Genomic DNA, 144,179 nt, shown 5'->3' with positions numbered 1-144,179 from the left:
GTTTATACCTAGCTATCTTTTCTATCTTGTTTATAGTTAATCTTGTTACTTGAACACACCGAGTGCGTAAAAGAGTACTGCCCCTTTAAGAGACTAGGGCACCGGTTGCTATAGGCTACAAACGGTAAAACAAATCTGCCCAGGACTCCTGCCTTTCTCCCCTCTTTACACGCAATTGTTTTGTTGCAGCTCCTGCACGTCGCGGTGTTTAAATCTTTTTATGCGAAATACAGCCACACTTTTGTCCGTTTACCTTTCGCTATTTTCTCTGTTTAAAGGTTGATGGCGAGCTCTGTTTGTGCTTGCACTTGTAAATGCTGCCTGCTTCACTGTCATAAGACTGTTGCTATGAAAACACCAATGAGCGTGAGCGCCACAGGACAAAGTTAACATTGGGAGATGGGGCAGTTTTAAATGTGGCCCACAAAATATGCCTGGCAACAAAATAAAAAATAATTCATACAGATCATACTCATACAAACATACGCCACTCACGTTACTGCTAGTTAGCTATCGCTAGTTTTCTACTGTTTTGGAACCAGCCTCCGTTTTTCATGTTGCAGCCTGAAATAATTCCTGTTTATAAGACAACATTTTACGTAAGTTTTGTTAATTTAGCTGCATGCTTTGTTGCTGTTATTCATTTCAAACGGCTCAGGCACCGAAAGGAAGCACCGAAATCTGCGTGACATTTCGGTCCGGTTTGTTCACTTAGCTGCCTGATTTGTTGCTGTTATTCATTTCAATCGGCTCAGGCACCGAAATCTGTGAGACATTTCGGTCCGGGTAGGTACCGGTTGTATAGTCCCGGTGCCATTGGTACCGGTTCTCGGTACCCAACCCTAATTGGTACCGGTTCTCGGTACCCAACCCTACCGTCCACTCAGTCAGTCCACGTTATTGGGATGTGGCAACTAGAGATAGTGGTTAAGAGGAACTAACCTCGAGATAGGGATGCGTACCGGTACGCCGGACCGGTTCTGGACTTGTAAAAACGTTTAGGTCCAGGTCCAGAAAAACCGAAACCCCAGTGATTCGGTACTGGACTTGTAAAAAAATCTAGCACTCACATACTATATCCTTTTCGTTCAAGACCATCTTAAACCTTCCATAGGTCGCGGAATTCGCAGTGGAAAAAGTCATTCCTATACCGTTACGCACCCAGACCAAATAACAGGAACAAATCATGCAGCTAAATCTTGAAAACTTATATAAAATGTTGTCTTATAAACAGGAATTATTTCAGGCTGCAACATGAAACACAGGGGCTGCTTCCAAAACAGTAGAAAACTAGCGATAGCTAACTAGCAGTAACATTAGTGGTGTCACTATGATCTATATGAATTATTTTGTATTTTTTTGCCAGGCAGATTTCGTGGGGCACTATCACAACTGCCCTAGCTCCCAATATAAACTTTGTCCTGTGTTGCTCATTGGTGTTTTCATAGCAACAGTCTTATGACAATGAAGAGCAGGCAGCATTTCACAGAACAAGAACAAACAGAGCTAGCCATAAACCTTTTAACAGAGAAAATACCGAAAGGTAAACGGTCAAAAGTGTGGCTGTATTTTGCACAAAAAGATTCAAACATCGCGACGTGCAGCAAATGCAAAAGAGGGGAGAAGGTCAACAGCAAATCAGCAACCTCAGACTGACAAATAAACGGAGATCACAGCAAAACGTAAAAGGGGAAGTGCACATTTTCTCGTACTCAGTGTGTTCAAGTAAAAAGATTAACTATAAACAGATAGAAAAGATAGGTATCAGAAATGGTGAAATTCCATGAAATAAATAATACAATACAAACAAAATAATACATTTTTGACTCCAAAGGCAAATATGCTCATATTTTTGCAAAATAAGTTTGATGCTGTAGTGTGTGCAGAGTGTGTGTGTGTTTTTTGTACTTATTTATATTTATTTAAGTAAACTATAAACTGTTGTTTACAGTTAATATAATGTTCATAGTTTGAAGTAAAAAAAAAAAAAAAAAAAGCTGTAGTTTGAAGCCAAATGTTTTGTATGTATTTATATTAATAGTATACTTTAAACAGTTCATATATTCAATTATGCCATGGGTTCGGGTCCGGACCTGAACCTAAACCTCTGGATTCGAATTCGGACCTGAACCTGAACGTGGGTTTAGGTATGCATCCCTACCTCGAGATAATGGAATTTGTACAAAAATATGTAATGCTATTTATTTGGCTCCAACACCAAATATATACATACAAAAACAAACAAACATAAATCAGTACTTAAACAGTACTCAAAAACTAGCTTACTAGTTTAAACAGCAATGCCACAATATTCCAAAAGTATTCCAACAGCATGTACTTACCCTCACATCAAGCAAGTACTCCTTCTCTACCACCCTTTCCAAAGGAATGATGCATTTCTTTGGGCCATTTCAGGGAGGTAGCCACCATCTCAAAATGAGGAAAGTATTTATCCACGTCCCTCTTGGAGAAGGGTGGTACCATCCTGATGTATCTACTGATATCCAGCGATGCAGTTTGAGGCGGTGTTAAGACAGATCTGAAGAACCAAAGGTCTCGTAACATTAAAGGTGCATTATGCAACAATTATGCTTCAGGAGTAGGGTTAGGATAAGCAGCTTAACCTTAGAATAACAGCTTAAAATAAATTGGGGCGCTACAATGACATTTAATATGGAGAATCGCGACGTTGCCATTGGCATAGCAGGGTCGATAGGCATATAACTGCGTTCTGTAGTTTCGCCTGCCGCAGCACGCCGACCTGACTTGTTTGCCTTCTGCCGATCTAGTAAGTAGCTTATTTGCCGTCTTGCTTAGTCTTGTGTTGCACTTGCTTGATGTTTGACTGTGTAAGGACAGTCGTTGAGTAACTAGTTTGTCAAAATGTCAAATGTCAAAAATGTTTCGTTAGTTTTAGCTGCTAGCATACCTTTAGCGAATAGCTATTGATCCTTATTGCACCTTTAAATTGACAGACTCTCAGTTGTGGGTAAATATACTTGTTTATTATCAGTACAATGGCGGTTGCTGTCAAAATGAAGAGAGGTAAACAAAATGACAACCAAAAAGCCTCACAATAAATAAATATTTGCAGCAACTTACCTCTCTATGGAAGCCCGTTTCCGCCACGTAGAAGAAAAAAACATGCCGGTCACAACTCATTATTTTGAGATACTATCTTGTTATTTTGACATAGTTATCTCATTATTTTGAGATAGGATCTCAACAGGACCAGACCAGTCATTGTCAGAGCCGGTTCAGACCTCAATGGGGCCCTAGGCAAAATTATGCCAAGGGGCCCTCCTAACTGAACCCCCAAAATTTTCAACCGTCGCACCTGACACCCAGTGCTTCCACTCATCCCCCCTTTAAATATATTGCACTTGTGTTGGAATTAAAACCATTTTATTTAGCAGATCCATATTGTCCGTTTTCTGTTGAAGTGGTTGCTAGGCAAACAAATTGAGTCGTGAGAAGACTTGAGCTTAACAAAACGACATGTTTTTGATTTACGATGACCGTGTCTTTATAAAATGAAAGGAGAGTAAAATGCCATAATAAACAACGTACTAACCTCGAAACATCAAACCAATACTTCAAGCAACAGTTTGATAATTCTCGGTATGATCTCACTCTATTAATAAGTGTTTATTATTTAGCACCATTCATAATATTTCACGAGTTTTATTTATTCACCAAGAATAAATCGTATCTGCATCTATATTTGCCTGTGGGCTATCCAAGCAAACAAACTTCAATCTTAGTCAATATGTATCCATTACTTTCCATTTTGTTAAGTGCAGTTGTAACTATACAAGGCTACAACTAAAATTATAGAAGCTAGCAAGACGCACACAGAGACCGGGGATCCCCAAGGGCTCACCGCCCTGTTGATGTAGGTCTAACACGGACTGTCCCTCCCTCTCTCCCACCAGGAGAGGAGAGTTAAAGGCTTTACCTGACTTCTGCTCCCGCAGTTCATTTTCAAGTTCCTTCCTCTTCCTTTTTTCATTCCCCGAGGGATAGCTCCGCTTCATCTTTCTACACTGATGATGCAATGATGTGCATGGGTAGCTATCTGACGTCCGCGCCGGACAGTAACGTTGTCACGTTTTTTAATTATAAATAATACATTTGCGGGGCCCTACGCAACGTGCGTAGTGTGCGTATTGAAAGAACCGGTCCGGTCATTGTAGCCTATCCATAGGCGCTACATATAGCCTATTATGACAGTAGTTAGGCTGGAGATGATGGACTCAATCATTGAAGATTATTTCAGACATAGGTATACAAATGCTGACATGTTGGCTCGATTATCTCAGGAGCACAACATTAATATTAGTAAAAGAACTCTAAAAGAGCTCTTCAGAGGAATCAGCTGTGGCGAAGACGCAATAAGGCGAACATTGGAGAAGTAGCCGATTGAATCCATCGCCAATTACAGTCCTCTGGACTTACATTACTCCTCACGCCGCAACATACACCATCAGCATTCAATACGTTGGTTCCCCGTGCTTGGACCTAGAGTGGAAATGCCTTTTTCACTGCCGTGCAGAAAACTGCATGGTGGCAATGTGTGTGTTCTCCGTCCCGTGATCCAATCTCATTTTCAAAGGGCGACCATGCTGCATTACTGAATCAATGAAATACCCCGGTATAAGACGTGGGTTGGTAGTTGAGTGAGCTATATGAAAAATAGGCTATATACATTTAGGCTACAATGACTGGTCTGGTCTTGTTGAGAAGTTATCTCAAAATAATGAGATACTTCGTCAAAATAACGAAATGCTATCTCAAAATAATGAGTTGTGAGCTGCATTTTTTTCTTTTACATGGCGGACACAGGCTTCCATACCTCTCTCTCGAAAAAAGGTGAGTCTTCCGGGAAAACTACCTTGCCTGCACTAACTAACACTAAACTAAAAAGGTGCAAACACAAACACTAGGGCCAATAGTTTTCCGCGAAAACGGAAAACGGACGGAATACGCGGAATGGACCATCTGAAACGGAATGGACCACTGAAAACGGAATTGCAACTTTTCAAACGGAAACATAATTTTGTGCATCAAAATCGCCCAAAACCCCCTGTATCTTACCCTGTAAGAATGAATGTCTTTCAAATAAACACAACAACGATCGCAACAATGAAAAAACATTAATTAAAGAACAAAAGCGGTCAGAAAATGTCACGTCTGCGCTGAACTCTGCTCCGGCCAAGCCCCCCTTTTCAAGGGTAGTCACTTCATTTGCTCATCTTCCCAATCGCATTAAAAACTACAAATGTTAAGTCTTCTGTTGTGTTGATGGCTGGCAAACAACAATCTAAGAAGGGCACGTATTATTCACTGAGTTACCAAGCAGTCTAATTTATGGGGACTAATTAGCACTGCACTGAATTACATTACCATGACTTATTGCTACACAATAACAATTACACAACTAATATTACTAGATACATATAATAGTGGACATTACACTAGGCAACATGGATGTCATTCATATCTCATCCAGTCGAAATCTTAACAGGATTGAACCCATCTTTATTACAGCGTATCAACATAAGAACAGAACATAGCTAAATCTCCGCTTAGCATCATGCTAATCACTACTAATAGCACGAGCAGGTAGCCCAAAATTTGGTATTTAATACACGATATATTACAGAAGCAACTTCATGAAAACCCTTACTTTCATTAAGTATGCACATAATGCCTCACATACAGGTCGAACAATGATGATTTAAGCATTGGAAATGTATAAGGCACAGTATGGTCAACTACTTAGCGACAAACTGAACTCGACAGTATCTTAACTGTGGGTGCTGCACGCACGCAAACAGCGTTGCTAGGCAACATCACTATCAACAGAGTTTTTCATACAGTTAACGTGCAGAAAGGCATTATACGGCCGTTTTTATTTTTTTGACGCGGAATCACGGAATTACCAAAAACGTGACACGGAATTTGCTTTTTTTTGACGCGGAAAACTATTGGCCCTAAAACACCCACCAGTAAACAACTAAGAGAACAGCCAAATGAAAAAGCGTGTAAGACGCATTAGAGTCTTCAAGGTAAGAGTCTCTGACCCCGTTTACACGGTGGGAAAACGCAGATATTTTCATGCGGTTTGGCCTTTCATTGACACAAAAACGGAGGTTATCATGGAAGACGATCATTTCTAAAAACTCCGGCTAAAGTGGAGATTTCTGAAAACTCCGTTTTTGTGTTTGCGTGTGCACTGGGTCAAACGTAGTTTTAGTTTCTCAAACGTCCAAATTAATATATATTTTTTTAATATTTGTTTTTACGTGCATTGCCTCCAATTCTATATTTATATATGAAAATGTGCACATTTAGAACATAGTCTCGAGGACTACGTTGACCATTTGACTTCACATCTTGAGGAATAGTGTAATTTCTCCGAGATATAATGTTCTAAATGTACGAATAGTAGACCTAGATTAAAACTAATGTTGTAAGGCTGTCTAGTCTCACATTCAAACTTCATACCTGATCACCCTCATGTCCAGAGCATGTCCCTGTCTGGCCACTGGTTTCAGCATGCCTGTCTTGTTACCCCTTGTCATTTTATCAGAAGAACAGCAACTAACCTTCATGGCTGGGTCGAGTCTAGGTTCCCATATTTTGGGGAGGCTAGGCTCCTAGATAAAACCTATTATTTTTCCTGTTACCCAGCAAAACTAGGGGGGTCTGGGGGCACGCTCCCCCATAAGATTCTTTTGAAAATATCCTTTTAAATAGTGTCCTCTAGTGGGTTTTAAAGAGAAATCAACACATTTATAACAACAACAACAAAAAAAAAAAAAACATTTTGAAGACATCTGCTGAGATAGGTGCTAATTATACTGTAGCATGATAGGGATTTGCAGCTCAAGTGAGTAGGTAAACATTGTAGGCTAGAGTTCACTAGCTAGTTATAGCTGGCGGAGCTACTGAATAGGGTAGCATACAGGATCAATGAACCGGCATGATAAAAGAGAGCAACGACATCTACCATTAACTCATGATGATTTAACCATTTAGTTTCTTTTACCAACTTCATGTGCTTTACCTTTATATCCAGCAGCTGGTTATGGCAGCTTTCACCAGCTTTGGTCGGACAGTTGCTTCAAGTCTGTTTACTAGACGTTATCACTGTCTGTCTTCTAGGGCTTTGACTTTTGCCTAAAAATTATATTCGAAGTTCGTTTGTTTATTAATATTAATATTCGAATATATTCCAATATTTATTAATAATAGTTTGACCATTAAATGCCTTCAGTAAGACCTATATGGTAAAAAACTTAGGTTGTATATGTTTTGTCCACCAGGGGGCAGTGTATCAGTCAATGTCAATGAACAGGCAACGATGTTTTCAGAACTTTATTTATTTAAGGTCGGACACAAACTGTGCGCACAAACTGTGACTTCAACAAAATAAAGATAAATAATTATTTGCCAGCAGACTTTTTTAAGTTATTCGCCAAAAATACCAGGTGGTTGACATGTTCTGGCTCTAGGGAACAGCGTTGTTTGTTGACTATGTTCCCCGCGGTGGAAAACACCCTTTCCGACCTCACGGATGTCCCGCATATTGCCAGGTAGCCGCGTGCCAGCTGAGCGAGATGGGGGTACTTGGGGCTTCTCTCCTTCCACCAATACAGGGGGTTGCTGTCAGACGGGGGTGGGGGCTCATTGTCGTAGGCCATCATTTCTCTTCGGATCATATCTTCATCATTCGGTCTATCTGTTAAAATAAATTAGTTTTTGTTAATGTGTTGTTTAGGCTACGTTTTATACCGCACTTTTTTCCCCAATGTAGGGCTATACATAGCGAGTTTGAGTTGTTATGAAAGGCAATCGATTATTTAAATGTTTTGTATTATTTCTTATTGATTATTGTAGGAGCCATTTTTAGTTTAAGTTAGTTAGGATCTTTTATTTTGAAAGGTCTTTTATTTTGGCAGTCGTGAGAAGGCCTTGAGCTTTTTTTTTAAGACCACCCCTGTGGCAGCAATTCAAGTTGAAATGGGGGAAATGCCACTCAGACTAAGAAGGGAGCAGTTGGCATTGGTTTATTGGACCAACCTTAAGGGACACAGGAGTGATCATCCATGTCAAAAAGTGTTGTTACCCTGCCAGGAGAAGGAAAGAAAGCAGAGTTCAAGTTTTGGCTGGACAATACAGCAAGCTGCTAGGGTAATGGAAATCTCTGAGGTGAGAGTAAGTCCGACAGTGGCATATTCTAGGGTTCCTCCATGGATGCTTGAGGAGGTGGTAGTAGATTTCTCTCTATTAGACCGTAGGGAGAATGGGGAGTGTGTGGATGAATCCATGGTTCAAATGCACTGTAATTTGCAGTATCCCAACAGCATTCAGATGTATACTGATGCATCTAAAATAGGAAGCAAAGTTGGAGTGGCTTTTGTGGTCCCAAAGTTAGATGTTAAAGTGACAAAAAGAATGACTGATGACTTGGCTGTATTTACAGCTGAGTTAGCTGCAATAAGATTAGCGTTAATGTGGGTGGAAGAGAGTAGGCTCAAATGTGTAGCAATATGGTCTGACTCAAGTTCAGCTCTAGTATCACTAAAAAACATGCACTCTGAATCAAGACCAGACATTGTATATGAGGTGTTGGAGTTAGCGAATCAGGTGCAGAAGGCAGGAATTAGTATTTCCTTTGGGTGGGTTCCAGCACACATGGGAGTTGAAAGAAATGAAATGGCTGATAGATTTGCAAAACAGGCAGCACTGAAACATGATGTAGACATCAATGAAAGTCATAGTAAAACCGAGGTCAAAAGCATTATTAAGGACAAGGTTTGGGATATATGGCAGTACATGTGGGACCATGAAATTACAGGAAGGAATTTCTATGGAATACAAAGAAAAGTTGGGGGTAGCAGGAGTACTGTTAGGAACAACCAGGAGGAAAACATCCTGTCAAAAATGAGGTTTGGACATATGGGACTAAATAACACTCTAGTCATAATTAAAAAACATGTTGATGGACTCTGTGTTTGCGGAGATAGTCAAGAGACCATAGAACATGTAATAGAGATGTGTCAAAGATATCAGAGGCAGAGAAAGATACTTAATAGTCTCCTTAAAGAAGAGAAAGTGGTATTGAAGATTTCAGACATTTTACAGAGAAACTCAGGAGATATTTGTTTTAATTTTATTTTTCATTTTCTGAAAAAAACAGGTTTATTTTATAGGATTTAGTAAGGGTGTTCAGATCCACACTCCAGTATAGAAGGTGGCGGTAATGCACACTAAAAGTTGCTTGCCAACCGCCATAAAACAAAAAAGAAGAAGAAGAAGAAGAAGGCCTTGAGCTTTAAGATGGCCGACACTCACCTCTGACCTCAGAGCTTAGAACGTAGAACAAAGGAACAGAGCAGAAGGCATACAGTTCTTTACTGGATTATTGAATTTACTGGATTATTGAATTGATGGATTATTGGATTTACTGAATTTTGTTGAATATATTAAACCGTTTTTGAACATATTGATCTCACCTTTCAAAGACTATTGGAGTATCGTTGTCGCTCTGGAATTTTCTTTTGTTTTTCCACTTCATCTGCTTGCTCACCTGGATACTGCTCACCTACCTGCCCTGCCTGCCTCACTGCCTCCCTGCCTGCCTGCTTACCCTCCATGCCTGCTTTCCTCTGACATACATCTTCATCAATCAAGGTACAATATCATTTTTTGCATTCAGTCAAAGAAGCTTGCTTGATCACATCTGTTCCTGTGGCTATTTTTGTTTGGAAAATACGCCTTAACGAAAGGTAAAGAACTGGCCATTGCTTGTGCTGCTTGAAAGTGGACATCTTTGAAATGTTTGGACAGCACATGGACTCTCTATTTAACTGCAATTGTTAAACCTGTGGATTTTTTGAATTTGTGAAGCTTGTGGAAACCTTGATTCTGATTTAAGATCATTGGACTTTTTGAGTTGAAGATATTTTTGATCTTTTTGAGTTTTGAATTCTGATGCACTATTGGAGTGAAGTACTTGGAATCTATGTTTGGAAGAGTGACTTATTGTCTGAATTATATGATAATATAATATTGAAGTTGACTATCAGTTTTGATCCTGTTATTGGAGAGGATTTTTGGTTTTTGTGTGAAGTCAGAAGACACTATTGTGCTGTACTGCATTTTGAAGATATAAATATATTTTGTATTGCTGTTGCTAAACTTTAATCATGGATGATAAGCTTCAGAAGACTCAAGCAACACGCAGAGGAAAACTTGGTGTGTGTACACGTAAAATGAAAGAATTAAAGGTACTATTTAAAGGTGGAAGTTCTGAAGAAATAAGCTTTGGCATTCAACAAATGCATCAAGCCGTAAGTGATTTCAAAGAGTGTCATGAATCTGTGCAAGAGCTGCTTGAGGGTGAAGAAAAGGCAATTGATAATGATGACTGGTATAAACGAAAAATGCAAACTTTTGAAGCATTTACTTCTAATGAAATAGAAGGTTGGAGAACTGCTCAGGTATTGCAAGCTGCAGTTTCTCCTTTTGATAGCATATCCAATCCTGGTAAAGCACAGAGTGTTGGAAGCAAGGTATCAAGAGCATCATCTGTTTCTTCTGCGCGTGTAAAGGCTGAAGCCGAGAAGGCAGCCCTACAGCAACGTGCAGCTGGGCTGCAGAAAAAGCATGCTTTGGAAAAACAGAGAATGGAAGTGCAAAATGCAATGGAAAGAGTTGAGCTTGAAACGGAGCTGGCTGCAGTTCAAGCCAAAGTAAAAGTGCTAGAGTGCGTTGATGTTGAGGCCACTGACTCTAAATTCACGTCAACAGAGCCACCAGGTGATGGCATGAATGACTATTTAATGAGTCATTTTCAAACTGTGAAAGAGTTTTATCCAGAAGCCTCACCAGTGGAATATGCAAAGATCAATGTTGTTCCCAAAACACCACTATATAGAGCTTTAACTCAAGATACAAGGCCAAAGAGGTCTCAAAGGCCTACTCAGCCAATACCATTGAACCAGGCCAGTCAGAATGTTGCAGGCTCCATACCACTGTCAAGCTCAGTCAATAACAACCTTGGTGCAATTGCTGATCTCATTGTGCAACAGCAAAAGATGGCTTACCTTCCAACTAGAGATTTGACGGTGTTCAATGGTGAACCACTTAATTTCAAGCCATTTATGCTGGCATTTCAACACAGTATAGAAAGAAATACTACCAGTAGCCAAGACAGACTGTATTATCTGGAACAGTACACGTCCGGGCAGCCTAAGGAGTTGGTCAGAAGTTGCTTTCATATGGGTGCAGACAGAGGGTATGCCGAAGCAAAAGGGCTACTTGAAGAACATTTTGGAGATGAGTTCAAAATATCTAATGCTTATTTGGACAAAGCATTGAATTGGAGTAACATTCCAACAGACAATGGAGAAGCTTTTTAAAGCTATGCGCTCTTCTTACGTGGATGTTGCAATGTCATGCGTACCCTGCGGTACATGGATGAACTTAACCTTCCATCAAACTTGAGGCTTCTTATCTCTAAGGTGCCCTACAAGCTAAAGGAAAAATGGAGAGCACTTGCTTTCGACATCAAGGAACGAACTCAAGCCAGGGCCACCTTTGGAGATCTTGTTCACTTCCTGGAAAGGCAGGCCAGGATGCTACAAGACCCCATTTTTGGCAACCCCCAGGATGCTGCCTCAACCAAGCGACCACCCAAAGCAACCATCAGCATCACCAAGCCCATTCTTAGTCCCAAACCATAGACTAGAGGGAGTTTTGCCACAACAGTCGCAGCTGTACCACAATACAATGCAGCGCGTTCTACTGCAGAGAACACAGTGGAAGTGTCAAAGGTGTCTAACATCAGTCTGTCAAAACTCTGTCCTGTCTGTAATGGTGAACATGTTGTTGCAGAGTGCCAAGAACTGGTGAACCAGTCTCATAATGCAATAGTTGATATGTTGAAGACTAAAGGTATCTGCTTTGGTTGTCTGGTTAAAGGGCATATGAGTCGAAATTGCAAAAACAGACACACTTGTTCAGTGTGCTCCAAGTTACATCCAACTATCTTGCACATACCACAGAAAGTGGATTCAGGGAAAGCCCCTGAAAGGACTGTAAGCAGTGGGCTGGTTTCAGTGAAGACCAAGTCCCTTGACTGCAGTGACAAAGACTGTACACTCGCAATCGTACCAGTTCAAGTCAAGCTAAGTAACTCAAACCAAGTCATCCAGACTTACGCTTTCCTTGACCCAGGAAGTTCGGCAACATTTTGTACAGAACAGCTTAGAAGGAAGTTGAGTGCCACAGGAATTCGTAAGCAAATCCTTCTGCATACAATGGGGCAAAAGAAACCAATCAATAGTTTGGTGCTCAACGGCCTTGAAGTGTGTAGCCTGGAAGGAAGTGAGTTTGTAGGCTTACCTGAAGTTTATACACAACCTGCAATTCCTGTAGGAAAAGAATACGTACCCAGATAGGAGTACATAAGGAAATGGTCCTACCTTAAAGATGTGAAAATACCAAAAATTGATGCTGAAGTTGACCTTCTCATAGGGGTGAATGCGCCGAACCTAATGGAACCATGTAGAATTATCAATAGCCAGGGTAATGGGCCTTTTGCTATTAAGACACTGCTAGGTTGGGTGGTGAATGGACTTCTCCATAGTGACAATGCATGCCTCAATCAGAAAGGCCCAAAGCATGTTCATTCACATCGGATCTCTGTTAAAAAATTGAGTGAACTTTTAATTCAGCAATATAATCATGATTTCCCAGAGAAGGGTTTTGAGGAAACAAAGCAAATGTCAGTTGAGGATTGCAGATATATGCAAATAATGGACAGCTCTACAAAGCTTATTAATGGACACTATGCAACTGCCTTTGCCATTTAAGAAGGATGATCCTGCAATGCCAAACAACCGCCACCTCGGGGAGCAACGGACCATGGCATTGAAGAGAAAGTTTCAGAGAAACAGTGACTTTCATAAGGAGTACACCGCCTTCATGAACATAGTCCTATCAAGTGGGCATGCTGAACTTGTGCCACAAGAGCAGTTGATGCAGGAAAGTGGAAATGTGTGGTACATACCTCATCATGGGGTGTTCCATCCGAAGAAGGGCAGCTTACGTGTGGTGTTTGATTGTTCTGCTGCTTATCAGGGAAAATCACTGAATACTGAACTGCTTCAAGGTCCGAATCTTACAAACACCTTACTTGGAGTTTTAGTCCGTTTCCGTCACGGCAAGATTGCCATCATGGCTGATGTGGAGAAGATGTACCATCAAGTGAAAGTCTCACCTCATCATGTGAACTTCTTGCGCTTCCTTTGGTGGCCTGATGGAGGTATCAGCCAGCCACTGAAAGAGTACAGGATGGTCGTACATCTGTTTGGTGCAACGTCATCAGCGAGCTGTGCAAGTTACGCTTTAAAGAGGACAGCTGAGGATAACAAAGGGTGCTTCTCAGCTGAGGCAACTAGCACAGTTAGGAACAATTTCTATGTGGATGACCTCTTAAAGTCTGTTGATACAGAGTGCTTCGCCATCAAGCTTTGTAAGGAATTGAAGCTGCTTTGTGCAACTGGAGGGTTTAAGTTGACAAAATGGATTAGCAACAACAACGCTGTCTTAGTCTCCATTCCAGAGTCTGAAAGGGCAAAGGATGTTCAGAATCTTGACCTTGACATAGAAGATTTGCCAGTTGAAAGGGCGCTGGGTGTGCAGTGGTGTGTCAAGGAAGATGGCTTCACATTCCAGGTGACCATCAAGGAGAGTCCATGCAGTAGACGTGGAATTTTGTCCATGGTCAGTTCCGTGTTTGACCCACTGGGGTTCCTCGCACCTCTCACCTTCACTGCAAAGTGCATTCTACAGGAGTTATGCAAGCAGAACATTGGATGGGATGACGAGTTGCCAGAGGTTCATGCCCAAGCCTGGAAGAAATGGTGGCAAGAACTCCCAAAGGTGAGAGAGTTCAAGGTCAGTAGATGTTTTGTTCCAGACAACGTTGAAAGTGTCAAAACCGCACAGATGCACCACTTCTGCGACGCGAGCGACACCGGATATGGCACTGTTACCTACCTGAGGTTGACCAGCAACAGCAAGGCCCATGTCACCTTTCTAATGGGAAAGGCCCGAGTCGCCCCCCTTGAAGCAGATGACCACACCGCGGATGGAGCTCACGGCTGCGGTTCTAGCAGTACGTATGGACAGAATGCTATCTGAGGAGTTGCACATGAATTTGGATGCATCCCTGTTTTGGACAGATAGCATGACTGTTCTGAGATATATCCGGAATGAAAGCAGAAGATTCCAGACCTTTGTGGCCAACCGTGTGAACGTCATCAGAAGTGCATCAGAGGTGTCTCAGTGGAGATACATAGGAACAAAATTGAACCCTGCTGATTATGCCTCACGAGGGCTGCATATTGACAACTTTCTGAAAGGAAAAACTTGGATCAATGGCCCAGACTTCTTAAAAGAACCAGCCCATTGCTGGCCAGATCCTCCGTTTGAAGTTGAACTGTGTCCAAATGACCCTGAATTTAGAAAAGGAGTTGACACTGTTAATGTCACTGTGGAAGAAAACTGTGACGCTACTACTTACCTTTTGAATTACTTCTCAACATGGATGAGGCTGAAGAAGGCAGTGGCATGGCTCCTGAGGTTGAAGTCTATCCTTTTAGATGTTGTAAGGAAATGCAAGAAAGACAAAGATCAAAGCAGACATGGTATGACTACAAGAAAACAAAAGCATAAGAAAACTGTTCCATACGTCGTAGCAATCAGTGATCTGGAGAACGCTGAGATGACCATTCTACAGTTTTGCCAAAAGCAAGGATTTCCACAGGAGATATCCTGCCTGCAGAAGGGCATGGAAAATGTAAAAGGAAACAGCACCATCTTCAGGTTAAATCTTTTTCTTGACGAAGGCACCTTGAGGGTTGGGGGCCGTCTCAGCAAAATGGCAATGCCCAGTGAACAAAAGCACCCCGCAATACTCCCCAAGGACCATCATGTCTCCAAGCTCTTACTGTTGCATATCCATCAAGAAACAGGACACAGTGGAAGGAACTTCATGCTTTCCAGACTGCGACAAAGGTACTGGACTCCCTGTGCCAACTCTTTGGCCAGAAAGGTCATTAATGAATGCATAACATGCAGAAGAGTCCGCTCCAGTGCAGGCAAACAAAAAATGGCAGACTTGCCAGTTGACAGGTTGACTCCTGACCTTCCACCCTTCACTCATGTAGGAGTTGATTACTTTGGACCGTTGGAAGTAAAGCGAGTCATGAATTTGATGACTTTAGACTCGACTTGACTAAATCCAAAAAGACTTGCAACTCGACTTGGACTTTAACATCAGTGACTTGTGACTTCACTTGGACTTGACCCTTTTGACTTGAAAAGACTTGATACTTTCCTCGAACCTGAAGATTAAAATGTATGTTTACACTGACCGCTCTATCTCCCTTTGCACCTGTGTGCGGCACGACATCCAATCAAATTAGATCCACGTTGTTTCTATATGATACGTACAGACAGTATACATGACACACACGCGCGTGCTAGTTGGCAAAAATGATACCAAAGGTAGTTTCTTTTGGGTACAAAAATTATGAGGTGATAAACAAAAAAAATAATTGCTGTATGTAAAACCTGCGGGAGCAACTTCGTCCGACATTTGAAGTTACACAAAGAACGGTACGTTTTGAATCAAAGCCAACACTAGCTTGTTGGCTAACTTAATTGCTAGCTAGCTACGTATCAATTAGACTGTGAACTCACTGTTAAAGTCACTTTGAGTTTACAAACATGGTAAACCGTATCTCCTTTGGGTTCATGGTAAACTGTATCTCCTGTGGGTTCATGTATGTATGTATGTATGTATAAGTTCACTCGTTTGCACGCCCCCATTTCTGGGTTGTCTTGGATGAAATAGCTGCTAGTGCTAGAGTGTTTGACATAAAAATGTGGATCACCACTCGGTGAGTTGCACATCTTTGAAAACGAACGTTTAGGGTGTATGTAACTCGGACCGCTTTATGAATGCCTGTACCAGAAGCACGGGGGTGATTCTAAATGAACCAAAAGCTTGAGACTGGATAGTTTAGGATTTTTTTTTAAGCGAGATTGTATGTGCTTAGTAGCTGATCATTTTTTTTTAAGCGAGATTGTATGTGCTTAGTAGCTGATCAGCGGATCATACACAGTAGACTGCTGCCAGCAGCAACACTTAAGCCAAGCCTAATCAAATCAAGGTCAGTTTAACGTCACTGCACACGCTACTATTACATGTAGATTATTTAATTTTATTTAATTTTTGAGAGTGAGGATATCTTTTATAAAGTGGTGACATGGTTGAAAAGGTTAAGCTTACACTTAGGTTTTGAAATGAGTGTTTGAACAATGTTCTTCCAAAAAAAGGCTTAATAAATACAAATCTTAAAAGCATACATGATCTGTGTAAATATTATTTCTCTGTTGTTGAAAGGACTCGAAAGGACTCAACTCAAACGGTAGGACTTGGGACTCGACTTGAGACTTGTCGGCCTTGACTTGTGACTTGACTCGGGACTTGCCTGTCTTGACTCGGGACTTGACAGCAAAGACTTGAGACTAACTTGTGACAAAACAATGACTTGGTCCCACCTCTGCTTGATACTGACTCCTGCATACATGCATTCAGACGCTTCATTGCAAGAAGAGGGCAGGTGTCTGAGTTGCGATCAGACAATGGAACAAATTTTGTCTCAGCTGAAAAGGAACTAAAGGAGTGCCTGAAATCTTGGAACTTGCAGCATATTGAACAGAGCCTACTCCAAAAGGGAGTAAAATGGACTTTTAAACCACCCCATGCTGCCCATCATGGAGGAGTATGGGAGCGGCTCATTCGCATGATAAAAGTAATACTCCAATCAGTCACCAGCCAACAGCATCTGGATGATGAAGGCCTTCAGACGGTAATGTGTGAGATTGAGGCCATTCTCAATAGCCGACCGCTCACAACCGTTTCTGACAATCCCAACGACTTGGAGCCACTAACACCCAACCATTTACTGCAACTCAAGGTGCAGCCGGTTCTGCCTCCAGGATTGTTCATGAAAGAAGACCTATATGCAAGACGTCGCTGGAGGCAAACCCAGTACATCGCAGATTTGTTTTGGAAGCGATGGGTCAGAGAATATCTTCCTCTTCTACAGACGCGTCAAAAATGGTCACGTGTCAAGCGTCACTTCTGCCAGGGAGACATTGTGTTGGTAGCTGACGCCACAGCACCTAGAGGGTCATGGATGTTGGCCAGAGTCATTGAAGCCCACCCTGATTCCAAAGGCTTGGTTCGCAGCGTAAGGCTTCAAACAAAGACAAGCCAGCTAGAGCGACCCATCAGCAAGATCTGCTTACTTGTAGAAGGCCCTCAACCCAAGGATGACTGAGGCCTACATGAACTTGCGCACGTGCAGCACACACGCAGATTCATACACTGATTCTTTGCACACATCATTTAGATAGAACATGGCTCCTTTAGAAAATTTACTTTTTTGTTGTTTACAGCTTGCTTCCTGCAGTAGCTATAAGGGGCCGGCTATGTAGGAGCCATTTTTAGTTTAAGTTAGTTAGGATCTTTTATTTTGAAAGGTCTTTTATTTTGGCAGTCGTGAGAAGGCCTTGAGCTTTAAGATGGCAGACACTCACCTCTGACCTCAGAGCTTAGAACGTAGAACAAAGGAACAGAGCAGAAGGCATACAGTTCTTTACTGGATTATTGAATTGATGGATTATTGGATTATTGAATCGATGGATTATTGGATTATTTAATTTATTGGATTTACTGAATTTTGTTGAATATATTGAACCGTTTTTGAACATATTGATCTCACCTTTCAAAGACTATTGGAGTATCGTTGTCGCTCTGGAATTTTCTTTTGTTTTTCCACTTCATCTGCTTGCTCACCTGGATACTGCTCACCTACCTGCCCTGCCTGCCTTACTGCCTCACTGCCTCCCTGCCTGCCTGCTTACCCTCCATGCCTGCTTTCCTCTGACATACATCTTCATCAATCAAGGTACAATATCATTTTTTGCATTCAGTCAAAGAAGATTGCTTGATCGCATCTGTTCCTGTGGCTATTTTTGTTTGGAAAATACGCCTTAACAATTATAATAGCATACTTATTACCTGTTCCGGCCGAGCTCTGGCAGTAAACATCGCTAAAGAGGTCCCCCATCGCACTAAGGTGCTGTTTATACGAAGTCTAGTTTGTTTGCGTCCGATCTGTTCATAATACAGATAGCCCTATCATAAAGACGAACACTCTCTATCCGCACACGGTTTCCGCAACGATCGAAGTCTGGGGTAGAAAGTGAGTAGATTTGAATCGGTACGGGGGCTGGTGTTCGTCTGCACGGTTTCAAGCAACCTGATAATGTCATTGTCCCACGTGATCGCATCACGACCTCAGGTTTAACCCTATTTAACCCCAGTGCGTCACTTCACAACAACGTTTGCATCGCTTCACAGCAACAACGATGGAGAACTCTAGGGTGATGTTCCTGATTAATCTGCTGGCAAATATTCCAACCTTGCTGCAGGGGTACCAAGAGTTCGTCGCCTCCTTTCGCAAGGAGCAGCAGAGGTTGAACCACAGAATGCAGATGATAACAAATGAACCGCAGAGAGCAACCAGAAGGGCAATTATACGGAAGTTTTGGGTGAGACCTGGGAGAACCAGTAGCTGGTGGGACAACTTTATCGCTGGGGTTGTCGTGGACAGTGAGTGGATGGAGAATTTTAGGATGTCCAGAGCATCTCTCTTCGCCCTGACTGAAGAACTGTCCCCGTACATAGCAGCACAACGGACCAACATGAGGGAACCGATTGCAACGGTTAAAAAGATTGCAATTACCCTTTAAGTGACGAGGGAAGACTGCGTAAAACTGCCAACGCCTTCGGCATATGGCGACCGTCAGTGTCCAACGTTGCCAGGCAGACGTGCAAGGCGATCACCATCCACCTGGGTCCCAAATACATCAAGCTACCGTATACGGAGCCCGAGGCTATGGATCTAGTTCGTAACTTTGAACAGGCTCACGGAATGCCACAGTGCTTGGGAGCAGTGGACGGCACCCACATCGACATTAAGCAGCCATCCGTCAATTCCACGGACTACCTCAACAGGAAAGGTAAACATTCTCTCAATGTACAAGCCGTCTGTGACTACAAGTACAGGTTCATGGATGTCGTGGTAAAGTGGCCTGGGAGTGTGCACGACGCAAGAGTTTTTGCGAATTCCAAACTGAACTTGTATTTAAAGACTGGCAAGATCCCTGCTCTGAAAAAGCAGATTGAGGACGACGAGGAAGCCATACCTATTTTTCTTCTTGGTGACCCAGCCTACCCTCTGCTGCCTTACCTAATGAAAGAATATGCAAGCGGTGGCTCCACACCGCAAGAACAATACTTATATATATATATAAACAATGTTTATGTAGGGCACGCATGGTCATAGAGTGTGCTTTTGGGCGCCTGAAAGCCAGATTTTCTGCACTGCGTAGGCCTATGGACATCAACCTGAAAGACTGCAACAGCTGCTAGATCCCTTTTTTTATTTCATGTACAAATGCAATAGCAGAATAACTGTCCTTATAGATAGATAGATGGATGGATACTTTATAAATTCAGAGGGAAATGTAGGTCATCCAGTAGGCTATGCACTTGTGCAACTCACAGACATACATAAATAACATACACAGAATCTGTGACATGGAGTGGGGTGTTTACATCACTGGCCCCATGTAAATTATTTAAACCTAATGGCTATCAGACCCATGTCTGATAGCTCTCAACATAAACAATGGCCCAGGAGCCCAGCCTGATAGCTCTAGCCAGGTGTTATGAGTGTGGGCCTATTCAAGATGTGGTATATGCCAAATGCAGCAGACGTGGGATAAATAATCTCTGCTGGGAACAACACAAGGTGACAACGACTTGCAGCCTCCTTCACAATGCAATGACCAGCCAACAATCGGTGTATAATAGCACAAACTTGTCAGGAAAAAATCCTGAACTCTACTAAGTTGTTTGAATTACTTAGAATAAAATGACACCACAAACCACAGCAAAGTTTATAACAGATCTATTACGCTTAGGCCTTTTAAGCGGAGAGGTATTTGACGCCGTCTCGCATCACCTCTGAGCTCTTGCTCCTGGCGCAAGACTTTTATTAGAATTCACAGCATAGGTTACAACATACATTTTAACCCCTCCTCTGTCCGGAGTTGCCATCTGGCCTCTGTCCTACTAAGATAAGAAACCTTGCCTAATTAAAACCCACAATCACGAAGAGTTTAACAGAACACCTGGCCTCATCAATCGCCATTGCAATCTCAATGTAAACATTCATGACATCAGTTTCAGTTTCAACATAGTTGGAGACGAAGTTGTAAATACCTTAACTAAACAATGCCTTTCTAAGATAACTTCAACCCCTTCTCTCAAGAGACAGCATTCCATTGAACAAGACAGAGAAACAGGGCACATAACCAACAGCACAGAACACTTTAGAAAATAGCAGTTATAAGAATTTCCTTTAAGTCTAACACTTCATGATAATATTTAATAATTTCCTTCACATTTCCCTCCTGTTTATCATGAACGATAACTCTAATAAAGAAATAACCCTATCTCCTTCAGTTGTCTTCATAGGCATCATTACACTAAACATCATCCTCCTGATAAGTCAATGGAGCATCAAATTCCTGTGATAGCATTACACTCCGTACAGAATTACATACAACACTAGAAATGAGAACTTTTTACACATGTAGAAATACACCTCATTAAAATACAAAACATACAAAAAATGCAATAACAGTTAACAGACCTTTCAACATAATTTGCAACCATGTACCAAAAGTAAGCAACCCAGATTAAACCACCCAAAAACATCAACCACTTTATAGCATCACAAACAGCCCTCATTTGCTGTAAGGCTTCAGCTACAGATGGATGTCATCAGATATCCAGGTATCATTCAGCATAACACAAACCCCTTCCCCTAGCAGCAGTAAGTAAATCTACCAGTAATCTATTTTTTTCAGCACCATCAGCAGACTTTGAGAAACCTTGTCCTTAAGGCCTTCCCCGCTGACTAAGGTGACATTAACACATAGTCCTAACCTATAGTTAAGTCTTTCCATTATTAACATGACTCTACCTAAGCCTAAAGACAGAATCAGAGACAAAATTACTTTGATACTATTGGTCCAAATCTTTTTAAATCATCAGGCATGTCAGTCCCGCACATGATGTCATGGTTCTCAACAGCAAATCTCTCCTTACGAGATAACCCTGCCTGTGAGATCGCACTAACACATAAACATGGTCCGTGACCTGAGCGGGGGCGCGTACGCCCCACCAATGTGAAGAGATCTGACTGTACCATCTTTAACCACACACCCACATTACCTTTCCCAACGTAGGAATACCCTTGTCTAAGGGGCAGTGTTTTTCATTCCAACCCCAACATAAGGCACAATATATACCCATGTACTGACATTGGATGAGGAAGTGGTGCTTGAGGACACAGTATCCGTAATAATGACACTGTCTCTGTCTCTCATTGTTCCATTATTTGCAACACATAATGGCTATACAGAATAGACTATCACTTAAGGTGACATCAAAAATATAGTATTTAGCTCTACTAGTGGTTGGGTCGTGTTAAACACATCCTGCACCTGGATACCGTTTGCATCACAAGATGTAGTATTGCAGCCCCAGCTGTCTGGGCCACACTTCTCTCCAACACAGATCTTGGCTTGATATGAAAATGGTCTAACCTTAAGTCTAGGTTGATAGGAAGAATTTGCATTAAGGTACATAATTAGAAATTTGTCGTATTACGTCTGCTCGCTTGCATAGATGCATATCTATCCCATGAATCAGTAGACTACACAGGTGAGTAACATTCTCCAGTGCCATATATTCTCTCCATTACACTTGTGGAGGACTATAAACCCAAAAGTACACCTGTAATAATCACTAATAGCAACAGTCTAGACATTTTTGTAACCGAATTACACTATTTATGCAATTTACAGAAAAACAATAAACCATATAAACAAGAAACACAGTAAAACAAAAAATGGATACACCAATACTATATTGAGTAAAATTTCGAATTACCAAATTCGGTGACTTTCAGACGGTCAAGATCTAAATCTCTCAACCCCCGGGAGGGAACCACTAAACCTTACTCAAAGCTAGTGGTGTATCCTACTAATAATCTAAGTTAACAGTGCGACAGGTGAATACAGGTGGAGCGTTGGCGTTGGCTGTTGGTGTGGCCAGTAGCACTTGGTATGGTCACTCCCACCTTCACCTGGCCTTGTTCCTGTGGGGACACAGAAAAAACTCGAACAGTATGTTGCACTTAACAGTTGGAGTGAGATCTATATTCTGTATAAGTATATCAAAGATTGACAATGGTAGACCTTGAGCAGGGGTAATGTGCATACTTAAAACTACCAAGTCTAAACAATCAGGCCATTGTAAACCTCATTCACAAAATGTCAGACCTTATCATTTCACATTGCTTCACCAAAAGACTAAAAAAATTTTTTTTATAGTTTATTAATACATAATAGTTATTATGTATGCACCTCCCCCCTGTTGAGACATGTAAAGTCACATGACTCAAAATTGCTTCCCATTTATATCTATATTTATATTCATATTGATAGGTAATTGTATTGCTTCAAGTAACACTTGTAACAACTTTTATATTTAACTAAAATGTGTGAAACAGCAAAAGCATTTGCTGTCTGTGTATACATTTCCTGCCATTTGAGATAACAGACACACTCTGATCAATGCAACTACGTCTCTCTGCTTAAACAAACAAGCTAGACTCCTAGACATCAATCACTTCCATTGACAACCTAGAATCTCTGAGCAGAGACCCCTGATATTACCCTGCAGCAGCATTTCCATGCAGTGCATGCCAGTTACGCAAAACTATGGGCTGAGAATCAACAATGAACTCTTTGATTTTCAATCACCCCAAATAAAAAATCCCAGAAAGAATGAAAAACGCGATTTCTCCTAAACCAAAACATCTCTAGACAAAAACAATCGATCCTCAGTTAATGGATCAGACAAAACAACTAGAACAAACACACACACAGCCTTCTGCTGCACTATTCCATGGTGTAACATGACCACATACAGCCAGTCACTTAAACAACCTGCATGGGCCTAGATAATATGTCTATAATGTTTCTTATGTTTTTCCCAAAAAAGTATCTTCTTTCCATATAGGCTACCTTAAAAAACATACACCCAGGACGAAGACTTTGTCCCATAACAACATGCTCACAATTACTCGTAATTGTAACAACATACACTGATCTTATCTTTTAAAATAAATCATGTAGGCTCAATCTTATATCTCAAGTATTTAGTCCTGCTCCATGGCTATTAGAACACCTTAGCTACGTGTGAACTAAATGTATGGATCAGATAATACGATTTAATCTTGCATTGTCGCTTCTGACAGACAAAAGACCCATTTTAAGAATCTCACTATTAATTTTAACTTGGTTAACCTTCTGGTAATTTAATTTGTTTTGAGAATTTTCCGACAGCGTCGAGTATTTAATTCGGAAAGTAAATGTTGCTAACTTCATTCCAGTAATACAGCCTTATTTGTGTGGTACTTATACACAGCCAAAATGTGGCAGTAGGCTACCCTCAGCCTGTTTGTTAGTCTAAGGGGAGAACACCCCCTCTGACCCCTGCACTGCAAGCACACACACGGTCACATCGTTTCACAAACAAGGAGGCGTTTCCTGTTTTAACCCATAGCTTTACCATTAAGGAGACCGTATACTTTGTTTTACTATCAATGCTATAATTAACCAATTAGATGACTATAGAAGTGACTTTCTAACCTCTACGCTGAGTTTTAAGACAGACCATTCATATTATTTGTCCATGTGAGTGAAAACACATACCACAAAACCCAGCCATGTAAATAAATTAACTCATGTAGGCCTATAGAAAGTCTCTGAACTTGCTTTTTGCGATTCTTATATTAGACGTGCTGTTTAACTATCACATAGCCTTACCGTCTTTCCTACCTACTCCGTGATATGGCTAAGCCTAGTTTAGTCATTACATCTTATTCAAGAAGATTTAAACGGACAGAGGATGAACCCGACTTGTAATTTTAAAGAGTATCCTGTTAGCGAATTATTTATCTGTTGACTTTGTTGCCACTGTTATAGTTTCTTTATTCGATGTTAACTAATGCTGACCTTCTTTTAACTAATTCTCGTGACTATTCGTATTCTCTTTGGCATAAAGACTCATAGTTATTGCTCTTTCAACTCTGACTAAGTTCAATTCATAACTTCTTTGCGCTAATATCCTGAATTCTCTAGTATGCCTATCCACACCCTTTAAGGGATGCGGCACCTCTTATACTAACTTTATCATTTCTGCACTATATTAGCATTTCAATCCTTGGATAGAGACATTTCGTCTGGCCAGACCAAAACCTCCCCATCCTCAAATCGATCTGTACTTATATTATTTATTTTAACAGTATCGTTTATCTAATATCATATATATTTAGCGTCATCATTATCATAATACTCCCAGTATCTTTATACCTCTATAAGGCTGCGATGATGATGTTCTCTCCCTCGCCTGCGTCTCTATAAGGAGACGGACTTTAGTATAATTTTTACTTTCTTTTATTTCGAGTCCCTACATACTCATCTCCCTCTTTAGAGCTTATCAAACTTGCTTTTTCTTTTCTCCCTTCTTCTTTCTCTACTCTCCAGCTTTCTATAATAACATGCTGCTTCTTTCTTTGCTCTTATAATCCACACTTATACCTTTCTTATTCTTCCCCTAATAGGGCTTGTTTCAACCGGTGCTCAAATTCTAGGCTTTGGGCTTCAGCGAAGTCTTCTCATACGCTATGATTTCTGAAGACACGTTAGAACCTTTCTCCAAAACTTATTATAATTAGGACGAGCTGTAAACGTATTGCGAACTATAAACAGTTGTCATACATTCATTTAAGTAATACATAAGTATGACTTTTCACGGATCGTGGTCAATTTAAATTGTCTGTTAGTGATGACGTCATAACTGCTCGACCAGGCCATGTCAATGAAACGAGACACAGTTTTTTCCGCTCAACTACGTTTCTCTATCCAACCTTCTACGTACTTTGTATGGCTAATTTGGCTATTAGTATGTTTCCTTAACCATGTACTTCTTATTGCCAATACAATATTACTATGGTGAGTTTTTTGGATTAAACAAAATATCTCAAATGGATCAACGAAATCTCCAGGGACAGAAGCTTCTAGGCCGGCAAAAGACACCGGTCCGCTGCCCCTCTGGGTGTTAACACAGAGGTTTTTCGCTGTTTTAATTCTGTTCAATCACTTACTCCATTCACACACAACATTCATACAGACGTCCATTCATACCGATGCAAATCACTCTACACCACTCAAGTCCCAGACTTGTTAAAAACATGTTTTTGATGTCCCAGACATCGTTAGATTCCCAGAATCTCTTTATAGCTATTGTCTGTTTTTTAATTAAGCAGCCCCAGGCAATGCTTTAACTACTACTCTGTTAGTAAATGACCAGTACACTTACTTATATGTGGGTCAAAGCTGATTCCAGATCCCGTCAGATCCACCTCCCAGGTGCAGAACCGTCAGCTGGCCTATGCAGAATTTCACTACACAGGTCTTTCTGCCAAACGTAGTCGTGGCAGGCGTTGCAACGTCGTCAGCTTCCAGGGTCTGCATCTCGGCGGCGATCTTGAGGGATCCAGCTCGTAAGGACCAAGATGTCAGGAAAAAATCCTGAACTCTACTAAGTTGTTTGAATTACTTAGAATAAAATGACACCACAAACCACAGCAAAGTTTATAACAGATCTATTACGCTTAGGCCTTTTAAGCGGAGAGGTATTTGACGCCGTCTCGCATCACCTCTGAGCTCTTGCTCCTGGCGCAAGACTTTTATTAGAATTCACAGCATAGGTTACAACATACATTTTAACCCCTCCTCTGTCCGGAGTTGCCATCTGGCCTCTGTCCTACTAAGATAAGAAACCTTGCCTAATTAAAACCCACAATCACGAAGAGTTTAACAGAACACCTGGCCTCATCAATCGCCATTGCAATCTCAATGTAAACATTCATGACATCAGTTTCAGTTTCAACATAGTTGGAGACGAAGTTGTAAATACCTTAACTAAACAATGCCTTTCTAAGATAACTTCAACCCCTTCTCTCAAGAGACAGCATTCCATTGAACAAGACAGAGAAACAGGGCACATAACCAACAGCACAGAACACTTTAGAAAATAGCAGTTATAAGAATTTCCTTTAAGTCTAACACTTCATGATAATATTTAATAATTTCCTTCACAAAACTCCATAACACAAAGCCATGTCTGATAGCTCTCAACATAAACAAAGGCCCAGAAGCCCAGCCTGATAGCTCTAGCCAGGGGTTGATTTGAGATGTGGTATGTGCAAACGACTGCATGGGGACAGGATGTGCTGGGAACAAGTCAAGGTGAAAACTTGAATACTCCTTTACATTGCAACAACCATCTCACTGACTGGCATGAGATGGAGGGTGAGAGAATGCTAACTAAGTACCCTGACCCTTAACAAAAACTGTTCATTCTATGGAGTCTTCTAAAGCGATCTGCACTTTATACTAAGTACCTTGACTCTTAACAAAAACTGTTAATTCTGTGCAGTCTTCCTAAGTAATGGACTTTATTGCTCGTGTCATTTTTAACGTGTTGTAAGAAATGTGTGTCCACATCAAATAAACAAATGGCTGCAACAGCTTATAGATGTTTTGGTTTATTGTAAACTGTCTTTAGGACAGAGAAGTGGTTAAACCAAATGAAAAAATAAAATCACACGAAAAGGAATCAACTATATACACAAAAGACAGAACTATATAAAAGTACAAATTAAATTACAACAGTGCACACAAAAAAAGACAGAACTATATAAAAGTACAATGTAAAATGTAAAACACACAAAAGAATGAACAATTTAGAGTATAAAACAGTGCAAATAACAGTGCCCGTAACAGTGCAAACAACAGTGCCCGTCTCAAGTGCAAAGTGAAGCCCAGGGTATAGGTCTCTCAGCATCTGAGTGACCCTCCTGCTCCTTTTGCATCAGTGCTCTCCTGTATGAGAAGGACCTCTGCTCATGCGTGGGTGTAAACTGGGGTGGCACGTATTGTGTATTCACCGATACAGGCCTGTGCCGGACAACAGGTGTTCTGGCATGCGGTGTAGTGTGCATTAAATGGTGCATGAAATTGTCCGTGCCCAGCGCTGCTGCTCTGTGGGTGTGCAAAGAAACTTGGCTGTGGAGCACTGGGCTGTGGAGGTTGGCACCAGTTCCTCATCAGGGCGATGCCATACTTGAGCAAGTCGGCTATACTGTCCATTGTATCATTCATCCGATCCATGCTCCTCTGGTTGGCCTGGCTGCTCTCCTGCAACAACGCCAGTGTTTGTTTCTTTATCTCCCGGTCCTCTTGCTCACCGGTAAGCTTTCTTTTCAGCCGGTCCCCTCTATGGCTGTTTAGCCCCACCTGGGATAAAGCATAACCAATCACATTATTACACAAACGTTTTAAGTCCAAATCTATATAATAAATAAATTGTGTACGAAAGCACCTACATAAAACACGCAACGGATTCAAACTGTGTGCACAACAAACGGTAAGCTACAAAGGTTTCTACTAGGTCGCTAAACTTGAAATCATGAGCCTACCTGGAGCAAATCCCTGCATTGATGCACAACCGCAGGTGGTGGGATACCAGAACCTTCAGGTTCAGGTTCGGACTCCGGGATCTCGGAATCCGGAGGAGTGTTTTCCAGTTCCGAGGACTCCAAAACATCAGTGGTCTCCATCCCGAATTCCAGGCACCGTGTAGCAGGCGAGCCACCCCAGAGCTGCTAACACGGCTCGAAATATAGGAGCACTACGCGGCCGTTACCACTTTTGCGGCCAGCGTCCACAGCCTTCCTAAAATTTCTTTTCACGTTCTTTAATTTAGAGGTGACCTGCCCTTTGGCAACAGCTTCTCTCCGTGGGAATTCATTGTCCGTGGAGCCCCGCGGATGTTGTGCCTCAAATAAGGCGGTTATGTCCTCGTACTTGTTCCTAGAAGTCTCCCAGTCTATCCCCTCCTGAATTTAGTTGACTTTGTAGTCGAGGCTGACTCTCAACAGGAGTCCTACCTCATCATCACTCCAAACCATTACATTTTTGGCGTTTGCCATGTTCTTTCGGTTCTTTCGGTTGTCTCGTTGTCTTCTTGTCATCTTGTTCTTCTTTGCATTCGTCTGTATTTGTTTTCCTCTCCTTCTTCTTCTGCAGTGGAGTTTGAGGTTGCACTTCTTTTATACGCATGCGCTTGTCTTATTTTCCGCTTTCTTCAGTTGTCTGCCAGTTGTCTGTAACACGGTTAGAGCGACACCAACAGGCATGGGGGATGTACTACAGTCGGTTCATCACAATCTGCTGCCTCCGTGTTTACGCAAATCTCTCGTTGCCAGCCTCCGTATTTACGAAATTAAAAGATTCGGTTGGTGTGAAAAGTAAATCCGATTCGGAGGCCCTAGGCTTCGTGTGCATATGACTTAAGAGCATTCTTTTCCTTGCGCTGCTGTGGCTCCGTAGTCATCGCGTTCTCATCTTCGCCTTCTGCGTCTGTCTGCTAGCTGAGGTCTGCAAGCTCCCTCAGAACCTTATCTCGCACTGCCTGCCGCGACTCTTGTTCCAAATGAACCAGCTGGTGAAAACGGGGGTCGAGGTAGCTGGCTGTGTTCAGTAGCAAGAATGCATCTTTATCTGGGCCATATCACGCCTTCAGATCAGTTGACATAATTTTTTTCATTTCTCTCAATCCTGCCCGGTCATCGGTGGAGGGCTTTAGCTGTGTCAGAAGCACGTACTGCAGGGGAAGGACCGCTGATGATGTTGGGTAGTCTTCTGTTGACAACGCCTGGGTGGCTACTTTGAACGGCTTCAGTACGTCTTTCACCTGCTGGACAAACACTTTTAATTACAAACTAGCGCCACTAACATTAGCTAGCTAACATGCTATACTGCTAGCGGAGGCTAGTATGTGCCACTTGACGTTACACAAAACACAAACTTAGCTTAGCCAACGTTCACAAGGCTTATACGTGTTATTACATTTGCAAACAGTAATTATTAGACCACCCAACATAATTAGCCAACGTTACTACTGACCTTCATCAGGGTCCACTCCACACTGCTGAGCTCCAGACGGCTGAGTTTCTTCTCCATTATCACTGCTGCAACAGGGGCTTGTTGATCAGCTGCCCGACAGATCATGTCGTATGTACTGTTCCAGCGAGTGGGGCAGTCGTTGATGAGCTGGACTTGTGAGAGACCAATGAGCTTCTGCTTGGCCTCCAGGAGGTAGCTGTCTGTAGGGGAGTGCTTGAAATGCTGAGCGGCTATGGGGCGCCGTTTGTAAAATGTTGCACGTTCTAAAATCCTGCTCAATTTTGGCACATTTAGCATTATAATATGGGGAAAAAAGCACGACAATATTCACATGTCACTTTTTCAAACATTTAGAGAGAAATTGTTGTTTAATAATATGAATCTTTCATCTAAATGTTAATGTTATATGTAAATGTTATATATATATATATATATATATGTAAATGATAAATGTAAACGTAAATATTAAATATAAACGTAAATGTTTAATGTTATATATAAATGTTAAATATAAGTGTTAAATGTAAAATATAAATAATACATGTAAATGTTAAATGTATATCTTAATGTTAAATGTCCGAATTATGTTCAGTCTACATTTAAGACTTGGCGCCAGAACATTACAATATTTACGGTAATTTGCTCCCATTGTGGAGCAACAGGTTTTTTTGAATGGAGAAAAGCGCGGTCTTTTATTCACGAGATCACGACAAGACAACAAGATGGCAAGTCCAAATGATTTAGATATAGCTTTAGTTATAGAGCGAGCTGTTGCAGCTGGCGTTAGGGCGGCTCTCGAAGACCGACCTACATTGGGAACAAGTGCTGCAGCAGACACCACATCATTGCCATCGGTAATGTTGCTTTTAGACTGGCCTCTAACCTAAAAATTTGCTTGGCTTTTTAGTACCGTATTTTCTGGATTATAAGGTGCACTGTCAATGAATGGTCTATTTTCGATCTATTTTTTTTTTTTTCATATAAGGCACATTAAGAGAAGAGAAATCAAAACAGTCAGTCAGTATACTGTATACTGAACAAAATCAGCAAACAAATAACAACATCAAAATACTTTGATGTTGAGTTGGATTGCACTCTAGACACATCTAAACAAGAACAGGTCTCACTTACAATTTGTTATGTGTATACTGACGAAAACAAAAAGCAACAATTCATGAGTCGCTTGTGGGTTTCACTGCTGTGGAAAGTAGTACTGGGAATAAACTTTTACCAAATAATTGTATTCTTCCCAATTTGACAATGGCCCTCAGAGTTCCCCTTTAAAAATGAAAGAAAGAAAGACAAGTACACAACAGTAATGTTCACCACCCAAAGCTTAGTAGTTTATTAACAAATTAACAATTAAATTAAAAAGGAACCACAACCACAAACAAAATCACAATAATTTTACAAATGATCACAGTCAGTATAGAGTAAGAACTAAATTGTTACTCGACGTGCCTTGGCACTTGCCCATTTATCAATTACAGAATCAAAAGAAATTGACCTAGCCAGGGCATTTTCTACTGTAATCACAGAGAGCTGTGTCAGCCTGTCGTTACCCATTGTTGATCGGAGATAATTATTTTATAAGCTTCAACTTACTGAAAGACCTCTCAGCTGAAGCAACAGTCATGGGCATGGTTAAAAAAACTCTGAGGGCCACTGTCAAATTTGGGAAAACCAAATCCAAAATTCAATTTGTCGATGGCCTTTCTGCAGCCTTTTAGCAGGCGGCTTGCAGGATGCATCTCTTGAATGATGTCTCTAGAGACATAATTGGTAGAGAGGGCATAACCTGTCACAGACTCCTCTAACTCTACCTGTGTGAGTGTGTCCATGTGGGTAATAAATTGGAAGCTGTCAGAGATTAGGAACAGATTTTTAAATCTATCTGACTGCTCCTGGAGGATGGTATCAATTATTACATTAAACACCATGCATCTGAAATGCTCCTCTGGGTCCTGCTGCAGTTGCTCACTGTTGGATTTGTCATGACATTTTTTGTTTTTTCGTACACGCTTTTGTTTAAAGACTGGACATCCGTCCATTTCCACGGCCAACTTGCGTGCAAGGTCAACTGATTTGACAAACCCCTCCTCTCTAAACCTGACCATGTACTCTTTAAGGGAACAAATCATTCGCATGGCCATGTCCATTGATACATCGCCGGCTTGCAGGGCTTTGCTAACAAAGTTGACTTCAGTCAACACCTCATGCCAAATAACAAGGGATACAAGGAACTCCATTCCAGTAATTTCATGTGATAGTGACTTTGCCTCTGACATCCTGACAGCTTTCCTCAAGCTTCTGCAATGCATCAAGGATGCCCCCCAATTGGAATCGCACAGCTTTCACAGAATCTATTTTAGCTTCCCATCTTGTGTCACTCAAAGGCTTAAGCGTTATGTCCACAGATTCTTGTAAGATGTCCCATCTCTTTACAGAGGATGAGAATAGTGTATACAATCTTTGTAGTGTTCCAAAGAATGTCAGACACACTTTATTGGAGGAGGCTGCATCACATAACAACAGGTTTAGACTGTGGCTACAGCATGGGATGAACAGAGCCTCTGGGTGTTTTAGCTGTATTCGAGCCTGGACACCCTTGTGCACTCCTCTCATGTCTGCCCCCTACAGGTTGATAGGTCCAATCCCAGACTCTCTAGAACAGCAGTCAGGGTTTCAGCCAGGCCTTCCCCAGTACTAGTTTTCACAGCCGTGAAACCCAAAAACGACTCTTGAATCGTTGCTTTTTTGTTTTCGTCTGTATGCACGTATCGAACTATAATTGAGGCTTGTTCTTGCTTGGATATATCTGGAGTGCAATCCAATTCAACGGCAAAGTATTTTGATGTTGTTATACGTTGGCTGATTTTGTTGAGTATACATTCTGAGATTGAATGAAGAAATTAATTTTGCGTGCACCATGACAGATAGCTTGGAGTTTCTTTGGAGGCTACCTTTCGTAAATGCTCTGCCATGGTCATGTCATATCTGGCAAGGAGTTCAAGAATACCAAGAAAGTTGCCATTATTTGGACTTCCCAAATTGGCATCTTTTCCTCTAAGAGGAAGGTTTCGCTCAGCTAGGAAAAATATGCAATCCAGAATTCGTGTGAGCACACCTCTCCAGTGGGCCTTCTCACGGTCTATGAGCCTTTGCAGGTCAATATCAATTGTCTTCCCTGAGCTCAGGCAGGACGCTAGCTCCTTCCACCTTAGGTAGGCATCTATGTGACCGTTACTCGTTTCATGGGATTGTAATGTTTTTGACAGGCATTGCCAGTTGCTGTACCCTCTCACAAGGCGCGTGTCACTGCATTTGCCAAAAAGTTTGCATGCAAAGCAGTAGACTTTGTTAGCGCTTTTGGAGTACAGCAACCAGTCCCGATGCACTTTCTCCCCATTATTCAAGACTCGAGAGTAATACACTTTTGAGAAGCACCTTTTACTTTTATTTGACCTTGGGAATGGTCCATTTGGACACTCCTGTGGGCCATTCTCCACCATAACTTGCCTTACAGAGTCCCCTATTTGGTGTGGTGCTGGCCAGTTAGCTGGGTCTTCTGGCAATAGTCCCTTCCTAACAGCTCCTTCTTGCTCCAACTCCACTTCTTTTTCAAACTGTACTTCCTCATCCTCACCACTCTCTGATGTACTGTTTTCCAAAAGGGCAGAGTTAAAGGCCAGGACCGTAAACAAACAGAACTGTTAACAATCATGTATTAGGTCTGATCTTTCCTCAAATTTGTGAACAATACTGACATGTGACCTACCTGGTGTCATCATGTGCCTCCTCTCTCCCTGTTTGGTCCTCCATGACCATCTCTGTCTCTGCTATAATGTCCTGGCTCTGGTCTTGTGCACTAACTCATACATAAAAAATCTTAATGACTTGCTATGCATATTGCATATGAAGTATCCATAAACAGTGTCTGATTAAGTCAGTAAGCTGGTAGAACACAACAAACTCCCTACACCTACACTGATATTACACCTACCTGCTGCTTTCCCTAAAGTCAGTAAGCTGGTAGAACACAACAAACTCCCTACACCTACACTGATATTACACCTACCTGCTGCTTTCCCTAAAGTCAGTAAGCTGGTAGAACACAACAAACTCCCTACACCTACACTGATATTACACCTACCTGCTGCTTTCCCTAAAGTCAGTAAGCTGGTAGAACACAACAAACTCCCTACGCCTACACTGATATTACACCTACCTGCTGCTTTCCCTAAAGTCAGTAAGCTGGTAGAACACAACAAACTCCCTACACCTACACTGATATTACACCTACCTGCTGCTTTCCCTAAAGTCAGTAAGCTGGTAGAACACAACAAACTCCCTACACCTACACTGATATTACACCTACCTGCTGCTTTCCCTTTCACCTCCTGATTCTGCACCAGGGTCTCCATTTCCCCTCTCACTCTGACCTAAAGGGTGCCATCACATTGCTCCACTGCTCAATTACAAAGGCGTGTTCTTGAATCAGCTTTTGGTGGGCAAGCTCCTCCGAGAGCTGTTCAAAATGATCAGCTGTTGGCACTCTTCGACAGCTATGGAGATCCATTACTTCTAGCAATTCTTCCTGATCTACACTTTCAAAATCTGAACGGCAGGATTGAAAGACCATTCGCTCTGACTCTGTGACATACCTGAAGAAGATGGCAACAAGATTACTTTTAACACAGCCCAAGGCAGCTTGCTCCAAAATTACTGGGGCCATTTTTATAGGCAGGTACTTCTCTTTTTGCCAACCAAGCAAAATGATTCTGCCAATGCTTCCCCACTGTTGCTTACCAAAATCATGGCGTAAAAAAGGCACCTTGAAAGCATTGCCTAATGTACATTGCTCATAAAAGTCCTGCCAGAATTCAGTCAGCACATCTCTTAAAACGCCACCTTCATCAACTGCCTTTTCCAAACCTTCAATTGGGAAGAACCACTTGGATGTAAACATCTTCTAGCATAACACTCATCACAAAAATGTGAAATGAGTTCTCTCAGGATGTGCCCACGATGAACAACAAGAATTTTCTTCATTCTTTCACCCTGAATTATAGGCTCATGGGCGATATCTAGAATTGGAATTGGTAAACTTATTGCTTGAGGAGGGATTGGTAAGATATCATCAAAACTGACACTGTCCACATCATGTAGGTTTCCTTGGAAAAAGGTAACTGTGCCACTACTCTCTAACACATCAACAGCAATGACTGCATCAAGGTCACTCACACTAGACAAATCTGACATGTCAATAGTTGAGTAATCGAAGGGGGCATGACTGGACATATGTCACATCGCTGGAGTTTGTTTCTTGACCTTCAGCCAGAGGTGTACTAGACCTAGGAGGATTGGAGGAGGCTTTATTCTGCATTTCTTCCCCTTCCTGTGCAAGCATGCCAATGTTCTCTAGATGTTTATCACGGCAACAATCCTTGTTCTTGGTTGTTAAGTAAAAACGTAAAATGGGCAGCTTTATTTTTTCATACAGTTCTCCAACTGTAGTCTGGCTATCTAATGGGTGCTCCTGAAAATCTGTAAGATCAATGTGAAAATCTGTAACATTCCCCTCTGAATTTTTTTTATCAGGAAAAAACATGTCTATTGCTTTTTCAGTCAACTCATCTTTCCTACAATCCTTGGACACACCTATTTTTCTTGTACCCCCACCTTTTCTGGCCCTCAAATTTATATTTTCCTTTCAGTCTTCTTAGCATTTCGACTTGGTACCTTGTAGGGATGCAAATGATTAATCGACTTTAGATTAATTGTCGATCAAGAGGTTGCTCGATCAAAATGTATTAATCACGATTAATCGCTAGAGGGCGCTAGCGCGAGAGACCGGTTGAAAACAAAATGAGCGGGCGAAAAGAAGTGCGATGTGGGACCACTTCAACATTGTTAATTCAGGCAAAGAAGTCAAATGTTCTCTGTGTAATCCGGTATTGAAATACAATAGTTCCACTAGCTCACTCAGTTATCATTTGAACACCGTGCATGCTGCTGTCCTGCATGGCACCACCAGTTCACCTGGTCAACCTAAAATCACAGCTACACTGGGAAGGCGAGCGTGTGATGAGAGAAGAGCGGAGGGCATTACAGAGAAGATATGCAGCATGATCGAGAGAGATTTGATGCAAATCAACACAGTTGACAGTGCAGGATCTCATTGCATTCATAGAGCCAAGTTACAACATCCCTTCGAGACCATCAATAACCTCTCGCCTCGAAAAAAAGAGTGAGCTAAAAACAAAGCTTGCTACTGCTAAAGCTGTAGCCTTGACAACAGACTGTTGGACGGCTCTAAACAACAGAAAGCTACATTACAGTTACCTGCCACTACACTGACGAAAATTGGCAGCTGAAATCTGCAGTCCTGATTACGACGAGCATGTCGGATAGACACACCGCCGACAACTTAGCTCAGAAGCTTAATGATATAGTGGAGACTTGGGGACTCTCCGGTCGCGTTACAGCGTGTGTTCACGACAATGCTAGGAATATTGTCCAAGCGAACAATCCCACACGAGTCAGCTAGAAATCAGTGGCGTGTTCGGCATACACACTAAATCCTAGATGCAGTTTCTTCATAATCTATAGGCTCAATAATATTCTGTTTGGCTCTCTATTTAATTTCTTCTATTCTTTTTTTTTTTATGTCTGTTTCAAATGCAAGAACTGAGCCAGTCCATAATTTATTTCTTTTTTTTTTAAATTAAAGAATGTATTTTGTTATACCAAAAAAAACTTTTCTGCTTTCTTTTCCTAATGCATAATTACTTGAGGAATGTATAATATAATAGAATAGAATTATCATGACGCGTGACGTTGGCGGCGCGTAAACACGTAGCGGCTTGGGGCTCTCCAGACTAGGATTTTGTTTTTGTTTTTAGTAATTGTTTAGTTGTAGTTTTAGTTAAGTTTTAAGTGAAATAGAGGCTCGGGGTTCTCCCGATTATAAGTTTTCCTTGTTTGTAACTGTAGTTGTAGTTTAGTTTAAGTTTTTAGTGAAATCGTTTAGTTGGTTGCCATGGCGACATGTAAACAACTTAAACACAGCCGGACTGTCTACAGTCGCCAGGATCTCCTGAACATTGGTAGTCTGGAAAGTCCCGCCCCTCTTCTACCGGCCAATTTGATTTTGCCTCTGAAAAGGGTCTGGCAAAGATTGCACAGCCGTTCAGTACAGCATTCTCAGGATCTCTGGGACCAATCACAAACTGTCTTTTGGCTACCTGTCGCGCCATTGGCGGATTTAAACTTACCACGGCTACGTAACAAAATCTACTGCACGGAGAGTTTTTAAACATTGGACATGGTGCACCGCAAAACTTCGATAAGGCAAGTTTTCTTTGAAAACAGAACAGAAACTTGCCCTGGAACAATTCATACAGAAAAAATATGTGTTCTCTTTATTACCGATCGTTGTATCATTGTATAGTATCGTTGGTCTTATTGGTTAAAGGCGTGTCCAATTACATGAGTGAAGTGGACCGCTGTTGAGTAGTTTGCCAGATCAACTGAGCAAATGAAATGCTGTGAAGGGGCGGGGAATTCCCAGACAAAGAGAGACGAGTACTGGGATTTTATGTTGTGATAGGAGGTGGATTTCTGAAGTGTCTACCAGAAGGCAAAGTGTCTGAGACATTGGGATTCTGCATTCCAGGATGGTGGATAGTGTTTCGTACGGTGGTCCAAAATGAGTGAACAGGTTGGCAGTACCAGGTGGCGTGGAGATAGGAGTCTGTGTTCCCTGAAGTGCATTGTGGGCAGATGTCAGTGTCAATAAAACCCATTTTGTGCATCTTACTACGGGTGAAGTGGGTTCTGTGAATGGTCTTATATTGTATGTGTCAAGTTCCCAGGTGTTTTTTGGTCTACTCTCTGGCCCAACTTGAAATGGCCTGGTGCTGGAACCCCAAAGGACGCACGGGACAACTCTTTCCAACTCAGTTTTCTTTATTTTCTAGAATTTGTTTGGTCTGGTTGGGTAGTTAGGTTGAAAACCTTCAAAACACAAAAAGCTTGAGTTATCCAAAAAGAAAATACATTTGAAACACTTTAAATTCAACAAATGAGTGAAATAAGAGATTACTACCAACATGACAAGCACAAGTTAAACACAAAGTTCTAATACATTTCAAACAATTTATACAATCATCACCATCAACCATAGATCGATATAACAACACTTCTAAAAATCCTTGAACTTAAAACTCAACAAGTTACTTTACCAGTGGCTTCTTTGGTTGCACCACGAGTAGATATTTTGTGTATTACTCCTTTGACTGTCTCTGCTGAAATGTTTGCTGAGAGGTGCTTCCACTTAAAATAATAAGCAGGCTGCACTGGCCTGCTAGTGGTGCATTCTGGGACTAGTAGTTTTCCAAGGTAAAGACAAGTAAGCTGGTATAATGAACTGAAATTATTATAAAAAGACTGAAAATGTTCATTTTACCTCAACAGTATTAGTGTTGGTAGTCATTGCAAAGATGTTACTGCAGATTTGTGTCCAGAAATTGGGGTCGGGGGTGCCAGGTCGTTTTACCATTTTGTTTTGGGTAGTGTTATTGAGCGGTTAGAGGTAGAGATGAGTTTGTAGATATGAGATGTAAGTTTTTTGGGGTTGGTTCACAAGTTTTAAGAGTTGTTCACTAAATTCAGAAGGCTGCAATGTGTTGTTGGTTATTTTCATTTTGAATTTGACTAAAGCGCTCAACTGTTGGTACTGAAGAAATTGGTCTCTCCCGATGCCATATTTCTGGGTAAATGCCGTAAATGAGATGAAATGTTGATTTTCAAATTTATGATGGATGTGGGAGGTTTTACCATGTTCAAAGATGGTTTTTATTTAGATTTTGAGCGGTGCAATTATCCAACAAAACGTCTGCGTCAAATCCAAATGCCAACGAACAAAGACAAAACAAAGGAACAGCACAACCCGCCAATGCTGGGCCAAGACCAGCAGTTTAGGCAGTGTCTGCTGCAGGACGAGTCTCTTGAAGGAGGAGGAGCCAGAGCTTTTAAAGAGTCAGGTGAACCTGCGTGCCGGGTGCACCCAATTAAGGCTCATCACCTCCAATCAGCCAAACTGCACACAGAGACAAGAGGAAACAAACAGAGGGTTAGATATATTGCATGGAACGGCACAGACCAGGGTACTGTTCGGCGACGCTCGTTAAGCGGTTTAGCGAGCTAGATTCCAGGCTAAAAAAAGAGAACGCCCCTTTATCGGGTTCGGCAAAGCAACTTCTGATAAATGACCATAGTAACATATCACTTAGCACTAACCTGCTCCAGGGCAGGCTATACTATGGCCCAATCTCAATACTTCCCCTTACCCCTTATCTTCCCCCTTACCCTTGAAATTGCGCGTTCATGTGAGAGCTAGTGGTGTCTCAATACCCAATTTGATCAAGATTAAGGGATAAGATTGAGGGCTATGTACCCCTTATTTTTAAGATGATCTGAGAGCTCACTTGCTCCTCCAAGGGCTATCCCAGAGCACACAGCGAAACCAGTTCGGGAATTTTCAAAAAAACATGGCTGCTTGAAGCGAGGAATATTTTACATGAATAAAGCTATCTACACAACTTTTTATATGTTTATAATGACTCGGTTTGATCTGAAATGTGCTACACGAACGATGTATAGTATTGTAGGTCTTAACTGAAGCTTTCAAACGGTAGTTTTAGGTTACAATTAGCGCGTATACCACCACTCCATTGGCTTATATGGTAGCTTGCCAGCTAGATGCTACATACACTACATGTAAGTATTTTTGGCTTATAATTAATTAAAAAATGACGACAGTCTTGTTTCGTGCTCTACACAGTTGTATACATATATATTTGCAACCATGTTCTTCATTGAAACTTTTTTTAAATCGCTAGTTTCATAGCTCATACAATCACGCATGACGTACCCGAAACCGAGTGGCGTCTCATTTCATAGGGGAAAGTTTTCAGCCCTTGGCCCTTACACTTGCAAGTGCTAGGGTTAAGACAAGACAAAGACAAAGCAAAAGGGGCAAGGGGAAGAATCGAGATTCGGCCTAAGTTTAGCTGGCTTAACTTGCCACACCACAATAGTTTTTAATGGACCCTGACACATAAACATCTCTATTGTTCTCCACTTTGCTTCTGAATTATGATTTAACCAGGTTCGTATGTGCTGCATTTGTGCTGCCATATAATAGTATTTCAGGTTTGGGAGAGCAAGTCCCCCCTTCTCCTTTGCCATTTTCAAGGTTTTCATTTTAACTCTCGGTTTTTTATCATCCCATTTGATGAAGGTGTCATGAAAGCCGAATTTACTGCAAGTTTCAAATATAAAGGGCCATGACACCCTATCAAAAGCCTTCTCGGCATCCAGAGTGAGAATCAGCGTTTGGGTATTAATTTCCTTTGAGAAGTCTATTATATTCAATGTTCGTCTTACACTGTCTGCTAAATATCTATCTGGAATGAAGCCAGTCTATGACAAGTGGGATAATCTTTGTTAATCTATTTGCTATAATACTACTAAGTAGCTTCTGGTCCACATTTAATAAGGTTATTGGTCTATAGGATCCACAACTTGTAGGGTCTTTCCCTTCTTTATGTATGACTGTGACTATGGAGTTACACCACGTATTTGCCCATTGACTGCGATCTAATGCCCAATTGAAGGCTTTCTCCAAAACTGGCAATAGTTCTTTACTAAATTCAGAAAAAAAATTCTCCTGTAAATCCATCATTTCCTGGGCATTTTCCCCGTCTCAACTTTATCACCACCATGATCTCTTCTGGGGTAATCCATTTATGCCAACTCGTACGAATTGATCCGTATTAATACGAAAATGTGGTGGAAATACGGCGATACGAATACAATGACTCATTCATACGAATTTAGGGTCAACTTGCAATATTATTTAATGAATAGAATATTTGCGGTAAGTCCAGAAATAAGCAAAAATGTGTCATGATTTGGCTTCCTGCTTACGAACGCGGAGGGCGCCATTCTTGTTTTGACCGACGTGATATAGGCTACGCTTGAGCTGATTGGTCGATATTATAGCTGCAGCGACACGGGAAGAGTATTTACTTTTGACGTTGATGGATAAAGTTAACTTGTCGCATCTGCTTTTAGTTTACAAATGGCCACCACCAACATATTTGGGTACGTTTCTGTGTTGTTTTTAATCAACTACTGCTTAATATGGTACCCCAATCAAAGGATATTAAACTACTGATCAAGAATACAACTTTCTTGACTCGAGCGATATATTTTTCAAACACAAATACGAATGGTCAACGCAGAATTTCCGTCGAATCAAGGTATATTTCTGTCAAAAGAGTGAGCTAAATGAAAAGACTCAGGCAAAAGACTGAAGTTGGAACAGATCGCATTTGTTGTCATCCCGGTGGCAACAAACTGACACGAGCACCGCTGCTGTCACTGCTCTTCTGGGCGTTGTCTAGCAGTACTTTCCACTTGACGGTATTCCGTATAATCGAGCTCCTTTCTTACTTCGCTCAATTTGCCTTACTGAGTCTTTTCATTTAGCTCAATCTTTTGTGGACGAACACTTTCTCATTTTTTATACGTGATCGAATATAGCATGCAACGTTACAATCTAAAATTATGGCTGAAAAAAAAGAAGCCATTTCCTAGGAATCAGACTTTCTCCCAGATACCAAGGAATACACTTCTATTAGTTGAAGTCCTGTGTCTACCAGTCATGCCTTTTGCACTATATGTCGGTCCACATTTAGCATTGCCCATAGTGGACTCTATGATGTTAAGACACACATGTCTGCCATCAAACACAAAACAGCCAGCACCCAAGTCCAGGGGAATAATAGTCTGCTGTCAATGGGTTTTGAGACCCAGTCCAGTGGCATGACCCTGACTGAGAAAGTCACCTTGATTTTATTTTATAAGGGTTGCATTTTGTGTACAGAAACTTATAAAATATGAGATACTTCCACCATAATATGAAAAGTTTGCCAAAATACACTGACACAGTCAAATTCACGTGATTAAAGTCTATGAGTCTACGTTTGTAGGCTGAATGCCAAAATTTTGTTTCTTTTACAAGTACATATCAACATTTTGCCCGTTGCACCCATTAACGCAGTACAGATTTCACTTAAGGAAAAATACTAATTTACTGGGGAAAATACTAATTTTGGAACCATTGAGTACAGATTGGCACACCACAATGTTGGCAATACTGGTAATCGGTACGATCAAGTTTGCATTTTGTTCTTCAGTTACTTGTGGTAAGCTTATTCCAGATAGGTATTCTTTAACTCCATTTTGCAGACATAAATTATTGTCTGAACTATACAGTTGTGCATAATAGTTTGCAAATTCTCGTGCAATATCACTCTTGCCTTTAACAATTACTCCCCTTGTTAGATTTTTAATTGCTACTATACTTGATTTTTCCTGTTGTTTTTTTAATTTATAGGCCAAGTTTTTCATTGCTTTTGCCCCACTGTCATAGTATTTCTGTTTTGTGAAAATCAGAGCTTTTTCTGCTTCCATAGTCAATAGCCTATACCCAGTTAATTTCTAAGTTTATTTAGAGATTTCAAATCAGAGCTACATCCTGTCTCCTTATGCTTAAATTCTAATGTCTTAATTGATCGCTCTAGTTCCTTTGTTCTTTTCTCCCTTTCTTTCTTTTTATGAGGCAAAAGATATAATTTCCCCTCTCAGAACAACTTTCAGTCCCTCACACAATATATTTGGGTCTACTTCCCCAGTGTCATTGATCTCTAAGTAGTTTTTGATGACTGATTTTATTTTAGTCTTAAAGTCATCTATTTGCAGTAGGGAGTTATTGAACCTCCTTGTTTTCTGGCCCCTCTCTAAGTCAAGGTTTAGTTTTAGAGATATCAATGCATGATCAGACAGCATAATTTCACCTATGTGGTATTCTGTGACCATTGATATGTGGTTCTTGAACATGAAGAAGTAATCCAGCCTTGAATATTTACAAGATACTTTTGAAAAAAAGGTGTAGTCTCTCTCTTTCGGGTGGAGGGCTCTCCATACATCTGTCAACCCTATTTCCTTTACGGCTCCTCTCATTATTTTAGCTGCCTGATTTGAACTATGCTGTCTGGCACTCTGTGTGTCCTTGCTTGGGTCCATTATGAGGTTAAAGTCTCCTGCTGCAATAGTGACTCCTTGACTTTCCAGTACTATACTTTCAACAACCTTTTTAATTAAATTTGGACCTTCTTCCGGAGGGTTGTAAATATTCATAAGTGAAACCATAACATCTTCAATCATTACCATGACCATTACGTATCTACCTTCTTTATCAGCAATTACTTTCTTCAATACAAAACCTATTTGTGGCATTATCAAGACAGCAACCCCTCTTCTACACGATCTATGTGAGGAGTAATATACCTGAGCCTTTGTAAGTTTCTTAAGCTTTTCATGTTCTGATTTCACTAGGTGTGTCTCCTGTAGAGAAATTATATCCCCTTTTTCTTTTTAAAGTTTTTCTAATAGTTTCTTACGCTTAATTAGGTTGTTGATACCATTCACATTATATGAAATTACATTTAAAACTTCAGAGAAGGGTTTGACAAGTGCAATTCATTATCATTTTTTACATCTTCCTTGTTATTCGAAGATGTAAAAAACATAACATACTTCCCCGTGTCTTACTGAGGTGGATTTCAATTTCCATACACGCATTCCATACATTCCTCTCCTTTTTTTTTCTAAATGATAAGAGAAAATATAGGAGAAAACAAAAACAAGGAGGAGAAAAAAAAACACAGTCCATGTTCTTGTCCTTTCTTCATCATTATGTTACCAGGTCATGTGTGTGTGTGTGTGTGTGTGTGTATGTATGTGTGTGTGTATGTATGTATGTGTGTGCGTGTGTGTGTGTGTAGATGCACGTAGCTATGTGTGTTTACATAACAACGAAAGCATTCACCCATAACAACCTAACCAGAAGTGAGCCCATATCTCAGGAACACTTAAATGTATACACACCAAACACACAGAACTCCCAGGTAGCAAGGAGAATCGGGCCGCATCCGTAAAACCTGTGACACCGTCGGCTGAGTTGCGGAATCGGCTGAGTTGCGGAATCGGCTGAGACGCGGCAACCGCAATTGGGCCGAGTCACTTTTGCCTGCTGTAGTGCGCAGCGGGAGCGGGGGGATCGAGGTGGGGGGTTGGGGGGGTGAGGGGTGTAGAGGGGCTCGGCTCAGATACGGTTTGCCGACATGAAGCCGATTTCAACGGTTCCACGGTTCCCGCTTCTGGTGACAAAACCTTGCGTCTGAGCATGATTCAGCCTCTTTTGATCCTGTGCCAGAACTGGTAAGTTGCATTTTACCTGTCTTCATAAAACATTAACATTTGACGTCAATGACAGTTTAATTCGATATCCTTAAACATCCTGATCTGAACTCATAGATAACTGTTCCAGATTATTTTGAGTAGTGCTACCTTTTAAGCAAAAATTTGACAAAACTATTATATTTTACTACTGCTCCACTTCTACCCTCTGGTTAAAGTTGATTCGACCATTTCGCTACTCTGGGTTAGACGTGTACGCCCTCCGGATGAATCCTTGAAAGAACTCTAATGTAGAACTCAATCAATTAAAAGTATCGATTCGGTCATCAAGGTAGTTCTAAGTAGCTCTTAGTAGCTCTTCTAGAAGTAATGTTCGTGGTAATTAGAAGTGATTTACTTTTATGGCGCGAACTGAGACTATAGCTCAAGACAGCTAACATTTTAGCTTGAAAGTTAGCTCGTGGGTGGGTTCTTTATTGCTTACTTTAGCAACTAACTCTGGACTCAATTGACTAACGCCAGAGAATGTCTAATAGGAAGACACGGGCTCTGCCAACGCTGTTAGCTCATGGTTTTGTTGCATCTTGTAGGCTCCACGCATTTGTATTGAATGAAATGTTTGTCAAGGTTATGTGAAATAAAGTGAACCCACAGATTTGCTCAGTGGCGTAACGTGGTTAGACGGGCCCGGTGCACGCTATTTTGACGGGGCCTATAGTTACTTTGGCGTTCCCTATTACGCTAAACAAAGATGTTTGTAATCGATATGATTGTGACAGGTGTGTACACAAAGAACAAAATCTTGTTTAACTCGTTAGAAATTGTCAGAAAGTAGCCTAGATAGCACTGTTTACGATAACTCTGATTTTAAAAATGACAGACGTCCCACATAACGTAATTAACTAATTTATTAAGAAGAACAGTAAACAATGTATTAACAATATTTACAAGAAGAAGTTTCAATAGGATATTTAAATTGTGTATACAAGCAACGCAGACACGATGAAACTAACGAAATTATTAAACACAGACACACACGTTCTGTGTTCCATCCTCCTGGCCATGGTGCGGTCACGGATGGCCCGACACCTCTCACAGCGATGAGTTGACTAGTCTTCAGTCTGGTGTGTACATAAGGAATCGTATGACTTTTCCTCTGACTGACGCAACGTTAAGGACCGATACTAGTTTCCGGCAGATGTTAGATGAAAAAAACAGCTTCCCCTTGAACCAAAAACCAGACTGAAGACTAGTCAACTCATTCACCAGGTCCCCCAAGTACTCAGTCAACGATTTGGGTTTCATTCCCCTCCAAAAACACCAATCTTGAAGGGAGACTTACCTACATCCTTCAAAATACCTAGAATGGGCCAAAGCTGTTGGTTATTACTCTTGAACAATGGGAGCCCATCAAAGTTCAATTGTACCTGCAGGGAATGCTTATCTGGAAGTTTCATCCACACACTATCAAGAAGGGCCGTCATAGAATTTAAAACACCAAAGTAATAGAAGGCATCTCCTGCTACAGGTCTGATGGTGTAATCTGTAACTGTTTTGAGGAGAGTTCTCCCGTCTCTTGGCAAATTGGGGTGGTGAAAATGTAAAAAAAAAAAAACAAGGCCGTAAGGGCAACCATAGTGACATTAAACTCCAAAGCCCAATGAACTAAATCATCAGTAAGATCAGGCTCACGCTCAGAAGGGCTATCCCCTTCATCAAGATCACTGTCAAGGCCACACTCAAACTCATAACAGTCATCATTGTCAACACAGTCCTGTTCCATATTGTCATGCAACTAGTAAATGCTCCCCCGATCACTGCCCCTGAAGGTAAGGACTAACATTTTAAAATCTTTTGTTATGGGCCTATTTCACAGCAGCCGTTTTTCCAAGAAGTGTTATTGATGACATCCAATAAGGACCTGATTCTGCTAAACTGAATCAGAATATTATTGGAAGTCATTAACATTAAGTCATTAACACCTGTGCTTACCCTGCGAATTCGTGGGAAAATTACTGCTGTTTTAAATAGACCCATTCTTGGCCCATTGGACTGCAGTCATTTTTGCACAATTATTTCCATTCATCTTTACAAAGGTGTCTGAATTAAATGAATGAAAGTAATGTTAAAATGTCAATATAGCTCTACCCAGAGGAAATCTGTTATCTCCCTCCCCTGCAACAGACATCATGGCGCGTTGGTCCTCCCGCGTTGGAACTGCTACAGACATCACAGCAGCAGATTTTTTTTACCGATGATATGATGACCTTCACAGCAGCTGATCAGTCTCCTCCAACCCATGCCATGAACACCACAGCCACTGTAACCAGCCTCCCCGCAGGTCCAAGTCGTTTTTTCTCCTCTCTGGAGCTCTTCACCAGTTGGAAAGAATCCAGTGCCCCTGATCTCAACCGTAGACCGTGTAAGATTTTCAAAAACAGCAAACAGACAGTTAGCCTGGCCATTGCCTGGAAATGATGTAGTTATTTGGGATTAATCACGGGTGGGAAGGGGTTGAACTTGTAATCAGTTTTAGAGTGAGAATGTGGTGATATCTATTTTCTCTTACATTTTATTAGAACACTCACAGAACGTGCCAAACAGTGATGTTTCTGGGGAGGCGATGCCTACACGTATGTATTCTATAATGGTGGACTGTTAACAGTTATGTATGTATGAATGTTGCTGCTACCAATGTCTTTCTTTTTGCAGCTATTCTCAGGGAGATATTGATCCAGTTGAACTCCCTGAAGGAACAGCGGACGCTCATCCTGGTTCAGCTACAAGGACTCTCAAGCACTCACCCACACACTGATGCACTGCCTACTATGGCAAATTCTTATCTTCCACTTTCCACCCAGGAAGACCTGTCTAGCCTGGAGGAGCTTTTAAGAAACCCAGAGGAAAGAAAGAAATTGGTGAGCAAAATATGACTTTCTAAATAGTGTGATCAGACCTAATTGTTGAATAATCACAAACTAATCATTCAGTCAGTAATGAGTAGTGAGATACAGGTGCATCTCAATATATTAGAATATCATCGAAAAGTTGATTTATTTCAGTAATTCTATTCAAAAAGAGAAACTCATATTTTATATAGATTCATTTCACACAGACTGATATATTTCAAGTGATTATTTCTTTTAAATTTGATGATTATAACTGACAGCTTATGAAAACCCAAAATTCAGTATCTCAGAAAATTAGAATATTACTGTAGACCGATAGAAAAAAAGGATTTTTAACACAGAAATGTTGGACTACTGAAAAGTATGAACATGTACAGCACTCAATACTTGGTTGGGGCTCCTTTTGCATGAATTGCTGCAGCAATGCGGCGTGGCATGAGGGCAATCAGTCTGTGGCACTGCTGAGGTGTTATGGAAGACCAGGTTGCTCTGATAGTGGCCTTCAGCTCTTCTGTGTGTTTGGGTCTGTTGTCTCACATCTTCCTTTTCACAATACCCTATAGAATCTCTATGGGTTTTAGGTCAGGCGAGTTTGCTGGCCAATCAAGCACAGGTCCTTAAACCAGGTACTGGTACCTTTGGAAGTGTGTGCAGGTGCCAAGTCCTGATGGAAAATGAAATCTGCATCTCCATAAAGCTGGTCAGCAGAGAGAAGCACAAAGTGCTCTAGAACTTTCTGGTAGATGGCTGCGCTGACCTTGGACCACACAGTGGACTAACACCAGCAGATGACATGGCACCCCAAACCATCACTGACTGTGGACACTTTACACTGGACCTCAAGCAACTTGGATTCTGTTTCTCTCCTCTCTTCCTCCAGACTCCGGGACCTTGATTTCCAAATTAAATGCAAAATTTACTTTCATCTGAAAAGAGAACTTTGGACCACTGAGCAACAGTGCAGTCCTTTTTGTCCTTAGCCCAGGTGAGACGCCTCTGACGTTGTCTCTGATTCAAGAGTGGCTTGAAACAGGAATGCGACAGTTGAAGTCCATGTTCTGGACACGTCTGTGCGTGTAGGCTCTTGAAGCACTGACTCCAGCTGCAGTCCACTCCTTGTGAATCTCCCTTGAATGGGCTTTGTTTCACAATCCTCTCAAAGATGTCGTTATCCCTGTTGCTTGTGCACCTTTTTCTACCAAATTGTTTCCTTCCATTCAACTTCCCATTAATGTGCTTCGATACAGCACTCTGTGAACAGCATGCTTCTTTAGCAATGACCTTTTGTGTCTTACCCTTCTTGTGCAGGGTGTCAATGATCGTCTTCTGGACAACTGTCAAGTCAGCAGTCTTCCCCATGATTGTGTAGCCTACTGAACTAGACTGAGAGACCATTTAAAGGCTCAGGAAGCCTTTGCCGTTGTTTTGAGTTAATTAGCTGATTAGAGTGTGACACCAATGGTCATCAATATGGAACTTTTTCACAATATTCTAATTTTCTGAGATACTGAATTTTGGGTTTTCATTAGCTGGCAGTTATAATAATGAAAATTAAAAGAAATAAACACTTTAAATAGATCAGTCTGTGTGTAAACAATCTATATAATATATGAGTTTCACTTTTTGAATAGAATTACTGAAATAAATCAACTTTTCGATGATATTCTAATTTATTGAGATGCACCTGTACATGCTTTTCTTCTAGACCAAACACCTTGGAATTGTAGGAGGCCTTACTGTGAAGGAGACTGTGTGGTATATTATGACGCGAATGATGACAACAACATCTGCAAAGGCAGTGAACTGGAGCGGAGTGGTGCGAATGAGAAAACAGCCTTCAAAAGCACGACATTGAAGTGTGTGGTAATAGGTAAGCTATAGCTACTAAGTTACTTTAATTATTGCAGACATTGGAGTGCATAATTCATCAGCATGCATTGTGATGTAGCACTCTCTTTTGCTTCTTGTTTGTGCTCAGATGCTGTAAGAAGAAATGTAATGACTAAAGACGCTACCGACAAGGACATTGAGCGACTGATCACCTGCTGGCTCCAACTGGCCTCTGATTGGGTTGGAGGTCGGAGGCGGAGGGGAAATCGTCAGAGTTCACCGCTTCAGTCACTGCCACAAGCCCTTCAACAATAAAACACACATACGCACACAGCAACTAAAGACGCTACGGACAAGGACTGACCTTTATGTTTTGTTTTCTTTTATAATCTTTTAGATTATACCGACCATTGTATTTGATGAGTTCAGATGTGAAACCCTTGAAGTCCATATTCCCCAAAAAAATCTAAAATGAAGTTGTTAATTATATAAATGTATAGTATTTCGTTAAAGTCGCTGCAAATGGACTGACAGTGTTTTGCATCTGAACTCTGTAGTTACTACCTCTTGACAAATATTGACAAATATAAGAATACTGAATATTGAAATGTTTGATGCAGAGATTCATGATTGTCATGCACCGTTGTACATGGCACACTGAGAGTCAAAACGACACTTCCCAGCAGTATGCCACTTCAGAAATAGCAATTGATGATACTGACTTTTTTTTTTTTTTAACAAACATTATACTGACCATTGTATTTGAAGAGTTCAGATGTGAAACCGAAGCCCATATTAAAAAAAAAAAATATGAAGTTAATTTTATAATGTAGGCCTACAGTATTTTGTTAAATTCATCTGTAATGACTAACATGTTGCTGTTTCTGTAAAAGTTTTGTATGAAAATGCTTGGTTGTACGTATTTCATATTGTCCTCCCAATAGGCTTGGTGCACGAAAATGCTCAGTGTGCTGTTTGTTCCCTGTTTAGCTAGGTGTATTTGAACCTGCCGCTATTCTGAATGTGTCTGAAGCGTCTACGGAGCTGGTTGGGTGTTGCACCTAGTGAATCAGCGTTACGATAAAGAAGGACGTGTAGACACTAATTACATTCAGAATAGTGGCAGGTTCAAACACCCCTGGCTAAACAGGAAACAAACTGCCCACACTGAGTATTTCGTGCACCTAGCCTATGCCGCATATATAAGCGGGAAAAAGTAGATTCGGGGATCCGGCATCGGGCCGATTCAACAACATGACGTTTTTACCGTAATCGGGCCGCGGCTGTTTATGCTGCTGGGCCAGAAGCGGGCCGATTCCCTAGCATCCGGTTATCCATACTCGGGCCGCATTTGCGCCAGAGGCTCGGCCCTTAATCGGGCCGCGATTCACCCCGAGTCTCGGCCGAGTGTCACTGGCGGAATAGCGCCGCTTTCGGGCCGCCGACTTTTTGCCAGCTGGGCTGGGTGGACAAAGGGAGCTCTGGAATAAATGATCAGGATGCCAGTGTTGCCATTTTCCATTCTGATATCTTATTTAACAGTGAAGCCGCCAAACGGCTAAATATGAATTTTTTCTAGCTAGGGTGTCAACTGCAGTCCCTAGAATCGTATTGTACAAAGATTTGAAATTTGGCACTGATTCCTATCCCCCCCACCCCACCCCCCCCCCCCCCCCCCCACACGAAAACGGAATTGCAAATTTCAAACGCTATTTTGCCCTGTAAGACTGCGTTTCTTTCACCTTAACACAACAACGATCGCAAAGATGAACAAACATTAATTGAAGAACAAAATCACTAAGAAAAATGCAGGCCTGTGCTGAACTACGCTCCGGCCACGGCCCCCTGTTCAACTGTCTATGGACACCTTCACGTCATCTTTCCAATCGCTTGCAAATAATGTTTTCTTAGTCTTCTAAAAGTGAATCTAAAATGCTAAACACAACACAATGTCAAAATGGCATGGGCTTTATGCCCTGCTACAGGTGATCTTGAACAGACTGTGTTACCGTCACACACCTGTATAAACTCAGTCCCAACACAGAACAACGACATGCAATAAGAACAGTAAGGAACATTGTTAGGGAACATCGTTGAGCGCTAGTGCATCACACAAGGAAAAGTATGCGCCCGCCGCACGGCATTAAGGGGCGACTATTCCGGCACGTTACAGTATGTATATCATTATTTGTTAAATGTAGCTATTATGTAGTTATCAAGTTTTTTGGTGTATTTGGACAGCCTAACATTTCAAGATGCATAGCTCTTGATTAGTTCAATCATGTCTAAGCATACTGGCTAGCTCGCTCGCACTTTATTTATAGTGTTGTTGCACTGGCTATTGGCTTTATATGCCCGCCCTATATTAATCATGTCTCTTTTTGTATAATGTAGAATAAATGGACATATCATTTTTGATATAGCCTACCCGCCACTGTAGAATGCTCAAAGAACTATGTGACAGGGAGAAGGAAAACGTTCAATGATAAGGTACATCTTTTCTTCTTAACTCCACTAAAGTACCCGGGGCAATTTGCGCATTCATTAAGGTTTTCTTATCTGGAATTCATTCTAGGCTAGGAACAGGATTTAAGGATTTACCTTTGTCCTTGGCACCTTTTTCTTCTCCCTTTCTTTCCCTCTTAAATTGCGCCCCGGATGGCTTTAGCCTCTTCATTATTTCGTACCCTTCCGTTTCCGATTTTTGGCTCATTTTACCCTAATGTTAGATTTATTTTTTTAATGTAAAAATATTGTTTGGGGATATAGCAAAAAAAAAAAAAAACTTCTGAGTGGCGCCCTAGGCGACCGCCTATACCGAAAGGCCGCCCCTGCTCTTATGACATCAATTTCCGCCATATTGGATTTTTTTGGGAAATCCAAAGAGGTATCTAAATAGTTTTTTGATTACTGAAAAGTTTAAGAAAATCACAGGCCACAACTCTTTTTCCAATTTTGACCAAATTAGCTACAGATGATCATACGCGAACTACAGATAGATTTTGGATTTTCACAACGGTTTGTTCACTACAGCCAAACAGAATAAGTGGCAAAGCCGCCAAACAGGAAGCAAGCAGTAGACATTATCTCAGCTGTTCGATGGATTGACAACTGACACCAAAGTTGGTATATGGACTCAAGACACCATCCTGTGGTTGTACAAAATTAAACATGGCTCCATTTGACCCCTGGGAGGCCCTACAATACAGCATACTGGATTCAATGGGAAAGCCACCAAACTGGAAGTGAGCGTATCTGGGTAAAACTGGTCAATTAAGTGTGAGTGCTTACAGCAATGCAGTTGATATCAAGTTCCCATGGCAACTATGCCGCTCATTGCTGCTTACAGCTATGTTAACTTATATTCCTATTCCTTCCGTTCTACAAAGTTCTGACACTAACTATTACAACAATCTGAGACACCACAGCAGATCATTCTTTGCTGCTCTACACTGAATGTGGTTAGTTAAGTGCACTTTCTCTGCTGCCATGATTTCAACCAATGCCAGTGGCTGAACAGTATCAGGTTAATTCTGGGATGGGAAAGCACCTGAGAATGCAGGTACTCAATGCCTTTTTTTTTTTTACAAGTTCCCTTTCTGATAATAAAAGAATGCACTGATAACACCAATTGAGTTCTTGATAGCAGCCTGATCAGAGAAAAAAATGAGTTCTTGCAGGAGCCTCATGTGTTGTCACTGTAGAAAATCAATCAAGGAAATGCTGCCAAACATGAAGCAACTGTGCAGTACAGCGTGCTCTCCCTTCAATGTAAGGCAGCATCGGACTTTGTTGTTATATATGTGATATTACCGAAATAGCAGGTGCTGTAAACTTTCAGTACACCTTCTGGAAATGATGATGTATGACTCAGTCTACCCGGTCTTCATTTTATTTCAAGTTGGATTGGGACTGTGGTGATGAAACTCTAAGATCAACACATGGAATTGACAAACTGAGTGAACAGGACCTTGAAGAAAAACGAGTCATTAGACATGACACAAAGCCAGACAATTGTTGTCCCTGTTTAATCTGGTAAACAAAAAATATCAATAACATTCTCATAAAGTCTACTCTTGCCAACAAAACAGGTTCAATATCTATTGAACCTGTAAAATACCCACACGTGAAAAAGGCAAATATGAAAATGAATGACAATTTAACACATTAAAATGTTTCAGATGTTGTCAGCTCAATCCTTCGGCTTCTGAAAGCCTCTCTTTGGTTTTTCCTCCAAACTTAGATCCTCATCTTCCAACACAGAGTGGTCGCGCTTTTTGGCGAACCTCTTTTTGATGCTCTCGACTAAATCTGCATACCTACAGGAATGAAAAAGAATAGAGAATAAATTTTGTCTATAGCAAGAAAAATGTCCTTAAACAACATACATAATTTCGTATGAATCTTGAAGTTACAGGGTGTCAACAGAAAACAATCATTGAGTGCAGGACATTTTAAGCAGCAGCAAAAACATAATGCATATAATGTATTCCAGAAAACTATGATTGTAACAGAAAGATTATAAACAACAAATAAAATAAGCTTTCACATGCCATTATGTTTTTTTTTCAGAGAGTGCGGGGGCAAAGCAACTATGAGTCAACAATTATTTTTCTCACTTTACTTCCTGTGTTTGACTTCTATGTATTGATTGAGGTCATTCAGTAGCTTTTAACAGTTTGGTATTTCATACCCACCAATGTATAATGGTAGGGCAGGGCTTAGGAATAGGTGAATTGTTAATTAACAGTCTGCAGTTGTCATGGTGTCTCCCGCCATTTGAATCACCATCACACTTTCTGTCTGTGTGTCTGTCTACAGGTTTCTTTCTCTTCATCATAATATCCAACTTCTTGTCTTTTACATTTTATTTTATTTAGATGGCAATCTAGTTCACATTATTTTTCCAGACCAACAACTCAAGAACCACTTAACATACAAAGTCTGTTAAAACTTTGTTGTGCTCTGCACTCTGCAGTGCACTTTCTCTCTCCCTCTATAATTCCTCATCTACCTCTTCTTTCCATCTACCCATCTCTATATTTCTCTCTTTGTCTTTCTGTTTCACCTATAATTATTCACTTACAATAATATATTCATCTACTTCCTCATCTCCATCTTAATATTCTTGTGTCTAAACTCTATATAACCCCCCCCATCTATCTATCTATCCATCCAACTGCCCCTACATGGCTTTGCTTTTCTCTACATCCCCCTCTCTCTCTGCATTCATTAAATGTCTTTTCACTTAGTTAAAGGTGCATTAAGGATTAATAGCTATTCGCTAAAGGTATGCTAGCAACTAAAACTAACGAAATCTCTTGAAATGTGCTGACTTTGACATTATGACAAACTAATTACTCAACGACTGTCCTTACACAGTCAAACATCAATCATGTGCAACACAAGACTAAGCAAGACGGCAAATAAGCTACTTACTAGATCGGCAGAAGGTAATCAAAGTCAGGTCGGCGGGCATCGGCAGGCAAAACTACAGAACCCAGTTATATGCCTATCGACCCTGCTATGCCATCGGCACGGACGCAATTCTCCATATTAAAAGTCATTGTAGCGCCCCAATTTTTTTTAAGCTGTTATTTTAAGGTTAAACTGCTTATCCTAACCCTAATCCTGAAGCATAATTGTTGCATATTGTGCCTTTAATATCAATAACTTACACTAGTTTTTCCTTCTGGAAATGCAAACCTAGTCAAACAATATATTTTTAATTTAAAAGTTGTTTTCAACTTAAGTTAAAAAAAAAAAAAAAAGATTATTTCTAAACAAGCAGGTGAACACTGAATACTTCTCACACTGGGGCAGGAGGTTGTAACAATCTGGCCAGTTATTCCAGACTTTTTTTACAAGAAAGTTATCCAACTGACTGACTAATTAACTGATGAACTGCTTACCTTGATGCCATTTCTTCATCTGTTATATCAGTGTCCATTTTGGCCATTTCCTCTTCAGGGCTTATATATTGACCTTTGTTTGTAACTGCCATCAGTTTCTGTAAAATAAAAGATAACGTTAATACTCCCTATTTATATTAAATTAAACTCCGACCCGAGAATGATAGATTGCCATATTCTGAATAGGGGTAACAGTTGATGTCATCTGCAGACATATATGAGATACTTTCAAGTCATTAGGGGAAATTCATAAAACACAAATAAACCCACACCTGGCAGCTAAAACACTGACATGTTACTTTAAGTCCATACATGAAAACAAAGTGCTGGTAATCACAGCACGAATTAATTATAACCATCATGTTAATTTCAGACATCACCCCAGCAACAATTTACAGAAACTGAGAGGGTAATGAGGTTACAAAATGTTACATAACAATTACTAAAATGGATACCTATGGCAGCACAAGTGTTTGGGAATCAGAGCTTCACATTTTATCCAGAGGTTGTAGCAAGCAGCAGAAAATTAGGCTAATTATTCCATAGCTTCCAAGGCTGGTCATTCCCAAATGACATGATCGTTGCCTTAGCTAATTGAAGTATTAGGTAATAGATCTAGGGTCTTTTTAGATTAATTTAACATGGGCCTATTAATATAAACTGTTTATTAACCTGCCTGTCACTGGAGTAGTCTACTTGTTATAGTTAAGGATTGCTATTAGAGGTTGCTGAAAGCCTATTGTTCTTGTAAGGATTATTGTTTCTTTTTTCCTTGCACAAAGGTGTCTGGGTAGCAAACAGGCACTAAACTTGGTAAATGGGTTCCTGACCCAGGAGATCTCACAAAATTGTAATTACCTCCAAATGACTCTAGTGGGCACTATAATAAGCATGTTTACTTTTTGGCTCACATCTGGAACCCTATGTGTTAGAAACTAAAATTATATATTTCTCTGATTCTTTCGAAGCTGTGAAAATAATTTAGATTTAATTTGATTCGTAATGACTAAAACTAACAAACTATAATGGTGCAAAGCAAGTGAAACTTAATAGGCATAGGTCCATAGGGAGCACTACAACTTCAATATCTCAAGAACCGATTGAGCTTAAAGACTGACATTTGGTTTACTTATACTTGGCCCCATTTTCCTACATTTCCTTAAGTGCCGATTGGCTAGTTGCCAAAACCACAGTAAAAACGACCAATACAAATTCAGGAGCCAATATTCACCAGTGTAAATGATCTTCATGAAACTTTAGAGGCTCATACAGAAACTATGTACCAAGTATAAAACAAATTGAACTCACCACAATCAATCACTACAACATTCTTTGGATGCATAAATATTCCACCGTGAGATCAATAGAAAAAGCAAGATGGATTTTCAACTGCAAGTATAATAACATGGATACAGTATGCAGGCTCCAGAATATGGACCGGAACGAACACTTAACATACCAAGGGAACAAATGAAAGGAGAAAAAATGGATGAAACATTACCTCAATCTCAGGGTTGAAACCCTTGAATGAAATCCTCCCAAAAACCAAATTCTCACAGGATACAAAACCTTTCTCCATAACAATGATGTTCCTTAAAAAAAAACACAGACATATTATTATTCATCTTAAAGTCATGACACTATTCTGACAATTCATTCCACCATAAAAAGATTGTAGAACACTGCAATATCAATATCAATCACAACAGCAGTAACAATGACAACTACAGTGCTCTCCACAAATATTGGCACCCTTAGTGAATGTGACCAAAACAGGCTATGAAAAAATATGTCTTTGCTGTTTAGCCTCTTTTTTTTTTTTTTTTTTACATTAAATACATATTATTCCCCAAAACAGGTGTGTCACAATTATTGGCACCCCTTAATTTAATGTTTTGAGCAGCCTCCCTTTGCCAAGATAACAGCTCTGAGTCTTCTCCTATAATGCGTGATGAGGTTGGTGAACACATGGCATGGGATCTGTGACCATTTTTACATACAGTATCTCTCCAGATCCTTCAGATTCTGAGGTCAACACTTGTAGATTTGGCTTCAGCTCTTCCCACAAATGTTCTATGGGGTTTAGGTCTGGGGACTGTTATTCTGCTGTCGGTGAACCATTTTTGTGTTGATTTTGAGGTGTGCTTCGGATCATTGTCCTGCTGGAAGGTCCAACCACGGCCCATTTGAAGCTTCCTAGAGGGGGCTGTTAGGTTTTCATTTAATATCTGCTGGTATTTGATGGAGTTCATGATACCAGGTATTCTAACAACATGTCGAGGGCCTTTGGAAGAAGAACAGCCCCACAACATCAAAGATCCGCCACCATACTTCACAATGGGTATGAGGTATGGCTATCTTTTTTGTCATCGCCAATCCCACCTTCGATGGTTGTTGCTAAAAAGCTTTATTTTGGTCTCATCTGAACATATAACTCTATTATAAAAGTCTGACTTACATTTGGCAAACTGTAGGCACTTTAGTTTGTTGTTGAGCAGAAGCTTTATTCTGGCAACCCTTGTGGTGAAGTAGGTGGCGTCTGATGGTAGTTTTGGAGACTTTCTGACCCCAGGAATCAACTAACCTCTGCAATTCTCAAGCTGTGATACTTGGAGATTATTTTGCCAGTCGAACTATCCTCCACACGGTGCGTGGGGTCAATTTACAGACAGGTCCTCTTACAGGCTGATTCCATACACCTCCTGTCGCTTTAATCTTCTTAACTATTGCCCTGATTGTGGAAATGGGTATTTCCAACTGTTTAGATATTTTCTTATATCCCTATATCCGGGTTTCAGCAGCTTAACAACTTTTGGTCGCACTTCGACACGGTGTTCTTTTGTCTTTCCCATCTTGATGAATGACCTAGGGTATTTGGCCGGTGTCACCTCATATGTATACCCCTGTGAAGGAGGAAGTCATGGTTGACCACTTAAGAGTTCCTAATCAAACAGGTGAACATAAAAATGTAAAAAATGACTAGTAATATATAAATATATATATATATATAATTATAAGATTTTCTAGGGCCAATAATTGTGGAACCCATGTTTTGGAGAAAAATATTTTATGTAATGTCAAAAAAATTAATTCTTTCAATAATTGTACTTCAATGATAAGGTAAGATTTTTGTGAATATTTTGAGTGAAAGACCAAGATAACTAGTCTCTCCAACAAATGTGTTAATGTTAAAATAAAATGTTAATGTTACCGTCTGTAAGGTTGCACACTTAGCTTTCTTAGCTAGCGATAGCAAAACGCCATCAAGTTGCAAGGAGCGTATCAATCTTGAACAAAACGTCCCAAAAGGCCATTATGAACTTTTTTTGATTTTAATCTTTGTAGCATCTTGTGAACGGGCAACTTGCTCCTGGGTATCCCAAGGTATGTGTGGTGTAGTGAAGCTTCAGAATAACGACAAGCAGGATGATAACACTCTTCACTGAGAACTGTCAGCAGCATGAAAGTACGTGACTAGTAGCATTGAGGCTTTATGTAAGTAAATTAACTAGGATTGATTGCGGAACAGTGCCTCCTAGTGGTAGCACAATATAGAACAGTATTACAGAACACAACAGTATGCATAAGGCACAACCTGAGAGCCATAACCGGTGATTTGATTCAGAGCCATATCATTAAGTATCATAATTTTAGATGTAATAATCAGACCCTCCAGGATGTCGCGATCGCGCAAATTCAAGGATTACCTGCGAATTCAGCGCAACGTAGCAATTTTAACACATCACCGCAATTTTCGCAAAAAATTGACAAATCATTGTCGTCTCCCACAACTTTCTCCTGCCCTGCAGACACGTGCAGACACTAGCAGAGTTCTAATCCGTTGTAAACAATGATAATGGCTACACCAGGCATGGAAATTAAACGCAGTTTTATGTGTAGGCTGAGATATTCATAACATTTTATTCAGTCTTACTTGTGGTCCTTTTGTAATTCCAACAGGTACACTTCGTTGTGGATAAGTATATCCTATGTACTCTTCCCCCTACGTGTTTAGCATAACGTAGCATAACTAGCTATGTTTCTAGATAACAGTCTAACAGCTGTTGCCATTCCCACGAGACGAACATTTGGATGATTTCAAAGTAAAAGTCCTGTTCATTTCCATAACAACAATAGAAACAATATACATTTTCTGACCTAAATAAGCAGAGGGTAGAACAGCCTATTATGCTAAATTTTTGTAGTACTGGTAATCTTTTGTTTGGCATGATAATGTTTGTTTATTAATTATTTATTTTTCAACAAATAACTCAATTATAATTACAAAGAGGGAAATAAGCAACTTTTTTATCGCAACCAGACGTTTTTGAATTCAGGCTCCTGAGTGAATACATTTCGACATGCCATCGGATCCGAGTATGTTTGGACGGCCGATCCGCACACTTTCTGACACGATAATGTCTCCCTGTGAGGCCCCTCAGCCTGAGCCCTTAACCCTTCTGCATCACTTCATAACATCAACAACATAAACTAAACCAATGTTGTTAAGAAGCTGGTTAGGAAAGGGATGACATCAACAAGCCACACTTTAATCTATCACTGTTTAATCTATTTGCCTCAGACTATTGTTCAAAACCAGTTTTTAAAAGTGTCAGCAATAGACTTCATCAGCAAATCTGACGTGAAAAGATTTTTATTATAGATGGAAGTTTCAAACGGTAACTTAATACAAACTAGGGTTATGGCGAAGTGCGCAATTCTAACTAGTCGTGTTTGAGTGCTCACAGGCTACCAATTCCAACTTCTGTCTTCTGTCACTTTATGCGAATGCTTAATGTCGTCTACTACAGCGTTTTCAACCACTCCACTCCGCTGCAGCGTTTCCCTGTGGACGCAGACATTTATTGACACAGTGCTGTGTGTACACAATTAGAAAAAGTACTGGATCCAAAAAAAGACTGGATTCGTTGAAACTTTGGATTTGTGTGGACAAGGCCTTACTCAATCTGTGTCTGAACACCTGCCCGAGTGCAGATTGACAAGACTGGTTGCTCACTGTAGCATCAGGGTCTAAGCTAGATCTGACTACAGAGTTCACGACCAAATGCTTTGCGTTGCAGTGATATTTCAGACTTGAACTACTCCGACGGTATGAAAATTCCCTACCATAGAAATTGTACAGCACAGTGCTACTAACAACAATTCAATGAGCGTTTTAAGATAAAACACCATCAAATTCTTGTTTTCAATTGAATTTCAGGCCATATCTATTACAATATACAACTAAAAACTGTGCGGCTCGTCAAAATGTTGCAAAGTTCCATTGATTTGAATGGGCCACCACAACATTCAAAGGTCTGATATGTCTGTATATTGACAGCTGGAAATAATTAGACCATTTTTTCTTTCTTTAAAAAAAAAAGAATTCTTTTCAGACATAAGAACAAATTCTACAAATTAAGATCTGACTGAACTATTCGTCAAATTATCACATCATCTTTAAGGTTACGCTGATGACTTCTAAAGCACTGCAAGGCCTGGCACTGGAATAGATTTCTGAGTTTCTCCACCCCTATACTCCCCAAGTCAGTCCAGATGGGTGACCATTATTTGCAGTTTTGGCCTACACCACAATTTGAATCCCAAATTCTTGAACAGCCTTTTCCAAATCCCTTTAAAAAACATATTCCTATATCTGTTAATTAATCATTTAACTGCATTTGTTTAGTTCTTTTTAATTTCAAACACCAAGTCATTTTATATACCCAACATATTCTCATACATAGTATTCTATTCGTTATAATTTCATTTATTGTTTTTATATTATTATTTTTACTAAATGAGAAATGAACCATACTCATGTGCCATAAGTTCTGGAAGGTCTAAAAACCAGTGTTCATCACTAATGACTTTCTTTTCATCCTCTTCTAGTTGTTTCCTTGCTTCTGGATCAAGGCTCCGCTGCATAAACTGTGGAGAATCACAGAAACATCATAAACATACAGCCACACATTATTGTGTTACAACTGCTTCCAATTTAACAATTCTCCAAACACCATGAATAATTTAGATGCTGATAATGGACCATCACACACCCACTGAACTGTCAAGGTAGAGCATCCTATAAGCACCTGAGGGGTTGAGGTCACTAAATTATGGCTTTTTATATGGCGTCCTTGAGGTCTGCTGATACCTAAACCAACTGGATTTACTTTCCAGTGTGACCTTTGTTCTCCAATCTTAAGAGCTACTCATAAGACTTCAAATGTGAAGTAATCTAACATGTTCTCCAATCTTAAGCGAAATTGGTGTTGTTTGATATACCAAACTAAGCATATAAATAAATTATAGGCTAACAACATTGCGTGCTGTTATACCGCATGGTTCTTGGGCTTTTATTTTGAATTTTTACCCTCTCCTATCCAAAATCGAGACCGGAAGCACACTTATCTATTTGGACCAGTTTGACGCTGCTCTGAAAGGAAACGTGTTCTACACGTTGGTTTGCTAGTTGGGTTTGCAACAGCTCTACTGCAGTTGTAATTTATTTTCTACTCGAGTTAGTGTAATGCGCTTAATCATTCGTATTTCAACACATGCAGACCTGCAGTGCATTCTATATATGAAGTTACATAATTAACATTAAAAGTCTATCACGAGTCCACTCTAAAATGTAATGATGTCCATCAGCATTACAATATTACACCGGTACATAATGTATTGGTAAACAATTTAACCGAATAATAAAGATACATCTACAAGTAAACACATTGGCCACCTCTGAGCTATCAATTGGTAACGCCAACGTTGTATAATCGAAAATAATGTGACACGCTAGCAACTCACCTTCATCTTTAGGACATTTTTGGACAGTTTTGCTGCTCCATCGATATCCATGCTGTGGCTAGTTAACGTTACTAAACAACACCGTTTCGGTTTCGAACGCCACACTTTACGGTATAAAGGGGATTTGATCATTAATTGACTAGCTTTTAAAATGGTTCATAGTGGCATAAGCAGAAATCATCTGCGTGTTCCTGTTTAGCTCTTTTCTTTTTCAAAACAAACCCACGTAGCAGCGTTTAGCCAGCGACAATAGCGAAAATGTCTTTATGACCGCCACTCGTATTTTTTCCTTCAAAATAAAAGTCGAAACTGTTTTATTAGTTTAAAATTATACAGGGTCGAAAAATGCTCCTTTAAGACACTGTATGCACTCATGCACTACCAAACGTACAATGAACGTAAAGATGGGAATATACAAACCAAAATGGATTTTTTTTTTTTTAAGCTGAAAAAAGTCATTTGTTTCTCCTAAAAAGTCTGTTAAAGGCACCCAGTGCAACATTATGGCATCAAAATGGAAATATTCTAGATAAGACAATCTTTATGATATTGACATTTACTTCACCATATTAGCACATTTGCATAATTTTCTGATACTTTGGGCGTTAAAAAGAGCGCTTAAACTAGCCGCAAGAGCGTAGTCCTTTATTTATTGGTGCCACCAATAAATAAAGCAGGATTCCAGTCAATGGAAAAATGGCCTCTCCCTACCGGCGATTGTTGTTGTTTACGATTTTCTATCAGTTCTCACCACACAACAACGTCTCATCTTTGCTCCTTGAATGTCGATATGTAATGGTATGGAGTTATTGAAACTTACTACGTGTAAAAAAGACTAGTTGAATGTTTATTTTTCGAGTATCAAGCCTATAAAGTTGCACTGGGTGCCTTTACATGACAAATACAAAAGAGAGATTGAGACTGAGCGATAACATGTTTACATGTTAATGACATCACACTGCCATCTAATTCCAAATAATATAAATGAAATTGTCAATAGCATGACCAATTTGTCCACTGAATTGCCACTTGCAAATGCATTTTAATAAGAGTAAAGAGGTCCAACAACCATGATGACATACTGTATTATTATATTTCTAAAGACTTTATTCTGGTGTCACACTGACTCCAGACCAACATTTACCTTTGAATTAACACTATCCAATAATTTGACATATTATAGGAATGGTTTTATAGGCAACTAGTTTTGGTAGTCTTGCCTACTAGCCATCCAGGGTTTGCCCTATGTAGTTATGTGTACAGGACTGGAACACCCTGCAAAAATGCAAGTAAAGCTTTCACACGTATGACATTGTCAGTTATACTGCCATAATAATAACATTATGGAACACTAGTTTCAAACGTCAGCCAAACACAAAACCAGACTCTATTCTGTGAGCACTTCACACACTATACGTCTAATAAATGCCCACAACCACCCCAACTTCTGCTCCGTCCTGTCATTCCAATTATTGTGCTGCATGTCCACCTTATATTGGGCATATTATACTGCATTTACTAATGGTCATGTGAACTACCCTGTAATTGTCTGTACTTTTATGTTGTTTGAATTATTGTGACATTGCTTTGTGACTTGCTTTTTTAACTAAGCCATTCCACCAAAAATAACAGTTGGATGCTTCTCTATTTTCAATTGTAAATTGTTACATGAGCGTGGTACTGACTGAAATGATACTTATTAACTGTTATTATACAAGAAATGGTAAGATCTTTTCAGGTGTTTAATCGCAAAAGAGTAGCTAGGTATGCATATTAATCAATATGCTTTTGAGTATTTTCCAATGTATCCAATTAATTGTCTGTGAGGATACTTACTGGCAAAATCATGGAATGTCCACCTTTGCAGATTTCTGGAAGAATGACATGTTTGGACAATTGACATGGGGTTGGACAATTGTGCTTCCGTTGTAATCTTTTACTTAAATAGGAAGGATAAGTGTCAATGGTGATGGAGCAAGTAAAATGGTTTACAGTACTTAGGGAACAGATTAATTTAACTATCCTCTAATCTTACACAGTTCCAGACTAATTTAACTATCCTCTGATCTTACACAGTTCCAGACTAATTTAACTAGCCTCTGATCTTACACAATTCCAGACTAATTTAACTAGCCTCTGATATTACACAGTTCCAGACTAATTTAACTAGCCTCTGATATTACACAGTTCCAGACTAATTTAACTAGCCTCTGATATTACACAGTTCCAGACTAATTTAACTATCCTCTGATATTACACAGTTCCAGCCTAATTTAACTAGCCTCTGATATTACACAGTTCCAGCCTAATTTAACTAGAGTATGATCTTACACAGTTCCAGACTAATTTAACTAGCCTCTGATCTGACACAGTACTTATCATAATGGCTGATGGCTTTATTTATTTTATGCGTTTATATGAAAAGGGACAGTGTAGATTGATAAACATTTCCCAGAAAGATGTAAATGCACCGGAATTAGCTTGATTAGCTAGTTTTCTTCCGTTGTCCCTTGGCATGGTATGACAGAGAGATATGGAAATAAAAGAAATAATAATACAAAATTATATAATTAAAAGAAATAATAATAATAAAGATAAGCAACAGTTTGACAAAGTAATTAGAGGCATGTACTACAGTTTTTTACAATTGCTAAAACACTAAAACCCATTGGCTGAACAAAGTTCTCAGTTGCCTGAACTAATGAAGCTGTTGTCAATACCTTAAACTATTTCACATGGTAAACATTTTTTTGCAGATCTCATTTAGACTTTTCAGCAAAACTCTTAACACATTCTGCACTCCAATGCACATGTCATCCATACTGCTAAACACAAGTGGCAACAATCAAATACTAATTTAGAACAATGTCATTGATACACAACCAAACACAACCACTCAAAATTGATTTAACTTGTATCAAATGATGTGACACAACCGATATATGCCAGTTTAGAGAGCAAACAGGTTGTTGAAGGTGGGAGGAGAAAGTCTGAGAATGGATAGAAGAAACAATGTGAGAGGACGAGGACAAGTGAACACCAAGTTGACTCCTTTGATTTTTGTCCCTTTTACTGTACTAGTGTGTACTATATGTTTTGAACAATGTGTTTTCTATTTTTTGGTGTATTGTTTACTGACTGCTTGAAAGTGTATATCATTTTGATCACTTTGTGTATGATTTGAGAGCTGTGTTTGATTTTGATCACAGGTAAAACTGTTTTGAGGCAAAAGTTTCATTTTGCAAGAGGATTCAGAGGTTTTGTAAATAGTGCTTGAAGATGAGGTTTTGTGTTTAGAGTTTAGAGAAAATGAGTGACTGTTTCGAAAATGTGTTTTAGCAATTGTAAAAAAAAAAAAAAAAACTGTAAGACTGTCTGTCGTACTGTGTCTATACTGTATAGCACAGTCTCCCCCTGGTGACTGCCCTAGTTGCCAAGCCATTGCCATCCTTCAGCTTTATAAACTCAATGGTGGAGGTGCCAGCCCATGTAATATTTTAAAAATGAGACAGGCATCTAAAAACTGTAAGAAACTGTCAAATTTGAATAAGTTATACTTTGTTGTTATATGGCAGTGGTGATAGATGATAGGTTTCTGGTCTAGAGTTTTTAGGGTCTGCTTGTAAAGGGTCTCTAGTTGTTTGTGACAAGCTTGTGTAACAGTACAAGATGTGAGAGAAGATCATGGCATGCATAAAAGGTTTGGCGGCCTCTGTAGGTAAGTACGGCCTTACATGTCTAAAATTAGCCAAGTTAAATGTAATGGTATTGGCCACTTTTTTGACATGTTTTTTTTTTTTATCTTAAATTGCAATCTAAAATGATCCCCAGATATTTGGCAGCCTGTTCTTTGGTTTAGTGTATAAAGAACAGTGTCATCTGCATAACTTTGCACATTAATAGATGGACACACTGATGGTAAATCATTAATGTACATACAAACAGGATCTGCCCCAATACTGACCCCTGGGGTACACCATTATTATAACTGAAGCAACTTTCATAGAACAACTTTAAATTCTGGAAGGAAACTCAAACTAAGATATTCAAGACTTTTTATTCATGAGCTGAATGTATTATTTATTTCAATTGAAATTATTTACAGATGACAACATTTGTAATTCTCATTTTAAAACTTTTCAAAATAACTTATGAAGAACGTATTTTACATTATATTTACTTATATACAGTATCATACTTAAGATATGGTGCAGGAATCATTTGAAAGTATCTGTGAGAATGTGTTCATATTCATTGTCAAAATCCCATTCTTTCCAAAAGATTTGTCTGGAGTATCTGTTCAAAAAGACAAAGAGAGGGCAAAGGAAGAGTAAGTGTATGTATGTGCAATATAGCCTGATGATGTTCTACCAATGCATAATATTTAGAGAAATGAAAATGCCATATTTGGTAAATAGTTGTTTTTAAATCATATTTTAATTTCTGTATGTTGTTTTAAATGGATATATACTGTATTCAGATAGGATATATACTGCTCATCAGACAGGCTGAGGAAGTCCTTTGTCCCAAGGGCCATTCAGCTCTACAACGCCACACAGAAGGGGAGGGGGAGGGAGATGGACTTCTCTGCATGATTCTACCTCAGTCTGCCCTCCTCTTCTCATCACACTTTATTCCATCCCACTGCCCATCCTTTTCTACTTTTCTACTTTTTTTACTGGCTACACTAGCCCCTCGGACTGTCTTTACTTTATTTAAGTATTTATATCACTTTACACTATCCCCACACACACAAGCACAGGACTCTTTGCACTATCCACACATGCACATGAACACTTTTGCACTACTTTTCACTATTTGCAGCCCTGTCACAAGTTATGCACAATGTTGTATATATTATATGTAAACACCCCACCCCCTGTGTACATGTTCTCCCTATGTGTATTGTTTTTATTTTTGTATTTATTGTGATTTTTGTATTTATTGTGATTCATGTATGTATGTATGTAAGTTAAGCTACTGGATGACCTTAATTTCCCTCGGGATCAATAAAGTATCCATCTATTTATCTATCTATCTATCTATTCAATTAGGTGAACTAAGTTTTTAACTCATTGAGGAAAGCACTGTCTTGAACCAGCTTCTGTTCAAATAACATCGCCTTCATTTTTGGTGCAAAAACCAAACCTAAAATGTTCCTTCCAAAAACGTGATTCTTTGCTATGAAAGGTATGTAATTTAAACTTAAAACATATGGCTTTTTGAGTTTCCAGTGCCTTCTAATGCATCTACCTCCATTTTGGGTCACATTACCTGTAACGAAAACTGGAAATCGTGTGGCAGCATTCTGAACTTGGAGGCGGATTAAACAGTGCAAGAAGTTAGGTTGATCCCGTGAGATGACATCACACTCATGGTAAGGCAGCACTTCTACAATTCCTGCTTCTTGACAGCAATCCAGGAAATGCTTCTTATCATGCACATCTTGATGTGACCTGCATGGCGGCAGAAATTATGTTTTATGTGTGGAGATGAACAATGCTCTGTGACTCTCCTAGACTCTGTAATCAGACACTGAAAGCAAATCTGGTGTAATACCAATTTATACATTATTTTGTGTACACAGCATGTTGAAGAGAGAGCAGACATGAACAATGTAGTTGGTCTACATGAGATTTACCATGCATTTTCTCTGAACCTCCGGCTGTCTCTGTAGTGCAGAAACCATTTCCACTTTCCCTTTTTGCTGAGCTCCTCCAAGAAGACAACTATTTTTTTCATGTTCTCTGATAGGGAGAGTAAAAAACAAAAAACTCAAAATGAAAACAAGGTTACAAAATTATACAGCATAACACTATGTTTATGTGAAATGTGTTTAACATAATTCATAGTAGTTAAGGTCATACCCAGTGACAGTTTGTTCAGGGCTGTTCCTTCAAACACCACAAAACCCCCTTTGCCAAACAGCTCTTGGTGTGTGAGATTGACAACGTCATCTGGTTGATCAATGCCAGCAAAGAGAACACTTGATGACTTCTTTAGTTCCAGTAGATGCGGAACCTAAGGGCCAGAAACATGACTTCATATTTCAAGTATACTGGAAAAATTTGACTTTGAAAGATGCAGTCTGTGATTCGGTATCGGTTTCACAAAAGGGTGTTGATATTTGAGCTCAACAGCCAATCAAATTACACCCCTCCCTACTGTGCTCCTGAAGCACTGTCAGTGCGGGCACATGATGGCAGCACTCCGATCCCATCCGATTCTCTCCATGGGGTCTCCATGGGGGGTTAACTTCTCTATCTCAAAGCACATGGCAGTGACATATCTAGATCTTGGCCGCGTCAGTTCAAATCAAATGCGGAATGTTTACATCTGCTACCGTTGATTATACAGTAAATACGTTGTGAAATGAAACAAAAACACACCACAGTTAAAGTTGTATTAGTATTGATTGATTCACATCGATATGAATGGATAACATGACTAACAACTGGTGGAAAAGAAATATGAAAATATTTGTTCACTGAATTAGCGCATTCTGTCCCAAACAGTTGCGTTCCAGTTTCAAAGTTTCAGTTTCGGTTTCAGTATTTCAACGTGAATGAGAGGGAGCACAAGAACTGAGTGTCTAGCAACGATTATCATATCATAGACATATATGATGCATGTATATGTCTGTGGGCACGATCTCAAGCACGTGCAAAAGTTGTTGTTGTCCAATTTGAATCTAGATTCGAGAGACACATGCACGCCCAGTCCAATTCCCAGCGGAATCGAATCGTGTATCCAGGGGTTTACATCGGAGTCCAGTCGGACTCAAGTCGGACACAATGAATCTAGATTTGGGGAGACACATGTGTCCAATCTCCAATTTAAATCGGACTGAAATCGTAAATTGGACACATGTGTCCACACTGTGTTGATTGACTAGGATAGTTTATGGCTCGATCCAAGCCACTGTGATTCTCATTTACAGAGCCAGGGCTGTGTACATCACAAGGACTCTTTTTAGCGCAAACACTGAACAAACAGCTAGGTCAAAGCAATTTACAAATTCTTATGTGGGGCATGGATCTGTATCTTGCTTGTACAAGAATGTGGAAGTTGGAAAGTGGAAGTTATTTTAACCAAATGTACTATACATCTTTGCTTTTAGTTTATATTTGTTATATTTGTTTAGGCTCTAGTCACTCCATAATTATCCAGCAGGCTACAGAAAATGGTATCCCTACACTGAGATACAACCAACGACCTTAATCTACTCTACACTATGCCTGTCCACGGTAACTGGTGACAACACAGTCTTCTCTCAGCATATATATTTGTCTCATATAGAGTTCTACAAGAACATACAAATAAAAATGTTACTCATCCCCACATTCTGACGTTGATTCTTCATTTTTACTCCTTAAAACAACTCAATTAGTTCCGACTACAACCTATATTATTCATTACCTGGCAGATATGCTTAGAAATGTCTTCATTCCTCAAAATGATAAGTAATGGAGAAGAAGGTCTGCTGTTCTCTAGATCAAACTGATCTGGCTCCACACTGATGTGCCCTTCGTTCTCCAGCAGGTCCTAAAAGGAACATGCTTTAGTGTATCATGTAATGGTTCAAACAAACCACAGATTATCAGAACTGAAAAAAATGTAATTACCTTTGTCTCTCTGAAAAAAGGATCCTCTGATGTCGCCAGGATAAAAAATCTGTACTTCGTCTTGCATGCCTCTCTTACCACAGAATTCAGACCATCTTGAAGGCGCTCAAACAAATCCTCCTTCATCTTTCCACAAAGTTCAACAGGCTTACTGGTTCTGAGCTTTGAAGAATCCTGCTGCTTCCTGATCCTGTCAGTTTGCCTGGTGCTACTTTTGTTTGTACAAACATCCTTCATCATTGCATAATAAGACTTTGCGCATTCAGCTGCAATAGCTGAAATCTTTGAGCAAGCTGCTATACTTTCTTTCTTGCAGGAGAGCCTTTGGAGACGATAGGGCATATGTCCAGATTCTTCCTCCCTCTCCTCTTTCCGATCATGCAAAGTAACTTTAATCTTGCTTTCAGAAAACAATGGTAGAGAATCACACATTTCTTCAGATGCATCCTGTTCATTTAAACATGAAAACTGTATGGTCACAGGATTCTTGGAGGGCATGCTCAATCCCTCCTCTCTTTCTGACTTGCTGCATTTGAGAATATGATTCATTCTTTCTGAAAAGATTAGATATTCAAAATCCATTGAAGACTGAGTGACATCATCCTTAGTCTGATGCAGATCATCCCACTTTTGAAGAAACTTTTCCACATATCTTTGTGTGCCTTTATGGCACGTGTTCTTAATTGTCCTAGAATGCATAGTTATTCTAGGTTTCGTGATGGGATGGTTCTTATAGGTCTTCTGCCTGTCTCCATCATCCAGCACAGCACATATGGGGGACTCATGGCCGGACAAGCTGCAATCTCCTCGTTTGAAATCTACGGTTACTCTAAGTCCCTCCCCTTTTCTGTAATTCTTGAAGGGTTTATTACAGTATGATTCTTGCTCACTTTCACTTGAAGATGAACTAGAGCTTTGTGAGGATTCTTCCATTTGGCCAGTCCTCAAAAACGAACTGTTCACACCAAAGTATAGTGCATCATGAAGTTCCTCTTCCTCCCAGTGCCAACTCTTACCAGAAGTATCAATGTGTCCTGGATTTCTCCTCTGCTGAAAAAGGCTCCCTGATGAATGCTTTTGTTTGGTTGAATACAAATCTTTCCAACAACCCCATTCTTGTAGTTTATCTTCCATTCTGGTTATTGAGTCTGATTCAGTGTCAAGAATTTCTTCCTCTCGATAAGTTTGGACGTGTTTTTCTTTCCTGTCCCTCCTTGTACTGGCCTCACATATAGAATGGAAACTGTCCTGTGCTGTACTCTTTGAGAGAGCTTTGAGAATCGACTCTGAATCTCTGGCGTATGGGTCCATACTACCATGTCTATGGAAGGGTAAAGTTACATCCTCTGACTTCAATTCCTGATCAGTCATAGAAACACTCTCACACTGCACCTTATATGATTCGATGCTTTGTACATTTGACTCCATATAGTCTAAGAAACTCCCTTTGAGACTCTTATTTGAACTGAACTGGCTAATACTGTGAGGAGATTTCCAGTGAATCTTTCCGCTTGACTGGCTTGAACTGCTGTCAAAGGAGCTAGCAAGTCTTGTTGAGAGTTGAGATGGCCCTGAATTATGTCTTGGCACAGAGTTAAACTCTCGTTTATTATTTCGTTCTTTCCTGAACAATGAGATCATATGGCCAAGTGCTGCTAAATCCAGTCCTTCAGTGTTATACAAAGCTTTGTCATTAGGGTCTGAAAATGCCTCATGAAAACTAGGCTCACAAGCAGCAGATCCACAATCAGATGGAAGTTCATCCTGTGTTGGGGTAGAGCTTCGGCTGGGAGCACTCCCTATACCCATGAAATGACTTCGCTCATCACCACAAACACTAGCATTATCAGGTATCTCGTCAACAGTAGGAGTGAGAGATCTCTTGTCCTCAATGCCTTTTAATTCATGCACTTTGGTTATATGACCTGGATCATGTGCTACCTGACTTGATGTCAACACAGCCCTTTTGCTTGTTTTCTGTTGTTCTTCTACATTATTTGGCATCTCAGTCACACCTGCACTGGACTCATCCTTTGTCTCTCCACCCACAAAACTTGACTGTTTCATTGGCTCATATCGCTCTCTTTTTAATGTTAAATCTTCATCCACATTTCCTTCATGGTCGCCTTCATCCTCCCATGCTTTCACTCTTGCCCCCTCTAGCACAATCTCATGTTCCACACTTTGATGATCAATCTCTTCCATTGCCTCTGTGACTGTGTCAATGTCTTCCATAGCCTCCCTGACTGTGTCGGCTCGACGTTCATTACCTTCAGTGGATCTCTCACATTCCAGGTTGCAATCTCGCTGTACCTCCATGGGTACCTTGTGTTCATATTCATTTACAGAACACACCAACACTTTATGCACTTGTACATTTTTTTCATTCAAATCCATGAGTGTTTTATCTTCAGAATAACGGTTATTCTCTTCTGATGTTGTTTCTGTGTTCAGATTAATCTGTTCTAATGCCGGTGTCTTACCATCAGTGTTTCTCTCTTCCCCTTCTACCACTGGCGTCCTTGCTTTTGATCCATTCTGATTATTCATCTTCACAGTTGTATTAATTTCAAAGTCTTTATGGGTTTCCAGTCCCACTGCTGTTTCAGGGTAAGGGTCATGATTCTGCTCAGTTACAGCTGGTTGAACTTCAGAATCCTGTGGAGCCTCTGAAGCCACTGCTGTTTCCGGTTGGATCTCATTCTGATTCTGCACAGCTAAGCAAGGCTGAACTTCATTTAGGGTCTTCACTGTCGCTGTTGTTTCAGGTTTAGCCTCATTCTGAATCTGTGCCGTTATGACTGGTTGAACTTCAGCATCATATGGGGCCCGCAGAGCCACTTGTGTTTCAGGTTTAGCCTTGTTCTGATTCCATTCAACAATGACCAGATCAGTTTCAGAATCATCCTGATTTCGCTCAGTCAAAGTGGTTTCAGCTTGACTATCTTTTTGATTGTGCGGAATCTTTACCGTCTCAACTTTACAGTCACTTGGAGCATGAACAGTCTTGGTGCTCTCTGTGCTGGGATCAGTCTGCTCTTGTACCATTTCAACCCTTGAACCAATTGGACCTTGTACATCCAAAATTACACTTGCCTTCAAACCATGTGGCATGGTCTGCATGGTGGTCTCAGATTTAGAATCATGTAGATATTGCTCAATCATGATGGTGTCATATTTAGAAATGTTTGCATCCTGCACTGTCATGACACTCTCCATTTTAGAATCATTCTGATCATTAACTGCCACTGCTGTTTCAGCAGAAGAGTCATTATCACTTGGTACAGACGCTGTTGTTTCAACAGAAGAATCAGTATTACTCTTTACCGACAGGGGTTTGACAACACTGTCATGATTGATAAAAACATTGCTCCCATTATCAGGGGGCACTGTTGTAGATTCCCCACAAGCAAATACGTCTTCAGTGTGATTTGGAGATTTGGATTTTGAAACTGAGGAGATGGAGTCTTCTTCATGATCAATTTGATCAGGACTGTTTAATTGAACAACAGTTGCACCACTGCCCTGCTGGGCCAGCTCTTTGGTGCCAGGCAGAAGTATGTCAGAAGACTTCTGTGTTTCACTCCACGTATTTGCTGCCTGTTGAACATTAACATAATCCCTGCTTTTTGGGGGCCAGTTTCCGACCGCATTCACATGGTAACTGCCACCAACAACATCGTAGACCTATTGGAAAAAGGAAGACAAAGACAGTAAGATAAAAATAACAAAATAATAAGATGGGAATAAAAACCAGTCCTTCATGCTACTTACTCTGAACTGATAATCATTGTTGGTTGAGACGAGCTCCGACTTTCTTTCACTCAATGGACTATTGGTGTTTGTAGGCCAACCAAGGTTTTCCAAATATTGTGAATCATGTCTTTCACTGGAAGATTCCCTTGTCTTGGTATTTGCAGAAGTAAGGTCCAATGGCTTACAACCTTTCAGTGACAGATCTAACACCTCAGATGAAGATGCAGAGGCTTTCAGAGTCTCATCCCTTTGAATTAAACCCCCAGGCTCCGAAGGTAGTGGTGAGGGAACCATCGTCAAAGAGTCATTGATCTGTGACGAGACTTTAATCCCCTTAGATTTAGAAAAGTCTAAAGTGGGGTGAAGTTCAACTTCATCAGGTAACTTTGTAAATCCACCATCTTGCATGAGACATTTTGGGTCGATGTGAAAAAATCTGGATGCTGATCTGCTGTAGAACAGACCTATCCACATGTGGAAGATCAGATGGACTTCTTGAGGACTGTCCGCAATGTTGAAATCCCATGGGCTATTCAATAGAAAGGAGTGAGGATTTTTAGAAGCATTGTAAATTCATGCCATCACATTCACAATAAATGACATGTTTCCCATGCATTCATGATGGCACATTTATACTAAGACCGGTTGTGCTTCTATCAGTAGACTGGAATATTCATGCTTAGTAGTTTCTATGTAAAGGTTAAAGTTATGCATAGGTGGCAACACACACTGCTTATTAATATTTATGAATATACATATGGGTCAAAATTTTACATTAATATCAGAGCTGGGTCTCATTTTAAACGTAGTTATTGAGGAGCACACTAAAGCACTTTTTAAACAGACTTCTCTGAACAAGCCAATGCTACAAAACAAGAGCTACAGTTGCTAAGCTATCTGTACAACAGCAAAAGCAATTTTTATCCCAGCTACCTACACTTAGATTTCCCATTTAATAAAACCCTGTAACTTTTCCAGAAAGGGGTAAAGGAGGGGACTTCCATTTAATAAAGTTTGTCTTCTGTCAGTACAGAGCTACTGAAATGGTAATCAGATTTAATGATTTAATTATATTATTTTAATTATATATGAATGCATCTGTTTGGCCAATAGCCATTGGAACCATGTCCTATGCTTTATTAACTACTTTAATTACAATTATTCTCCAAAGACAATAGGAGTGACAAATGATGACATACCCGTGCAGTGCTCTCGTCACTGTCTTATCGTGTGGGTCATTTGTGAACCTGCTATCCAGGCTGAAGTCGTATTGTTCCTGCCATGGTCTTGTCACTTCAATGGATCCCTCTTTTTCAACAATCTGTCGTTGCCGTTTAGACCTTGGCATCTCCTTGGAGATGGATGACATCAGCGGTTTCATGGGTGGCTCCCATCCATTTATGTTTCCACGTGTTTCTTCCCAGGAGTCTGAGGAGGCCTCGCGTTGTACTTGTAGCAGTATCCTGTCATCTTTGCTACTCAAAGGTCTGCCTTGCAGTCTCACAGAATTTGGCAGGGTGAGGGAATCTGTACTTCCTGAGAAAGCCTGGAGGTGTGCACCTGACAAACCTAACATCAGAGATGGTGGCTGTGAGTAAGAATGATCTTTCGAAATGACCACAACACATTGACCCTTCATAAGGAGAGTCTTTGGCAACAGAGACTTTGAGGGTAGTGTGAATCTGTCAGCAGGGTGTCCCAGTAACGCATGAAGGACAGACACTGCCTCTTGAGGGCCACTTTCCTTCACACTGTCTTGCCTTCCCTGTCTTTGACTCAGCTTGCTCTCTAGACCTAGTTGAAGGTTTTGCAACATTCTTTCCTTTTTGCCACTATTGCCACTGAGGGCTATGTCAGCCAGTAAGGTCAGAGCATCAGCTGGCAGACATGCAGCGTTGACAACTCCTTCCAGACCGCAGCTCTTCTCATCTGAGAGAACACATGGCTCTTCCAACACATGCCCTGTAAGGTCATTAGCTGCTTGACACTGAGCTTGCTTTAATGGTTCAGTGTTATGAGCTGCTGGTGTGTCAAAACTGAGGCACTCTGTAAGGATAAGGAACAGAAGAGAGGTAGACATACAAATATGTAAAAGCACAAAATGTCAGCTGTCATTTCAAATTAGATGATAGAACTACTTACATTTTTGCTAACAAACTAATATATTTAAAGTGTATTTGATAAACTAAAATTGTAGTTTGTAAGTAAGTAAGTAAGTAAGACTTTATTTATATAGCAGATTTCGTACAAGATTTGCAACTCAAAGTGCTTTACATAAAATCAATAAAAGCAAGCAGCAGGAGCAGTACATGGAGTAAAAGATAAATACAAAATGATCAACATCGTATCAGAACCTGGTGTTCTGATAGGCTTACTAACATCATGATAAAAGAAATATAAAACCCTTAAAACAGTTTAAAAGAGAAATAGTAAAAATAGTGCAAGTAACAGAGAAATAAATAGTGCCAGATAAAATTAATAAAATGCTTTGGTAAAAAGAAAGGTTTTAAGCTGCTTTTTAAAGGTGTCTAGCGCGTTTGCTTCCCTAATATTAATGGGTAATGTGTTCCATAATTTTGGGGCGTAGTTGACAAAGGCTGCGTCACCAATCTTCTTATGACTGCTTCTGGTGACCTGTAACAGACCTGTATCTGATGATCGCAGTGTTCTAGCTGGTGTGTAGTTAGTAAGAGAGTTAGCAATGTAGCTAGGGCCTTGTCCATTTAGAGCTTTGCATGTGAGGAGGAGGACCTTAAAGTCAATTCTAAAGGTAACAGGAAGCCAGTGTAAAGTAGCTAGGACAGGACTAATGTGTTCTCTCCTTTTAGTTTTGGTTAATAGTCTAGCTGCAGAGTTTTGAATGAGCTGGAGTCTTTCAGTTGTTTTCTTGGGAAGACCAGCGAAAAGTGAATTACAGTAGTCTAGCCGGCTCGATATGAAAGCATGGATAAGCTTCTCTGCATCATTTTGGTTTATGAATGGTCGTACCTTTGCTATGTTACAGAAAGCTGTTTTGGTCACTTTGTTAATGTGGGAGTTGAAATTCAAATCTGAGTCCAGGATGACATCGAGATTTATCACCTCAGGTTTAATCCACCGGGTTAAACCTCCTAGATTCTTGATTAGCATCTCTCTTTTTAATTTGGGGCCGATAAGTAGGACTTCAGTTTTGTCCTCATTTAGTTTTAGAAAGTTATTGTTCATCCATTTGTTTATTGCCAATAAACAATTGGTAATGGAGTTTATGGCCTTCGCATCATTAGGTTCAGCGGAACTATACAGTTGTGTGTCAGATTAATGGTAACATTTTCCAGAACGTTTAAACAGATTGTTCTTTTTCCTTTCCTGATGAGTTTATAGAGTATATAAATATATATATTATATAAATTAGTAAATATAGAATAAATAAGAATGTATACAATTCATTCATACAATTAGCAGATCTTCACCTTCACATAATATATGATCTGATGAAATTATGACAGGCCATGGCAACTGTAAACAAATCCATTTTAAATGCAGACTTGATGCAACTATTTTATTTGTATAGAATAGAATTTGTTCTTTTATTTTTCATTTTAGTTTCAACAGGAAAAACTTCTCATACACAGACAGTAAAACATTAAAAACGTTCACATGAATGTCTTTTAGATTCTTTTACAAAGCTTCCTAAAGGGAGGCATTAGGTGCATGTGTGAGTGTACGTAGGGTGCCAAATGATAAAGACAACGAGGAAGAGAGGAGAATGGTAGGCATAATAAATAGACTGACTAGGGCAGTGTGGGGCAGAGGGGGCAGAGAGTCACTGACAGGTTTGGAAATTAAAATCTGTCTGGGTCATTCCACGTGAAATCAACCAGTGCCTACCCCTTCACCCTCCTTTTCCTTATACACTGATACGATGTGCCCCTGGTCAAATGACAAGTGCCTAAACATGGTTATACTGGTGAAAACACCAATCTTCATGTCACCCCTGGAGGGACAGCATGAGCTGCAAACCTTTGAGATGTGGAGGCACACAATTTCAGTTAATAAAGAAAATTAGGGGTTGAGCGGGAAGGTTCTCCTAAATATCCTCATTTGACATGGAATGACCGACTGATATCTTTGGAACTAGCTTAGCAAAACTTGTATAGTTTTCCCCCCAGGCAAAATATGTTCCTAGGCCCCTCTACACTATATGTAGCTAGGCTAGTCCACATAGCAATATGATTTGACATGTTTACTCATCCCGTCTATGGTCTTATCAATTTAACAGCACATGCTATGTGATTCCAAGTATGATAGGATTCTAGTACAAGAACCTCATTTTTGTTAAAAAATCTTAAAAAAACGCTAATAGGGTAAAACAACTAATCTCATCAGAAAACACTCACCATTTTCTTTGAAGCCGGCTTTCCTCTTACGCAACTTTCTTGGGGGATAGGCACGTTTGTTTCTAATTGTTGATGCCTTTTTAGGCAATGGCACATCTTCTTTAAATTGAGTCAAGTCTTTACCCAGTTTCATGCCAGGTTCCAGGGTTTTTTTGTCAGATGGTTCCTGTGCAGAATCCAGCAAACTCTGTTGTTTCTGACTTTGCCGAAGACCCTCTGATTCAGTTGTGGGAGTTGCTGGGCTGGCTTGGTCTGAGTTACCCTCACAGACAATGTTACTGTTGTTTTTACGGTCATCCTTGCTGTGAACATCATCTTTAAGTCTCTTTAAATTGGGCTCAGACTCACTTCTTTCAACTTCTTTTGTCTTCTCCGCAGCCGAAGCACCATCTTTTTTGCCTCTCCTCAAAACAGTTCTTAACTGACTGATTGAAATAATAGTATATTCAGTACCCCTTTTCTTCTTCTTTTGAGAGGAGTCTGTGCTAGAGGTTTCCTTAGCTTCATCTATAACTAACTTTGATTCACTGGAAAACTCATTTCCGGTGTTGTGTTGTTTATGAACAGTGGGAGACTTTTGTTCTGACTGAAATAAAGATGAGGGCCTTTCTGGATCGTGAACTTGGGATTCCTTTGCGTGTTCTGTAGTTGCTCCTATTTCTTTGGTCAAAGCTGGTGAATTCAGTTTGTCATCCATTAGTTTTGGTACCAATTCATTATTTATGGTCTCACTGATGCCTACACTGTCTGCTTTCTCTGATGATATTGAGTGCGATTTTGACTCTTCAACCTCTGTTTTCTTCAAACCACTCTCACCATCAGCTGTTTTCTGCCCCTTCAGCACTAACTCTAAATCCTTATCAAACACTTCAGTGCCATGGGGAACAAATATCCTTCCGCAGTCAGTAATTATAGTTTTCAGGTCACACCTTAGACTTGGTCTGTCCATCTTTCTTTTAGGTGGATGGCTTCTTGTAGTCTCTATACTACATTCTCCCAAAATCTCTTTCCTACCACTTTTGGGTACATCAGTTTGACTGTTCTGCTCTATCCTACAACGTCTAGGAAACCTCCTACACATAGTTTTAGAGGGAGTTTCTGAGTCAGATGATTGGTTTTCTTCTCTTTCCTGACTGTGGGAATAACTATTTTCCAAACATTCACTGGATGCAGAATTGTTGGGTTGCAATTCAGCCTGATCAACAAATGTCTTGTTAAAATCTTCACTGTTCCGTTTCTGCAGGCTTGACTGATCTTTTTCAGTATTGGATTGGTTCTGTTCAGCCCCCACACAATGGCCATCTGTGACCTCTGCTGCAACATTGGGAGAAAAACTGCTGGACTGCTTTAAGCTAATTTTTGGCACAGAAGGTTTCAATATTCTCTTGCGTTTCCTGCCTCTACGCCGAGGTAGCGTCCTCCAGTCAGGTTTGGTGGGTGCTCTGGTCTCCATTTCTGGGCAAAGAGCCACATTTACCTCAGTCTTAGCACATTTGGCATCGCTGACCTCCATAGGCACACTAGTCTTTGAACTGATCTCCATAGGCACACTAGTCTTTGAACTCATATGGAGTGTACTCTCATTAGTCATCACCTCCATAGGCACACTAGTCTTTGAACTGATCTCCATAGGCACACTAGTCTTTGAACTCCTATGGAGTGGACTCTCATTAGTCATCACCTCCATAGGCACACTAGTCTTTGAACTGATCTCCATAGGCACACTAGTCTTTGAACCCATATGGAGTGGACTCTCATTAGTCATCACCTCCTGAGCAGATGAGCTAATCTTTAGTGTCTGGTCATCACAAGAGTTTGCAAATACACACCCCTTTGGGAAATCTGTGGACGTCAGTGATGAAAAGGACTCTGTCAAGACTTCCTGTGTGACCACTGCAGCTGCAGGTGGTGATATCCCCGTGGATACTGCTGCTACTGTAAGATCCGTTTTAGCGGCAGGACTGCTTTCCTTGCTCATTATCTCAGTAATCCCTTTACTTAAGTCAGACAGGTCATGCTGCATTGATTCAGGGGGTGACTCTGGCAGCTCAAAACGGTCTGATAACTCTTCAACAACAGAGTTCATCCCCCTAAATGTGTCAGTAGGGCAGCTGACATCTGCTTCCAAAGGCTTCTCAAGCCATACCCTTGTTGGAGTCCTAGGAGCCTCCTCTGGCGATGAGATGCAGTAATACACCTCATCATCCGGGTCATCTCTACGCTGCTCTCGACCTACCCAGAGCAGCTCAGTAGCCCTTTTCACAGGAAACTCAAAGGAGCAAGGCTGATCCAAGTACGATCTCATTTGCAACTGGATGACTTCTGTCCACTTTGGTGTTGGAAAAAGGTGTTTAAACACATAGGGCACATCATACTGGTCTGGAAACATACTGGCCTCCCTTGGGGGACTGCTCTGCAATCCTGGATGAATCAGAGTCCCATAATGCTCAAGGTGTTTCTCCATAAGTATTCTGATTTTCTCATGCTGGCCTGGGCCAGACTTCTCCACTTCTGTCTCTGCATAGTTCAATGCTGGCAGGACTTGAAGAATCTCAGTTGATACTGGTGACTTTTTTCGACAACTCTTAGTATCTGAAGAAGAAAAGAGATTTTCAATTAAGGAACGTTTAGAAAGAGAGAACTGAAGACAAATAACTTATTAAAAATAGTGTCAGATCAATGTTAAATAGCATTCATGAAAATGATAGCCATACCTCGCTGTATAGTTCGAGAGTCTGGGAATATAAACAAGCCTTGTAACGCCTCCGTTTTCTCAGAGTTCGCATCTGAAACAATCAAGGTCACAGTTGGAATTCATTCAAAAACAAACAACAATAATTATATTCATTTGTTCTGTATTCATCTCCTCAAAGGCAAGGCAACAATATGTTGCAAAGGCTTCCTGTCTATTTGGGAAACTGTCTACAAATCAAGAGTAGATCACTGGCCAAGCTACTTCCATAATTACTGAATGGCAAGGGGAATTCATTGAACTGGTAACTGCAAGTATGGGATCAGCTCATAGATGTGGCCACACTGCACTAGCTTGTACAGATTTATCTACTTTTCTCTTATCTGATGAAGTTATCCTTTCAGAAAAGGCAGGTTCTGTGACATGTTACAATTACCCACCCAGACACCAAAAAAGAAAGATCACAGTCTGAATATAATCAATAAAAGAATATTGTGTAAACTGAGTTGCATCATCGGTACCACATGAACTTTATGAAATTGAAGGAAGTGTTCTACCTTCATAAGAAAGGAAGTAAGACGAGTGTAACAGCACGAAAAAGCCAGAATCACACAACGTAAAAACAAGAGCCTGTGGGCAGAAAGGTTTTCATGATGAGTAGAAAGGTAAGACTCAATGTAGCATCATTCTGGAAAAAAACATCTGTTTTCAAAAACTCACTATGTCCTTCTCTTTCAGCTTTCCAGTGAGAAGTGAGAGAAGGTTGCCGTCCGCCTCAGTGGATACCACTTCATAAAGAGTGCAACATTTTCCTCCCACCATAACTGCAACAATACAATTAGAATAGTGAGGCTCTAACAGAGAAAACACTTCATTACAGCTGTATCTACCACAAAACAGGCCTTCTGACATTATGGACACAACATATACTTCACACAGATATGGATGTCTAGTCTTGTTTTCATTTAACAACACTAAGCTTTGTTTGTTTCACAATCCCAAACTGACCCAATCCCTACCTTCACCAGAAAAACAGGTTTCAAAAATTTCCTTTGGCAATAACATCGTCAGATCAGATACTCTGATTACACTTTTGATCCTTAATGTCTTCGGGCTGAAATAATACAAAATATAGAGCAAGACGGTGTTTGAAAGAAGGTTAAGACATAAGTGCAATGACATAAGTAATTAAATTACATTTGATGATGGCAGTCAAATATAACCACAGAATTACATGACTCTTTCTCAACTAAGTGAAAAGTAAAAGGTAGGAACATACAGTTGCGCTGGTAACAAAGCTCCATTGCTGGACTTCAGTCCAATTTCATAGACGAAAGAGTCAATCAACAATTGGCCTGTCCAGGGCTGGTAGCAAAACACTGTTGAAAAAAAGAGTGGTAGTAATCTCTACACAATTAAAAAAGTAGAAAACTATATGAAGTGACAGTGTACATCAAACACACAAGATCTATAATAAATAGCACTAAATGTCCAGTGCCTAGCATTGCACATATTTCCCAACGTTTATATTAACCTATTCATAGCAGTTATGCCTTGTCAAAAACATGAACTACTGTTTAAACTTCTGAGGCAGTAAGTTATGTAATGCCAATCTAGGGGAAAGCTATTTCTGAGTGTAAAAATATAATTCTTACCTGTTTTCTCTTGACTGAAAAAAAAGGAAAGAGGGGATGTGAACATGTTGTACAGTACCATGTACATAACCACACATACTTCAGAATTAATACTGGGGAAAAGTCACAAAATCTTTTCGGCAATATTCTTAATAAAGGCATCACATACGTCTTAAACAGATAATGGCAACATATGTATTTCACAAATAAAAAATACATTTATTGTATAAATAAATCCATCTTCTAAAAAAAGCTATACTGTAATTTCCTGACTTAACTTCTGCTCACAGTAACTCTGCCAGGTAAAGCGTGAATGGGTCTGTCTGGTAGTTTCTAGTGGGTGTTATATGAACTCTTGTTGGTATGAAGGGAACATGAAATCGTGTTAGGTAGAGTTACCTTTTTTCTGATGATTCAGGAACAGCAGGCTCTGCTTTGCCATATGAGAATGCCACTATTGCAAATGGGCAGACATGCCTAGGACACTTTTCTATGTCTTTACCGTCATTCAAAAGCTCATACATGTAGTGCTGTAAGACATAAACACAACATTGCTCAGGAACACACATTTTACGTGTACAAGAAACTGAAAAGGCATTTCTAATTGAATCATTTCAATTATTCTTTCTTCTTCTGGGTACTGTTACAAAAGGCTACAGTGATTTAATGGTTCTACACTAGATTGACAATGACAGTAGCACAATAATGCATGAACACAAAATTCACAAGTTCATAAAAGTTCATAAGCAATGGGCCTCCATGTGGTTGTGCTAGCAACCTTCAATGTAACAAAATGTGTGCAGTATTTACTTTATTCTGTTGATTTCAGGCAATTAGGGATAATCAATTAATTTTGATAATGATCATTAAGAATGCCCTACTCAAGATCAAACGTACTGCAGTCCATCAGCAACATTTAAATGGCTCTCACTTCTGGTACCATAAACAGATTAAAACTGTGACTTTAAGTACACAACACAACTTTGTTCTCCTTACTCTGATCATCTTTGATGAAGCCAACCAGGGCTGGGCAGTACATCGAAAACTTTAATATATTGAATGCTATTTAATTCAACATACAAGAAATTACTATATTCATATATTCGTGAATATATCATTTATACTTTGCAAGTTACCATCTGTGTCAATTTAAAACCGCTTTTTAACAGGAAAGATATTCTTTATCCAATCATGTTTCATTCTCTGAGCTCCGCCCCAATAAAGCCTTCAGCACATCCTCAATTATGATAGTCAGAGACATCACGGTGGCCAGCAAATCAAATGGTAAAATGACGGAAACATCCGCCGATAAATCCTTCTCTGGGTTCGTCTATGATAGCAACCTGTAAGAGGTTAAATAATTCGCTTAGCTGGGGCATGTCTGTGCCATATTTAGCTGTTTTTTTTTTTTTTTTTTAAGATTTTTTGGGGGCTTTTATGCCTTTAATCAAATAGGACCAGAAAGAGAGAGAGAGGAAGCGAGCTGGAGGAAATCGGGAGAGGGATTGGAAAAAGGCTGCAAGCCGGACTCGAACACAGGTTCCCATGGGCATTCAGACCCATTGATGGTACAGGGATGCCACTTGCTCCACAGCTCCCCGTTTAGCTGATTCTAACAAATTAACGATTTTATTGTCTAGTAGTGTCATTCCTTGTGGTAATAATCTGGTTTAGTTGTTACTTGAGTATTGAGCCTACGCAAGAAATCGGCTATAGCTTCAAAACAACCTAGCTATCAACAGGCAACGAGGCATTTCTGTGGTCCCTTTCGTCTCAAAATGCTTGAAAAGTCTGCGTAAAAATAACTGGAATAATGTTAATCCAGAGTGGCTGAAACTAGGGATGCACCGATACCGATACCAGTATCGGGTATCGGGTCGATACTTCGTTAAAATACTCGTACTCGTACTTGTTTTAAATTACCGATACCAAAAACCGATACCCAGTGTTGCGTCTTAACGCGTGTGTTTTCTTCTCCTCTACTGTCTATGCCTGCCAGGTGTGAGAGCGCCAAGTTGCATAGAGGCCGAGAGCGGTATTGCAGACCGATAAGTTGAGGTTGAACTTGCAGTTTAAATCAATTCAATAACAGCTTGGATACGATGTGTGGAGGTGGCTTGCGTAAGCTAACGGTTTCGCTAGAGATTTTAAACTTAACACGTACGACCTCCAGTAAAGGTAAGTGCTATCTTCGGCTATTTTATGTTTTGCCGTTAACTTAGAACTGCTGTTACATAGGCAAAGTGTAGGGGCTAGCCTACTGTCTTTAGGGACGCTGCGCCTAAAACATATTATTGCCATTTGCTACGGTTGATTGACAGGGACGGGAATGTATTTGTTTTCTCCTCTTTTACCCGGACGCATTTAGGTCTCGAAAGGAGGACATGTGAGGGTTAAAGAGGACGTCTGCCTTGTCTTGTGTTTCAGGAATCTTGTTGACTTGCTAGTTTGTCATAAACACCCGCTAGCAAGTAGCCGCTAGCAAGACATCCCGTTAGCGATGTTAGCAAGGTTGTTTTAACACTCTTGGACATTGATGCTAGTATTACGTTTTTGTTTTCGTTTTTCCGCCTGATGCTAATATTAAGTGCTCTTGCGTTAACTTATTTGCAATGTTATTGTGATAACTATGTTGGCTAGGTTGCAAACAACTTCCCTAACACATTCAAACATCAGGCAAGTGTATATTTGGCTGCAAGAACGTAGCCCAGTTCATTGTCAACAATAAACTCTAGTAAGAAATCGCTATACCGTTGTGCTGCCTTAACGGCGATTTGGACTCATTTTAAGATAAATTATTATGACAGGAGTAAGGCACAGTGTAAGATCTGCACTGTTACAGTGTCGAGGGGCGGAAAGGAAAGTGCTTCGTTTGACACAAGCAATTTGATTAAACATCTGAAGACGCACCATAGTGCTAAGCCCACAAAGTTCACTCATGCCAGTGGCGCAAGAGACCAAAGCAACCAATCTTTACTGACGTCTTTCAAAAGAAAAAAACGCGCACACAGACAGAGAGAGAGAGAGAAGGGGAGGAAGAGAGTTGTTGATCCTTTTGTAACTGAACTGTGCTCATGTTCTTATTCAGGGTAGTTCTGTTCACTTTTTGTTAAACAGACTGTGTTGTTAACTATGCAGCAAACTAAATTGCCATCTGTCTATATTTACATTTTGTCTAATGTGATGATATTGACTCTTTTATTTTTTGTTTAAACCAGAAAGCTCTGTTTATTTTTGGCTTGGGATAGCCTTCTGTTAATGTTGTACTATAGGCTTGACATAACCTGCAGAGGATAAAATAAAATCTTTCATGGAAACCAAATCTAGGAAGTATCGGTATTGGTACTCGGTATCGGCAAGTACACAAATAAAAATACTCGTACTCGTATCGGTTTGTAAAAAAGTGGTATCGGTGCATCCCTAGCTGAAACGACCGTTAACATACTAAAAATGTGGCGCTGGGAGTTTTATGCGATAAACACAGGACTTTGTATATTCAAATTACTCTTTTGAATTACCTGAGTTCTCTCGAATGCAAGAAAGGAGCTGGTAGTGGCTGTGACTGTTCTAAGCTGATCTGACTCATGGCAATCAAACCCTTCTGTGGGAACTGTGAAGTTCACTGTGTAGTTCTCACTCACTTCTTTCACCCTGCCCTGTTGACAAGACATGAATATTTAGAAAAAGATGCATATACGTAACTTTGGATAATAATTTTATATATCACTGAATACAACACAAGGGAACAAGACAGTTGTTGACACGTTTATGTCTATGGTAAACACCCAGTCTAGTTTAGAACAATGTATTTTACATTATTTAATTTCACTATGAATTCGTATTATCCAAAACAGTAAATCATATGGTGATCGTTACCTTGGTGAGTCTCACTATAGCAATATACCCCGACTTCCCACAGTACCATCGTTTCACGTCCAGGCAGTCTGAGTACTTTGAAACACACACTCCTATCAAACAAAGAATAATATCAGATTCCTGGTCTATTTCCCAGGCACAGCCCACATATTCACAAAATAGCAAAGCATATATTCACAGACATGTACTTCATGAGTTCTTCATGAGTAGTTTTTTATGGTATGTTCATAAACATGTTTTTCATATTGTATAATCCCAGCATATAGCCAAGCCATATTATTCTTACTACAAATAAAAGACAGGGATGATATCAGTCCTTACAATAGACAGAGAGAATTTATACACCTTTTGTCAGTACTTATCTTTTATTTTTTTGTAAAATCATGGTATAAATGAAACCCTGCCTCTCTTATTGGACCAAAGATGCACCTTATGAAGTCTTTATATGATATGCTTCAGCTAATACCATGATCTCATATAGTAATCCTGTTGACATTAGCCATGATTCCACTATTGAGCCAATGGCAGCTAGGGCCACTTTGGGCCAACCAAGGCTCATGACCTGGGGCCTCAAGCACAAAAACAAAAGTAATTTGTGTTTAGACTATGGGCGATAGCCCCGCAATCTGCCCTAAAACACACCCATAACATGCCAACTTAGTGTAAACGTCAAACATTTGACATGCAAGTGGGAAGTTCAAGTTGAGATATCATGCGATAAAGTATGGATGCCAGACTAATCATTCATTGTAATACATTTGCTTCAACAAGCATGCAGTAATTTTATGTTAATTAACCATCCCCATACATATTGTGTTAATTTGAGCCAGCTGATTTCTGTACTGTAATACAGTGCCCTCCACAAATATCGGCACCCCTAGTGAATGAGCTAAACAGGCTATACAAAAATATGTCTTTGCTGTTAATCCTCTTGGGTTGACATTAAATAAATATTTTTCCCCAAAACATGTGTGCCACAATTATTGGCACCCTTAGAAAAATCTATAATTAAATTTTCAGTCATATTTTACATTTTTAAGTTCACCTGTTTGATAAGGAACTCTTATGAGGTCAACCATGACTTCCAGTTCCACTGGCGTACACATATGAGGTGACACAGGCCAAATTCCATTAGTCATTCATCACTATGGGAATGACCCAAATAACACAGTGGCGATGTGCGACGAAAACTTGTTGAGCTGCACAAATCAAGAAATGGACATAAGAAAATCTCTAAACAGTTGATATTAATTATTTCCATGATAGTGGAAATGGGTATTAAGTTTAAAGCGACGTTAAAGTTTAAAGCGACGCGATGTTAAGAATCAGCCTGGAAGAGGACATGTCTGTACATTGACCCCACGCCCCGTGAGGGGGATGGTTCTACTGGCAAAATAATCTCCAAGGATCACAGCTGGAGAATTGTAGAGGTTAGTTGAGTCTTGAAGTCAGAAAGTCTCCAAAATTACAGATCAGAAATTGTTAAGAAATTGAGTTGCACAACTACCGGGGTATCAATATCAACTTGACGAAATGGTGCAATCATAACGGTGTGTAACGATTTATGGGTCTAATTTCAACATACAATGCCCTCCACAAATATTGGCACCCCGAGTGAATATGAGCTAAACAGGCTATAAAAAAATATGTCTGCTGTTAATCCTCTTTGTTTTTCACTCAAAATATCCACCTACATCACCACAAGTTGTTTTGTTTGCCAGAAAAAAGCCTCGGCTGTCAATCAACAACAAACTGAAGCGCCTACAGTTTGCCAAATGTAAGTCAGACTTTCAATGGGACAGAGTTATATAGTCAGATGAGACCAAAATAAAGCTTTATGGCAACAAACATCAAAGGTGGGTTTGGCGTAGACAGAAAGATAGCCATATAGAAAAGCACCCCATACCCAATGTGAAGTATGGTGGCGGATCTTTGATGTTGTGGGGCTGTTTTTCTTCCAAAGGCCCTGGACATCTGGTTAGGATACATGGTATCATGGACTCCATCAATTACCAGCAGATGTTAAATGAAAACCTGACAATGATCCTAGGCACACCTCAAAATCAACACAAAAATGGTTCACCGACCACAGAATAAAGGTTTTGCCATGGCCATCACAGTCCCCTGACCAAAACCCCATAGAAAATATGTGGGATGAGCTGTAGCCAAGTCTACAAACGTTGACCTCAGATTCTGAAGGATCTGAAGAGATACTGCATGTAGGAATGGTCTCAGACTCCGTGCCATGTGTTCACTAACCTCATCACGCATTATAGGAGAAGACTCAGAGCTATTATCTTGGCAAATGGAGGCTGCACAAAACATTACATTAAGGGGTGCCAATAATTGTGGCACACATGTTTTGGGGAAAAATATTTATTTAATGTCAATGTTTTTTTTTTTTTTTAATAATCTTACTTCAATGAAAAGGTAAGATTTTTGTGAATATTTTGAGTGAAAAACAAAGAGGATTAACAGCAGACATATTTTTTATAGCCTGTTTAGCTCATATTCACTCGGGGTGCCAATATTTGTGGAGGGCATTGTATGTTGAAATTAGACCCATAAATCGTTACACACCGTTATGATCGCACCATTTCGTCAAGTTGATATTGATACCCCGGTAGTTGTGCAACTCAATTTCTTAACTTTTATGCCTATCAACCGAGTCAAATTGCACCTATAAAAGGTATTACAATCGGGTTGATCCCTACTTGATCAAGCTACCATTGCACATTTTTATTAGCTCAAATATTAAGCAGAGACATGATTTTACGTGCTGACCAGCTCCAGGGATTCTTATTACTTGGAAGCGTGTGGGTCATTTGACATTGATCCGTTAACTTCTTCTAGCGTTGAACCTCTCTTACCAGACTCCTCTTGCCCCATCTTTTACCTGGACTTGCCTCAATGTCCGAACTTTGTTTTGAAAACATTGGGCCTCATTCTCAAACTTTTTTTTAAGTGTCTTCTTAAATATCTTCTTAAGGACTTCGAAAGACCAACCTAAAGAAAGATCTCTGCCGGATTCATGAATGCCTGGAGTGTGTTCTTAAACCGCCAAAGTGTCAGTAGCTGTCCACTGATTCTAAAATTGAACAGGCGTTCTCGTGCACCTGAATTTTCAGACAGAAACGCCCCATCAGCTCCTTATAAGGGCAAACAACTAAAGATACCTGTGCACAATCCATAGACCAACAGGTAATGCAAAAGCAACGTCAGACTGATCAAAATCATGTTAAAGCGGAAAGCTAGCAGCGGTTGAGTTAACGCAGACCTATCTTCACCGGTGCAGAGGTGATGGTACTGTTGCAGAACGTAGATGTGTCCATTCTGTCCACTATGGCTATATCCAGGCGATTGAGTTTAGTGCTTATCTATTTATTCACTTACTTTTACAGTGTTCGTGTAGTGCTTTTATTTATTTTAGGACATCACAATGCCTTGTTCAATCATGACTATAAATGTGAAACGTAATTGTTAATGATACAAATATTTATATTTATTATAATAATTTAAAACTGATGATGTCTGTAGAATTGATGTGAATGCAATCACAAAAGATTTCTCACAAATTCAGCCCTTAAGAAAAATATGGCCGATTTACAACTGAAATTGAAAATGAAGTTTAGAACGAATCCCAGATGAGAAAACTTTGAATGAATGAATGAATGCCAGATTTGTCCCGGAAACTTCATAAATGGAGTTAAGAAGACATTTCTTCTTATTTTGTTCTTAACTGCGTCGAGAATGAAGCCCACTATCATTAAAATGTGTTTGAAAAAAAAAAATCAGTATATGCTCGTCATCCAATCTGTATCATACCAAGTTGGACAAAGCCTAAATGCAAAGACATTAGCTGTACAGCCATTTATTTCTGAATAGCGCTGTGCTCACCTAGATGTCTACACATTTACAGCTATTGCACAGATTGGGCCTCCTTCTTGAACACAGTTGAGAAGAATTTAAGAAGGAATTTCCACTGAACTTCACTTCCGGTGGATTTATAAACAAATTTGGCATTCGTGAAAGTTTTCTTATCTGGGATTTCTTCTGAACTTCAGAAGACTTTCAGAACGCGAAATAGCAGTCGTAAATCAGCTAGAGTTTTCTCAAATGCGATGCCTCAAAAAACCACAAGATGCCCCTCTGGTCTCATTTGTATCATTAACAATTACATTTCACATTTATAGTCATGATTCTATGAGGCATCATGATGTCCTAAAATAAGTAAAAGGACTACACGAACACTGCAAATGTAAGTGAATAAATAAATAAGCACTAAACTCAATCGCGTTGATATAGCCATAGTAGTGGAAAAGAATGGACACATCTACATCCTTCAACAGTACCTTCACCTCTGCACCTGTGAAGAAAGATCTGCGTTAACTCAACCGGTGCTTGCTTTCTGCTTTGACATGACTCACTTTGGAGTTGCTTTCGCGTGGATTCATTCGATGTTTAAGAACACATTTTCAAACATTCATGAATCTAGGGGAGACCTTTTTCTTACGTTGGTTTTCCTAAGTCCGTAAGAAACATTCCAGAAGAAACTTCAGGCCCATTGTCTTTAATTGCAGATCCCCACAGCGATCAGACAAAACACATCTATTACAATTTATTACTATTTCCGTATTACCCAACTTGCCCTTTGTGTAAATGTTAAGGATGTTAACCTGGCTCAGAAAGCCCTGATTTACTATCGTAACCTATGTTATCAGTTGACATTCTCAATTATCAGTTGACATTGACATTCTTTTTCATCAGAGGCCGGTATGAATAAAGCAAACATTCCAGGAGGGACTTAAGTTCCTGTGTGATGTCTATAACAACTTTTACACAAGTCCTTGCTTGTTGCAACAGAATGCCGACCCCTTTCTTAAAGAAAGGAGTGCCCTTACCTCCAATTCCAAACACCACCCACACAGATACCAAACCAGAAAAACAACACCTTCAACATTCTTCTGACCAGTCCGACAAGAGGGCCGTTCCAAACCTACCAAACTCACCTTGTTCAACTGTGCCACTAGGGTCTGTGCCATTAGGGTCCCAAAACGTTTATATATATATATATATAAACATTTATTTAATTATTATTATTATTATTATTATTATACACCTGCCTTCTTCACATCCTTCAACTCAATCTTCAATATTGAGATACCTGTTCACAGAACGCCTGTATCCGACAGGACTGAGATTACATTTTAACCGTAGTTGTGTGTAGCTTATCTGTTGACAACAGACACTCTTGTAGGCTTTGCTCAACAGACTATGGCTTCAAGATTTGGCTTTGACATTACCATCTGGTATAGTTGGTAGTTAGATAGTCTGATGAAATAAAGCTAGTTACTAGATGAGTTAAATCAGGTGAGTTTAAGCAAGGATACCTGGGTTGGGGTCTTTTATGATCTTCTAAATTCTTGAAGTGTACAAGACAATATCCCACTAATATTTAACAGCAATATGTAAACCAGCACAATCTCTGTGGACTTTAGCATGCAAGGCACAACATCTTGGGCGGCACCTTGTTAATTGCACAACAGTACGTTCAGGATGAGTTCAAAACATGTGTGGGTGTTTTAGTTTAATGTGGGCTGACAATGATTCACATGAAGAACAGTCATCTGTTCTGATCGAATCCCCCTACTGAACACAAGCATATTATCCTTAGAGCAGTAGCTCAAGGGTTATCATGTTAAACCATGTAATTCAGCTTATATTAATGATAAGTAAACATATACAGGGTATATACTGCAACAAAAAAAAAATATTTACTGAACTGCTGCACATTATCTAAACCACTGTGTTCTTGATCTTATGTGCAAGCTGTGTGTGAGTGTGTGTGTGGTGTGGGGGGGGGGACCTTGAATATACCTGAATATACATACAGTGTTTTCAACTTTCACTTTCAAAACTATCAGAGCACTAGGCACAAGAACATCTCAGCAATAAGGTGTGAGTATTGAACACTTGGATTTTCCTCTGGTTAGATGTCAGATTTCAGTTATTCTAAAAAAAAATACCAAAATATTGTTCATATCAATGCTAGTTGACTGAATTGAATAATTATTTGGGGACAATTTTGGATTGTATTTTGGTAGGGCTGGGGGTAAACGATTATTTTCAAAACGATTAATCTGGCGATTATATTATCGAATAGTCGACTAATCTAACGACTAATTGGACGATTAGTCTAACGATTATTTTTCTGTTGCTCGATTAAAACCATAATGTATCTCAAATAAATACCCCAAAAAATCTTAATAATATACTTTAATGAGCACCGTTTTGCACAGCTAAAGTCCAACAATGCATTTCATGTTTATCTAGAGTTCACAGTAAAAATGTTTGGTACTCAAATGAGCCCTATCACATTTGGATGTGGTGCTCATTAATTTAAATGTTTTCAGTGCTTATAAAAACATTCATTCATTGATGAGCACTGCGCACCACCTTATGTGCAGCCCTGTCCTGGACATTGCTTGGCTGCATTAGTTGACATTGGCGATCTAACGTGGTGGTGAATCATGATTCATACTACAAGCTGGCCAACGTTAGTCTAATGTTATGTGTTTGACTCGTAAATGACCACAGCATGAGTTAGCTCTCTGTGCCGTTTGTTGGTGCTTGGTTGGCGTGTTCTGCAGCCGTAAGTTAACGTTTACCAAACGGACACAGCTGTCTAGCCGCTGCCGCTATAGTAGCTAGCTAACGTAACTACTAGCAACCAAGCACGAACAAACTGCACGGAGAGCTAAGAAGATAGTTAGCTAGCACCACCGAAGTCCGCAGAGCTCAAGCTACACAACACACTGAACAAACGTTAAATACGAGACAATAGGGTGCGTTTGAGAATGGAGATAGAAACGCACCCCATTGTCTCTCGTGAAGGGGACAATAAGTAACGTTGGTTACATTAATTTAACGTTTGTTCAGTGTGTTGTGTAGCTTGAGCTCTGCGCACTTCGGTGGTGCTAGCAAACTATAGCTCTCCGTGCAGTTTGTTCGTGCTTGGTTGCTAGTAGTTAACGTTAGCTAGCTACTAGTGTGTCAGTTTAGTTAACGTTAACTTACGGCTGCAGAACACGGCAACTAAGCATGAACAAACGGCACAGAGAGCTAAGTCATGGTGTTGGTCAGCTTATAGTATGTATCATGATTCACTACGTTAGATCGCCAATATCAACTAATGGCGCCAAGCAATTCCCTGGGTTTCTGCTCTCTCAGTCCTTGCGCAATGTTTGTTTCTGTTTGGGTCAACCACGCAAGGGGGTGCAACGGCGGTCTCTTGAACGTCCGCACAGTAGGCCATTTTGAGGACAGTATGCTTCCGGTAGGGATCAGTGGTACGTTAGGTAACGTCAGTGATCTTCACAATCGTTTACACTCTTATCTCGCGGAAATTTTGACGGATTTACAAATGACTTGATTTACAATCGTCATTACCTTGGTAATAATTCTGGATGCTTGAACATGTTGAAATGTGCAGCTTAATTGTGTATCACGGCTATTGTGTATCAGTCATTTTACATCAATTGGCGAGTAATTGTTCTTTCTTTTCAATATAACTTAAGTTGCACATAATACAATTGAAGTTGCACATGATTTCCAATCGGGTTGGTTTGTTAAACATCTTACATTATGATTTCGACAGGAAATTGCTGACTTTATTGCCAATGAAGATGCCAGAATTTTGTGCAACCTGCTCTATTGAACACTCCCTTGAAACGAAACCTGTCAGAGACCTGTCAATGTTATTTTCATATGAAAACCTATGTTTATAATTCTTCATAAGTATGTAGTGCCATAAGAAATATCTTACGTTTATAACAAACCAACCCGTTTGAAAATCGGTTGAAAATTGAGCAAGTTCTGGTTATTTAAAGTACCACTACCAACACAATGTTAAGGGGGAGTGAGCTATACTGTCCTCAAAATGGCCAAAATGTGCGGACATTCGACTCCGTCGGCCAGAAACGCAGGCAGGATATCTACAGACCTGCCAACATTGGAAAATGTGTTTGAGTACCACCCCGGTGTGGCGCGGTGCGGTGCGGCGCGGCAACATTTTGTGGCCTTCATTTTATTAGTTATAATGCTGTTGTTGCATTATTGAACCAATCGACGACATTCTGAGCTAATAAATAATGCAGTTCTGAAACACTTTAGGCCTAATGAAATAAAATAAAAAGACTGTGATAACAGTTATAAGTGATAACTGTGATAACTGTGACAACAAATTTGTAGCCTGGGATGTTATTTCACTCTAGGCTCCTTAGGAACTTCTCACACAATGGTCATGTTGTATTTTTTCCCTACCTCATACCTATCAAGTGTCATGATTCATCATTCTTTTTTCTCCCCACGTCTGATGTTTGAATGCAAGCCCAATTACATGTGATACCAGGACTAGACAACTGCTAAGACCAAATGATGGCGCTGTGTTTGCTTCTTTATTATTTAATTAAATTCTAGTCAGTGGAAGAGTTTTTTAGGCTATCACAGACATCCCAACCTGCAAAAAGTCATTTCAGGGAGGTATTCCCCCCCTAGGCCTACGTATTACTGTTGTGGTCCCTAAAAGTTATAAAAGCATAATATCATTCTACTTACCGAAACAGGCCAATCAGGATGCTCCTGAGGCACACACGCACACTGCCTCACACACTCACAGTCTCCAGGTCCCTCTCCCTCTCTGTCGTGCGCGCGCTACACAGATGCTAACACGGTTTGGAGCACGTCGCTCGCTCTAGATTCCGGGAGATTTTAAGTCATTTGAGGGCATCAGGGAGTGGTTATCAATATGCGGGAGACTCCCGGAAATTCCGGGAGACTTTGGATGTCTGCTATTATCATTAGCCTATTATTTGTATTATTATTAGAAACATATAGCCTTTTACACTGTGACATGACAACAGCTGTGCGTAAGCATGTGTGGACACTGTACGTAGAAGGCTGCCGCGGACCTCTAGCATGAACTTGACAGATAGGCCTATGATTTTCTGATAATATGCATCTCACTGTGTTCGTTACCTGTTGCTCCTTGGTGACTGATGTCAATAATGACATTGCACACTGTGCAGAAAGCATGGTGGGGATGTCTAAAAGAACGGAGGCATGGCCATCTCTCCCGGTAACTATCAATGATTTTTTGCGATCTTTTTATTTTATCCGGTGGTTCTGCCATGGTAACATACTACAAGAGTTTGTCTAAAATAAGTAGTTTGAAAAAAACCCAAAAGCGTAAAGTCAAACCATTTATAACACAGCCAAGACACTTAGATGTATTTGCCATTTTAAATCGATGGCGAACACGAAAACCACATGGTTAACATCGTTGGGCTAAAATTAAATACATTTTTAACATCTTATCTCTACATTACTCGTAAGTTTACCTTTATGTGATTTTTTTAAATCTCCTCACTTGAAGAATTGGCCAGATGTGGTCGGGAAGGGAGAGTTAGGTAAGTATTCATGAATGAAAAATCGCTAACTGACACCTAAACAGCGGTTGATTCTTCTGACCGCAGAGTAACCTAGTATTCTCTGATTTCGATGGTAATACAGGGGATAGTAAAGATAGGGGGTCTGTGATTGGTCAAACTCCTCTTCTGCTTCTTGCTCTGCTGCAGCTGCCTATGTACGCATTGGTGACTAGAGACAGACTGTGAAGTTTGAACCCATTGAAAACCGGCAATGCATTATTGAGCGTTATGCGTTCTTAAAAAAAAAAGATATATATTTTTTTGGTTATGCGTACTTTTAGACCATCAACTCGTACCAGCGTACTTTGATGTCAAAATGCGTGCCAGGTACGCAAAATGCGTACATGTTGGCAGGTCTGTATCTAGCCTTTATTATAGATATCTATGCAACCACGTGTATGTGGCGAAGCGTCGACGTAAAAATATGGCGTCGACGTAATTTTGAAATCGACGCGTCGCTACAGCACTATATTTTGGATTTGTATATTTGCAATATAATTGATTATGTTCATGCTACCACTTCATGCTACACTACACACATACCTCACCATCTAAAACTTTAGATGACATTACAAATAGTTACATCACTTTACCCTTTGAAGGATCTCCAAGCGTAGAGATTGTGCTGTGACCAGTGAGTAGACCACTATCCCCAAGTTTGTTTGCCTGAAAGATGCATCAAAACAATATTAAAACTTGATTATTTAATTACATATATTTAAGCGGACCATACCATGTTATATATCAATTAATTTTCTGATACCTTGCTTTCATCCTCAAACAACAGGAAGCCAAACGACTCTTCGAGTTCCTCTTCAGTGTAGCCTCTCTCTCTTTTCTCCACTCGGAAGGCAGCATACTGGGAAGACATGTCACTAGTTAATCTACAGATGTATTCTAAGTCAAAATGGGAAAGAAACAGCAGCCTTCTGCTCTTGATTTGCCTCTCTCATCAATGCTACCTCTATTGCAAAAACAACATGTCACGCAAAGTAATGACATAGTTAATAGTTAAAAATAAGAAATAACCTACTTAATGCTATCCAATGAAGTGACAGCCATGGTACATTCAGAATGCATCACATAGCGTTTAAAAACTCACCGTGTTTGACCAGTATATGGCAGATGCACGTCTATGCTGGTCAACTCTGAATAATTGCAATGCAGCTGACATCCCTCTGAGCATAGGCCACGTTTGGTCGAAATGCTCTCAGATTTAAATGTTGTTGATCATACTGATGTTATTACCCCCCTATCACTTTTAGATTTTTACGTTTGGTCTCTGGTCGCAAAGTGATGTAGGCTTCTCTAGCTACTCCAGTTTATACCTCGAAATAACCTTTGTTCTTAAATGTAATGAGTTACTTGCAATGTGCTTAATAACTTAACCAACTACAATTGACTATTTAGTTAGTTGCCAACTATTTGCTTTAGCTGATTTTAGTCGATTAAGTCGATTAGCTGTTGCTAGATCAAAGTAAATCTAATTGTATTTTAAACAAGTTTCCCGTCTTTACAAAAGCCTCTTTGGGGCAAATAGGCAAAACCTATTGGTTGGAAGGATACTGGCAAAGTAAAAAGATCTAAAATGACAATTGATCTAATTATTGTTGCTCTTAGTATGCCTCACGTTAATTTTTTTATGTTCATAAACTGACGTTACACTGAATATCATTTTAATGGTTGTCTTCTGTAAATCGTGGAAAAAACACATGACGGGCTTTATAATATATACTGACATTTTTGATGCTTGAAAACTCCTTTTCATCCGTAAAAAAAACCATATCACTTCAAATCCTGGTAAAACTCAAATTGTTATATTGAATCTAAAGTACTCACTCGTTTCTGAAAGTTGTCATTATTTATCAGATGTGCAGAACTGTAAATGAAAGACTTCCTAGACTCCTCATACAGGTAAGAGTTGTATAAGGGGGGCAGAATACGGTCATGAAATATTGCTGAACCTGGAAGCACAGGCTCCAAAAGACCTGGTGAAAGAATAAAATGGATACTGTTAGAATTGTTACTGTTGGTTTGGAGCATAGGCTACTACACAGGTTAGCCTTTTTCTATATGCTTGATCAACACTGGCAACCAATAAACCTAAAGGTGTAACCACAAACAACATACCATAGTGTGCATTTTTCAAGTAGTTACCAGAAATTGTTCTTCACCACAATTCAATGATGACAGCACATTTAATGTAAATCCCGCTCCTGAAAACTTCATCGTCTTTACTAAGAATGATGAAATGTTACTTGGGCCTAATTTTCATTTGTTAAAGGTAACACGATGATAAAGCTACAATACATTGTTGTTTGGAAAACAGTGGTTTGTCAACTTTGAACCAGAGTTATTCTTTACCTTTATATCGAAGTACTGAAACAGCAAAGCGAGCTAAGCAAAGTTCTGTATTTCATTAATTTCTGTTGGAGGCAGGCGATTGTAACGTAGACGAGAGAATTGGGCCAAAAAAGTTGGGGAGTTTTATACTATGCAAATGAAGAGCGAATTTCACTGGCAGAGGCCAATCAGATTGTTTGTTGTTTTCTCTGACTGTTTGAAAATTGCAGGACTATGGTGTCGTTCAGCTGTTGAATTTGCTAAAAAAAAAAAAAAGCTTGGAGGGCCTTGTAAGGGGTTGTTGTTGTTCCTGGTACGTTAGATATTTAATCCTGTGCTTACTTTAACAGAATGACAGTACTTTAACAGAATGAAGTGTTTTTTTTATATGTTATTTGTTTGGCTTTTTTCCCCTTAGATGTTTGAAAAGTTAGGCTACTGAGAAAGACACTATACAATCTAAAAACTTGTTATTGTAAAAATACAGGTGATTTGTGAGACGTCTGCTAGCCAAACTATGTAACGTTAGCACATTAACAAACAAACTACCTGCATTTTCAGTGAAACTGATTGGGATTCATTGTATGATAACCAACAACTGCATGTAAATCTTACTAAAATAATTATTGTAATAGGAGCATGGTCAAGCCAAATCAGCAGAAAAATACTGTTGGATTTACTGGTTAAAATATATAATTTTTTACAATTTTACACTGCAAACCTAACAGATTGTTCTGTAAAGTTGTATACTTTTTTGATGTGATAGAGATGATCATTTTACCTTCCCATACCTTTATTGTGTGCTGTGTGTGAATATATACATATTATCTCCCTCTGGAACGAAATACTGTTTTCTGATTGGCTAATGGGGTGTACATTAAGTTCGTATAACCGGACACCTTGGACGTAGTCCCAGTAGAAACGTTAAATCGCCGTTCCATATCAATGCTCTTGAATGGTTACCATTGACAACCAACGTAACGTTTATTTTTTGACAGCTAGGATCATTTGAACCAAGATGGCGGCGTGTTGGGACAAGTTAGTGGGCAATGTTTTATGTCAATTAAGCTATCTACACGACTTTCTATATGTCTAAATTGACTCGGTTAGTTGTTTATGTTCTACACGAATGTTGCAGAGTACTGTTATTCTTAACTGAAAGTCTCGAATATTATTTGTAGGCGGCTGTTAGCGCTTAGAAAAAAAAACATATAAAAACAGATGGTAGCTCACACGGCTAACTAGCCGGCTCGATTGTGAGCCTTCGACCAAAATTACTAAACTTGACCTCCCTGTTGCTCTGTCCAACTTCACCATCAACGGAAACGTGGAGTTCAACTGTAAATAGTAAAACCTTATGAACAATACCTGTGTCCGTGTGTCCGTTTACTTTACAGAGGTGAGCTCATGAGTGTCACTTTGCAGCAACACCCGGGGAAACTAAAGGTCCAGTTCCACGCACTACTTTCTCACTACTTTCTCTAACGGGAGCACTAGGCTTCAAATCAAGGTATGTGCTCCGCGTCGTGGTGTTCTTTGCCCCGCAGCGTCCATTAACTTCGTAGAACTGGACAGCTCGTCGGCCGTTATCCCTTACATAATAGTTTATGATCATTAATCAACTTTCATTGAAACTCAGGTTTTTGTTTTTCAACAACACTAACTATTGTACCACTGACCACTCATGGTACATTTGCCACACTTAAAAGTGGTATTGTGATAAGCAAACCAACAGATAAAAAAAATCTGGACCCCCTATAACCAGACTGGATGGTCATTGGCCCCAGGTAATTTGAGTATGAGACCCCTGAGTATGACCTAAGAGACATACAGGTAAACGTCCTAGATTACATTCTAGAATCTTCTGAGGAGTTCAGAGCAAAAGTCACGTGTGTTAACAGCTCTATGACTGAAAACAAAGGATATGGCACACTCCCAAGAAGAACCAGTTTTTCAAACATTGCCACTGGAGTGAGGCACACCAACACATTACAGACAAGTCGTAAACTATGGTTAAACTTACTCATTCGCAACAGCCCGCCACCTAAAATCTAACAGAAATGTTAGGTTGCAATGCAAGTTATTGCATATGTATCCCACTTTAAGTAACGTAAGGCCTAAGTACACCCAGGTGTGACAGGTTACACATGTTTTTTGCCCTGTCACTAAGGTCTTAACTGGTTGTTTTTAAAAATAGTTGGCCTACAATACAAAGTCCAAATTGTGTATAATTGGGTCAAACTGTTGATAAAGCTAAATGTGCTCCTTTCAGAACGTAGCCAATTTTCTAGGCTAATATTTTTTCAACGCAACCTGTGAGCTAATGTAACTGTACTTGGGTTTGCTAGCTCTGACACTTTAGTAGAGTGACTGAACTTGATGTTGCGTTTTGCCAAAAACCCTCTGAGTTATAGGCTACTAAGAGCCAAGCAGCCAGTGTGTCAAACTAGTTACACGCGGTCTGACCTTCGCTTCGGACTGAGACAATCATGTGATAAACACAATACTGAGAATAGAAAGCTGCCATTTCGTCAAAGATCAATCTAAAATGGAGAAGCTCATAGTCACCTTCTCTCGGTCTGATATCATTCTCCATGATTAGGCTAGCTAGCGAAGCGGAGTTTCTGTTCAGTCTGTTTTCTTTCCTCTTGAAGAACATCAGAAGAGTCTGTCATCATCAGCAACAGAAAAAGTAATCCAAAATGTCTTAAATCAGTAGTTTTGTGTTACTCGTTGCCTGCTTAAATTCCGGATTTCTGTAGACAACACATCGTTACGCCACTGGCTTGCTCGGTTAGGTCCTATTGGGAAAATATGTTGCAACCAGGAAGCGAGATGTCATAAACAGTTAATGGGACACTTAAGGCTGGAATACCGGTATCCTTATTTTGCAAATATTGTCATTATATTTCTGCATTAGCCTATAGGCTATATCACTCGTTAAGGACGGTGGCGGTTCGCTCCAGACTTCAAACGAAACCTAACTTGTCAAGAAAGAAACAGAAAGTTGAAAAGTATCAGTCTGCCATTTTGTAACTTCCTCAATGTAAGTCAGGTTGCTTGCTGGTTGTCGCTGCTGCTGTCAGAAAAGCCTATGTTGCCAACAGCAGTCTTAATGCGGTCAATATGTCATAACCTACAACAATAAACTGTTTATGGAACAAAATGGTTAATATTTGTAAAAAAAAAAAAAAAAAAAAAAAAATGTCTGCAACTGACACTTTGTGGTTAACAGAAGCTAACTGATTAAACATCCTGAACATCTAACATATGTAGCCTACACGTGATCCTGTCACAAAAACGAAGGGCTTGCTACACAGGTGTTTAACAGAAATTCATTCAGCAGGGCTTAGACATCATTATTGGTAACTTAACTGAAAAATGGTGTACAACAATCATTTTAAGTCAAAGTAAAACGTCTTAATAAAATCCTCAAAAAAGTAACAACTGGTATCCAGATAATGCAGTTGGACGAAATCGTGTAGGCTACTGTTTTTGCTTCAATTCCAAGCATGTAATAGAATATGAAGCAGAGTGTTATGAATAGGCCTACAGAGCCCACCCAGCAATATTTATTTATACTGTGTCCATGTAGCCCTATTTATCTCACCCAGTTAATTATGTTTTACTATAGATTGGTGCATGTAGACAGCATACTAAAAAACACATACCAAACTCACTTATTCATTTGGGAGGCAATAGGCAAAAGCTGCAAGGCCTGTATTGGATCAGAGTCGCAAGAGTGTCAATTTGCAGTTCCACCCAGTGCCATCTTTCTAGTACAGAGCGAGAGAGTAAGTTCCTGAATTCCCATAGCCTATGACCATTGAGCTTAACTAAGTGCCATGTGAACACACCAAAATCTGCCAGAGAGGAAGATCCAAGTTATGCAAGTTATAATCACTAGTCACATGGAACAGCAGGTTTAAACATTGCATGATGTAGTGGCTGTTTGTACCAGTTTATAGTGTATTCTATATATGAGACCAACAGTGTGTCTCATGTATATTCAGAATCATGAATCTCTCTTTCTGGAACAAATTACTTCAGCACTTTCTCTCTTTCTGGAACAAATTACTTCAGTACTTAGTCCACAATCCTTCTTCCGATCCAAAAGATCATCCATTCTGCTTCTAAATACTCCAGTAGCAGCCCATAGGTTGAGTATGAAGTATGAGTGGCATGACCTTTCTCAACGGTTTCTGGCTAATTGGACCATGAAGAACAAAACTAGAGTGCTGTCATTTACTGTAACCCGAGCGAACATCAAGATTTTGCCACGCCTTTTTAGGGCGTGTCCAGCGCATCTGTATCTCAGCCTCTGAAGGTCATAGACACTTGAATTTGGTCTCGAAATAACCGGAATACACATCTTTATACATGCACTATTAAGGTTTCTAAGCTCTAAAACTTTTACTTTTCGATATTTCGATATTAGATATTGTTAACGGCCTTCAGAAGCTGAGATACGGACGAGCAAGCGTGCTGAAGGGCGTGGGAAAATCTCAATGTTCGCTCGGGTGACAGTAAACGACAGCACCCTAGTTTTGTTCCTCAGGGTCAAATAAGCCAGAAACCTTTGAGAAAAGTTGTGCCGCTCAAAATACATACTCAACTTGAGCCTGCGAGTGGAGTACTTTTTGCGCCCTCAGCGAATAAAATTCTTCTTTTTTTTCTTGAATATCTCGAAAAGTAAAGGTTTTATAGCTTAGAAACCTTCATAGTGCCTATATATCTCGTCATTTTGAGACCAAATTTAAGTGTCTATGACCTTCAGAAGCTGAGATACAGATGCGTTGGACACGCCCTGAAAGACAAATGTAGTGCAACAGCCTGGATGATTTATCCATTTTTTGGTAAAGCAGTGTATGAGCATGAATTACAAATCCACGTGATCTCGGTAAGAATACTTTGTCAATATATTAATTTATTCTTTGTTTATTTAGCATATTAGTCCTCAATTTAGCTTTGAACACAGATGTGACCCATTTGGCAGCGAAGTCCCCTAATTAACCTACAGGATGCACAGCAAGAAAATTTGAAGTTAATCAAAAGGCGCGCCTTCCATGGGGAGGTTTACCTGGAAGATGCTAAACCGACCAATTTAAGGTGTGCCTCGACCTATATAATGATAATTGTGGGAGTGGACATAAAGACCATTCATGTACACATAATTGTATGCTGATTTGACGTTCAGACGTGTTTGATAACTCTGATGAAAATCTTTGCGTGTACACATGGTCCTACGGTTCTTTCAATTCTCCTTGTAAGTTTATGGCAGAGAGCTGAACCCTCTGTCCAGCCCGGTCGGATATGAAGGATTGAGATGACGGCTCGCATAGAGCTGATTCGCCCAGGAAGCCTGTATAAGAGTGAGCCTGGCTATTTGGAATGTTGCTACGGCAGCGCTGCAACGTAAACTCTGGACTGAGGAAATACCAACGCCCTTTTCCTACAGGAAACAAGGTGATTGATAACCAGTTCAAATAACTACTGGCAACTACTGTGGGGGCACACTTTCATGTGTTGTGGGCATATTCTGCCAACAGAAGCTGAAAACTGGAAGCCTGGTTGGACTAAAAGTGACCTCCAGGTCTTGGTTCAGCCTATTGGACTGACAGTTGCCCCCATTAGCCCACCTTAAACAGGAGGTTAACCGGAGCCTACAGTTCGACACAACATTGTGGGGGAGACCAACCACTCAAAAGACCCGATCACACATCAGATCAGAAGTCTCAGAAGCAGATAGAAGTTTAGGAAAAGGTACAAGTTGCCAGGCCTTAGAAAATCTACCAATAATAGACAACAGGGTTGGCAGACAGTTCAATTTAATTCAGTTTAATGTATACAACCCAAGCAATACAATTGTCTGAACCCCCTTAAAGCAAGCACAATGGCGACAGGGGCAAGGTAAAACTCCCTGTTAATCAGGAAGAAGCAGATAAGGGGGTGCCCATCTGCTTGAAGCGATATAAAAGGAGGAGGAAACAATCAGAAACATGGCAGATGAAATCATACACGTATCAGGATGAGCATGCTAGCATACATATTGTAAATGAACACAGCATACATGTGTACAAATGTACATAAAATACATACAAAAATAACATGGTATATAAACACGGTGCATACAAACATAACATGGTATATACATAGTGCATACAAACATAACATGGTATATACATAGTGCATACAAACATAACATGGTATATACAAAATTGATCTAGGATAAGATGAGGAGAGAGCAATCAAGTATTGTAGAACAGCTTACTAACAGTGTGCCCATTAAGTTACTATTAACCGGGTAGGGAGAGTAGTGAATCAGAAAACTATGTTGATGGTGGCAATTATTTACATTGCTGGAAAATGCTAGCACATAGTATGGGGTAGAATAAGTGGATGACAGTGTGGTGGGGGTAGATAGGTGTAGGCTGAGGGTTTCTACAAGTAGGTCAGGTGGAGAGATTTGGCTGCCACTGTGTACATGATGGATATGGTAATGAGAACAGTGTCTCCACAGTCATCAGCATTTGCAAGCAAAGGTCACACTATAAAAGGGATACAAATTTAGTTAGTAGACATCAATTTGATAAACTGATGAGGAGATAAATTGAGGCAAACAACAGGAGGTACATGTCCACTTTATCAGTATCAGCATTAGTAATGACGGTCACTGACAAAATGCATAAAGCATGATATAGATTCCGCAATCCCAAATACTTTGTTTACTTCAGTGGGGATTAAAGTTGGCGCCAGATGACCACCAAGCCACCACTACCATGTCTGACAAATTAAACTAAATAGTTCAATACATTCTAAACTAAAGAGGGCAAATTAGAATAGCAGATAGATATTTCTAGATGGCCTATAAACATGTCCCTACTACAAAGTGAGACAGTTCCATTCACATATCAGTGCTAAAACAGTCAAAGAGTCAGAAATGCTTTCAAAAACTATATATTATTTCAGGTCACAATCAATTAAAACGTAGAAGCTTATGTATACCTGGCTAGCACAGACAGACTGCTCGTGCTAGGCTAGAGTCTCTGATTTTTTTAAACGGATCCAGAAAACCCCAAAAAGGACCGCATTCATTAATGTTACACATCAAACAACACCGTTCCACCTTAAATCTTAAACAGTGTAAAGATGCAGGCACCTTTTAAAAGTGAATGAAACAAAACAGGCACTAACCACAATAATAAGAGCTAGATCATTGTATCATTGTACAATAAAACTTAAAACTTTAACCGGCAAAAATGCTAACAAAATTATGCTGGAAAAGCCATAAGCAAAACCAAAATCCGGGCAAGCCAGCAGACCAGGTGTAGCATGGCTAGCACCCTCAGTAGAGGTGTAGGGTTCATCTCTTTAATCACGACGTCCCTCTTCTTCTAATTAAAATGCAGATACCCGTTGCATTCCTTCTTCTTCTTCTTCTTCAATGTCACATGATTCTTGTACTCGTGGAATTTTGGGTATCAAAAACCGTTCCATTATTGTGAATTTGTTGATACTACCGCTTGACTTTGACAGTGGACTAGCTCTCTTTCGTCAACGTTAACGCACGCGACCTGTGTCGTGCTACGTGAACTATCTGTTCATTTCAATCTGTTATTATTTTCTTTTGTGAATGAAATACTTTTATCACACAATAAATTAAATTAAGAACGCAGAATGAAATGAAATGCTAATAATAAATAAACCATTATTTTCTTGGGGATGCTATGGCTAATCCACGGGGAGCTGTAGCACCCCCTAGTAGCCATAGCACCCATAGACATCATATAGGTAGACGCCGCCTCCACTGCTTCTCGGCGAAACGCGTTGCCGCCATATTGTTACAGGAGCTCTCTGACGTCAGAGGTCTGTCAAACGTGTCAAACAACCGCAAGTTGCCAGGAGCTGCGGTTTATCTGGATACAAATCACGATAACCTTTTACATTTCGCAACCAATTTCATGGAGTATTCAAGGGTTTATGCTCTACGTGAAGTGTGTGAAAAAGATTTGCCTCTACATTGCTTTGAATCTCGCTAGTTAAATCGCCAGTCATTCATGTGCATGGGTCTATGATAAACGCTCACCTTTCTTGCACAGCTCGTGCACTTTGAAAATACTGAGAAGATCTATAAACTATCGAAATAGTGCTTCTTTAGTTACTACGTATTGACCATCATTAAGAGAAAGAGCATACATCAAATAGTGAGAAACTGGCAGTCAGTGTGTTTTTCATAGTTTAATAGTTCCTTTTCAAGTATGTGCATTAAGAAACCTTGAACAGTGCAATTGGCAATACACAGTTATTTCACAAATCAACATTACAAAAAAAGCTATATATTTCTATAGCAGTAAAAATATACACATCTCAATATATACATACACATCTCAATAGTTGAACTGTAATATAAATAACATAGCATATATATAATACAATATAATATAATGACTCAGTATAATGTGCAATGGAATAACATATGATATATATAATATGTGATACAATATAATATAATGTAATATATTTTAAGTATAGGTATATATTCATATTATATAATATATATATACAGTACTGTGCAAAAGTTTTAGGCAGGTGTGAAAAAATGCTGTAACCTAAGAATGCTTCCAAAAATGGAAGTGTTAACAGTTTATTTTCATCAATTCTTCATAAATTAACAAAATGCAGTGAAGGAACAGAAGAAAATTCTAAATTAAATCAAAATTTGGTGTGACCACCCTTTGCCTTCAAAATAGCATCAATTTTCCAGATACACTTGCGCACAGTTTTTGAAGGAACTCGGCTGGTAAATTGTTCCAAACATCTTGGAGAACTAACCACAGATCTTCTGTGGATGTAGGCTTCCTAAAATTCTTCTGTCTCTTCATGTAAACCCAGACAGACTCGATGATGTAGAGATCAGGGCTCTGTGGGGGTCATACCATCACTTGCAGGACTTTCTGTTCTTCTTTAAGCTGAAGATAGTTGTTAATGACATTGGCTGTATGTTTGGGGTTATGTTCCTGCTGCAGAATACATTTGGTGCCAATCATACGCCTCCCTGATGGTATTGCATGATGGATTAGTATCTGCCTGTATTTCTCAGCATTGAGGACACCATTCATCCTGATCAAATCTCCAACTCCGCTTGCAGAAATGCAGCCCCAAACTGGAAAGGAATCTCTACCATGCTTCACTGTTGCCTGCAGACTCTCATTATTGTACCTCTCTCCAGCCCTTTGGCGAACAAACTGTCTTCTTCTACAGCCAAATATTTCTAATTTTGACTCATCAGTCCAGAGCACCTTCTGCCATGTTTCTGCACCCCAGTTTCTATGTTTTCGTGCTTAGTTCAGTCACTTGGCCTTGTTTCCTTGTCGGGGTAGAGCTTTTTGGCTGCAACTCTTCCATGAAGACCACTTCTGTCCAGACTTCCCCGGACAGTAAATGTCTGTACCTGGGTACCACTGGTTTCTGCCAGTTCTGAGCTGATGCCACTGCTTGAAATCTTCCGATTTCGAAGGTAAATAAGCTTGATGGGTTTTTCATCAGCTGCATTAAGTTTCCTTGGCTGACCACTGCGTCTACGATCCTCAACGTCTTCTTCAAAAGAGCTTGAACTGCACATTTTGAAACCCCTGTCTGCTTTGAAATATTTGTCTGGGAGAGACCCTGCTGATGCAGTATAACTACGTTGTGTCTTGTTGCTGTGCTCAGTCTTACCATGTAAATGGATAAAAAATAAACATTTATTGTTTACATTTTTCAAAGCATTCTTAGTTCATAGCATTTTTTCACACCTGCCTAAAACTTTTGCACAGTACTGTATATATTTGTACATTTGTACAATTTGACATATACAATCATGCTCATAACATTTTCAGATCTATGCAGTGCAATTGACACAATATAGAATTTCACACAATATATGATATAATATAATAATTTAATCTAGGCTAGAACCCTTTAAAAAGTATCGTCTTGCTGAGCTTTTTTCGACTGTTGCCAGTCTGTAATTGCAGCGTGCTCAGTTTTGCAATGTGGTGCAGCCTGATTTTGTGGAATATGAATATATACCTATACTTAAAATATATTATATTATGTTGTATCACATATTATATATATCATATATATGTTATTCCATTGCACATTATACTGAGTCATTCATTTCTTAATGCACAGTCATTCATTTCTTAATGCACATACTTGAAAAGGAACTATTAAACTATGAAAAACACACTGACTGCCAGTATTTCACTATTTGATGTATGCTCTTTCTCTTAATGATGGTCAATACGTAGTAACTAAAGAAGCACTATTTCGATAGTTTATAGAGCTTCTCAGTATTTTCAAAGTGCACGAGCTGTGCAAGAAAGGTGCGCGTTTATCATAGAGCCATGCACATGAATGACTGGCGATTTAACTAGCGAGATTCAAAGTAATGTAGAGGCAAATCTTTTTCACACACTTCACGTAGAGCATAAACCCTTGAATACTCCATGAAATTGTGCGAAATGTAAAAGGTTATCGTGATTTGTATCCAGATAAACCGCAGCTCCTGGCAATTTGCGGTTGTTTGACACGTTTGACAGACCTCTGGCGTCAGAGAGCTCCTGTAACAATATGGCGGCGACGCGTTTCGCCGAGGCAACGGGCTGAAGCAGTGGAGGCGGCGTCTACCCATAGACATGTATAGGTAGACACCGCCTCCACTGCTTCTCGGTGAAACGCGTCGCCGCCATTTTGGGAAAGGTGCTCTCTGCCGTCAGAGGTCTGTCAGACGTGTCAAACTAGCGCAAGTTGCCAGGAGCTGCGGTTTATCTGGATAAAAATCACGATAACCTTTTACATTTCGCAACCAATTTCATGGAGTATTCAAGGGTTTATGCTCTACGTGAAGTGTGTGAAAAAGATTTGCCTCTACGTTACTTTGAATCTCGCTAGTCAAATCGCCAGTCATACATGTGCATGGGTCTATAATAAACGCTCGTGCATTTTGAAAATACTGAGAAGATCTATAAACTATCGAAATAGTGCTTCTTTAGTTACTACGTATTGACCATCATTAAGAGAAAGAGCATACATCAAATAGTGAGAAACTGGCAGTCAGTGTGTTTTTCATAGTTTAATAGTTCCTTTTCAAGTATGTGCATTAAGAAACCTTGAACAGTGCAATTGGCAATACACAGTCTTCTCAGTATTTTCAAAATGCACGAGTTTTGAAAGAAAAGTGAGCGTTTATCATAGACCCATGCACATGTATGACTGGCGATTTGACTAGCGAGATTCAAAGTAACGTAGAGGCAAATCTTTTTCACACACTTCACGTAGAGCATAAACCTTTGAATACTCCATGAAATTGGTTGCGAAATGTAAAAGGTTATCGTGATTTTTATCCAGAAAAACCGCAGCTCCTGGCAACTTGCGCTTGTTTGACACGTCTGACAGACCTCTGACGGCAGAGAGCACCTTTCCCAAAATGGCGGCGACGCGTTTCGCCGAGGCAACGGGCTGAAGCAGTGGAGGCGGTGTCTATCTATACATGTCTATGCGTCTACCTATACATGTCTATGCTAGCACCCCCCAGACCCCGCCCCCTGGCGCCGCCCCTGCATTATCAACTTTAAGTTTTCCGCGCACATTATCTCACACAAAAGTTTAGTGGGAGCTCAATGTCGGGGACAGTCCTACACATAGACATGTATAGGTCCTACACCAGTCAGGGGTGTTCATGCGCAGAAATGAGAGGCCAGTCATGCGCTTCAAGTGGAAGGTGTAAGTCAAATCCTGTCTCACTGCCGCCAAGTCTGTCCGAAAATAGCAGTTCAAACTACAAGTCCCACAACCATTAGCTAGTAACGCTTCCAGGGTTATAGCAATCTACTCAGTGTTGTATTGGACTCTTGTAAATATGCCATGGACTTAGCTTTGGTGTTTATCTTCTCAACCATTTCCTCATGACGTTCGTATTAAAGCAACCGTAACTTAATATATGGAGATACGCTCCAGACCATCGCTCTTCAGCGACATTGGTAAGTCTTATTGTATTTACCGATGGCTAACAGTAGTTGACTGGTTGGGTAGGGTCATTTCTAATCAACTCATTTGTCTTAAAGGTGCCTGAGCGAATAAGAGCTGATAGCTTTTCTGCAAGCATTCAAACCCTTCAATAAACCATGTCACTGTTTATGATACATTTTCTAGTATACATGTCTTAGATGGAATATCAAATGTAAACGCTGTTCAGTTATTAATTTGCCAACTAAACACCGGTGTTAGTTACGGTTTATTTTTGTTGGTTATCCTTTACCCTTGAACTGCATGACGCTTTGGCGTGACGTTAGCCAGGACGTCAATCAACGTCAATGCTTCGATAGGTCAGCCAAGAGCAGCATACACACACACACACACACACACACACTACATCTAAATGGTTGTAATTTGTGCATCTTGCAACGCTGAGTGTTGAGTATCCTTATGTGGCAACCCAGTGTTCTGATAGATCTATTTGGAATATGAAATTGCAAAATTGCTCCGGGAAAAATACAGTTTAATAGGCTAATCATGTGATCCGACCACTACAGAACAGGCTACTTATACGTTTGTGGGTCTTAGTGCGTTAAAATGAAACACTTTACATTGTGATGGACGTTTCATACTACCTTTATGCTGGCTTAATAAACACTTCTGGACAACTTGTGGCATGCTTATCTGAAATACAAAAAATGAAGAAACAGTCAACGTAGCTTGCAACAACCAACTTTACAGGCCATGTATTACATCAAACAAATGAGCAGGTAATTGTTCGGGTAATCACCAGCAAAACCCAGACGTGAGACCAGTCATATCTATCCCTTGCTGAATTCGATTTTTATGTGTCTACATTGTGTTTGGTTTTGCGCAGGGGTAGGGTAACCCTAACCCTAGGAGCTATAGTATCAAGCAAGTAAAGATGCAATATGATCATTTCAAATCCAGGCTTACAGTTAGTTATAATAAATGACTCAAAAGAACTGCCTAAGCACCTGTCTTGCAATGTGTTTGCAGCACAGGGATTGGGATTTTGGACCGACCGCTCAGCCGTGCACGAAGCAGCAGCGCAGGGTAAAGTGATGCAGCTGCAGAAGCTGATTCATAATGGGGCATCTGTAAATATTGTGGCAATGGACTCCATCACCCCTCTACATGAGGCCTGCATCCAAGGCCACAGTCAGTGTGTCCGTCTGCTACTGGATGCTGGAGCAAATGTAAGCCTACAGATTCACCTTTGGCACTAACATTTCCATCATAGCGGCACAAATCACTGAAGGTTCAGATGAATGCCCTCCCTCAGCTGTTGAAGCAAAGTGCTTCTGAGAATGAGAGAGCTGGAAAAATGGTTTGCCTAGTCTTTGACCAGGGACGTTTTTTAAGCACTGGAATGACCAATTGTCATGGTAGATGTGACGATAAAGTTTATGTTGAAACAAAAACACCATTAGAGTACAATCTGGTAAGTAACTGCAATGCACAGTGATGAATGTGGAAGACGTTAAAATGAAAATGAAATAAGATCAATTCAAATCGGTTTCAGTTTCCTGCAAACCAGGACATTGTGCTCAGCTCTCTCAGCCTGTGACATTTATGTTATTGCCTCCTAGGTTGATGCAAGGAACATTGATGGCAGCACTCCCCTGTGTGATGCGTGCGCTGCTGGGAGTCTGGAGTGTGTCAAACTGCTGCTGGAGCACGGAGCAATGGTCAACCCCCCGCGTTTTACTTTCTCTCCGCTGCATGAAGCCTGCATGGGAGGTAGTGCGCCATGACCCCAAATACTCTTTGAAATGGTTTCACCTAACAGCAAAGCTACGTGTCAGTGTCAACTGTGCTGTTGTTGGGAGTTTGCATTGCATGTCCGTTGGCTTATAACTAGTTACAGTTAAAGCTATGTAGCAGTAAATAATATGTATATTGTATTTTGAAATAAATCTAAGCAACGGCACTATTGCAGTATAACTTTTGTATTAAACTATTACCATTTAAGTCTTAACATTGTGTGTCTCTATACCAGGTCATTCTGAATGCGTACAGCTCATGATCTCAGAGGGGGCGTCTATGGAAGCTCATGACGGTCATTATGGGACTCCTCTACATGTGGCCTGTGCCAGGCAGCACAAAGACTGTGCAAAAGTACTGCTCAACGCAGGTTGGGATTTTTTTTTACTGTTTTGTAGCTCCATCGTCAGAACAGGGTTCTTATAAATATCTTTTCGAGTACATCTTATCTTGCACATCTGCCAGTTGTCAATGATCGCAATGTATTTTTGTAAATTCACACTTTTGTGAAGATGTTGGAGAGAGATCACATGGACAATAGCCAGTAGCACCAGGAATATGAAAATATCTGAATGTCCCATCTTCCTCTTTTTCCAAAGGTGCAAATGTGAATGCTGCTAAGCTACATGAGACTGCACTTCATCATGCTGCAAGAGTGGGGAATGTTCAGCTTATAGAACTGTTGGTGGAGTTTGGAGGAAATGTGTCGGCCAAAGACCATCTTGGGAAAAAACCCGTCCATTACGCTACTCCCGGGTCATCATCTGCACTCTCCCTCGATTTCTATGAAAGTAAGTTTCACACTCAAACTGAAGACACACCTTACACACTAACACTAATACTACTACTAATAGACATATAAGTGAAACACACACCTAAATGAGACCCGATTGGTTATTTACTTCCTAATCCAGGTTTGAAACAGAATATATCATCTTTATGAATAAGAATGTCCATTCTACTGTTTCTAATTCTATGTGCAGAAACAATTTTAATCCCCTTTTAATTGGGAATGCTCAAAAATTGTGTTTTACAGCAGGAGATTATTTGTATGTTCTCAGAATACAAATTACGTTTAATATTTCCTCTACAAAACAATGTTTTAAACAATTGTACACACACAAAGACTCACAACCGCACACAAATGTGCACATGCACACCAGTCAGTTTTACAATTTGTATACACACACACACACACATACACTCTCTTACACACACACACACACTCTCTGTCTCTCTCACAAACACACCAATACACACTATCTCACACACACACAATTTACATGAGATTGTGCAAATGCAAATTTATGGAAGGACTCCTTTTTTTTGTTCATCGCATAATTTTTAAAATCTTTATATTTTAACTTTAATCTTTATTATTTTAACATTATATTTGTGTTGCTCAGGTACTCCTCTAAGCCTCCAGCAGTTGTCCAGGCTAGCTCTGAGAGTGATGCTGGGCAGAAGAGCACTACAGGCAGTGGCTCAATTAGACCTGCCAAAACGCATCATAAGCTACCTCTGCTATACGCCGCAAACAGACAGTTGCTCCAGATGACACACACTGCACTTCATCCATGAATGTCTCCTGACAGTGTTTAGAGTGGTCAGATGGACACAGACCTTGGCCACTGATCAGTGTGTCATGGCTGTATTGTACATCAGGCCTACTGTGATAGTTTTGCTCTTTTGTGACAGGATATAAAGAGAATGAAAGTTACTTGCTCCATTGGCAAAAGCAAATTTTAAAACTACAAATTTAGAGATTAGTCAGCTGTTCGTCCATTGCTGTTGTGTCAGACAAATTCATCTGTTTCTTGTATTTGACCTCTGGATATCTGGAAGCTCAATGTGTGTTGAAGTATCCTCAGATCATTCTTCAGCTCTTATTTTTGGATAGTTCTGCGGTTTTTATTTGTATGTTACCAAGTGAACATTTCCTTGAAAAGACTAGTAGACCAACACGCAGGCTAATACAAATATTTAAACTGCTGACTAGGCCTTAATGATGATGTTACTATAACTAGGTATGTTGAACACATGCACAGCCTAGTAGTCTTTGGGTGAATATACAAAAGCTTGATTTCTTTAACTAAAGCTTTATAAGCTGTTCAGAGAAATGGATTTTTTGATTGGTCACAACATATAGATTGTTAGGATCTGATCTACAGGTCTACAGTGACATTATATAGTGGACTTCTATAATTATAGAAAGATCATTTATTGTATTTTTCTCCTCTAAGAGGCTGGATTATGTTTTGCAAATTCTCAAAGATTTTCTAACATTCATGGACAATCTGTTGTACAGTTGCATCATTAGCTTGAATAATGGGGAAATAACGGCTCCTTTTCAACCACTTAAAAGTGATCCAACAGCCATGTAAAAGCTGTAAACAATCAAGCCTGTCCCATTTATGACACAGCCCACGGATGTATTCTGCCTTATGTGCTGTTGGCAGACTGACTTCAGCACCCATGGTTGATCCCATTGAGAATGAAAGAGTTTCATGGTTGATCCCATTGAGAATTAGTGAGTTTCATGGTTGATCCCATTGAGAATGAGTGAGTTTCATGGTTGATCCCATTGAGAATTAGTGTGTTTCTGAAGGAGGCTTTTAGACTCTGATAGTGCTCCTTGGATTGCGTTCAATCCCACTGAAAGAGTACATTTCTGCAACCCAAAACTCTTGATGCAGTTGCATAAGAGAATGACCAAATGATGGGAAATAGCTATTTTTTTTACAAGTAGTAAAACTTGCACCATTTGATGGTACAATAGGTTTACAAAGATGAAGTGCATGTGTTATATCATGAATACAGATCATATTACTTTGATTTGTTCATTTTATATGTATAAGTCTGCACAGCATTTGGATATTATTTATGGAACAATACTGTGAGCCTGGGTTTAACATGCAGTAATTCACTTAATTTGATATCTTACATTTACCCATAGGATGTGCATAAATAAGAAAAAGTAACCTTTCACTGTATCAGCTATTGGTTCTGTCTTATTCATCATAGAATCCTACTACTAGCGTTCTTTAAACAAATGTACAGCTGAAGCACACTGTAGATGCAATTCTGCTTGTCTGAAATACAACTTTGGTGAAATACAACTTTTGGCAACTAGTTTTTGAGGTTTCACAAAGTCAGTTGTGCCACACAACGGTTTTGGAAGTGCTGTTCTGAAAGATATCAGTTGTGAAAGTGTAGTTTTCTACTGTCCATTGTTTATGCAGCACTGTTTGCTGGACTTCAGTAAGCTTAATGTCATTAAATATAACTGACACAAAACAAGAAATACCAAATGTAACATCATGCTTAGATATGCTAGATTGAGTTTTGGGGGAGCTTGGCAGCTCATTGTGGTGTCATTTTCCATGTGGTCATTCCTAGGCCAGTCTTCTAGACCTCATTCTATCTTATAAAGGGAGTCTGTAACTATTTATGTTTTGTATATGTAATATACACTCAGATTGTTGCCAGTTAATGAATTACACCTAGCGATAAACAAAAGCAGTTCTGCAATAAATCTCCGTTCATGATTGTTGTAATGTTCAGTTTTTTAACATTTTAAGAGAGGTGATGATTCAATTGTATGATCATTTTGGAGGATATTGTTTTTTGATGCTGTTAAACTGTATTGAATTAAACGCAAAGGTGTTTCTGTTATTTTGCTTAGCCTTACTGATGAGGTGGTGAAAATGATAGAAACACATCAGACCAACAATCAATACACCTCAATAGCAGCACCAACTGCAGCCTCCAGAATGAACACAGTTGAATCAACAGCTCTCGAAACGAGTTTAAAGAAATACTGAATATTATAACCTTCATGAGGATCCGATTTATTGCAGGAATTATGTATTAGACTGCATTAGTTTCAGCTCACTGTTCCCCAAAAAACTGGCAACTGAGTGTATTTGACTGTTTTAAATAAAAAACAATTCATCACCATTCAAAATAACCACTGTTTGATTTGATTATTTGTTAAACTGGTTTATTATAGTGGTACTGCACTGGCATGTACACTGCAACCTTAAGTGTCTTCATTACATTTTAACAGGGATTGTTTTGAAAGGTTTGATTGGTTGTTGAGCTTAAATTTCAACAACCTTTTGCCAGAATCACACATGGCATCTTCAATTGTGAAATGATATTAAAAGCAGTGCATGATGTGAGTTGCAGATAGTAAAAGTGTAACTCCACCCACTGCATAAAAAATACTAAAAAGTCAGTAAGGGAATGAGAGGGTCACACTCACGGGCAGGGGAATGAGGGTCACACTCACGTCACGGGCAGGGGCAGGGGAATGAGGGTCACACTCACGTCACGGGCAGGGGCAGGGGAATGAGAGGGTCACACTCACGTCACGGGCAGGGGCAGGGGAATGAGGGTCACACTCACGTCACGGGCAGGGGCAGGGGAATGAGAGGGTCACACTCACGTCACGGGCAGGGGCAGGGGAATGAGAGGGTCACACTCATGGGCAGGGGAATGAGAGGGTCACACTCACGTCACGGGCAGGGGCAGGGGAATGAGAGGGTCACACTCACGGGCAGGGGCAGGGGAATGAGAGGGTCACACTCATGGGCAGGGGAATGAGAGGGTCACACTCACGGGCAGGGGAATGAGGGTCACACTCATGGCAGGGGAATGAGAGGGTCGCACTCATGGGCACGGGCAGGGGAATGAGAGGGTCACACTCATGGCAGGGGAATGAGGGTCACACTCACGGGCAGGGGAATGAGAGGGTCACACTCATGGCAGGGGAATGAGAGGGTCGCACTCATGGGCACGGGCAGGGGAATGAGAGGGTCACACTCATGGGCAGGGGAATGAGAGGGTCACACTCACGGGCAGGGGAATGAGAGGGTCACACTCACGGGCAGGGGAATGAGGGTCACACTCATGGGCAGGGGCAGGGGAATGAGGGTCACACTCATGGCAGGGGAATGAGGGTCACACTCACGGGCAGGGGAATGAGAGGGTCACACTCATGGCAGGGGAATGAGAGGGTCGCACTCATGGGCACGGACAGGGGAATGAGAGGGTCACACTCATGGGCAGGGGAATGAGAGGGTCACACTCACGGGCAGGGGAATGAGAGGGTCACACTCATGGGCAGGGGCAGGGGAATGAGGGTCACACTCATGGGCAGGGGAATGAGGGTCACACTCATGGGCAGGGGCAGGGGAATGAGGGTCACACTCATGGGCAGGGGAATGAGGGTCACACTCATGGGCAGGGGCAGGGGAATGAGGGTCACACTCATGGGCAGGGGAATGAGAGGGTCACACTCATGGGCAGGGGCAGGGGAATGAGAGGGTCACACTCACGGGCAGGGGAATGAGAGGGTCACACTCATGGGCAGGGGCAGGGGAATGAGAGGGTCACACTCACGTCACGGGCAGGGGAATGAGAGGGTCACACTCATGGGCAGGGGCAGGGGAATGAGAGGGTCACACTCATGGCAGGGGAATGAGGGTCGCACTCATGGGCACGGGCAGGGGAATGAGAGGGTCACACTCATGGGCAGGGGAATGAGAGGGTCACACTCATGGGCAGGGGAATGAGAGGGTCACACTCATGGGCAGGGGAATGAGAGGGTCACACTCACGGGCAGGGGCAGGGGAATGAGAGGGTCACACTCACGGGCAGGGGAATGAGGGTCACACTCATGGGCAGGGGCAGGGGAATGAGGGTCACACTCATGGGCAGGGGAATGAGAGGGTCACACTCACGGGCAGGGGAATGAGAGGGTCACACTCATGGGCAGGGGCAGGGGAATGAGAGGGTCACACTCATGGGCAGGGGCAGGGGAATGAGAGGGTCACACTCACGTCACGGGCAGGGGAATGAGAGGGTCACACTCATGGGCAGGGGAATGAGAGGGTCACACTCACGTCACGGGCAGGGGAATGAGAGGGTCACACTCATGGGCAGGGGAATGAGAGGGTCACACTCATGGGCAGGGGAATGAGAGGGTCACACTCACGGGCAGGGGAATGAGGGTCACACTCACGGCACGGGCAGGGGCAGGTGGGCCACCCGTTTCATGTAAGGTTCTGTTATATGGAATGAATCGACAAGGCGGAGGCAAAGAACTACATGACACAAAGCGGGCACTTACAAGTTTGTACGCCTGAGTTGATAAGCCAATTAGCACGTTGCCCACTGACTAGGGAATGGATAACTAGACAGTATTTTGTAGCTACTAGGACATTTGTGCGAAAATATTCCTGCAAAAATTTGAATTACACATGCAACAAAACTTTAGACACATGCACACAAAAGGTGATGTATAACTCAAGGCTGTGCTATTGTGGACATCATTTCACAGGGTCAAAATATGAATGACCCTTATTTGATTCCGCAGTGCTATGCCTACTTAAGATGTGTTGTGAAGGTTGAACACCTGAAGATGAGGTGTGGACATTCATTATTTAGTAAGCACTGTTGAGGAAAAGATACAACAAATGCTTGTCCAATGTTCATAAGCTTATGTTGCCTAGCCTTTTATTAAGCACTCAATAGCACCCAACCACCCTGCCACAGGTGACCGAGATATGTGCATCACACCAGCCCCTCTTTGAAATGACCCAGATGCGAAGACAGACAGAGTGCTAATTGTTCTGATGAGGACTGGCAGAGAGTGTTGATAATTACTGTGGCTTGACAGTTGTTCGTCTAGGAGTCTGCACAAATGGATGATGGGTTCACGGTCAAGATGACATTGCTGGATGCACTCGGCGACGGTAAGATCAGTATTGCCAAAGGAGGTAGGGATACTCACAGCCGTATGAAGCTAAAACAGTGACTTTGTTTTGAATAAAAAAAAATCATTGGCATTGATAAGAAACTAAACTGAAAAAAATAAAATAATAATTATTAATATATACGTATTAATAATCATTTAAGTTCCAGTGATCTATAAGTCATTGAAATAAGCCAAGGTTCCAATAAAAAACAAATGTAACACACTTGATCCTTTTTGACTATACATTTGTAATATTATTATTTTATTATCGATGTCTCGAGACTTTTCAATGCCAACTTTGACTCTGTTTTGGCGTGGAAGGAAGTTTGGTGGGAGAAGCAAGAAATACAGGATTTGCATGAAACCAGAAACTCGTCTCTGAGCGGGGGTGTGGCCTGCCGTGGGGGAAAACGAGAAGGGAACTCTCATGGAAGCCATGCAGTCAAGGCGTAGGCTGAGAAGCTCAGTTTGACACATCTCCAAAAGACATGAGTCAGCATGTTAGCAAGCGCTTTACCAGCCCCAACTGTGCTATGGTTGGTGTTTGGAAGGATTTAGCATTGCTTTACAGTAGTCAGATTGCTAGTCCTCGTCTAAAAGTCCTGACTGATGCTTTAAGAGATAGATGATTGATCACTGACAACATCAAACCAATTGAAACTGGAAAAGTTCAAAGAGTTATGTCATACATATACCTTATTGACAGCCAGCTAAACTGAAATGTCAACTTAAATGATATTTACAAAAAAATATCACAACTCTGCACATCCTTGCCAACCCTTCAGGATGAAAAATTCAGTGTTTAAAGGTAAAATAATTCCTTTTGAGGAATATATACATGGAAGTCCATTTTACATTTACCGACTACTAGTTGGTGTGCTTGCCCGAAGGGAAGCACACTATTGTTCTTCGTTTTTCTTTATTCTCCCCGTTTTTCTAGCCGCTAACTACGCCTCGCCCGATTGAGATAGAGACGCCGTTCAAACACCGAAACGTCCGGCCCGATCCGGTGCAACCTGCTATGACTTTTCGTGGCGGTACTCCTTGCCACTCCTTTTTTATTCCTCTTTTTCCATCACCTTTTTTCTCCATAGACTTGCATGGCAGAACTCTGTGCCATTATGACATCATAATAGGGTCATTAAACTGGCTTGCACCTGTGCTTCACTGACAACTCTCACTGACACCTGCGCACGGCTCCTCTTCTCTCTCTGTCCCTCTCCATTCAACTGTATAACTAGGAATATTAAGAGACACCTTCCATACCAGGGCTCTACTCACTCATGCATACTCACTCATGTTTACTCACTCGTGCATACTCACTCATGCATACTCACTCATGCATACTCACTCATGTTTACTCACTCATGTTTAGTCACTCATGTTTACTCACTCATGCATACTCACACATGTTTACTCACTCATGTCTACTCACTCATGCATACTCACTCATGTTTACTCACTCATGCATACTAACTCATGCATACTCACTCATGTTTACTCACTCGTGCATACTCACTCATGCATACTCACTCATGTTTACTCACTCATGCATACTCACTCATGTTTACTCACTCATGCATACTCACTCATGTTTACTCACTCATGCATACTCACTCATGTTTACTCACTCATGCATACTCACTCGTGCATACTCACTCATGCATACTCACTCATGTTTACTCACTCATGCATACTCATTTGTGCATGCTCATTCAGCAGGGAGAGCTGGAGAGCTGACACCTGCCCCAATTCCAAGGCACTTGTTTTCTCGGTCATGGCCGCAACAGAGCAAGCACACTCTCGCAGTTCGTTCACGAAACGCATTCTAGTTCTGTCTACCCTTCTTTAGAAGTTTATTTCGTCATCACAATACTGTATATCTCAAACTGTTTTTAGTGCAATAAATCAGGTAGATCCTAAGCACAAAATCATAGTAAATAATGATTGTACAATGAATGTAAGAGACTACATACATATGTCCTACATAAAATGCAGATAAGAAATGATCAATTCACAGTTAAGCAATAAGATTGAGGTAAAGAACGTTCCCTTTTATTTGGCTTTACTTAAAGATGATTTCAAATCAGCAAGCATCCACCTAACCTTTAGCCTTTTGTTGATGATGGCAGTTTGGTTATAATCATTGTTTACGGTGTGTGTGTGTGTGTGTGTGTGTGTGTGTGTGTGTGTGTGTGCGTGCGCGCGTTGATTCAGGCCTTCACCATATGAGCAGTTAGTACGTACGTTACTTCTGGGTTGATGGTACAATACTAATAATAACCACATTGTTCCAGTCCTTGGCTTGCATATGTCTCAGACAGATTATTCACATATCTACAGATATTGTCACTAGATCCACAATGGATTGTGAAGAGTATTGGAAACTTTGTATTGGAGTTCCTGTTCAGGAGAACCTGTCCTGTTCAGCAAACTTTAAAACCGGTCCCTTATGGTTGGATTCCTCCTGAGAACATGTTGTTGGATTGGGTGGAGATGCTGCCGGCATCCTCAGCTCAGCTTAATGCTGTTTACCCCCCAATATTTGTCTTTGTGTTCTGCGGGAAAAGAATAGTAATTTGTCAGATATTCATACAGAAAAGCATTAAATCGCTGGACAAATATATAAATTTGAAAGTCTACATTCTGTGTATACCTGAGCAGAGCATATACAGTGCCCTCCACAAATATTGGCACCCCTAGTGAATATGAGCTAAACAGGCTATAAAAAAATATGTCTTTGCTGTTTATCCTCTCAGTCTTTCACTCGAAATATACACAAAAATCTTACCTTTTCATTGAAGTAAAATTATTAAAAGAAAAAAAAAACATTGACATTAAATCAATATTTTTCCCCAAAACAAGTGTAAGATTCATGATCAAGCAGCTGCTGTGACCACCAGAAGTTGGCCAGCGGAATACCCAAAATGGTTATCTTATCATGGTCACAAAGGAAAAGGCCCCACACTGGATTTCCTCAGACACCTGGGGTCAGGAAGCAGACTGAGGTGTGAGTGACTGCAATTAATCATAGTATGGGAATGGGGGAAGCCATTGAGAACCATCTCAGACAGAGAAACCAGATTATCATATACAACACAAAAGGTTGACAGACCTGTTTGCATTACAAGCCTAGCTCATTTACATTAGAAGCCTAGGAGTGGTCTTAAAACACTATATATGCCTAGAATTGTGGATGCTTGCTATTCAGTCCTACACCGCTGAATCCGGAGTAAGGCTGCTTCATCACTGCACATTATTGGAATAAAGATTGCTGCATCAGAAACACAGAAAATTCCTTCATTTCTTACAATTGGCGAGCCAGCCCATCTTGCAATTTCAAAAAAAAAAAGAAGAGGGGGATTGGTAAGTATTCTACTAAAAAAACTTTTTTTTCAGGAAATTTGCACGTTTAAAACAACCTAGAAAGGAGGTTTAAGAATAGAAATAATCTGTTTCATGTCTTTATTCCATTAATAAGCAGGAGGTGTCTGGCTGTGGGTTAGCTCTGTGCAATTTTTCTAAAGATTCTAAAGTAACTGAATCAGCCCGAAGTAGTGTGGTAATAGAATTGTATAGGAAAACCTAAAGTAATTGAAACAAAGGCCAGACTGTGAAAACGTTTTTGAAGTAACTGAAACAAGTAGCTGAAAAGTAGTGTGGTTTAGGCACTAAGTCCTGTTGCCTAAGGCAATTTCAAGAACACATACTGTTGTGCCCGACGGACAGAGGCATAATTATTAACTGGTGTATTGGTGAGTGTGAGAAATTAGTGTAGTAGTCAGCCCGACGAATTGTGGCATAAATTGTCTGGATAATAGCCAGTAGTTGAACATGAAGCATCATAGACATACATTCAGATTTTACGGCACAAATCCATAAGCTTGTGATAGGATCCGACTTAACGGGAAAGATAAATCATTTGAATTTCAATTGTGCGGTTGACTGTTGAAAGGCGCTATTTCATTGTTTAGGACGGCTACGTCATAGCCTAGTGTAAGTGAATGAGACACCATAGACTCCATTACCCACAATTCCCTTATCACATTTCAATCCTTATCAAGTCAGTGACCTCGCAATTGGTCACATCAAAGTCATAAAAAGGGTGACGCATTTTGCCCTTTAAAACAGTGATTACCCCCCAAATCTTTCTCTCTGGCGGTGGTTTCACACACGTGAACATCATTCAATTAAGAGATACCCTCTCTCTCTGCAGAACAAAGGACAACGCACGACAGTCGTATTGAACTTTTGGCCGAAGTTAAGAAAATACTTTGACGCGTCTAGTTGCAACCAAGTTATACCGGTAGTATATTACTGCAGCCCAGCAGTGTTCTTCTGAGTAGGATAAGGCAACCGGCTTCCCTTATTCGTTTCTCCAAGTCAACAGAACTTTACATCCTTCTAAACCATCGGACCTCCAGCAAGGCCTCCGCGAATTCGCCTGACGAGGCGCAGAAAGGACAGACGGACATCCAGTGAACCTACGTGACGCGTTGTTCCAAGGATTCCGCGAAAACACCTTTGAATGCTTAGCAAGAGCGTTCTTCACGTAAGGCTGACATCTGGGCAGAGATTAGTCTTATATGTGTGTTAATATATGTGTGAAAGTATTGTTGTTTTATTTCATTCATGATTTAAATGCTTACTTTGTAATTCACAGTGCATGGTTTGTAACCGTGCTATATCTTGCGTTTGTGTTTACTTCGCTAACTTGTTAGAAACGTGCATGCACCTTTTCTCTCTCTCTCTCTCTCTCTAAATCCCTCAATCATCCTCTGAACATAAACACGTCCACATCGCGAGTTAAGTGTTGTTGAATATCTTGTTTTGAATTAAGGCAGCTTGGATTTAGTCCTTAGGACAAGAATCCCTTTGTTCAGGCATTCTTTACCCTGTACACCTTCCCCCTACTAGGGTGGTGCCCTTAAGAAACATGAGTTTAGGTCTCGGACCCGCAGCCTTATCTCCTTGATTTAGGGCTAGCGCACTCTTCACTTCACGGTCGCTCACAGCTTTTATCATCTTTACCACATAGCTCCTCTCTCACTCCCCCTCTCTCCACTTAGCGCGTAACCGCGCATACCTGCGCACGCACGCACACACACACACACACACACACACACACACACACACGGATGAGCAGGCTCTCATGCCCCTCCTCTGAAATCCCAACTCCACTTTGTGCCTTGTTTCATTGTTATACTCAGTTGTTTATGTGATTAGTATTAGCCATTAATTACTATCTGTTACCTTTAATAATGTTTACTTAGATTTAAACAATTGTCTTGTCTTTTGTTGTTCCAATATTCCACTGAAAGCCATTTTCCGCCCATAGGCGTAGATCCCGGGGGGGACGGGGGGGACACGTCCCCCCCTCGCATAAAGTTGTCCCCCCCTCAACAAAATAAAAAAAAAAGTAATATGAAACAAACGCACGACTACACAAGCGCTGCTTATTATAAACGTAAAATAATGTGCTTTTTAAGTGTTGAAAAATCATGATCCCCCTATTCCTCAAAGTGGTTCGGGTATGCTGTTTCCAAAGGGCGGGGCGAGCACCGTGTTTTAGTCAATCTGCCCACACGGTCAGGTTGTGAGATTGTTTCTTCCTCTCTCCCCCTCCCGCTATGATACACGATATGTAAAGATATTTACCTCATTCTCGAACGAAGTAACAACATGTAAGAAGAAGTTTTTCTAAACGCCATTTACGAAGTTCCAATCGATAATCACAAGTATTAATACGTTTATTAATGGATTGACATGACAACGTGAACGTTTGCCATAACACACGCAGGTATCTAGGCCTATAATTAACACCCTTACGATAGCTAGCTAGACAGTTAGGACACGGTCCTGTCAGGGGCAGGTTAATGCTTGTTAATAAACGTAGGTCTAGATGTCAGTGCCTCTCCAGATTAGTTAAATTAACTGAAAGTAAATTAATGTCATTTTTTCGTGGGGTCAATAAATAATACTGGTATTTTCAGCATCGGGTGAGAGTGGTACAGTGGATAGAGGGGTCGTGAGTTACTGAGAAGGTTGCTAGTTCAATTCCCAGTCGAAACGTCCTTGAGCCTTTTGAGAACTTACTTTGAGCATCAAGTTCTCTTGAACTTTGGACATTATTTGTCTGTGAGTAGATATTTCGCGTTAGTTCATTTAATGCCGTTTAGGTCATTCAAAAATCACTTCGAATTTCTGTTTGTAAATGTGATACAATAATTCGGTATTTAGCAGTTTATGCTAGCTCTCGTGAAAGCATTTTTTTTCATGTCCCCCCCCCGGAATTACTCTCTGAAATGTTACCATGTATTGTCCCCCCCTACAATGAAATGGGATCTCCGCCCCTGTTTCCGCCAATCAAGAACTTCAATTGCCTTCACTTCTCTGGTTGTTCCATGAAGTGTTATAGACTTTGTAATGATATTGTAGTACGATAGTATTGTGGTACCATACTTAGACTGTAGCATAGTGGTACAACTAGAGCTTTCCATTATTTTAGTAATTTAATTATAAAATATTAAATACTAAATTTAATGATTATTACATTTTATGAGACTGATTTAATTAAACTAATGTAACAACCACGGTTTCACCTACACTAGCCAATAGGTGACATACGAGGCATCATACCAAGATTGACTGACAAAGAGATTGTTGTTGGTAGGTTTTTGTTTTTGTTTTGTTTTAACTTTAGAATGGAAGATATTATTGTTCAATACATCACAAAACACGGTTCGCATGGAATATTTGACGGAATAGAGAACGCAGAGGATAAGCCCTACGAGTGGGCAGGGTCTCGGTTCGAAAATTATTCCAAGATACCAAAACACAAAAAAGGGAAAGTTGCAAATGCCCTTCAAGGACTCCTTGCCACATACAAAGTGACCAAGAAAAGATTAGACGAGGTAGAAGCAGAAAGAGACCTACTGAAAGAAGAGAATAATTCACTCTTATCACGTCTTAATGACGGGCTGACACACATAGATAATCTTCAGATTACTGAAACACTTTTGAAAATGGAAAATGTGCAGTTTAAGAAAGAAATGGAAACTCTCATGGCTAAAAACAATTTGTGGAAATCAACAGTGGAAGTGTTGTCAGGTGAGCTAGATTTGGTGGTACATAGGGTTAGCCAGTTCTCCATTAGCACATCTGATATTGTGAACAGCAATGCCGGCAATGAGGAGTGTTGGAAGAAACAGTCAGATTCACAGGATAGTCAGTGCCAATATTCAGGTGTCATGGTAAAGTACCCAATGGCACCAATTAACTCCACCATTGTGCAGAATGGAGCAAGTGGAGAGGAGGTTATGTCACACACCATAAAATGGCTTAGCCCCTCAGAGTTAGCAGTAGTGGTACAGAGTGTGGGAATATTTGAACCTGGGACACAGGATCCTGTAGAATTTCTATCCAGTCTGGAGAACTGCGTGGACATATACAGATTGACAGATTTTGATGCTTGTGTTGTGTTGAGCCTGTGCCTTCCATCTACATTATCAAGAGCCTTGACAGATAAAGTGAAGAATAGGATTGGAAATAATCAGGACCGAAAAAAAGCACTACTGGAGGTTTTGGGGATTGCATCTGTCAATCCAGAAAAGTTAGCAGAGGTATCAATGAGAAAAGGAGAACATCCCGCAACTTTTGCACATAGGTTACTGGAAGCTTTCACAACGTACAGTGGTAACCCTGACATCATGACTGAGGATATTGGCTATAAATTTGCTTTGATCAACAAGAGTGATCCCCAGACTCGCTCTGCCATAGAAATGTTTGTGACTTATCTCTCAGGCTATGACGAAATTATTGCTAAAATGACACAATTTTACAACAATCAAGCCACTTCTAAGAAATCACACCCCGCTACAGCTGTAGGATGTAAGCTTGCCCAGCAGAACAGGAGACAAAGAGGGCCAGAAACACAGAGGTAATGGCTTCAGGAGAAGCAATCCAGTGGGTGCTATATGCTATTCATGTGGAGAAGATGGGCACATTGCAAGACACTGCCCTGGTAGTGGGGGAAGGTATGAACACTATGTTTGTTATGCATGTGGAGAACAGGGTCACATTGCAAGACATTGCCAAGACAGAGTGGGAAGACATCAAGGCATTGACTGTCATTCATGTGGAAAAGAGGGACACATAGCAAGGAACTGCAGAAATCAGCACAGATCAGAAAAACAGAATGTTGTTTGTTTTTCTTGTAGAAAGAGTGGACACATAGCCAGAAGGTGTAACTCTTCACAGACAAGAAGGGACAACTATCAAGAACTGATTCACAAAGTACATAGTCTACAGAGTCAACTGACATTGCATCAAGACAATAGACCACAAGAGGAACCTATTAACACCTGGCCAGACAAATCACTGCTTGAAGAGAATGGCTGTAACTCAGACACAAGCAGCCAAAACATTGGGATTCCAAATGATGCTGATAGTAGCACACTTTGAAAATGTGTGCTGTATCAAAAAGGGGGGAGTTTATATTTGTAATCCTGTTATAATGTTGTGTTTTGATTAAGTTTGTGTTGTAATGCGGTGTTTTGATTATGTTTGAGTTGGTGATACCTGTTGTATGTGTGGACATTCTTGTGGGGAAAGGGGGGGGGCAACGTTATTTCTTTTCTTTTATATAAAATTTCAGACACCAGATGACCAATCAAATGTAAAGGGATACCACTTGTGGAAATGGAACCTGTGGGGCCGGAGTCCACTTGGGTGACCAGAGCGCCAAGGGTCAAGAGGCTTGAGGTGTGGAAAAGGGCCACCACAAAGCAGAACTGGGACCAACAAGAAAAATCCAGACGGCCACCACCCAACAAATTTCTACAGACCAGGAATCCAAAGGACCTGAGACCATACATGGATCTGAGATCCACAAGCCCAGAGATTCACCTTAAGATATTGACTGATGGAACGAAATGGACCACAACTGATGAAGACAATAAAGAAAGCAACCCAATGAACAATCAAAGATCTCGACACTTTTCAGAGCTTCATCTGCTGAAAGGTGAAAGGCACACTCAATAGAGTGCATGGACAAGAAAGACAATGAGAGAATCAGAGAGCGTCTTCTCTGAAATTTGAGAAAGTGATTTCTCCAGGACAAATATGCATATCCACAACTGGTGTGCATATCCTGACCCGAACGAACAAACAAAACACGAACACACACAACACTCAACACAGACACACACACATACAAACAAACACGGAAAGATGAAAAGAAGATGTATGCTATGATGTTTGATAACAATTGGGACCATTTACATTTATATTTACTTGTGTTTAGGATCAAACAAACAAAACAAGAACACACAACACTCAACACAGACACACACACAAACAAACATGGAAAGATGAAAAGAAGATGTATGCTATGATGTTTATTAACAATTGGGACCATTTACATTTATATTTACTTGTGTTTAGGATGTCAAATGCCTTTGTGTTTTGCTCAATTATCTTAGACTGTCTCCTTGGCTGTGGTGGTTCTCAAATGCTTCTCCAAACCTGAAACAAGAGATATTTATCTTATAGCGTCAAATTACAGAATGACCCCCTGATAAGTTACCTATTGGGCCTGGGAGATGACCAGTGTAAGAGGGTGATGAGTCCAATGACGGGTAAGACTCCCTAATGGCCACAGAGGGGGCAACCTAAAGCAGGGCATCACCGCCACTGGGCAACTTTGTGAAAGATGTGACTCTGAGAAAGAAAGTTGATGTGATGCTATGTATGGCTTCATAGCATCAAGGTGTGGACTGTAAGATTCATGATCAAGCAGCTGCTGTGACCACCAGAAGTTGGCCAGCGGAATACCCAAAATGGTTATCTTATCATGGTCACAAAGGAAAAGGCCCCACACTGGATTTCCTCAGACACCTGGGGTCAGGAAGCAAACTGAGGTGTGAGTGACTGCAATTAATCATAGTATGGGAATGGGGGAAGCCATTGAGAACCATCTCAGACAGAGAAACCAGATTATCATATACAACACAAAAGGTTGCCAGACCTGTTTGTATTACAAGCCTAGCTCATTTACATTAGAAGCCTAGGAGTGGTCTTAAAACAGTATATATGCCTAGAATTGTGGATGCTTGTTATTCAGTCCTACACCGCTGAATCCGGAGTAAGGCTGCTTCGTCACTGCACATTATTGGAATAAAGATTGCTGCATCAGAAACAAAGAAACTTCCTTAATTTCTTACACAAGTGTGCCACAATTATTGGCACCCCTTAATGTAATGTTTTGTGCAGCCTCCATTTGCCAAGATAATAGCTCTGAGTCTTCTCCTATAATGCGTGATGAGGTTAGTGAACACATGGCACGGGATCTGAGACCATTCCTACATGCAGTATCTCTTCAGATCCTTCAGAATCTGAGGTCAACGTTTGTAGACTTGGCTACAGCTCATCCCACAGATTTTCTATTGGGTTTAGGTCAAGGGACTGTGATGGCTATAGCAAACCTTTTATCTGTTGTTGGTGAACCATTTTTGTGTTGATTAAGAGGTGTGCCTAGGATCATTGTCCTGCTGGAAGGTCCAACCACGGCCCGTTTTAAGGCTTACTGGAGGGGGCTGTTAGGTTTTCATTTAATATCTGCTGGTATTTGATGGAGTCCATGATACCATGTATCCTAACAAGCTGTCCAGGGCCTTTGGAAGAAAAACAGCCCCACAACATCAAAGATCCACCACCATACTTCACATTGGGTATGGGGTGCTTTTCTATATGGCTATCTTTCTGTCTACGCCTAACCCACCTTTGATGTTTGTTGCCAAAAAGCTTTATTTTGGTCTCATATGACCATATAACTCGGCCCCATTGAAAGTCTGACTTACATTTGGCAAACTGTAGGCGCTTTAGTTTGTTGTTGATTGACCGCAGAGCCTTTTTTCTGGCAACCCTCCAAAACAACTTGTGGTGATGTAGGTGGCACTGATGGTAGTTTTGGAGACTTTCTGACCCCAAGACTCAACTAACCTCTACAATTCTCCAGCTGTGATCCTTGGAGATTATTTTGCCAGTAGAACCATCCCCCTCACGGTGCATGGGGTCAATGTACAGACACGTCCTCTTCCAGGCTGATTCTTAACATCTCTTGTCGCTTTAAACTTGTTTATTATTTCCATGATAGTGGAAATGGGTATTTTCAACTGTTTAGAGATTTTTTTTGTCCATTTCTTGATTTGTGCAGCTCAACAAATTTTCGTTGCAAATCGTCACTGTGTTATTTGGGTTTTTCCCATAGTGATGAATGACTAATGGAATTTGGCCTGTGACTCCTCATCAGCGGCGCCGGAATGATTTCAGTGGTGGGGGGCCAAATGCGCGTGCATGTGTCACTCTCCTTAATTTTGCTATATCAATCACGCGCATGCAGGCGGCCAGGCGCTAAGTGGCCTAAGCATGGGACAGTGCGTCTTCTCCTATAATGCGTGATGAGGTTAGTGAACACATGGCACGGGATCTGAGACCATTCCTACATGCAGTATCTCTTCAGATCCTTCAGAATCTGAGGTCAACGTTTGTAGACTTGGCTCAACTCATCCCACAGATTTTCTATTGGGTTTAGGTCAGGGGACTGTGATGGCCATGGAAAAACCTTTATTCTGCGGTCGGTGAACAATTTTTGTGTTGATTTTGAGGTGTGCTTCAGATCATTGTCCTGCTGGAAGGTCCAACCACGGCCCATTTGAAGCTTCCTAGAGGGAGCTGTTAGGTTTTAATTTAATATCTGCCGGTATTTGATGGAGTCCATGATAACATGTATCCTTCCAAGATGTCCAGGGCCTTTGGAACAAAAACAGCCACACAACATCAAAGATCCGCCACCATACTTCACATTGGGTATGGGGTGCTTTTCTGTACGGCTACCTTTCTGTCTACGCCAAACCAACCTTTGATGTTTGTTGCCAAAAAAGCTTTATTTTGGTCACATCTGACCATATAACTCGGTCCATTGAAAGTCTGACTTAATTTTGGCAAACTGTAGGCGCTTTAGTTTGTTGTTGAGCGACAGCAGAGGCTTTTTTCTGGCAACCCTCCAAAACAACTTGTGGTGATGTGGGTGGCGTCTAATGGTAGTTCTGGAGACTTTCTGACCCCAGGACTTAATTTACCTCTGCAATTCTCCAGCTGTGATCCTCGGAGATTCTTTTGCCAGTCAAACCATCCTCCTCACGGTGCGTCGGGTCAATTTACAGATAGGTCCTCTACCAGGCTGATTCCTTACATCTCCAGTCGCTCTGAACTTCTTAACTATTGCCCTGATTGTGTAAATGGGTATTTTTAACTGTGAAGATATTTTCTTATATCCTTTTCTGTATTTCTGCAGCTCAACAACTATTTGTTGCGCTTCGACACTGAGTTGTTTGGTCTTTCCCATCTTGTTTAATGACTAAGGTTTTTTTTGTCTGCGTCACCTCATATTTATACCCGAGTGAGACAGAAAGTCATGGTTGACCACTTAAGAGTTCCTAATCAAACAGGTTGTAAGGAAGAGATGGCTCTTAGAAGTGGAAAATCACAGATGGCATTCTTCCTCTGTTAATTAATTCATTTGGTGAGGCCTTGGTGTTGTTTTATGGTGCCCCCAACGAATATTCCCGAGAAGCATTGTTGTGCTGTTGTTATGTTGATCTTCCCAGCCCCCTGCAGATATCCTTATCTCAGACCTCTGTTCCTGTGTGTCTCGGTGGAGAATAGGAACAGGAGAAGGAGAATGAGAGTGTCAAACTAAATGTGATATTAGAAAGTGATTTCTGCATGATGTTTGGACTCATTGTAATGGTCTCAATTTGAGTGGGAAAATGGTCTCAGTTCTACATCTCTATATATTAAGTAAAACATAGATATCAGAGACCTGGGGCCGTATTCACAAAGCCTTTTATCTTACCACTAGGAGTGCTCCTAACTCGCGCTAAAACCTTTTACGTAGGAGTAATTTCTTAAAAGTGATTCACAACGGCTCTGAGACCTACTCATACTAAGGATAATACCAACTCCTAAGCTTAAGATAAAAACTCTGTTGCTATGGATGACGTCGCTTCTCATGCACGAGTTTAGAAGGGGTGAGGACGGTGATTGGTTGTTGACAGGCTCTCTCATTAAAAACTCAGTCCTAACATCCCCCTAACGATCCCACTAAATAAACAGAAAATAAGAGAATAACCTAGGCTTCAAATGAAGTCATATTAAATAGTTATGGACAGTGCACTTAGCAGAATGCACACGCATGATGACAAGTTTGTGCATCCAACGAGAATGACGCTTTGCACGTTAAGAGAAAGAGAAATTGCCGAAAAAAACACGGAAATTGCATGAAATCAAAGAAGTAATAATTAAAGCACCCTGCAAACTATGCGTGAGGCATGGGAGGACATATGTCTTAACATAAATGCTTCATTCCCTGCCGTGTGTCGCTCTGTCGATGACTGCGAGAAGCGGTGGTATGCGCTCCAGTCACAATGTAGGATGGAGATTGCGGAGTGGACTTTAAAAGAGCCGTCGCGGCTACAGGTATTGTGTCACCAAAATAGGCCTCATGCGTATACTTGTTGAACTACAACATGTATACCTCATGCGTATACATGTTGTAGTTCAACTGTGCTCCCGGTTGTGGATTGAGGAAGGGTGTCAAAAGCCATGTCTTGCATGGATGGCCACTGTCACCCAACAAGTGGCATCAAGCAGGTACATGGTGCCGCTCAAAAAGCTGGCGCAGACCGCGCTCTCCATTAAAATGCGCGAATCGTGAGTAGATCCAGGCCACTTCGCAACAATATCCATGATTGTGAAATTTGGATCAAACACTATCTGTGTATTAATTGAATGTACCTTTTTGCGGATGGAGCAATTATTTTAATGTGTGTTCCATTGATGGCACCCACGACACCGGGCATTCCTGCAAACGCCATGAAATTGACCTTGATCCTTTGAAGTAGGCGATTGTCCAAAGGGAACCGGATAAACTGTTGTACAATGTGTGGTCTACAGAGTGCGGTGATAGTTTGATGAATGAATCGGCTTACTGATGATTGCGATATTCTGAAGTCGTCTGCGTTGCAAAGTTGCATTTTCCCCGTAGCCAAAAATCGTAATGTTATCAAACATTTAACTTCCGGACTGATTGGGTTGTTTCGGATAGTTGGAGACGTGAGTAAGAAGCTAGTAAAATGTTGATGCCTTCACGGTTTAAACGATATCTTCTCAACAATTCAGAGTCGTTCATTGTCTCCAACACGTTACGTCTGGCTTCAGCCATTTTAAGACTTTTTGTGAATAGGTCTTAGTGACTTAGGAGTCCTCATGAGGAGTTTTAAGCTGTCCTAGACTTAGGTGCTACTTTTAGGGATAAAATATTTTGTGAATTGCTCTTAGTAAAAAAAAATAGGAGTCCTAAATTTAAGACTGACACGCCCATTATTTTTAGGAGTTTCTCCTAAATTCGCCACTTATGAGCTACTTTTAGCCCTAAGATTCTTTGTGAATACGGCCCCTGATCATTTTGGCCTCTGTGAGTGGTCAGAAGTGTCTCTGGGTAGAGGGGCTTCACCCCCACTGGGGGGGAGAACTCTTTCCATTTGGTTGTCATGTGTGACTCATCTTGAGAAACTTCCTGTTTAGGGGGGTATTCATTAGGCAGAAGCAGGACGAAAATGGGTACTTAAGGCTAAGACAGACAAAGAACTTGGAGCATTCTGTCTTCAGATCACCCTCACACACACGTGTGAGTAGTCATTTCGCAGCAGCCAGGTATGTTCATGGTTCTGAAAGTTTTTTTATGTTTCATGTAGTATTATAGACTTATATCCTTCAATTTAGATATGTTCCTTGTTCGTTAGACTGGTTTATTCACTTAGGATTGTTTTATAACTATTAATGGTAACTTGCTTCTTGTTAAAATAAACTTGGTAATTCTAGAGATAGGTAGGTGATCAGCCTCTGTACGGCGGGTGCGTGTTTTAAACTAGGAACGGGCAGCAGTCTGGCGTTCTGTCACTGAATCACGTGACGCCAGCAAGCTGAAAATATACCTTTAGCAGCATTATGAGACCTCTGTGGTTAGCCCAGACTAGATGCATATTATGACGGTAGACTTGTCCAAAAGGGAATCGGCCGGCCGAGGCAAGTCCTTTAATGACGCTATTACTGTGTGGAACACGGTTATTAGAAAGTAAGAGAAGATGGGTGCATAGGTTTGAAGACCAGCTCACGATTTAATATAAATATACAGTTGAGGTGAGGAACTTAGACTGGGTTCCCAAAAAAGTAGAGTCAGATCTCAGAGATAATGGAGTCAGATTAAATACGAGCATTAAATGTGTGGTTTAATGAATATTACTTTTCCAGCAAAACACAGACAGCACCGTCCACTCAAAGCCTTCCAGACTAATACACGCATTTCAGACGGCCTTTCCCTCTTTGGTTAGGTATATAAAATTAGCGTCTTACAAGGTGAACTTAAAAATGTAAAACATGACTGATAATATACTTCAGTTCGATTTTAATTATAAGATTTTATAGGGGTGCCAATATTTGTGGCACATATATTTTGGAGACAAATATTTTATATAATGTCAAAAAAAGTAAATTCTTTCCTTAATTTTACTTAAATGAAAAGGTAAGAATTTTGTGAATATTTTGAGTGAAAGACCAAGAGGATAAACAGAAAAGACACATTTTTTCATAGCCTGTTTTACCTGTATTCACTAAGGGTGCCAATAATTGTGGAGGGCACTGAGGTTGTGGAAGACAGTTTCTTGTCACAGGTCACACAAGGCAAGACTGAGCACGGCAACAAGACCCAATGTAGTAATACTGCATCAGCAAGGTTTCTACCAGACACAGATTTCAAAGCAGACAGGGGTTTCCAGATGTGCTGTTCAAGCTCCTTTTGAAGAAACACAAAGAAACGGGCAATGTTGAGGATCGTAGACACAGTGGTCGGCCAAGGAAACTTAATGCAGCTGATTAAAAACACACCAAGCTTATTTCCCTTCGAAATTGTAAGATGTCCAGTAGGGGTGTAAATCTCTCATGACAAAAACGATTCAATTCGTATCTCGATACATGGGCACGATACGATACGAGAAAATATGCATGTTGATAAAAAACGATTCAGTACGATACGATACGATGCGGTGCGATTCGATGCTGTTCAATTATTGAAAACACTAAGTCAGACATCCCAACCTGCAAAAAATCATTTCAGGGAGGTATTCCCCCCCTAGGCCTACGTATTTCTGTTGTGGTCCCTAAAAGTTATAAAAGCATAATATCATTCTATAGGCTATAGTCCTATGCAATTCTTTGTTAATTATGTTTAAATATGTAGATTACTTTTACTATTTATTATATGCTGCTAATACTATCCTATTTATGTTAACTGCTTTTATTTGTATTCCATTGCAACTTTAAACAAGTCTAAGGAGCTTGTTGTTTTCATGTAGCCCTGGCAACTAGCTGGCATGAATAATATGCACATGAAATGAAACTTGTTGAACTCACCTCAACATGTCTATTAGAGTAATTTAACCCACCATGGGCAATGCTGAAATCACTGTAACAGACAGTACAGTGTGCAAGACGGTCACTGTGATTTACTTTTATAAGACAGGGGTACACCTTTGTATAGTCTGTTGTAAAATGTCTAATATTTTCTTTTTGGGGGGCACTGTCCCTGTGCCATGGTGCCCCTGTTCCTAGATACACCGAACTGATTAATGAAAAAAGTGAAAGTGAAAGTCCTCTCTATGGCAGAGGTGGTGTAGACACACACACTCTGAAATTAACCTCTGCATTTAACCCATCCAGGGAAGTGACACACACATACACAGTGAAGTGAAGTAACACTAACCCGGAGCAGTGGGCTGCCATTGGCGGCGCCCGGGGAGCAGTGATCGGGGTTAGGTGCCTTGCTCAAGGGCACTTCAGTCGTGGATGTGGGCATGGGAGAGCAGTGGTCTACCACTTCCACCGCCCACATTTTTCCTACTGGTCGGGGATCGAACCGGCCACCCTACGGTTTCCGGCCTGAAACCCTAACCAGTAGGCCACGTCTATTTGGTTTGGCAGAAGAGATAAAAGCCCGTCCACACTGAAAATTGATTGGTTGACTTACCGAAACAGGCTAATCAGGATGCTCATGAGGCACACACGCACACTGCCTCACACACACACACACACACGCACAGTCTCTAGGTCCCTCTCCCTCTCTGTCGTGTGCGCGCTACACAAATTCTAACGCGGTTTGGAGCACGTCTGTCTCGTGTGCGTGGTCTTGTTCAATTGCTCTTGATTCCGAGAGATTTTAAGTAATTTGCGGGCATCAGGGAGTCGTTATCAATATGTGGGAGACTTGGGATGTCTGCACTGGCATATATAGTTATGTTAGGACATCATGATGGCTCGGTCTCGGAATCATGACTATAAATGTTGAACATAATTGTTAATGATACAAATATTCTCCTATTTATTATTTTATATTTTTTTTAATCCGAGGATGTCTGTAGAAATACGAAATCAACAACGAAGTATCTTCCTTTGCTGAAGTAGCTAGCATAGCATCGGCCATTGAAAATTAATTGCGAAGCTAGCATAGCATTGTTGAGAATCTGTCATTCACTCCAGGTCCTTGCGTAAATACTGAGAATACAGCCTGATTGGTTTATGCTATGCGGGCTTTGGCCAATGACAGGCTGTCATTTTTCTGACTGAGATCAAATGCAACAGGCCAGCCAGTGTTTTGTGTTTTTAAAAAAACGGAGGGACACGCTTGTGAACCGATTCATAACTTTTAAATCGGGCAAAGACCGGTTAATGACATTTTAAAACCGATACGGGACTTCACGCATCGATGTAGTCGTATCTTACACGCTAAAAACGGATATCGATACGTATCGGTTATTTTTTACACCCCGAATGTCCAGCAGTGCCATCAGCTCAGAACTGGCAGAAAACAGTGGTACCCAGGTACACCCATCTACTGTCCGGAGAAGTCTGGCCAGAAGTGGTCTTCATGGAAGAGTTGCAGCCAAAAAGCCCTACCCCGTCATGGAAACAAGGCCAAGTGACTCAACTAAGCACAAATACATAGAAACTGGGGTGCAGAAACATGGCAGCAGGTGCTCTGGACTGATGAGTCCAAATTAGAAATATTTTGCTGTAGAAGAAGGCAGTTTGTCGGCGAAGGGCTGGAGAGCAGTACAATAATGAGTGTCTGCAGGCAACAGTGAAGCATGGTGGAGGTTCCTTGCAAGTTTGGGGCTGCATTTATGCAAGTGGAGTTGGAGATTGTCAGGAACAATGTTGTCCTCAATGCTGAGAAATACAGGCAGATACTTATCCATCATGCAATACCATTAGGGAGTGTATGATTGGCACCAAATGTATTCTGCAGCAGGACAACAACCCCAAACATACAGCCAATGTCATTAAGAACTATCTTCAGTGTAAAGAAGAACAAAAAATCCTGGAAGTGATGGTATGGCCCCCACAGAGCCCTGATCTCAACATCATCGAGTCTGTCTGGGATTACATGAAGAGACAGGAGGATTTCAGGAAGTCTACATCCACAGAAGATCTGTGGTTAGTTCTCCAAGATGTTTGGAACAACCTACCAGCCAAGTTCCTTCAAAAACTGTGTGCAAGTATATCTGGAAGTATTTATGCTATTTTGAAGGCAAAGGGTGGTCACACCAAATATTGATTTAATTTAGATTTCTCTTCTATTTCTTCAATGCATTTTGTTTATTGATGAAGAATTGATGAAAATACACTGTTAACACTTCCATTTTTGAAAGCATTCTTAGTTTACAGCATTTTTTCACACCTGCCTAAAACTTTTGCACAGTACTGTATATCTATATATATATATCTATATCTATATATATATATATCTTAGGTATACACAATCTATATATGCTCTGCTCAGGCATACACAGTATGTGGACTTTCACATTACAAAAAATAGAAGACTTTGTACAGATTTTCTAGAGGAGAAACTCTATGCTCTATTTGACTCTGGGTGCATACTGGGTTGCCTGATATGATATGTGTGCACAGGAATTATTTATGTAGAATTCTCACTCAATAATGCCAACCACATGCACAGCATGCCTTGTGATTCTTACTTGTTTGGCTTTGTCCACACACTGAATGTAAAGGGAGGCAATATTGGAACAGGCTAAAGTCTGGCCTTGGTTGTCCTTGTAACACTTCAGAATCTGTTGTTGCAGCTCAGAACAAGCAGGTTTGATGTGATAGCGCCTGCAAGAGAAAGATAGAAAATACCAGAAGTGTAAAAACAGACTTTTATGACAGTTGCTGACAATAGTTACATTTGTGTTACTCATAAAATACTGAAGAGGTGGGATACAAGTGTTTTTTTTTTTTAACTCAATTAGAGTTTTCCACATGTAATGCTTGTATGTGTAGTGTACCGATAACAATATATCCCCCCCAGTCTCAAGAGCAAACCCAAACTCACTTGAAGCGATTGTGTGCATCCTCCTTCCCCTTGCTGAAGTTCTCACTAGTAACCTTGTAAAATTGTGCACTCTGAAAATGAAAGGTAGCACAAGTTCCCACATCAGATCCCTTGTTTTCTGTGAAATGGACAGTTTTCTTTAGCCTTTGTTTACAGGCATCCAGAAACAAACAGCCAGAACCTGCTCATTAGTTGTTAAGGCAGCTCTATAAATACATGTGCTCGTATTGAGGTCATTACAGTCACAAACAATGTCACTGTGGCAATGGAATGCTTTTATGAAATGCAAATTAATCCTAGCGAGATTTCAAAATTCAGAAACCAACCAAAATGTAATAACTTTCTCACCGTACCAATACTTGCATTACAAAATATGTGTTAATACTGGCATTATGGAAAATAAACTCTTCATAGCTTCATGAGGAGAAAATGAAGCAGATAGCCTTGCCTTCTGTTCCAGTTTGGCTATCTGCTCCCTGTAGAGGGCATCTTGTTTCTGTAGGTCTTCACCTCTCTCCTCCAGCTTCTGAGCCTGAGGAAGATGACCAAGACAGAGAATTATTATACAACAGTAAAAATTTGTAGGAGTTAGCTGGTCAATGCATTGAGTTGTTTTGAGTGAATATACAATACGTAAATGCTGTAATGCATGGTACTTCTGGATGCTCTAAATGCACCTTTTTTCAAAGGTCTTCAACTTTATAAAACACATGATTCCATCATTATCGTATACTAGCTAGCATGCCATATATTATAAAAATAACATCTGAAGTTACTGGGAGGAGGGAAGAGAACTGGCATCAAATTTAGATTAGCCTGTGGAAGTTATACTTGTTCCACAGCAGGAAAGTCTTCATCAATAAAGGCTTGTTAACCCCAAATTCTAAAGTCAATTTAATGTTTTTTTTCTGGAACATTTAGAGAGAATTACACACCCAGAAATAGGTTAATATTGCAGGAATATGTTCCATATGAATTGGTTGCATAGAGATTAAGATTACGGCACTATTTTACATGTGTAATCTGTCAATCAAACAGCTCACCACAATTCCATGTTTGGTGTCCAAAATATATCATAATTCATGCTTTGGTCAGTGTCACACTGTTACACACTTTTGGTCAGAACTACACAATGCGTGGCACCACAACAATTCACAAAAAATGTCAGGCTGATGACAAAAGAACATGCTGAAAAATCTTTTCTTTTCTGTCTTACCTTCCGCTCCAACCACTGAAGCACAAAGAGAGGGGGGGAAAGAAGTTGTGAAATAAGGAGCCAAGATGGGGCATTAAAGTTATCAAATTTATCAATACAGAATTGAACTATTTGTTTCCTAAAAGTCTTAGTCATTAAAAGCCATATTGAAATAAATAAAATGAATTAAAATAAATAAAAAAGCGAAATGGTTTAAAACTGGCTGAGTTGATTGTGTACTCCTCTGCATTCTCCCCCACACATACACTTCACATCTTGCGAAGGCATGCACTTATCTATTTGAGTGTATTGCCACACCTTGGAAACACCATTAACAGAAGCGTCTAGTGACATTGCCACAAAACTAAACTGTATTCAATACTGATATCATTATAATTGTATCTGTAAATACGATTTTATGAGACCTGGATGAGCAGAGACTTTTACAGAAACCTATATGCAACAGTACGGTTTTGAGTCTTCCGAAAACACCTAAGGCAGCAGCTCAAGAATGCAAACCTGTTAACGCATTTAAGTTACTGACTACAAAATTCTGATCGTTTGAGACCTTTCTCTTAGTATAATTTCAATACTTTTGAAAAAAGGGCAAACAAGTGTAAATTAAAAAGAAATATACTTGTAAAGTGGTTAGAGTAGCAAGATGATGTCTTACGTAATACTGGGCAATGAGGCGCTCATCCTCTGTGTTCATGCGCTCCCTCATGATGAGTTCTGTTAAAGTCCTTTGGTGGGCAGCTTTCTCTTCATCCAGAACCTTCTTCACCTGTTCCTGGGTCTGGACCTGTGCTGCTGCCTGAGCTACAGCCCGCGCTCTGAGCTGCTCTTCTTCCAGTCTGTCCACAAAGAGACAAGTATTAACAGCTACACACAAAAAAGGGTTCGCAGAAACTGGCCAACGCAATCTAGTTAGAACCCCTTCAGATAGCCATTATCCAAATATTATGCATTAAGAGTTCTACTTACTGAGATTAACATAAACTTTCAGTGCTAACCCTTTAAAAAAATATATTTTCCTCACTGTTTTTGAATCCTTAATTGTGCTTGGCTCATCTCCTGCTCCAGTAGTCTCTGTAGTTCACCTTTGATTTGTGCTCTCAGTTCATCTTCATTGACTTCATATGAAAAAGAACATACATTTTCCTCAATACAATACAATATAAAAATATATATATTTTGACTTACTTGTAATTAGTTGCAACTTGCTTTCATTTATTTCTTTTGACTTCCAGTAATGCCAATTTGGTGTGCATTACATTTTAATTTTTTTTACCATTTAATTTTTACTATTTAATTACTCTACTTGCTCTACTATACTGACTGATTTATGAGAACTTAGATCAAATTACTTCCTCCATCATTTAACACTGAATAATCATGTTTTAGTGCCACAGTGCAGAGTTCACAGTGTACATTTTCCATCTCAAGCATGTGGACTGCAGTGCCAGGCAACTGGGTTTTATTGCTTGGAATGAAGCAAACAACCGGTCACAAGACTTTGGCTCAACATGGGCACATTTTCACTCTTGGAAGCTACACTGTATTACTATGACTATTGTCTAAGATTATTCATAAAAGGTAATACAACCAACTAATGGTCGATTGGTAGCTACAGGGTGACTTGACTCTTGTTGACAACTTAACCAAGTTATCTGGAATGAAATCAATGAAATCAGCAGCTTTTAAGTGAACATTCCAATTATTATGTTTTTAAGTCCTCGGATGTTACTCAGATGCTCAGCCAGACTCACCTACAGGAGCCTGAGGAGGAGGTGGTGGTGGGGGAGGAAGGCTCATGGTATCACGAAGGGAGGGGATAGGATGAGTGTCCACAGGCTTCTCAGACGGGGAGGGCAGGCTATCTAATCCTGAGTTCAGGGCTAATAACTCACTGACAGGGGGAGTTGCAGCTGAAGCGTTTGGAGGAATACCGGCATGTCCTTCCAGGGCAAGCAGTGGGACTGAGGGGAACACTGAAGAGGGCATGGCAATGACTTCAATTTCTTCTACAGCTGGTACTGGTGCGGGTAGGGCTACTGGGCTGGATCTGCATACTGCTTCAGTATGTGTAAGTGAAGGTGTCATTTCAACATCATCATGAGAAAAGTTTGGTACATGTTTAGTTTCACCAGGAAGGATAGAAACAGAAATAGCATCTGCAGGAGGCACTGCTAAAGACATGGCCTCTGAAGGTGTAGATATGCCTGTCGTGTCCATGGATGAGGACACAGCTACAGGTTCAAAATGACATGTGGGTGTGACTGTAGGTTCAACTGGGTGAGATAAAGGTATAGCAGATTCTTCAGAATGTGCAGGTGCAGCCATAGCTTCAACAGGAAGTGTTGGTATGGCTACCAGTTCCACAGGGTGTACTGGTGTATCCAGGGGCAGCGCTGGCTGTGTGGGTACAGCTAAAAGTTCATCAGGTGAAGACTGTAGCATGACTACAGGTTCAATAGAGAGAGGTGAAGGCACAGCTAAAGGTTCATCAGGTGAAGACTGTAGCATGACTACAGGTTCAATAGAGAGAGGTGTTGGTACAGCTAAAGGTTCATCAGGTGGAGACTGTAGCATGACTACAGGTTCAATAGAGAGAGGTGTTGGTACAGCTAAAGGTTCATCAGGTGGAGACTGTAGCATGACTACAGGTTCAATAGAGAGAGGTGTTGGTACAGCTAAAGGTTCATCAGGTGGAGACTGTAGCATGACTACAGGTTCAATAGAGAGAGGTGTTGGTACAGCTAAAGGTTCATCAGGTGGAGACTGTAGCATGACTACAGGTTCAATAGAGAGAGGTGTTGGTACAGCTAAAGGTTCATCAGGTGGAGACTGTAGCATGACTACAAGTTCTTCGTGTGTGGGTGTAGGCAGGGTCACAATTTCAGTGGGAGGAGAGGACACATTGAAAGGTTCAACAGAAGGAGGGGTAGGTACAGCTACAGGCTCTACAGCTACAGATATAATGGCAGGTTCAACAAAAGGCTGTTTGTTGACTTCAGGCTCAGCTGTCGCTGTAGATTCAGCCACACACTCAACTGAGGGAGGAGGGGCGGGTGTTGCAACAGGTGGAGGTGGTGACAAGGCCACAGGTTCAGCAGGAACAACTGCAGATGTTGCTTCAACAGGTGGAGGTGGTGACAAGGCCACAGGTTCAACAGGAACAACTGTAGGTGTTGCTTCAACAGGAGGGGGTATGGGCTCAGCTGAGAGAAGAGGGGTGGGTGTTGCAATAGGTAGAGGTGCTGATAAGGAAACAGGTTCAACAGGAACAACTGTTTCTTGAGCAGGTGGGGGTATGGGTTCACCTGAGGGAGGAGGGGTGGGTGGTGATAAGGAAACGGGTTCAAAAGGAACAACTGCAGGTGTTGCAAAAGGTGGAGGTGATGATAAGGCCACAGGTTCAGAAGGAACAAATGTAGATGTTTCTTGAGCAGGTGGGGGTATGGATTCAACTGAGGGAGGAAGGGTGGGTGTTGCAACAGGTGGAGGTGGTGACAAGGAAACAGGTTCAGCTGTAGGTGTTGCTTGAGCAGGTGGGAGTATGGGTTCAGTTAAAGGTGTGGGTGAAGAACTGAGAACCGATTCTGGAAGTGAAGGAGGTAGGGCTACAGCTTCAATTACTGATGATGTAGGTGTTACTTGGCCTTCTGCAGGAGGAGATGATGTAGGTGTAACTTGGCCTTCTACAGGAGGTGCAGGAGGAGTTGACAGCTCCTTATAAAGTGCTTTGGGGGGCTGTGTTTGAACTTCCTCAGAGGAATGTTGAGAGGAAGGGTTTGGCAGTGGTTCAATTATTGGCACTGGCTCCATAGGTGGAGGGGGCATTAGAGTGCTCACAAAATGAGGAGGCTGAGGCAAAACTGGGACCAATTGTTCAGCAGTGGATATGGGTCTGGGTTGGGGAGGCGCAGGCACAGCATGGGGTGAAGAGGAGGCAGCATTTTGGCCTGGGCCTGGGCGGGCCCTACTGGGTGACTCCTTCATACGGCCAATGACTCTATCAGAAAGCTATCATCAAACAGTGAAGAAAGACAGAGCCTGTCAGGTAAACCAGAATTTCCTTTTTACGTTCATAGGCATAACCATACAAAGGACTCAATGACCAGTGCTATAACAAACATTTTAAATATACGTGCCATCTAATATCAAAACTGGGTCTTTTTTGCAGAAATTGCCAAAAATAATAATAAAATGTAATTAAATTGTAAGAACTATCAAGCTTGTGAACCAACAGAATATCAAAATAAACTTGGCTATACATCCCAAATATAGAAAACACTCAAGTAAAACACTTTGAACTCAAGCATGTGAACTTGTACAGGGATATTTCCATAGAGGAATAAGGAGTTGCTTGTGTTTAGAAACATGCCGTTTTGGTAATCCAAATAGCTGTATGAACCTCCAAGAGGTTCCATTTAATGAAAACACAAAAGACATGCCTCGGGCCTTTAACTGTATAGGCTATTTCAGAGGTTGCCATCATTTCTGTTTTGGAAACATATCCCTCTCCCTTGCATGTTGCTGTACTAGAAGCACTTGAATTGTTCTTGAAAATATTTCAAGAGACAAACATTAAGGAATACGGGCTTGGATATCTGTTTTCAAATGAATTGTCTCTTATTTAATACGCATTAAAGTTGCCTAATTTCAGTGTCAACCGTCAAATATACATTAAGAATAGATCACAGATCTGTCAAGCTGTCAAGGGACTCACTGTTTCATTGTGAGAAATGGGATAACCAACATGATCACATTTAAGGACGGCTTAATTTAAAAGATCGTTGCCATATGAATAACAGCTTTGTAATCAAGAACACAAAAAAAACCTAACCTACACGTGGAGCTAAACGTAACCTCCTGAGAAAACATTCAAATTTGGCGACACGTGTAGGCAAAGGGTCTAGTAGTGAATATGACCCGAGACAGTATATTAGGCTATTACTAAGAGCAATGTTTGTTAAACTTTCTACCTCCTCCTATTCGTGCACTCACCCGAATGCCCTTCACAAACGTAACGCCTTCGTGACCGTCTGACTCAAAAGCGACATGACTGTTATTACTCCCCATAACTATAAAAACACTTTTCTGTGTTAAAATACGTTATAGGTTTTTATAAAGACAAACGTTGTGTTCTGAACCGTATATTTCTTTCTCAGCACAGGGGAGCCACATACATTAAGCTATTCCCTGCTCTTCCCACTTCGGAGTAGGCTACTATGTAGAATGGTCGTTTCCATTGGATGACTTGGAAGACCTTGTGCAACATTGCTTTTCATTGGTCCGGGGTAACAAGCTGGTGTACGTATGTACCCAATGCATTCAGTTCAGATGAGAGTATGTGCTGAACCATGGACATTAACCACTTATAGGCCGAGAGCCAGGTCCAGTCCTCAGGATGTTTTTTGCTAATTTTTTTTCACTATTATTTCCTATTATCTTATACCTTGGGCCATCACAAGCTGGTAATGACCACCCCCAACTCGGCCCCGTTTGGTCTCAGGGGCCAAAAAACACCCTTTTTTGGGAAAAGCTTTGGGCGGAATGATGTAATTGTGAATATTAAGGTACTGCAGCTACATAAATGGTTATATATCCATAAAACTTTGCATGGTGTATCCTGACACATAGGGGAAACTGACTGAAAAAGATTCTGGGGATTGCTGCCTGTCTTCTGTCAAATATGACCCTCAACGTACCCAAAAACACAAAAAAAATGTCTGTCCGCCTGACAAATTGTCATCAAAAGTGATAATTTTCAAGCATTTTGTTATACATATTACTGTACATGAAACATACTACTACATACTATAGTACATTAAACACTTCCCTAGTTTATAAGCTTCAATTTAAGTCCAAGATGACCTTTCTATCTAGAGGATTACAGCTGGTATAACCAAAGTTCTCCACTGTAGGCCTACCTCAAATCGGAGAAAACAGAACTTTCAGGCATTGCTATTCCATATGTGAT

At 40.5% G+C, this 144,179-nt stretch overlaps 4 protein-coding genes across 4 annotated transcripts; 1 reads left to right on the top strand and 3 right to left on the bottom strand.

Moving 5' to 3' along the window:
* Nucleotides 1–52,408: 52,408 nt before the first annotated feature.
* On the bottom strand, nt 52,409–61,347 carry mphosph6 (M-phase phosphoprotein 6). Its single transcript, XM_080841996.1, has 5 exons — nt 61,127–61,347; nt 60,138–60,250; nt 55,821–55,911; nt 54,320–54,417; nt 52,409–52,726 (listed from the first exon to the last, which is right to left on the bottom strand). The coding sequence occupies exons 1-5, from the start codon at nt 61,256–61,258 to the stop codon at nt 52,600–52,602; spliced, it is 561 nt and encodes a 186-aa protein (XP_080698122.1). The 5' UTR covers nt 61,259–61,347; the 3' UTR covers nt 52,409–52,599.
* Nucleotides 61,348–65,169: 3,822 nt separating this feature from the next.
* tasor2 (transcription activation suppressor family member 2) lies at nt 65,170–99,665 on the bottom strand. Its single transcript, XM_080841805.1, has 22 exons — nt 99,485–99,665; nt 96,413–96,561; nt 95,337–95,432; nt 95,167–95,239; nt 85,086–85,177; nt 84,728–84,865; nt 81,609–81,739; nt 81,231–81,244; nt 80,855–80,954; nt 80,595–80,689; nt 80,296–80,399; nt 80,133–80,205; nt 79,598–79,669; nt 76,884–79,475; nt 73,707–74,553; nt 72,526–73,036; nt 68,752–72,438; nt 68,546–68,671; nt 66,994–67,147; nt 66,768–66,873; nt 66,401–66,582; nt 65,170–65,422 (listed from the first exon to the last, which is right to left on the bottom strand). The coding sequence occupies exons 1-22, from the start codon at nt 99,573–99,575 to the stop codon at nt 65,325–65,327; spliced, it is 9,531 nt and encodes a 3,176-aa protein (XP_080697931.1). The 5' UTR covers nt 99,576–99,665; the 3' UTR covers nt 65,170–65,324.
* Nucleotides 99,666–108,814: 9,149 nt separating this feature from the next.
* asb13b (ankyrin repeat and SOCS box containing 13b) lies at nt 108,815–113,830 on the top strand. Its single transcript, XM_080842844.1, has 6 exons — nt 108,815–108,942; nt 109,958–110,157; nt 110,551–110,701; nt 110,961–111,095; nt 111,325–111,516; nt 112,132–113,830. The coding sequence occupies exons 1-6, from the start codon at nt 108,903–108,905 to the stop codon at nt 112,281–112,283; spliced, it is 870 nt and encodes a 289-aa protein (XP_080698970.1). The 5' UTR covers nt 108,815–108,902; the 3' UTR covers nt 112,284–113,830.
* A 5,686-nt stretch (nt 113,831–119,516) lies between these two features.
* chchd3b (coiled-coil-helix-coiled-coil-helix domain containing 3b) lies at nt 119,517–143,408 on the bottom strand. Its single transcript, XM_080842442.1, has 9 exons — nt 143,204–143,408; nt 139,963–142,219; nt 139,233–139,326; nt 138,867–139,047; nt 138,215–138,229; nt 137,447–137,530; nt 136,999–137,069; nt 136,643–136,778; nt 119,517–120,046 (listed from the first exon to the last, which is right to left on the bottom strand). Exons 1-9 carry the CDS (start codon nt 143,276–143,278, stop codon nt 120,020–120,022), a joined length of 2,940 nt encoding a protein of 979 aa, XP_080698568.1. The 5' UTR covers nt 143,279–143,408; the 3' UTR covers nt 119,517–120,019.
* Nucleotides 143,409–144,179: the final 771 nt, after the last annotated feature.

The sequence above is a fragment of the Sprattus sprattus genome (genome assembly GCF_963457725.1).
Source record: "Sprattus sprattus genome assembly, chromosome: 7".
NCBI classification, from domain to species: domain Eukaryota; kingdom Metazoa; phylum Chordata; class Actinopteri; order Clupeiformes; family Clupeidae; genus Sprattus; species Sprattus sprattus.
Note: the sequence above shows the minus strand (reverse complement) of the source record. Positions and strands in the feature narration are given on the sequence as shown.

What these genes read in the sequence shown, in the direction of transcription:
- mphosph6 (XM_080841996.1), bottom strand. Translation starts at nt 61,258, where the DNA reads ATGATCAAATCCCCTTTATACCGTAAAGTGTGGCGTTCGAAACCGAAA. An exon ending in AAAATGTCCTAAAGATGAAG is followed by an intron (nt 60,251 to 61,126) that starts GTGAGTTGCTAG and finishes GATTCTCCACAG; the next exon opens with TTTATGCAGCGGAGCCTTGA. An exon ending in CCAGAACTTATGGCACATGA is followed by an intron (nt 55,912 to 60,137) that starts GTATGGTTCATT and finishes TTTTTTTTTAAG; the next exon opens with GAACATCATTGTTATGGAGA.
- tasor2 (XM_080841805.1), bottom strand. Translation starts at nt 99,575, where the DNA reads ATGTTCTTCAAGAGGAAAGAAAACAGACTGAACAGAAACTCCGCTTCG. An exon ending in TGATATCAGACCGAGAGAAG is followed by an intron (nt 96,562 to 99,484) that starts GTGACTATGAGC and finishes TTCTTTCACCAG; the next exon opens with GTCTTTTGGAGCCTGTGCTT. An exon ending in AGGTTCAGAGAAAATGCATG is followed by an intron (nt 66,583 to 66,767) that starts GTAAATCTCATG and finishes GCCGCCATGCAG; the next exon opens with GTCACATCAAGATGTGCATG.
- asb13b (XM_080842844.1), top strand. Translation starts at nt 108,903, where the DNA reads ATGGAGATACGCTCCAGACCATCGCTCTTCAGCGACATTG. An exon ending in ATCGCTCTTCAGCGACATTG is followed by an intron (nt 108,943 to 109,957) that starts GTAAGTCTTATT and finishes ATGTGTTTGCAG; the next exon opens with CACAGGGATTGGGATTTTGG. An exon ending in CTCCCTCGATTTCTATGAAA is followed by an intron (nt 111,517 to 112,131) that starts GTAAGTTTCACA and finishes TGTGTTGCTCAG; the next exon opens with GTACTCCTCTAAGCCTCCAG.
- chchd3b (XM_080842442.1), bottom strand. Translation starts at nt 143,278, where the DNA reads ATGGGGAGTAATAACAGTCATGTCGCTTTTGAGTCAGACGGTCACGAA. An exon ending in TAGCCAAACTGGAACAGAAG is followed by an intron (nt 137,070 to 137,446) that starts GCAAGGCTATCT and finishes TTTCATTTTCAG; the next exon opens with AGTGCACAATTTTACAAGGT. An exon ending in GTGTGGACAAAGCCAAACAA is followed by an intron (nt 120,047 to 136,642) that starts GTAAGAATCACA and finishes CTTTTCCCGCAG; the next exon opens with AACACAAAGACAAATATTGG.